This window comes from Arvicanthis niloticus, chromosome 14 (genome assembly GCF_011762505.2).
Source record: "Arvicanthis niloticus isolate mArvNil1 chromosome 14, mArvNil1.pat.X, whole genome shotgun sequence".
Lineage (NCBI taxonomy): Eukaryota > Metazoa > Chordata > Mammalia > Rodentia > Muridae > Arvicanthis > Arvicanthis niloticus.
Window position 1 is genome coordinate 6,886,710 of NC_047671.1, and position 144,179 is coordinate 7,030,888.

The window sequence follows — 144,179 nt, forward strand, 5'->3', positions numbered from 1 at the left end:
GAGAAAGAAGAACAGAGTCAGAATGGACAGTGTAGAAGGCCCCATGACTCAAAGCAGAGGAAGTAGAAGCGTCACAACATGTTCTTTCTGCAGTCTCTCAACGATTGCATTCTGAGAAAGGGAGCCAGTCCTGGCTCCATTCTCCTCCTAAACAAAAGAAAAAACTTAACCCCCCCCCCCAGTAGCTCAGCGCCTGGATGGCAGTGGAGAAGCTCAACGGCCATAGCTCATCATTAGCTAGAGGCAGAACACAGAATATGATGTCCATTGATTTCCCCTCCCACCAATTCATTTAAAAGAACAGAGCAGCTAAATCTGAAATGAGGCGAGCTTGTGTGGGTGGTAGTCATTCATTAGCCTGGCTGGACCCAATGCCACAATATATACTTAAAGCAAAAACAGGGGTGAGACAGGACCTGTAATTAGACTGTCTCTGGAGTGAGGCTGGGAAACAGAAACAGGCATTATTCATGGGGTGACACCAAGCAATGTCCCCAGCACTTAGGAACAGTGTCTCCTCCATGAGAGGGCCTGGATATGGGCGGCAGACAGATCCAGCCCAGTTCTCCACATAGCCCCCAAGTTCCAGTAGACCCTACCACTGGGGTTATCAGCACTCACACTTCGCCAATACAAGGACATTTGGGTGGTCCTTCTCTCCACGAGAGAGAGCTTCCTTCTTTAACCTCGTTTCTATAGGGACGCCAGACCCTATGGATGCAGGCTGAGTGTAATCACTGTCCATACCTCAGACTACTGGAAATGCTCACTCCCTCTAGTGCCATGTGCTTGGTTGAGTATTGCTGCCAGTCAAGCGTGGAAAGGAACCTGCTACAAAGAGGATGGGCTAGAATCAACCAACCCCTCTGCATTGGCTCTCCACAGGAGCCCTGAGCCTTCACAGCACAATATGGAACCTCGGAATACCATTTTCACACCTTACAACTCTAGTGGACATCAGCAGGAACCCCCACATCAACCTTGAAAAGTCGACTGCCTTTTCACTGAGACTAATACTGGGGAACATCCTATAATACATGTGGTTCTCAAGTCATTTTTTTTTTAAATCAAGCCATTTCCAACATGTAAGGGAGAAAGTAGAACAAGCCACAATGACTGCTGCCATGTCAGACATATTCATGTGTGGCTCACAAACCATAGAAGTCCCAGAATATCTATGAATGTGGCCCAGATCAAAATGATGAAATTCCTTAAAATATCATGGTTTTGCAACATTTTGTAACCTGATTGCCCACAGCTCTCATGCATGGACTCTGGTATATGGCAACATCCTACCACAATGTTGGAAGGTTGAATATGCCTGGGACTTTTGGTTGTTATAGATTGTATGTTGGTTAGTGTAACTATCAACCTAGAATCACCCAAGAAGAGAATCTTAATGAGGAATTATCTAGATCAGCTTGGATTGTGGGTTTGTCTGTAGGGGATTGTACTGACTATTAATTGACTTAGAAAGACTCAGTCCACTGTGGGCAGTATCATTCCCTAAGCAGAGGCTACTGCCAATATTGAATCAAGGGAGCATTTTCCTCTGCCCTTCACTGTGGGTGTGTGACCAGCTACCTCAGGCTCCTGCTGCTGCAGTTTCCCCAGAGTAACAGACTATAACCTGGAATTATGAACTAAAATGGATACTTTCTCCCTTAAATAGTGTTTTGTTGAGGTTATTTGTCACAGCAATAGAAATGAAACTGGGACAGGTCACATGTAGGCATCTGCTTCACAAAGTGTCTCCAGATAAATGATATACACCACCCACAGCTTTAGTGGTCCTTGCTGCACACAGTTCTTTACAGAAATCCCCTTTCATATGGGAGCGGTGGGCAGAAACTAATGTTAAGTGATGCGTGTAAATATTAGCCTACATGATTCCGTGCACAGCATGGAGATAGTGTCATCCCCTTCACTTGTGTGATGTTGGGCTTATCAGACCCTAGGATACCAGGAGTGTTCTGAGTTCATCTGGTAACGCTAGTGGCACAGCATGCTTAGGTTAAAGCAGACTCCAGAGGAAGAATGTAAGGGAAGTTAGCTGGGTGAGGACCAGGGCCTCTCACCCCAGTGCATGTCACACCAACCATGCTGCAAGCCCCATTCCTTCCATGCCTTCAACTCCCAGACCAAGAGAGCAAGGAACACCACCTATGCACCACTGTGGTCTGTCCCAAGTGTGGTCAGTGAAACAAAGTCTCCATGACATCAAGAGATGGAAATCTTTGGACATCTCTGTTGAAGAACAGTTGCCTCGGCTCCTCTGCTTTTGCTGAAGGCATCCTCCCTGGACTCTGTTAAGAAGGTGTGACAGATCCTCAGATCAGAAGCCAACACAGTGGTTCCAATCTACTCATGGGAGGAAGTGCTGATGGGAAGAATCAGATCAAAGCTTTGCCTTTCACTAGGTCTCTCTCCTCCTGTACTTCAGGGCCTTGGAGTGGTGACATCTATGAAATCGAAGAGGGACAGAGAAGATTCTATCATCCAGTAAAGGGCCAAGAGCAAGGGCAGAAACTCAATCCCTTTATGACAAGGTTTAGATTTGCAGATCATAGACTTGGGACAGAAAAAGGCGGACACAGGCCAGACAGTCTATAGCAGTGACTCTCAACCTGTGGGTCTCAACCACAACAAGGATCACATATCAGATATCTCGAATCTCAGATATTTATATTACAATTCATAACACTAGCAAAATCACAGTTATGAAGTAGCAATGAAAATAATTTTGTGGTTGGGGCTCACCACAACCGGAGGAACTGTATTAAAGGGTGAACGAGTGTGAATGTTTACAGGGACTGCAGAAGCAATCAACCACGGTTTTCCCCTCTGAGATGAATGCAGCCTGAGATAGAGACCTCCTATCGGGATTACCGAAGCCTGCCATCTTCTTCAGCTGTACAATAACCCTGCATCCCCAGTTCAGAGATGTAAATAAACACGCCAAGATTCTCGGTTGTTGTTATTGATGCATCTCCATTAGATAGCAAACAATCCAGCCAATCCTGGCTTATCTAGATGAGCTTACACAGGTGTCTGTGTGTCTGTCCATCAGGTTTAGGACACAGCAATGGCATTCTCATGAAAGGAGTTCAACAATGGCAACATTCTGCCGTGTGGTAAGTTCTGCCTCTTTCTTCACTTCACCACTTGGTCTGGAGTACTTCAGATTATTCCCAGACATAATACTTCAACTATTAATGAGCTCTTTTCTGAGACAGACTATCCTGGAACCCAGCTTAGATTCAAACTTGCTGTGTAGCCAAAGGTGACCTTAAACTTCTTAAGATTTAGAAGCTCTTAAACTTAATCTTAGCCTTAACCCCTCCTGGCTCCACCTCCCAGGTGTTGGGATTACAGACATGGGCCACCAGGACTGTTTTATGTGATGCTGTGGGTTGAACTCAGGGCTTCATGCTTGCTAGAGAAGCACTTACCAACCGAGCTACATCTACAACCCTAGAACACTTTTATTAGGTAAAGGACCCACAGGTCACATGCATATGGTATTTCACAGCCTGAGTAAGAACCAAGATTCAATATATCCAGAAAATTAGTGAGAAAAAAAAGGGTTTATAGCGGGGGGGGGGGGGGAGTTTACCAGTATGGCCACAGCCTTCATTCCATCATGTTAGAACAATAGCCAAATTAATTTATCCAGTGAGCACATCCAACTCACACTTAACTGTGCCTGCACCACACAGGTCTCCAGGGCCTTCCAAGCAACAGAGTCTGTCTGTCTATTCTTGTCTTACTTTGGCATCTTGAGCACCCAGAAGTCGTTAAAAGGGTGCTCCTTGCTCCTTTAGCATACCTTCATCGAGTGCTTCCTCGAGACCAGGCACTAAGATGGCTGTTCTCTCCAAGGACTAGAAGCACTGAGGTTTGACAAAAATGACTACAGAATGATCACATGATCACATGACAGGAAGAGCAGCGGGGTCAGGAGAAATCAAAACTGTCTAGGTATTTCTGGCTTTATGCCGGACATCATTAGCGGCTTCCACGGAGGGTGAAAGCCAAGATCCAACAGCGCAAACTAAGACCCAGATGCTGAAGGAGGAATGTCCTGCATCCCCTCAAACCTGCAGGAGGACAAACCTATCAGTAGGGAGCCTCTTCCCCAGCCAGATGCAGACAGCCTGACAAGGCGCTCTTCTGGGTCATCAGAGCAGCTTTTTCCATAGCTTTGCAGAGAGTAACTGTCCTCCTGCCTTTTGCTTACAGACTGGACCTCCCAGAGTGCCTCTTCCTGCTATACTTAACCTAAAGTTATCCAAGGAGGAAGAGAGGTGTTGGCTCAGGCAGCTGGAAGCTGCTCTTCCGCAGGGCACAAGAAGTCTAGAAGAGATAGTACAGATGTGACAACAGATACCGCAGCAACCCGGCCCATGCCAACCCAAGCAGTGTGTGTGTGTATGTGTGAGCATGTGTGAGTATGTCTGTCTGTGTGTGAGTATCTGTACGTATGTCTATGTGTGCATGTGTGTGTGTTTATAGTTTATGTGTGTGAGTGTGTGTGCATATGTACACATGCATTCATGTATGTGAGTTTGTGTGTAAGTCTGTGTATGTGTGTATGTATATGTGTGTGCATGTGTGTGTTTATAGTGTGCATGAGTGTGTGCACACGTGTATATGCATACATGTGTGAGAGTGTGTGTGCGCATGAGTGTGTATATGCATGTGTGTATGTGTGCAAGTCTATATGTGTTTGTAGTGTGTGTATTAGTGTGTGTTTGTAGTGTATGTGTGTATGCATGTGAGTGTGTGTGTATTAGTGTATATTTGTAGTGTATGTGTGTATGAGTGTGTGTATCATTGTGTGTGTTTTTAGTGTATGTGCATGAGTATATGTGTGTATGTGTCTGTGTATCAGTGTGTGTGTTTGTAGTATATATGTGTGAGTGTATGTGTGTGAGTGTATGTGTATGTGAGTGTATATGTGTGTGTATGTGTGCGAGTGTATTAGTGTGTATTTGTAGTGTATGTGTGTGTGCATGTGAGTGTACATGTGTATGAGTGTATGTATAAGTGAGTGTATGTGTGTGTGAGTGTGTGTGTGTGTGTGTGTGAATATGTGTGTGTGTTGACTAGTGAGTGCAGTGGTGGTGAGACAGACAGGCATAGGGAATAACTTTAGCCACTCTTGTCTCTATGTATGGACCATGCGCACACTTCTCTTCTAAGAATGCACTTGGCAGCCTGAGACCCTTATTGTGTGCACTCTGTGTGCACACCATTCTCTAAAGAATGCATCTAGCAATCTAGAGCACACACCTACACAAATCTGCACACACCCCTCTTTAGCAGTGGAGTAAGTTTCTCTTCCTCTTAATAACCATCAAACTTGGTTTGGAAAGTAGGAGGTAATCTAGCCTAAATTGGTTTTTGGTGCATGTACAATGAGGAGAAACCATATCCCCAAGTAAACTTTTATAGAGATTCCCCTATTTACCATTTTATGCCTATGCATTATTGGGTTTGAATAAAATTAAATTCAGATGCATTATGGGAAAGGACATGCATAGCAGAAAATGGCATATAACCTAATTTATCAGTCAAAACAGAGAAACACCCAAATTATGATCCTAGTGACTAAATATTTGCTTCTTTTGTGCCCCTTAAAGCAACATGTGGGGCCTTTTGGTATCCACGCACATGGCTGGCCGCTCTCTTGCAGTATGCTCTGATCTGCTCTGTGGCTTTAATTTGAATAAAGTTTTCTTGCTAATTTCCTTCTCGAATAAGAAGCCAAGACCCTGGAAACACCTGGCCTAGACCCAACCAGTAGCAGCAGTCCTGGACATCCTGTGGAAAGATGTTCGTTTACTTTGTGGTAGACATACAGAGGTGTAGGAAGACAACCACAAGAAAAGCACCTATGTGTATTTTAGTTTCTGAGGGCACAGTGAGGCAGGATAGTGGACAATACCGTGGTGGTGGGCTTCTCAGAGAGCTGTTTTAAAAGAAGAAGCAACACAGTTGATGGCAAGTTGGTGTGGCGAGAGATCAGAGTGGCCCCTGAGTCTACGGTGGCCATGTGCAGCTGGTGCCTCCGCTCCAAGTTCCCACTCCCAGGCTCTTTGGTGTCTCAATCACTTGTGTGTCTTTTGCATCTTCATCACCACTGAGAAACTCGGGGCCTGTGACGGCCTCATCCAGGGTACCCCGTCACTTTTGTGGCATTCCTCCTCAAGCCTGACACTTCCCTGAACTCCCTGCCATGGTCATTCCTTGCAGAAACATGGCTGCCAGCCTTAGGCCTCTTTGAGACAATTCCTGGCCTGCCCAACTTATTCCAGTCTCTCCACTTGCTTCTTATACAACTGAATACTGGCCCCCCGGCTCGTTCCACTACCCTGAAGGCCAAACCCTCATCTTCCTCCTCCCCCCCCCCACCCTTGTACAGTCTTCCCCTCTACTTTTCACCAAACAGTCATGATAAGCTTTGTGAACTAAAGCCCAGGATCAGAACTTGCCTTGAGTAAGAACTTGCCTCGTCTGTCTTAGCTTTCTGCCATGAAGACGAAATCCTCTACATAAACCTCTCAAGGGAAGAAGGGAGTAACTTGGGCTCATGGTCTCAAGAGATTTCCCTCCAGTGATCAGCTGGTCCATCTCTCTGTGGCCTGAGGCAAGGCAGGGGCATCATAGCAGCGGGGTACACTGAAGCAAAGATTACCTTATAGGAACCAAGAAACAAGAGGTAGGAGCCTAAGAAAACTGAGGAAAGGGAGAGGGAGAGAGAATACAGACCCTTTAAAGGGCCTGCTCTCAGTGATCCACTTCTTCCAACTCAGCCTCCCTTTCCACAACTCCTTCAGTTGTGAGGTCATCGATGGTTCATTAGATTCATATTCACGCCATAGTGATGCCGGCATTTTCACTCAGTGTCAGGACCAGGAGCCCAGAGTCCAGGCCTAGCCTAGCCTTTGCTCTGATGTCCGCCTACTGCATCCACAGTTCCTGTCTGACACTGACTTGTCTTGACCTGTCTCCTCTCTGTTCTCTCTCTCTCTCTCTCTCTCTCTCTCTCTCTCTCTCTCTCTCTCTCTCTCGCTCTCTCTTTCTCTCTCTTTCTCTCTCTCTCTTTCTCTCTCTCTCTTTCTCTCTCTGCACTGCACACTCCCATTTCCTTTCACAAGGTAACATTCTGTAGTCATTTCCTCCTCAATTGAAATCTTCCATCTTGGAAGGAAGTTTCCTGAAACATACGGTGTTGAAGGGGAGCGAGTCAATACGATGCTGTGAGAGGAGGGAAACACTCCATGATGAGGTTAAAACTTAGGAAGTAAACAACCCAAAGGAGCCTCCTGAAAATGACCAGACTCCCTAAGCTCCTCCCTCCGCATGTGCACATAAGCTGTAAGGACAAACTGAGAAGAAGTAGACACCAGCCAAGGTGCCTGGCAGAGGCTCAGACCAGCGGACACTCTCCAGCCTGGTTAGCTGTGGGCACCTTGTGCAGTGTGGCCGTGATTTCCAACTTTAGTGAGTTCTCACCTGTGCTGGGATGGGTTTCTCATGATGCAGAGCATCTGTTTCTCAGTCACATCCGCTTTTGTCATTCACCTAAATAGAACTCACTGTCAGGCCCCCTATCTTGTGTGAGTATCTTCGCATTTCCCCATGAATAGTGTCACCCAACAGATAAGTTTCTGCCACCCCAAGCCAAATGCCATTCCCCTGCCTCAGGCTTCAGCTTCAGCACCATACAGGTGAGAGCACTTTGCCACTGTAACTAAATCAGGACTCTTATTTTTAATTCTTAGCATGAAAGTAGCAGGTTCCCCTGTGGAATTTTCATACCTGTTTGGTTTTAACTGACCTTCCCATGCCCCTCCCCCCATCCCATGCCCCATCTTAGTTGTTACACATTGGTTAATACTTGCCAAACATCTTCTGTACAAACACGGAGGTGGGCAGAGAACTGGTAGCATGGATGTGCTCCTGCTAGCATCCAGCTCCCGGCCCTTGTGTCCCCCATGCACAGATCGTACACTTGCTCCCACTCAGACACATCTGTCTTCTATTGGTCTTGCTAATTTACTAATTTTTCAAGACTTTCAAAGGAGAAAATGCACTTAGACTCGCACTACTTTTTTATTTATTCAATGGCCATCTCCAGAACAATGATGTATGAGCCTTAGGCTGGAGACAAAAAGTCGGGGGTCACTGGCCTCATTCTCGGGGATCTTCTATCTCTCCTGAGAGCTCCAATTGCCTCTGCAGTGATGTCTCTCAGCAAGCAACATGTGACTCCACCAACGTGCAGTCTTTTAAAACTATAGCTATGTTTGTCTGTGGCTTGTACTTCCTCAGTTTCTCCCAGGCCTCTGGGGATACCACTCTTACCTACGGGTTCAGACAGAGGTGACAGGCCATGGACACCTGCGCCAACACTGCACATCTTGAACATGTGTCCCCTGTTTCTTCTCTCCCCACCCTTCCATCTCCACCCCTTTACTGCTCCCAACCCCACCTGAGCACCCATCTTGGACTCAGGCATGGGGATTACAGTGGTCTTCCAACTCAAGAAGTGTCTTCCAACAAACCAACTGAAAGTGACACAGTCTAGTATACAGCTAAAACAATAAGCAGTCTTACTGATTCCAGATACCGAATTAGAGCATTTATTTGCCTGGCAATTATAAGAAAATACTTCAGTGACTCGGTCGGCTTATCACAGTTCCCGAAAGGAAGGCACTCATTCTTCTCCTCCACAATCTTACAGTATAACAGAAGCCTCCTCATTTTCCAAAGCGGTGATATTATGAGAGAAACAGACTGGAAATCCCCAATGACAACTTTCTTCCAAGAAACCATTTAAAATTATGTAACTAATTTACAGTGGCTGCTACATCCTGTCTATTAATAGTGCAAATTTGAATTCTAATTCTCCAAGCGAACATCCCAGAAACGAACTCCTTATTTTGGTTAATTGCAAACTCAGCTGGTATCTGGTGGTAACTTTGGGCTCCCCTGAGGTGCCAGGGCGGCAAACTGGTAACACTTGGTGATGCCTAGTTCCACAAGGTGCAGCATGAATTCCATCCACTGCTCAGAGCAATTCTACCTTCCCACATCAATCCAGCCTAACCTCTGTGAAAGCATTTGGTCTTGGCTAGCCATGCACGTACATGGCCCTCATGTAGCTAGCACCAGCTGGTCCCCAGAAGCACCATGTTCTTTCTGCCTCTAGCCACACTTCTCCTTCCCACATGACCACCATTACCACTCATTGGCATTTAAACTTTTTTAATATTATTTTTCTTTAGAAGGCTCACAGGTTTTCCTGGATTTAGCTATAAGATTGATTACACAGGAATCTTTAGTATCAATCATTAAAATTCTCTGGTCTGTGCTTCTACCTAGGGCTATGTTATTTACAGATAGTGATAACCGGTAAAGATGGATTTGACGGCAAAGGTTGTGCGGATAATAGTAGCAGTGATGGTGACAGTGTTGCTGGGGTGGTGAGTGCTAGTGACAGCGTTGCTATGGTAATGAGTGATGGTGACAGTGTTGTTGTGGTGATGAGTGATAGTGACAGTGTTGCTATGGTAATAAATATGATGGTGACAATGTTGCTATGATACTGAATGATTGTGACAGTGTTGCTATGGTAATGAGTGATGGTGACAGAGTTGCTGTGTAATAATTGATGGTAACAGTGTTGCTATGGTAATGAGTATGATGGTGCCAGTGTTGCTATGGTAATGAGTGATGCTGACAGTGTTGCTATGTCAATGGATATGATGGTGATAACTATGGTTGTCTAGTTAGGGCTGGCTACTAGTCCTGTGGTAAAACACCTCAGCCAAAACCAACCTTAGGAGGAAAGGGCCTATTTGGCTTACACACCCTGAATCACAATCTATTAAGGGAAACTAAGGGAGAAACTCAAGATAGGAACTTAGAGGCAGAAACTGGACCAGAAACCATGGAGAAGTGTTGCTTACTGGCTTGCTCCTCATAGCTTGCTCAGTCTGCTTTCTTATAGCACACAAGACACCAGCCCAGGGATGACAGCACCCACAACAGACTGAGTCCTCCTACATTAACCACTAATTAAGAAAATGCCCTACAGTGTTGCCTACAGCCCAGCCTTGCACAGGCATTTTCTCAATCGAGGCTCTTTCCCACAAATAACGATAGCTTATGTCAAGTTGGCTTGAGAACTAGCCAGTACAATGGTGATGGTGGTAGTGACTATAGTATCCTACCATAGTCAGGATGATGGTGGCATTGATAATGGTGAGAGTAGAGGATAGTGGTGGCAATGATGGGAGAGCTGGTGATGACACTGACTGTCTGATAATGATGATGGTGGTGATGGTGATGATGAGGAGGAGGATGGTGATGATGGTGATGGTGGTGATGAGGATGAGGATGACTACTGTGAGAGTACAAGATCAAGCTCATCCTTGTTCACTCACAGAAAGGGTTGCTGTGGGCACAGACGGGCTGATGAGTCTCTGCGTTCTTGCCAGTGACCTCTCTCATTCCAATCCTCCTTCCCCTCTGTCATTTCCATCATGTCTACTCTTCACCTGCAGAAAGGGCCAGGTTCCAGGTCAGAGAAGCATCTTGTGTGCCCATCATTCGGCTACTGTCTCCAGTCTCTACCCACCATCACTGGGTGTGGACACAAATGTGGGGTGGACACTTACTTATCCTGGCTCCAGGGCTGGTGGACAAGACCTTTCATTTCCCAAACAAGAGTCCATCCGACCAATGGCACACAAGTGGAGTTTGTTTGTTTGTCGTTTGTTGTTTGTTTTGTGCCCCTAAAGCGTCACACAAATTCCCTATGGTCCCACTGCTTCTTCCCCTTTGGGATGTGTTTATCTGCTGCCCTCTGGTGTGCTAAAAATGAAAGGTCCCCTTCAACCCACTGTCCTCCCTTTGCCTGGGTGTCTCTGTGGCTGGTCCTCCAGAGTGAGTGAGCATGTTGACACACAGGCCTGTGGTCATTTAACACCCTCCTTTTCTTGGAGCCTTCAGGCTTTCTGCTTCCTGCTCCAGTCTTTTCCTGAGATTGCAGGTGTTGGTTTTTGATGTGTAGACTCCTCCAGAAGCAGGACCACCTGACCCCAGTCTGCTCTCTCTCTGTCTTTCTGTCTCTCTATCTCTCTCCCTCTTTCTCACACACACATATACACACACATGTATACACATATACACATGTATACACATACACACAGACACACATACATACACACACAAACACACATATATACACAGATTCACACACACACACACACACACACACACACACACACACACACACACACACACACCGTCTTCCTGTACCTAGCTCTGATCAGATCACAAAGGACCTCTGAGGAGATCAGAAGAAAGCCACACCGGCCTCCATCGCAGGCTTCAGTGTCACCATCTATCTGACACGGCACAGCCCTACTGTGTGAGCTTCATGCAGGCAGCCCCTCAGCATGGGCTTGCTGTGCTGCTCAGTGTGTTTGGCAAACAGCCAAGTGGATAAATCCAATTCATGTTAATGTGTGACCGCCATCTGCCATCTAGTGGTGGAAGAAGGCAACTTCAGGACAATGTGCTTTCTCCAGGAAGCAGCAAAGGAGCTGGCATCCAGGTCTGGAGGGGCAACCCCTGTTGTCCTATAGATGCCAAGCTTTGTTTCCTAGAACAAGTGTTCCACTGTGTGAGCAAATTATGAGTGTTGGGAAGATAAACATCAACAACAAGAAGAAAAACCTATCGGAAATGAGAGCCATGTGTCTATCCAGTAGGATGAGAGATAACACCCACATGGTCAGACAGGGGTACCCAGGCAGATCTTCTGTGATAACACCCACATGGTCAGACAGGGGTACCCAGGCAGATCTTCTGTGATAACACCCACATGGTTAGACAGGGGTACCCAGGCAGATCTTCTGTGATAACACCCACATGGTCAGACAGGGATACCCAGGCAGATCTTCTGTGGGGTCAGGGTTCAGATTTGTGTCACTGAGGGACATAGAAATTTCATATTTCATAAGTCCTGAGCCAACTTGGGAGAGAATTAGAGACAAGCTAAGAGAAACTGAAAGGAGTGCAGAATGTAAAATCGAGGAGCAATGATAAAGTGTAATAGAAATGAAAAAAATGCCCAACACATGAAACCCCAAAGGGGAATATTCCCTGTAAGGAAATAAAACAGAGCCAACACCCGAGTATGTCCTGAAGACAACCTGGAGACAGTGTTTCTCAAAGGTTCACTTACTGCCTAGGCTTGGGCACCGATTTTAACTTTAAGCAGCACTCCTGCCCCCACCCCCATTCCCAGCACAAAGCTGTGCTAATAACAAGCCCATGGCCTTGGGGATTCTCCTTGAGCTGTCACTCTGATGAGGACCACCTTACACTGAAAGGTGGAGCCCCTATGTCTGTGACTACCTCAGTTCTCCTTGGCAACCACACTCTTAGGAAGCTAAGAGGATGTGAGAGTCCCAGAGAAACAGACGCTGAAAGCTTAGTCTACGGAGGTGTTTGAGGCCCAAGGTCTTCCTCACACAAGGCAACCCAGATGCACAGGTATGACCAAACCATGAAACCACCCAGGGCTTCGGGAACAGCAGTCCTGGATAAATGTGTACTTCCATAAACCTCAAGAACCTGCTTGACTTCTGACCACAGAGACAATAGGAGAAACCAGCTGTCCTATCTGGAAAACCAGCAGAAAGCAGAGACCATCCATCTTCACTCTTCATCTTGGAATGCCCACACCCCTAATTGCTACCCCTACACCTCCACCCCATATTCCATGTACATACAAGCAGCCCATTAATGGCCTTGTGAGTCTGACTGTCAAGCCCATTCTTGAGAGAACCTGTGTCCCTAGCACTCTGGAGATGGGGACAGAAGGATCATTTCAAAGCTGGCCTAGCCTGGACAGCCAGAAAATAACCATTATCACCACCACCGAAAAGAAAAACAACAACAAAAACAGAAACCTTCTTTCTGCCCCCCAACTACCTACAAAAGACTAGCCACCAGAAACCGGGGCTGAACATCCCAGGTTGTTCAGACAGCTTTTATAGATGGCTCTGCCATAGACACCCCAACAGTCCTTCGTTAAAAGGTGTTAAATAGACAAACAATTCTGTTTCAACCAGAGTCAGCTTGATCAGAGTCTAACTGATGCCTACCCCTCTGTGAATGGGAAATAAATTCTAGTTATTTTTGGCCAAATGCAAACAGTTGGTAGAGCACATGCTTAGCACAAAGCCCTGGGTTTGATCCCCAGAACCACAGGACATAAAACAGGCATGGCAACACAAGCCTGTCATCCCAGCACTTGAGCCGTGGAGGCAGAAGTGCAAAGTTGTCCTGTAGGGAACCTGAGGTCATCTTCCTGGACTTTCTTGAATGTCCATATGAATAAAACACATAATTCCTGGTACATATGTGCGTGTTTATAAAAGGTGGGGAAGGAGCAGTCTACAGATCTTGATGACAGCTGAATGAGACTTGAAAAGCCCCATCAACTCGGCTAAAGGTCTCACGTTTTGTGGGTATTGGGGTTCTTAAAATGCCCCTCATAACATTCACCACAGTATCGAGACCTGAGTAAGTGGAAACTGGGTCACGTATGATTTGTCCTTTTATGTTGGTCTAAGAAACATGACTTGAGGCCTCATCAGGGGATCTGCCTGGAAGGCAATGTGTCTGCCCTGGTTGAGGCAGAGTTCAGCCTGCAGCAGTAGCAGGGAAGGCTTGTGGGCTTGGGCTTCAGGAGAAATGTGGCCCTCCGAGGTGGGGGAAGGACACTGTATGCCCACTGTGGAAAGGAATGACAAACAGGAAGTGGGTGGCATTAGCACTGGCTTCCAGGCTGTCCCATGGGTCAGAGTTTTGTATAAAAAGAGGCAAAGATGGCAAACAATAGGAGGTGCCTAAGGGAAGCCACGTGGCGTGTGAATTAGGCATATGGGCTGGGTGGTTTGTGAGCCGTGTGATGTGGTGTGTCAGGTCACACAACAGTCTCAGCATCCCTAAAGAGAGAAGAACTGAGCGACTGCAATCAAGGCTGGCGAGTCATCTCAATGAACTCTAGAAAACCTCTCTGGTGGCAACACAGGTCAGGTAGCTCAGGGGCCACTGAAGGCGGGAAACAGGGAAGCTGGAGCATCAAAGGAGGAGGGACAGCACCACGTTCTTAGGACCATTTGTCAATTGCTGAAAGGCACACACGGAAGTGTTCACAGCTGAAGGCTGGGAATGAGACTCAGTTAAAGAAGTGCTTGCTGGCATGCATAAAGGCTTAGGTCATCCCAAACCAGGCATGGTGGCAAATGGCTGTAACTTCAGCACTTCGGACATGTAGGCAGAAATAAATAGAGTTCAGGGTTATCTTTGATAGGGAGTTTGATGCCAGCCTGGGCTACATAAAACACTGTTTCTCCAAAAGAAACAAGGAATAGTTGAAAGGCTATAACACCTAGGGTCATTGGGAATATTCAGGCCAAGCAGTAGTGAAGGGGAGAGGCCGTTCTCCAAAATGTAACTGTTGAGCCTGAGTGGTTGGGAACATTTGAGAGAGAGGAGAGAGAGAGAGAGAGAGAGAGAGAGAGAGAGAGAGAGAGAGAGAGAGAGAATTGATTTCCATGGAAAGTACAGGATTATTGGGAGAAGTCATTACATCTACTAACTAGACATAGATGGTCCCTGGCAACCTCAACAGGACACGGTTGGCAAAATGGGGGTGGAAAAGATCCCATCTCGGGGAAGCTGTTTGAAGTGTGGAGAACTGGAGATTGTGTGGTAAAAGAGGCACCATCACCACCAAGTCTGTGGCAAGGGGATGACTTTAAGGCACCAACAAGTGAGAGAAGAGAGAAGATCCAACCAGTGGAAGAAAGATGTTAATGGATGATGAGCTCTGAGGGCAGCAAGGCGGCTATAAAAGTCACCGTATATTCAGAATCCGAGTTCACCACGGTTTTTCTTGTCCCTGAGAGATAGAAAGCCAGCCTTGAAGGGACTGGCTGAGAGAGCCAAAGAAGCAGGTCTTCTCCATGGACTGGCAACATGCTCACCCTTCCCACCTCACTGGGTGATTTCCAGAACCATAAGAGGCATTCCTGTGACCGTGCTGTCATTCTCCATCGTGAGTGTGGCATCCCACGGCACACAGAGCTGAGCCTACTACATCAGAACCTGAATTCTAACACCACTAGCTGGCTTTCGTGGGCCTCTGCTTCAGCTTCCTACCGTGAGGTGGAGTAAGCTGTGCTAACTGTGTAGAATACTGAGACAACAAGCAAGAGAGAAGCCTTGAAATCCCAGCACGTCAGACTCCATTTGTGTCATTCCTCTTTCAGGAGAAGTCATAGGATCCAGGTGAAGACACCCACTGCCCATTCCTATGCCTCAGACCTGGAATCTTCCTTCCAGGGGTTTCCCCTCAGCCTCATCCTCTTTGACCCTCCTACCTAGCCGGACAGCCTCAGAGTCAGGCTTCTCAAATTGACGTCTAAATCCTCAACTTTGACCAGCAGACTCGGAAACACTTTTCACTGAGCCAACCCTGTTCTCTCCTTAGGATCATGGCAGGTGGTGGACACCTTTTCTTCCTGAAGCTTCACTTTGACATCTAACAGTAACCAACAAGGAGTCTTGGGACCTTTCCTGCCAAATCTGACAAAATAGGCTCTTGATGCACTCCGTTTCCTCACATCAATGTCCCTGCATCACTCAGAGGCACAAGTGTTTCGTTCTGCTCTAGTCTTCCAAGAGCTTTCTGAGTTTCAGGACTGCCCCAGGGATTTGAGACTACCCCTGGCATCCAGGTGCCCTCCACCCCTCCCATAAGAACAGCCTCTCAGCCCCTGGACTGGCCCTTATCCACCGCTAGGTGTTTTCTTTCTTGCTCCACTGTGAACCCAGAATACAACGCTCCCTTTTCTTTTCTCCTGTCAGCATCTAGCACAGTTGTTGGCTCATGACAGCCAGTGTGCTCAGGTTCTAACTTACCTATTTCTGTACACGTCCCACAATTTTAGTGGCGCCAGGACTCTCCCTAGCTCCCTGAGCAAGACTATACAGCATTTCTCAATAATGAACTGGAAGCAGCTCAGGGAACCGGCCAACTCCACTGGCAAGCCATCCCCCTATCTCCTGGATGACTTCTTGGTGATTCATGATCCTGGGCCTAGGCTGCACTAAGCCAAGATCATCCCAACCTCAAAGCTGAGCTCCAAGCACCCCAAGCCTTTCATGGCTGCTACCAAGTTGTGTGAGCTTTGTAAACAGCCCTCTCATTTTGCTCCCCAAGTCCCTCCCTTTTCCTGTGACTCTGGAAGAGTTCAGAAAAGGCTGGGGACGAGGGCTGGTAAGAGGCTTAAGTGGAGGGGACCAGATGTTGCCCAGGTCTTTCTGCCCTTTAGAAGTTGAGTCAGCAGCTCACTCTGATGCTCTACTCTTGCCAAACCAAGGACTTAAAGTGGGGTCCTACTTATCTTCCTTGGCAGGAAAGAGCCATTGCTATTATCTGAGCATCTGCACACACCCAGGATATACACACTGAAACTCACCCCCACTGGATTACCTAACCTGGGCAGAGCCTTTGGGAGACCTGGTGTTCAGAGCAGAACCTTCTAGGTGGGATCAGTGCCCGTGGGAAAGAGGCAGCAGGAGCTTCTCTCTCAACCTGGGGAAGATGCAGCAAAGCCCGCCACTGGGGTAGAGCTGGCTCCAGCTAAATGCCAAGTCTCTGGTGCCTTGCCCCTGGATTTCCCACACTACCCAGACTGAGAGCAGCGAATGTGCCACTTTAAAATGACCCAAATTAAGGTATTTTCTGATAAGGTCCAGACAAACCTCTCAGCAGACTTTTCCTCTTCCAACGTGGGAAATCTAATAAGCTGTGTGACTGTGTGCGCCACACTCTGAACTGACACAGGCCTAGGAGGACTTCCAGAGACTCCTACAGGGATCTTGGGAGCATGCAGTCACACAGGAGCTCAGTGACCATCAGCTGGTCTCCTCCCCTAACTCTCAACAGCCAAGGAAGGGCTGGAGCTTCAGGCCGACTATGGCCACACATGTCCTCACTGTTGCAGAGGGACAAATGCAGGGACTCCTGTATTTCTAAGCAGAATAAGGGAAAATGTGTATCTGAGATGTGAACACGGGAGCATCAAGTCTGTGAGCCACCAGCTGTTAGTGGCACGTGGGGATCCAGGCCAAGCTTGCCTCTGCTACATCTCAGGTTATGTTGCAGCTCAGCTCAGCTCAGCCTCAGCCACCCTTTAAGTATTCCGTTCTTCTGAGCATGCCATCCTTGTGTGAACCAGTCACCGAAGGATAAAAAAGCCCAGAACAGTCACACGCCTCACCTCAGAGAGGGCTGCATTTCCTCTGCCCAATCATGAGGCCTTTTAGGAAAACCCTCAAAAATGACAATTCACCTTGAAGCACAGCAGGAGAGGGTGCAAGCCACATTACCCACGGCTCTGTGGTTAGGTGAGCTGCATACAGTGGAGGCCAGACCTCACTTCCATGCCCTCAAAAGCCATTTGCAGTAGTTGTCCATCCCTTTTAAGGGCAGGCCATAGACAATACAGGTACATCTTTTACCTTTAAAACATACTTTTAAGTTAGGCATCTGTTGGCCAGACTTCGTATTTTTAATCACCTAATCAGAAGGGTGGAGGCCCTAGGCCACCATATGCCCAAAGTCTATAACACAGAGACTTCAGCCAGGGCTGGCTGCACCCTGACCCCCTCCCCACACGTAGCTGTAAGTCCCACTGCTTGTCTAATCCTGCCTCAAGTATTAAAGCAGTGTTTGTGCTCAGAAGAGAAGTGCAGTGAACACCAAGAATTTTCCATTAAAAACAAAACAGAAAAGGGCTATCTGGAATCCACAAAAAGCTGGGGCTGGGGTGGGGGGGCATCCATTATGGCCTCTTTTTTGGTGAATCACCCCGTGGCTTTATTGTAAACCTGTACAAATTAAAAAAAAAAAAAAAAAAAAAAAAAAAAAAAAACCACTGGCTTATGTTTAGCCAATAAAAAGAAATAACCACAGGTCAAAACAGGCTGTCCAATGATGTGAACCACCTTCTACAGGAGGGCAGATGTCTTACAACTTCAAGATGTTTTTATTTATTTCAAATTCCAATAGAGTGAATATGTTTTATCTAAATACCTTTTAATCACACAGCTGTAACATTGAATTATTTTTCTCAGAAATAGTTAAATACATCAATCTAGTTACAAATTCTAATATAAAGAGTACAAAATATAGCATTATAAATTGTGTTTTTTTTTTTTTAAAGAAATACAAACTCTATGGGCTTCTGCATCTTCCCACCTTAACAAATGATTAGCAGAGTTGGTGAAGAAGGAACACGTTGCTTGGCGGTCACTTCACGCGGGCATGTCCCAGGGCTCTGCAGTGTGTATCAATCATTAGTGTCAAAAACATGTTACCCGAAGGCCTTGTCTGTGGGGCGTGGTTGTTTTTTCTCAGTGAATAAAAGTTGCAATTAGAAGTTGCCTGACTTATAAGCATTAAGACAACAAAACATGTTCTTCAGGTGCTGGCAGGGAGGGGTCTGGTCGTACAGGTTCAGAGAGTTTCCTTCCTGAAGAACTGCAGCCACTGTTTGACCTGGAAGACACCCTCATCCACTCAGGTGTCAACTCTCCCGGCTCCCAAGAGGTACAAAGATCACCGCTGCCAGCCAGTGATGCCCTGATGCCCGAGGTGGAACTGGTCACCTGCGGAGCGTAAAAGCAGTGTGACCCCAGTCCCGGCTGCAGTGCGGTGTGCACACAGCAGCCCAGGGGAAGTGGCATAACCTACCGCCCGCTGGGACAGCAGAGCTCTTTTTGTTTCATGGAGTAGCCTTGTGCTGCCTGAACACCTTATTTCCAGAAACCAGTGTCTTCCTGGGCTTAAAAAAATAAATAAGCAAATATTGGGGAAACTTCTTAAAATATCTAATACTTTTCAGAACCCAAAAGGCTTCACTTGACTTGGAAATTGTACTACGCAGGAGAGGCTAAGCTGTCTGCACCTAAGACTGAAGAGACTTCCAAGAACCAGGAGAAGTGTGGAAAAGTGCAGTGGGCAACTCCCCAGAGGAGACAGAGTCCACAGTGTGTTTATTGTTTGTGAACTTAAGCCTTCGTTCTAATATTAATGAGTAAATCACCTGAAATATCTTGAGAAAATCTGTTATTCGTAATGTGTACTTGAAATGAGGAAAAGTGTAAGAGGAGACACGTCACACAGTAAAGCAGGGAATGCTGGGGGCTGAGCTGGTGGGAGTAAACGAGGCAGGAGTCAGAAGAGCGCAGGTGGAGAGGGCAGGGGACACACAGAGCGGCTGCAGTGTAGACAACCAAACCCTTTATTGTCTAAGTTACATTAGACGCAACACTGTAAAAACCCCGTCAGGAAACAAGGAGACAGAAGATTCATAGAGGTAGTAGGAGGTCTGTAACAGTCAGAAATGTGGAAATTACACGGGAGGAGGGGGCAAATCAAAACAGATTGGCTAAATAAATAAGGAAACACAAATCATATTAAATACTACTGTTGAGCTGACATAAACAAATTAACAAACCAGTCCAATACTGACGGCCAGTGGGATAAAGAGGCCATGTACCAGGCCAGCACATAGCTGGTCCCAGGAGTGAGCTCTGGTGGACCTCATGGCCTTGTGGCTACAGGAAAACTGTATCTCTGTGCTTCGAGGGGCAGGTCACCCTGAGATTGGCCGCTCTCCAGGCAGACACTCTGCTGCAGGGATCTCAGGCACCCTCTTTCCCCGCCAGACCCTGGGAAGGAGACTTGCCGGAAGACAGACCTTCCAGTTCTCAATGCCAAGTGCAGCTTCAGACACAGGAAAAATGCAGTCAACACCTTCGTGTCCCTTTGTGTACAGAAATGTTTAATAACTAAAACACAGAAATAGATGGGCCAAATCACAGGCCCTGACATTCCTAACTCTCACCTTCACTTTCAGCCAAGGAAACAAACAAACAAAAAAAAAAAAAAACAGAGACTGCAGAAATGATGGGGAACCTATCAAAATGAGCCAACGTCATCAGCAGACAGGTACTCCACTGCCTCAGGCAGAGAGAGGAATGTGTCTCTGCAATCTATTCCAAGTAACGTCTCAGAATGATTGATATTCCCAAGCACTCCGACATGGCAAGCCATTCTCATATATACCTGGTGTAGGAGTATCAGGAAAAAATAAGTAAAAAAAATAATTATATATATATATACACACACACACACATATATATGTGTGTGTATACATGTATCTGCTAGCCAGTTAACATTGCATTGCTTGCAAGTGCAGCAGTCACCTGAACGGTCAAGTAATTAAAACAGTAACAAATAGAATCTGTAATCAAACATTAGCTAACAATAACAATAACAATAATAATAATAATAATATAATAATAATAATCCAACAGATCATTAGAACAGAGAAACCACACGCCAGGGTTCATGTATACATGTGTGTTTAAACAAGTCTTTGTATCAGAAGCCCATTTCCTACAAAAACCGCACTGATCCATTACTGGGTTAGGTAAACTGTTGCTCTCACCAGTATTAAAGGTTAAGATAATTTCTGTACATGTAAAATTATTGCTTTTTTTTTTGAAAAATATATTTAGCATGCTCGTCTTAATCCATTTCCTGCCTTTACAAAATTTCACAATAAAAAAAAAACTAGTAAAGCTTTTGCAAAAAATTTCACAGAACATTTTCATTCAAGGCAGCAGTAATTTTTGATAATGCATAAAATCATATGTGCAAACATCTGGAACTTGCAGAAGTATCGCCATCACACACAGTGTCACAGCAACAGGAAAAGGAATCGCTGCTACCTGCGGACTACAGTTCCGACTGCGCACGTTGCGTGGGTTCAGAGCCTCTGCTAGGGCCTTCACCCCACCGCAGAAACGTGAACTTGCGAGACTAAGGAAGAGGTATATAAAGCCGTCCTCACCCTCAGGCCTGGTGCCCCATTAACCTGTGAACAAAGTCACTCATCCAATGGTGCTCACCAGGCCCAATGGGGAAAGACATCTATTTGCTGGGGTGGTGCAGGGGAAAGATTGGGTTGGGGAGGGGAGAGAGAAGGTTCCAGAGCACTAGCTAGCACCCTAATGATCTAGGGCCCCCAATCTGCTCAAGGATTCTTCTGCCATCACCAAAACAGGCCCAAACTGGGAGAATTCAGTGGCTTAATCTGTTAAGACATGGAGTCTTCTTCTGTGAGCAGTTTGTAGAATGTAGCCCTGTTACAAAAAAAGGTCCTGAGAATAAAAAAGACACCTGCTCCTCTTAGTGTTCAACTACTGTTTCTTTTCCAAAGCAGACTTCTATGTGTTCCACCTCTGCAGTGTTTCCTGAGCCAGACGCAGCCCGAACGGTGAGAACGCAGCATGGCGGGGCATGAGCAGCTCAGAGAGGGTCGTGGCCAGACTCCTAAACTAACCGTGAGGATCTCCTCGCCCTGCCTCACCAAGCTCATCTACACAGCACTCAAACACCACCTGAACACCCCTCTATCTCACCTGCTATTGTAAGTACCCACTGAGGCAGGGAGAGGCAGTAGTGCAGACCCCTCCACTCCCACATCCTGACAGCATCGTCTGTGCTAAGCACTGGCCCTCCCCACAGCGCTCAGCCCTTCACTCCATCCAAACACACCAGTATCTTTTTTCCAGTGTCTCATGCCTGTCTTGAGTAATACAGACTCCTTGAGCTCCTACTGTGCCTGCCAACGCCACTGCTTATCACGAGGAAACACAGGCCATGGTTGATGAGCACAGACATGTGTGTGAAAGAGCTACACGGAATTCTAGGCATCGCATCTTTACTGTCCCTAAACATTACCAAGGGAGGCGTCTCCCTGGGTCTGCTCTAGTGCAACAGTTCCCGGGTCTAAGGTAACTGGTCAGGAGACCCTGGATCTTCTTCCCCAAAGTGGCCATGGTCACTGCTGGGAGCCTTCCAGTCACCCGTGAGGCCACAGTCAACACTATCACGGGGCTGGGCACTGGAGGTGTGTCTCTAGGTCCCCTTTCGGAGGGGCCCCGCTGGCACAGTCCCTGGGGTAGTGTGGTCTCTCCCCTGCAAAAGAAAGAAAACAACAGGCAGGTTCAGTCGGCTTCCAGCCTCAAGCGCACTTACCCTATTAATGTCCTTAGCAAGTGCAGAAACACGAGGTGCAGTGAAGCCCTCCGGTTTCAGGGCAGCCCGTTTTACACCAGCATAGAGCACTTTGCTTTCGCCTTACTGCCTTCCACAGGGCAGCTCTAGAAAACCATCCTGGGGCTCAGAAAGCACCCCAGGCTTCAGATAGCAAACAGCAATGGTAGGCTTGGCTCTGATCAGAGGCTAAAAAATCAGCCAAATGGGAAGAGTGGGTTTGAAAAGCGCATGTCTAGGGTGCAGAGCGGACCCCAGGTGAACACATTCCTAAGGGCAAAGCTGGATTTGCATAAACAGAAGAACAGCCCGTGGCGCCCGCCCACATCGATCTGAGGGAATCTGAGAGTGCTTCCTTCCATTGTCCCAAACAGGTCCCACCATGGAGAAGCAGAAGAGCTGTGCTATATGTCACGAGATGACATGGGGAGCACTGCTGAGCGATGGGGTGAGGTAGGGAGCACTGCTGAGTGATGGGGTGAGTTGGGGAGCACTACTGAGTGATGGGATGAGCTGGGGAGCACTTCTGAGCGATGAGGTGAGCTGGGGAGCACTGCTGAGTGATGGGGTGAGCTGGAGAGCACTGCTGAGCGATGGGGTGAGCTGGGGAGCACTGCTGAGCAATGGGGTGAGCTAGGGAGCACTGCTGAGTGATGGGGTGAGCTAGGGAGCACTGCTGAGTAATGGGGTGAGCTGGGGAGGACTGCTAAGAGGTGAGCTATGGAGCACTGCTGAGTGATGGGTGCATTAGTGTTTGAACAAGGTCATATCCCAGCTGAGGACAAAAAAAGTGTCAGGATGAATCTCTCCTAACACCAGCAACCTAGCTAAAATTCTGCAGAACTGAAAACAACATGCATCACCAACCACACAGCCCATAGGAAACTCTAATCTCCAGCTAGGTCTATGGGAACCCTAGACGCACACAGGTTGGCATGGTGAATGGAATGTTTCTCTTTCGCCAACATTTTCAGAAAAGTATTAAAAGCTGGTCTCACACACAGTGCCTACTGGTTAACACACAGTATCAATCAGAAGTATTCTCAGAAAGTATCTGGGAGGTAATGCAGCCAAACATTCTCAGAGAGTGTATCTGAGAGGCAACGCAGCCAGTAGCTGATCTGAAGAACAGAAAGCAGCTCTTAAAGAAGTAACAATCTCAGACAGATGGTGAGCCTCCTGCTGTAGACCAGGAGAGATGTCTGACACCGGTGCATACCAATATTGAATGGCAGAGATCTCAGTGGAGAGCCGGAAGCAACACACCTCTGGGATACTAGTTCTAGGTGTGTTCACAAATGAACATGGGCTCTGAGCTCCCACAAAACAAACTGAGCTGCAGTTCGGGTTGTTGTCTTAATCACTCATCAACACCTCCCAGCAGCAAACACACACCACCAGAGGTTCCAGGACAGAGGCATCTATGCAAGGCTGAGGTGTCATGCACATCTGGAGTCTGCACAGACTGCTGCACTACAGAGCCCGGGACACCTGTGGCTTCCACCTGTGGACAGAACATATGAACTAGTCCTATGACATGACAGAGACGACAGGATGGCCCCCATCAACAAAGGGCTGAAAACTGCATGGCTCACAAAGTTTCCAAAGTATTTATCCCAGGTCGACAAAGCCTGAAAATCTACAAGGTACACGCTACAATATAGCCATAGTGCATCACAGAAATTGGCACCTTCCCCTCACACTGGAAGAGATGGGTTTACATTACTCAATTCTGAAGAGTCATCTAAGACCACTGATTCATCAGGACCATCAATGATAGGACCATGAACACAGTTTCCCTTGCAGGGACTCAAAGAAAGGAGTTAACAGCCCAAAGGGCTGCGAGGTGTGCACGAGGTGTGCACGAGGTGTACACGAGGTGTGCACGAGGTGTACACGAGGTGTACACGCGGTGTGCACGAGGTGTGCACGAGCCACAGAGCAAGGCCCGTGAGGGCTAACTCACAACTGCACACCACACTTGGAGACCTCGGCCTTGCCGGGCTGGCCGTTGGCAGCGGCAGTTCGGTGAACTCAGGAACTCACTCACATCGGTAGAGTGTTATACTTGGCAAAACAAATGATGTCTCAAGGACACTTGTTCAGGTTTATGGTTTTATGATTAAGAGCTTCAACTTGCATTAGCTAAGAGATTTTTATAAAAACAATCTTTTTAAATTTTAAAAAATATTCCTTTTAAAAATTTTTAAACGAGACTTATCTATTTTTATTTTACATGCCTTGGTGTTTTGCCTGCATGTATGTCTGCATACGGGTATCAGATCTCTTGGAATTGGTATTACAGACAGCTGTGAGGTGCCATGGGGGTGCTAGGAATTGAACCTGGGTCCTCTGAAAGAACAGCCAGAGCTCTTGACTGCTCAGTCATTTTTTTCAGTCCTAGCTATCAGAACCTGATGCAAAAAACCCACAAACACTGGTGAACATGGGCCAAAGATGCAGATTCACGAACTGGCTTGACTGAGCATTCCGACTACTCTGTGTAAGTGTGTGAGTGTGTGAGTGCGTGTGTGTGTGAGAGAGAGTGTGTGTGTATGTGTGAGAAAGAGAGAGGGAGTGTGTGCTTGTGTGTGTGTGTGTGTGTGTGTGTGAAAGAGAGAGTGTGTGTGTGAGAGAGAGAGAGTGTGTGTGTGTATGTGTGAGAAAGAGAGTGTGTGTGTGAGAGAGAGAGAAAGAGAGAGAGTGTGTGTATGTGTGAAAGAGAGAGGGAGAGAGAGAGTGTGTGTGTGTGTGTGTGTGTGTGTGTGTGTGTGTGTGTGTGTGAAAGAGAGAGAGTGTGTGTGTGTGTGTGTGTGAGAGAGAGAAATACAGAGTGGCTGCCATTTATTTTTACATTTTTGTTAATTTGATTAATGGAATTATTTCTCCAGCTTAACTATTTTAAGCTAACACTTAGAATTATGAGGAATAAATGGTTAATCATAGTCTTTAAATTCTGACAATAAATCCAAACAAGTAAAAAAAAAAACCTGTATTTCACATTATACCAAAATTCTAAACTGGGGGTAGGATTAGAAGGTTGTTTTCAAAAGTATTTAGGTCTTCTCTTGAAACGGTTTAGTGCTTGTATGTATTTGCAGTGTGCGCACATGTGGACGTGCACACTATGATGCCTGTGTGGAGGTCAGAGGGCAGTGTACAGGAGACCGTTCGCTGCTTCCAGGCTTCAAGACTTGGGAGGGTCCTCAGGCTCGCCAGCAAACACCTCACCCACCGAGCCACCTGAGCAGCTGCTATCTTATCACTGTTGAACAATAATGATTAAAAACTGCTTCTCTGAAATATCAGATAGGTTTTACCATGGGCCAATAATCATACCCACACTTTTAACATTTAATTTTTCAAAAAGTTATTTTTTTCTAATGGCAAATGCTGAGAATTACAGGAACCTAAACGTGGACAAGATGCAGCCAGCATCGTTAAACAAACGAAGGCCAACTCTCCCTGGAAATATAGTTTAGAATACTCTTCATCCCTGTGAAGGCTCATCTTCAACAAAGATGAGACAGTGTCCTGTGAAGGCCTGCCTCCCTCCGGTGCCCTCCCATGGAGGTAGCTCCTCAACCCAGGGGCTGAGTCCCAGCATGACCTCCCAAGTGTGTGTTGTTATCTTGTTTGTTACAACTCTTGAGAAATAATAGCAGTTAAGATAACAGGTCACGTGGTCACAGCTGCTATCTGCAAACTCACACCATAAACTAAGTTCCAAGGCTCAGCTACAGGCCTCTTACCTATTAGAGGTTATGGGCATCACAAAGGAGAGGTTGGTGACCTGGAACAGGCTTACACAGAGCATGTTCAGGGAGAGACTACCCTCGGACACACCAGGAAACTGGGTCCCTCACTCCTCAAGTCTTGTAGGAGAGGGCCTGAGAGGTGAGAGTGGGCAACCAATCACTTCAGAGCCCCCCAGAGCCCAGGCTGGCTTAGTCTAGTCACCAGAGACTGCAGCACAATGTGATATGGGAAACTGAAATGCTGATATTCAAAATCAGTGTGCACTAGTCACTTTTACAGTTGCTATGCCAACATTCCAGACTAGGCAACCTAGGGGAACAAGGGAATTTTGGCTCACAGTTCAAGTGTACAGTCTATAGTCACAGGGAAGTCTTGGTTTCAGAAGCTTCAGAGGCAGCTTCACACCACATGCTCTTCCTTCGCAAGGCGAAGGGAGGAGCGGCTGGAGGAGAGAGCAAGCAGCTTGATTCACTTTGTCTATGCAGGCCAGGATCCCAGCACTTGGCCTGGTGCCACCCAGAGTTAGTGCTGCCATCCCACTACACCTAGCTTGCTCTGGAAACGCCATCACAGACATACCAAAAGCTGGTCTCCCAGATGACTCTAGATCCTGTAAGTTGGCAATATTAGCCGTGACAGTTGTGCTGGGGTCTCTGTATCAAACCTCAATGCACCACCAGGCAGGATGAGCTACTGGGAGCTCCATGTTTGCAAGACTGCTCAAGCCAATGATTCTCCTGGATTACAAATAAGTAGCAACTGGTCTCTCAAACAAAGCAAAATCAGCACACACAAACCCATCAGTACATCCTGAAAAGGCTGGAGGAAGTGAAGACAGAGCCCCCCGGCTGTTCCTTAGCACATGCTAGTACTGACAGTCCCCAGTGGGAACGGGCCTGTCCACACAGAGAGGCAAGCAGCACGCTGTGGTCTCTGTGTGCACTCGCCCTGCTGGAGAGTTTTCTCCCCATTATTGAGACAACTGTCCATTGCTAGAGTATCTGGCAACAAAGACTCCCTTACAATGTGTGTCTCCCACGTCACGGGTGGTGCTTTCCAACAGTCAACACCACATAGGAGATAAGATGCACCCCAACCACAGTGAGACTCTTCTCCTCCAAATTCTACATCCAATAACTTGTATTATTCACGCCTCCGCGCACACTCAGCTAGCCTCAAATAAGTTAAAGCTGACAGCAATTAAACATAGAGGCTACTGCCAATCTCTTCCTCCGGTTACCTGCTTACTAGGTATTCCTGCTGGTGTTGCTAAGAGGCTTCTTATACATGAATTTAATCTAGAAATGGGTTCACTCTGCTCCCCTACCCAGGCCTAGGATGAGGACCTCAGGTCTCAGACCCCTCTCTTTGCTTGTCCACTATCCCATGTGAATACTGACTAGTTGACCTTAGGCTGGTTACATTCCTGGCATTAATAATGGCATAAGTGAGTCTAGACTAACATGTCTTAATATTTCACAACTACACTTGTGAATGAACCACAAGAACCAGGAGGAAGAACATAGCTAATGTCCCAAGCTATTAAAGACATGTTCTTCTGACAACAAAACTCCTTAAGACTCCTACAGTTCCAAAATATGTTAACAAAAAATGAGATTTCCATAAAGACCCAGAACATTCTATGATAAACAAACAAAAACTAGTTTTCAAGGTAAGGGAGAAGAGAATACAGGGGCACCGGAGCACATGACCTTAAAAATGAAATTAAACCAACAAGAGACTGTAAGAGAAGGATGAGTCAAGCTGGGTTAAATCTTAAGGCCTGGATCCACTGTAGCAGGATGTCAGCACCGTTTGATCCTGAGCCTGACAGTGAAGGAGGAGAGCCGGTGTAACAAGACAGCAGCCAGTGTAGAGACCGAGGTCACAACAGAAGCTTTCTCTGTCAGAACCAGGAAGTAGTAACAATTCAGATAAAAACTCAGGATAAACTAAAGTAAGAAGTAGCTCTAGGATAGGGCAGCCCACAGTCCTGGTAGACAGACGGTAGGAAGAATCTATCTCAGGTTCCCCATGGGCACAGGCTGGGGAAGAATTAGTCACATCAAGAGGGGTCACCAGTTCTAGGACACTGGCTGGTTTCTGTCAGATCTGCCTGGTGCATCAGACACACTTAGCAGAGGAGCCTGGGAGTCACTCTAGCTGTGACACCCAAAAGCGGTCCTCTAGTCACATGGCCTCCTGTCACTGTGTCCGCATCCCTCAGGGGATGCTTCTGTAGCACGTGGCCATTGGGTCTGTTGGGACATCACTAAGCAGATGCAGGAGAGGCCCTGTGCTGGGCAACCTTTTTCTTCAGTATTAGGAGAGATTAGTCACTCTAATCCTGTCACCACCACAAAGGAGCTGCTTCAGATATTTAAACCACACCACTTCACTGAAATCAGCTAAAATAATCCTCCAGAGTTCCTTGGTGGTCACTACAGGACAAGGCACGCTTTGGGGCCAGGCACACAGACTGAATCCCTAGTGGTGTGAAGGACGAAGGCAGTGGGAGGGGCTGGCAGGAGGTCACAGACAGCACAGACTGTCAGCCTAGGATAACAGAAAAGAAGCCTTGAACTGTTGTGCTGTCCCCAGCGCCACACTCTACCCAGCACAGCACAGGGCTTTGTACTTCCTGTGCACAGCAAATGGAGGTCTCCACAGTCACGCTCTGGCAGGAGAGGTGTTGGGGCGGCACGCAGGCCGATGCTCAAGGGCCTTGTTTTACCAGGCCACACAGCTGTGAAACATCAGATCAACATCTTTGAGAGGCATCTCTTACAAAAGAATCCAAAAGTAGTGCTCTTGGGAGGCAGGACAGGATTTATTCACAGGCCAACGTACACCCAAGGACAGTAACTAGGACTTGTAATGTATTCGCCACTTTTAGTCACCGCCAACTCCCCCTCCATCAGCCATCATGGGCATGTCTGAAGCAGCTGATAGCTAAGTGGCCTCCTACTTTCTGGTCACCCACAGACAGCCCTGAGGGACATGGAATTAGTCCACTGCCCCCATCATACACAGGTGCTTGGAGAACCCTGTGCCCCAACTATTGGCAGACACCAAATTGATAACCAGACATGCAGCATAGGACGTACTTGTTTAGGGGCATCCGTGGAGGCTGTGTGAACTTCCGAATCTCGTGGACCGTCACACTCGAACACCACTGTGGGAAGAAAGGGTCTGTTAGCAGAGGTCTGATGAGATCCCTGGGTAACAACCAAGGAGGCCTTTCAGGGGAAAGGACTTTCGTAGAGGCACCCAGCACCTAGCCTGCGCCTGGAAAACCTGAGTTCCTCATTATCCTTACAGTGAGAACCCTCACCAATGAATGCCTGGGGTCACTCACACTCCTGATACACACACCACACTGTGGAAAGACATCACTGGCAACATCGACTGTCAGTGTGTGGGTAAGGGACCGTCCTCCGCTCTGCTGACACTTGGCCTGTGTCACTGGGCATCATGCTGACTTCTGTGGACGTGTGTCACACTGCTAGACAGTGTACCCATCTCACTAAGACTCCTGGCTCTGTGCAGGTCTCCGGGCCAAATTTATACAGAGGTCTGCAGGTGTTTCAGGACACCACTGACCAAACAAGGAGTCTCCATACACATATCCATAGACTAGCTCTACCCATGAGGATGGGAGTCACGGGCGGTGAGTTAGAAGAAGGTCTGGCTGCCACTGGTGACAGTGGCAACTGTGGCTCATTAGCATTTCCATTCCTGAAGGTCAACTCTCATTACAAGGAACATACGCAAATGGGGTTTTCTCAAGCTAAACCAAAAAGCCATGTCAGGTACTGAATAGGAGACTGAGCGTCAACTGAGAGGCAGGCAGTTGACACAGTAAAGCTCTGGCAAAGCTGGAACCTAAGTATGCCTAGGGTGACAGGCAGTGACCAGCAGAAAAGCTCTGTGCTGGCAAGTCAGCCTCACACAGCCTAGAGTCACCTGGAAGAGAGACTCACTAACAAAATGCTTGTGTTAGACAGGCCATGGGCAGATCTGCCAGGCAATATCTTGATCTTTACTTAGTACAGGAGGATCCTGTAGTGGGCAGGATCCTCCCATAAGTGGGCAGACCCATCCATAGACAGTTGATCTTGGGCTATCTGAGAAAGCTAATCAAACGTAAGCCTGTGAGTCAGTGAGCCAGAAAGCAAGCCAGCAAGGGGCATGCCTGCATGGTTCTTGTTCTGACTACCCTCAGTGATGGATCATGACATGGAAGTATATGCCAAATACACCTTCTGCTCTCCGAGTTGTTTTGGTCATAGCATTTGTCATGACACCAAATTGATACTAGAAAATGCCCCAGACCCCTACACACACAGACACTTGTTACTGGCCAGTGACACCACACAGGGCTGTGATACCTGTGTGTGCCCGAAGGTGGGCCCTGAGTTGGCTGGGCTGCTGGAAACTCTTGCCGCACTCCACACAGACAAAGTCTCCCTGGCGAGCCTGTGTCCGTGGTGTCCCTGTCAGTGATGTGGTACAACATGGAAAAGAAGAAGGGAAGAGGAGGGAGAGAGGAGGACATCGTTATTCTGTCCAACACGTCAATGTAAGAAGCCACCACTGTCCCTATGACAACTGTCGGTCTCATCTTGGCTCAGCTGACAGGCTCAGTACACAAGACTGCAAGGATACATAAATTACAGTGAGTTAAACAAATGCCCCAGAGACAAGACAGGGCCAGGTGTCACTGCTGGACTGTGTGCACCACCCAGATGTCACCTGGCTCTGTCATGCAGTGTAGCAAACAAATGAGAGTGACATCAGTGTCACATAGATGGTCTTGAGATAGCAGGAAGTGACCAGGACCAGAGCCTACTGTGCCCACAACTGCATCCCAGTAGACAGATGAAGAGCAGCAGAGGGCAGTCACCCACCATGGCCTCCTGCATGTCTGCCTCTAGCACAGGAAAGATACAGAACCCTTGGATGACAGCAAGCAGCAGGTAGCCCCCACCGTAGGACAACGCAAGGCAGGACAGAGCAACCGGCACCTTTCTGCCCTAGCCTGGTCCTAGGCTTCCCTCAGAGGCAAGAGCATCATGTGACCTTGGCAGGAAAGGGCTATAGAGGACCTCAGCCACCCCGGGTCCCCCACCCCTTCCTCTAATTCCTGCTGCAAGGAACTCTGCTCCAGAGTGTGTGTCTCGTCTCAGTAACGCAATGGAGTGGAACGGGAAACTGGAATGAGAAAAGGTCTCTCTTTATGGCCACGGTTCTTTCCCATGTTTTCCTTTACCTGTCTGCTTACATCGCTACCATCTGACAGGTGACACTTCAAGGCAAACACAAGGACACCAGCACACCTTCAGGACTGTCCCCTGAATCCCTGAGCTCAGCAGACACCACATCCCATTCCTGACTGTGCAGGTGAGGGAAGTGAGTCTGCACAGAGCGACCGGCAGACTCAGGCGCTGTATCCCCTGTAGACTTACTCAGGAACACATGAAGAACACTATGAAGCCACTGACTGATCCTAACAGATCAGCGCTCATGGTAGAAGGGGAGGGTGACCCATGGGAAGGGCCCCAGGCCCTGAGTGAGCAGCACATGTCACCTGTCCTCTTTCTAACTCTTAATTGGAACAATAATTTTCTACATGTGACCCTACAAATACAGGAGAGAAAAGTAAAACTGTGTCAGACTGCGCCCGGCAAACCATGGGAAAGCCATCCACAAGGCAACAAGGCCAGCTGCAGAAGAGAGTGTGTGTGGGCCACAACCCCACAGATGAAGCCAGGCACTTCAGAGCACGGGGAATCCTGGGCAGTGCAGCTCAGCTGCCCAGTTAGCTCCCTGGAGTCTGCAGGTTAGTGTCTCACGTCCACCTAAGCCAAGTGACTGTCGTACAGGGAGCCTGTGGGTAACCATGCTTCTTTCTAGGACAACTCAGCCAGGAAAGTGATCTTGTCCCTTAGTGTTCTACCGAACTCACTACCCAAGAACCTTCTGCTTACATCCCTTCTAGAACATTCCTGGGTATAGTTCATGGCATCAAAACACTTCATTCACCACACACAGACACCAAGTGATGACCCAGACAGGGCCAACAGCTGCCCTGCCACAGCCTACTTCAGACACTGTCAATCTTCCCACTGCTGTGCACTTCCTATCTGAGCACTGGGATGCACTCACTGAACCAGCACACGCAGACACACACACACATACCTATGTAGCCCCACACTAACACACACAGTCCCACACACAATAACACACACATGCAGCCCAACATTACCATGGTCACACACACACACACACACACACACACGCAAACATGCACACACATGGGAGCAAACAGTTGCAACCTGCTTCCCTAGAACCGCAGGCTGTAGGAGACAGCAGTGTCCACCGTGAGAAAACAGCCCTGGCCCTGCGGAGAGACACATGCAGCCTGGCAGTGTTACTCATTCCCTTGTGATGTGTGCTAGGTAAGGAAGAACACAAGGCCAGAAGGTTATTCCAAACAATGAGACATTCGTGGCTGTCATATCCTTAGTATAGATGATTTTTTTAAGTTCCAATAAGGAAGTATTTTCATATTATTTTATCTAGAATTATCTCTTTTCCCTGTCTGAAGCCCATATTATCCTGTAATACAAACAGGTCAGACTGGAGACACAGTGACTTTTTATTACTACTGAATTAACAAAGCACTTCTGTCACAGCTGTGCTTCCAGACTCTGTGGTCACTCTGTAGTGAGACAGTGAATGCAGGGTGGGGGTTGTTCTGACAAGCCGGGTCCAGGCCCTTAGGGCAACAAGAGTTGCTCTTCTATGCTCTGCTGGAGAACTAGAGGCTCCATAGGCCACCTACGAAAGCATCATTCAGACCATCCAAAATCAGCAGCCCCTGCCCAGACACAGAGCAGCATGGGCCACAGGAGGTGGAGACCGGAGCGCTCAGAGCAAGCCGTTTTCTACTGTGGAGAGCCTGTTTTCACAACCTAAGGCTCTAGGAAAACAAGCTGAAGCCGTCTGCTCACAAGGTAGTCTCCCATTCAAATAGAAGGCATTTTTGAGTAACTCAGAATCTTACAGCAGCCTGTGTATGGTACCATTGGCTGCCTAGCTCACCAAGGTAGACAGTGGCAGGTCAAGAGCCATACATATTACAGAGGACACCAGCAGGTAACTAGTTCAAATAGTTACCGTCTGGGTCGGTCACTAAAACATGGTGTGAACATCCAAGTTAGCTGCCAGAGGCCGGGACAACACAGAAGAGCTGCCAAGGACTAGCCAGCCTAACAGGTGGTTTCCAAAAGGATCTTCTCCAGAAGAATGGAGAACGGCTTCGTACCCACAGCTAGCTATATTGCCACTTCACATGACAGAGGCAATCTGCAACAGCACAGGGCTGCGGGACCCAAGAACCATCCATACAGCCAAGACTGAGAAAGAAAAGGGGAACCTCGCCAGCCAAAGACACACACCCAAATCAAGTAAGAACCAGCAGGCTCACCAACACCCACAGAGCGAGCACTGACTAACTGGGGTCCCACGGCCCTGCAGTACATCTCTCTAACAGTCTTCCCAATGCCTACATCTGAGGCACTGGATTACAAAGACAGCTGCTTCAGAGTAATGAAGCCACTCCTGTGACCAACGCAGCTGCTCGGGAAGGGCTGGGACCACAGGAGAAGCAGAGAGTAGCGTGATTTGGTTTTTGGTTTTTGGTTTTTGGTTTTTGGTTTTTTGGTTTTTAGTTTTTGGGGGTTTTTTGATGTGAGTTCCTGCTTATATACTAAGGTTGTCCTTGAATTTACAATCTTCCTGTCTCTCGTTTGACTTTATCTTAACCGGCTGTCTGCATTTATCTTAACCGGCTGTCTGCATTTCCCCGTGTTATACGCATTAAGTGAAAACAGCCTTCCCTTACATTCAAGAACAGGTCTGTGGAACAGGATTACTGTGGCCAAGACATATCCAACTGGCAGGGGAAAATCTACTGGGATTTCTCATGAATGCTACCGTAGGCTGCTGAAACTCTGAACATTCGTGTAAAATGCTCCAAACCTTAAGACCCCATGCCTCTCATCAGCGCATGAGCAAACTTGATAGCCTCCCTGGCCCCCACCTCCTCCTCCAGACTGCGTGGGGAAGGCTCACGTGGGACACAAATCAATGTTGTCTTTAGATTTGGGCTAGACTCTTAAAAGACTATGTACAGGTAACTATTCCGAAATCTCAAAGGATCCAAAATCCAAAACACAACTGGGCCCAAGCACACGGGAGATTGGACCAGCACTACTGTTAGCCGTGAAGAATGACACAGGAGGAGGGACGGAAACACCATTAAGTGTTGCTCAACCTCAGTTCTTTATGCTTACACCCATTTCCTGCAAGACCCGGCCTGCAGGTGTCGCTTCTGCATCTCCTGTATTATCTACATACAAATCAAAGACTTACTAGTCCCTTCAATGGACAAGCACAGCGAGCGTGTGCACCAGCGATGTGTAAAGTGGCATGTTGTGTGCTCAGGTCTGTCTGCTTCTGTCAAGTTACACAACAGAGCAAACAAGTGAGTTTCTAATTTACCATCCACAGGAAGGGGACAGTCAAAGACTGCTGACTGCTGACCCCCACACACAGTATCTGGAGAAGGAGACTTGTTGAGATCTAGGGTCGTCAGGTCAAGAAGAGGCAGCAGGGCTGGAGAGATGGCTTAGCTGCTAAGAGCACCGACTGCTCTTCCAGAGGTCCTGAGTTCAATTCCCAGCAACCACATGGTGGCTCACAACCATCTGTAATGGGATCTGATGCCTTCTTCTGGTGTGTCTGAAGAAAGTGACAATGTACTCACATATATAAAATAAATAAGTCTTTAAAAAAAAAAAAAAAAAAAAAAAAAAAAAAAAAAAAGGCAGCAACTTGCTGGCGTCTGCCCTGAAGACTCAGGCAAGAAGGAAAACTTACCAGGGCCTTCAGAGCAGCCAGGGAGGAGGGAGCCCACCCTTCTTACCTCTGTGCTCAGGCCCGGGGTTGCTGACACCCCAGCCCTGGTAGAGTGTGGTGAAGTCCTTTGGAATGTACGTCTTAAAGACACTGAGGATGTCCAGGCGTTTCTCCTGCCCCTCAGCTGCCAGCTCCTGCTTGGTGGAGTGTAAGGTGGGAGGCGCACCAGGTGGGGCCTGCAAGGCCGCATCCCCTCTGGACCCCGCTGCACAGGTGGCTAGTGTTCTCAGCTCCTGGGCCACCTTCACAGGGGGTTCTCGGGGAGGTAGAGGAGAGCCTCCTTCGCCTTTTGAGGGAGGCTGACCCTGAGGCTGAGGACTGAATTTGGCTTTCAGAGAGTCTGGGGCACTGTGCTTATTCGGAGGGGGAAAGCCAGTCCCCACTGCTGGGACCCCGAGTTTCTCTACTGGTTTGCTATTGGCTGAGGGCTGGGCACCAACACGGGTTATAACTGAAGGTGTGGGGGTGGCACTTCTGCTGAGGCCCCCACTGCCTGGGGAAGGTGCCAATCTGGAGCTGGCCTCCGGTTTGGGTTTAGCCAGGGGTCCCTGCACTGCGGCACTGGGCGGGTCCTGGCCATGGCCAGCTCTGGTCTGTCGGTATCCCTCGGGGCCAGAGGCCCACAGAGCACAGGGGCTCCCAGAATGGCTCTCCTTATTCTTAGGCATGCTAGCGGCTTTTGTGGTCACCCCAAGGGGAGAGGAGCTGCCCTTTGATCCTGGTACCCCACCTGGAACTTGGGTGCGGGTGAAGCGAGAGACGAGCAGGGGCTGGCACTCCTTGCCCCCAAGCGCAGGCGGAGGGCCTGTGCGCCCACTGCGAGGGAGGAAAACCAGGTTACTGCGAATGCTCTTGTGGCCACTGGGCTGAGTCCAAGGAGGTGCCACAGAGCTGCAGCTGACCCTGTGCCAGATACGCTTGTGCATCCACAGGACCTCGGGGTAGTAGGTCTTGTGGTTACAGTAAGGACACGGGTGAATGACGAGGGCCTCCTGCAGGGAGCATGCTTCCTTACTGCTGGGCTCACGCCGGCTCGACTTCATGCTCAAGTCCAGTGGGACCAGGTCAGGGGCGGACGCCCGCTTTCCTACCCCACAGTACTCCTTGTGCAAATCGGACAGCTTGTCTTTAGAATGTCCAGCCTGGCTGTCCAAGGGGTGCTGCAGGCTAGTTATTTCCATGCTTGAAGGGAAGTCTACCCGGTCAGTAGTGCTGGGCACCTCCTGCTTGGAGTGAAATGCTGGCATCTTTAAGTCAAGAGAATATTTATGCTGCTCGGGACCCTTGGCGGTCTCTCTGCTGCTGTTTTCAAGTATGGACACAGATGGCGTGGCAATCCCCACCTTGGGCTCGCTGATGTCTCTCTCTGGCATGTCATTTCCAAGTTTGTGACTCTGGTCTCCGTTGGAGAGCACGGTGGGTGCCTCTTCTCCCGAAGAGCAGCAAAGGTGTGGCTGGCCCCCTGCAGGATGCAAAATGTAAAAGAGATGTTAACCACTCCTCAGGAGGTGGTGAGGCTGGGGGATGGGGGGCGGGATGGAGCGGCTAGAGGACACTCCAGGGCATGCATCTGCAGGAAGGATGTCCTGGGTTGGGTTTACTCTCAACAGATCTGTCAGGAATGAACCACACACAGAGTGGTAATACTCTACCAGACAGGCTGCCAGTTTTCAATCAACTAAAATGACTCAAAGACGGGCAAAGAAATCATACTATCTTGTTACATGTAGCTACACACCACTGTTGATTAAAGAGAAGGTGACCAGTTATAATTAGAAACTGAGGGCTAGTGAAAGGGCTCACTGGGTAGACACTTGCTACTTGCTGCCGAGCCTGAAGACACAGTAAGCACGGAGAAGCCCAGGTCCACACGGTTTAGAAGGAGGACACTGACTCCTACAAGTCACCCTCTGACCTCCATGTGCATCCTGCAGCATGTGTGCACTTCCATGCACATAGACAAGTAACAGTAATAACTTTAGAAGAAGTTAGGAAAAGAGTCTCACTGTAACCACGTGGTACTCTGCACACAGAGCAGGAGAGAAAGTTTCCAGAACCCCAGTACCAACTTCAGACACTGCAGCTACAGGGTAACCAGCTTAACCTCCTGATTCCTCATCGTGAAGGCCAATTTTCAACTCTAAAATCTTGATATTAAGTCCCCTTCAAAGGCCTGTGTGCATGCACACAGGCTCTGTTACTCTATCTCTACAGTGTCACCTATGGTCACCAGACAAGTGATCGAATCCTGGGTGTGGGCCTAAGCTTGGGCTCCCACTGCTCCTGGGGAGTTCAGTACACTGGCAGTAAGGGTAGCCTGAGGGCTCCACACCCAGCCCTGACTAGAAAGGGCCAAGTGCTGGCTTCTGACCACCCCACCATGGTAAGAACTAGACTCTGTTGTCAGTACTGCAGGTGAACAGGACATGGCCAGCAACGTTTCCTTTAAGTGTGTACTGGTATCCTAGGTTTATTCAAACCTGGGCCTGAACCTTCAGGAAGTGCCCTTCAAATATCAAAGTCCTCACTAGGGAACACAAGGCTCTTTACCCCCAAGGAGAGCAGAGTGGTCTTCAGCTCTCAGCCGGAACCCTTAGAGCACACCGACATCAGGTGGGTCAGCTGGGGTGCAGGTATGTATGTACTCAGTTCTTTTAAAACATTCTCTCTGGGTTTTCAGAGACACGACGTGGTAACTTTGTCATAAAAACTCTCAAAGGACTCTTTGTCAGGGCAAGAAAGCAGGTGTCACAGAAGGTAGTGGTCCCAACGAGAAGGAGCAGAGTACACACTCCTGTCCACAGAGATGGGGTGGGGCGGGTGAGCGGGCGGGCGCTCTCCTAACAACTGTACCAGAACATGGAGGTCAGCAGAGCTACGCGTTGGTAAGATGGGGGTGGGACAGCCACAATCTCACTCTGGTCAGCTCCAAAAAGCTGACTGAAGTCTTCTGAGAGACAGGGGTACTACCTGTTCTGAGCCCATGCTAGAGTGGCTCAGAACCCACACTGCAAACACCATGGCCATAACCCTGAATGCAGAGACCATTAGACTTTGAGCAAACAAGAAAAAAAGGAAAGGACCATGAAGGGGTTGAACCAGGCTTCTTAGAGGGGATGGTAAAGACACTGCACTGGGAGGAAGCTGACACTCGTGACAGAGAAGAAACCACAGCTCTCCATGAACCCCACAACCATGGCTCCTTAGTAGGGACTTTGGAACCAGGACCATGAAACGAGCCTTACATTGTGACAGGCTGAACTGAATACCAGCCTTCTGCATGCCACACAAAAGCTTTCCCCTCTAAGTTGGCTTCCATGGGACATTTTACCACAGCAGAAGTGGGAAACAGAATGGTCCAGTACTGATTTCAGTTCTCTCCTTCCAGGGAAAAACCAAGAACCTGACTATTTAGTATTTCCCCATCTGAGGCATCCACCATGAGTGACATTTTCTTTGTGTAACCAAACACTTCTGAATAGTTTATTGTTCAATTTCAGGAGTTTGGCTCCACACCCCAAGTCCTGAGTGACTAACCTCCTTCCACCCACAGGACGACAGAGGAGAAACCTCTCTCTCTCTCTCTCTCTCTCTCTCTCTCTCTCTCTCTCTCTCTCTCTCTCTGTGTGTGTGTGTGTGTGTGTGTGTGTGTGTGTGTGTGTGTGTGTGTGTGTGTGTCACACCCCAGATTCTCAGCTCAGACACAGGAGCAGAGAGCAGGGTCTACTCTAGAGCTCAGGATGCATGAGACACGCAGGGTCTGAAAACCATGGATTCTCAAGCGGGCAGAGCATGGCCACCCTACTCACCTCAGTGTCACCAGGTTGGGGTTACATCTGTGTCTCTTGAGTATTCTCCATGACAACAGAACACACAGAGGCCCCTAAGTGGATTACTCAGTACATTTGTGTACTGAGTCCTTGACGCATATGTGAACTTGTCTTGCCAAATTCTCTGAACAGCCAAGGGCTTGAATTGCTTGGGGCCAGGGGCTAGTGGCTAACAGACACATCAACATGGATAAAAACACAATCAGCAACTGATTTTGTTGAGAGAGCAAACCATGCCATGCACATTCCTGGTGTTCTTCCTGAGGTAGTTTTTAAGAACTATACCCTGGGTTTGGCAGTGAACTATAAAAGCCTATGTATGTTATGACTTCCCTCATGGGAGGCTTCTAAGCTGAACATTCAGGAGATAAGAAGAGGCCTGCTGGACAAGCAAGTGCTCCAGTCTTGGGGTCCAGGATAATATGGCTGACTCAATAAGGTCAGCTAAGATACACGTTTCTGAAACTACACAAAAGAGGAGAGAATGACAAAATGCCACACCATACATACAGGGCCCCACCTCCTCACCCACCCCTACAGCGCCTCACCCACCCCTACAGTGCCTCACCCACCCCTACAGCGCCTCACCCACCCCTACAGCGCCTCACCCACCCCTACAGCGCCTCACCCACCCCTACAGCGCCTCACCCACCCCTACAGCGCCTCACCCACCCCTACAGTGCCTCACCCACCCCTACAGCGCCTCACCCACCCCTACAGCGCCCATACACGCAGGGCCCCACCTCCTCACCCATCCATGACCACAGCAAGGAACAAAGGCCGAATCCTTCACTAGCAGCACACAGAGGACACAAGCCTGAAAACTGGCAGGGTATAACTACGGAAGGAACAAACAGCAATACCAAGAGGAGAGAGGGAAGGCTACAGTGTGTGCCATGTGAGTGACCCTAGACTCCGAGGACAGCACTGGACACCTGCCCTGAGGTTCAGATCAAACAGAAGGCATTTGAGCCACAGTCCTGGAGGACACAATCTAAAACATCATGACCTCAAATAGTGAAACCCACAAATCAGAATCTCTACCATATAAAACTCCATAGTTTAAAATTCTGAAACATCAGAATCTTAAAACTTCTCATTCTGGGTTAAAATTACAAACTTCTGAGGGCCAATGAGATGGCTCAGTGTTGGGCCAAGGGGCTCCAAGTAGAGCAGGGTGCTCTGAGTTCAATCCCCAGAAACGCTGGGAAGGGGAACCCCGACTCCACAAGGTTGTCCTCTGGCCTCCACATGTGAATTCCATAGCATGTGCAGAGGTTGTATGCAACATATAAAAACATGAGCGAACATGTCAAAGACCTCTTTTTACAACATCCAAGTCATAAAAATATATGTATATATGTATACTAATAAGCATCAAGGTACACTGAGGCATGTTATAAACATGTGACCATGTTCATTAAGAAATCCAGAAGTGCACTGTGTGACTCCCACGATGGTCACCACTGCATCAGAAACTATCTCTCCAGATACAACAGGCAGTCGTCTCTTCCTTCACCAAGGACCATGCAGGATCATTCATGCACCCCCTGTGTTGTTCAGAGTGAGTTCTGCATTAAAAAAAGCTTTGTCAACTTTGCAAAAATGCATAAAACCAACATGAACTCCATAAAGGTCTTCATAGGATGGATGTATCTAGTTCTGGGAACAATGTGAAGATGAAAACTGTATGGTAAATGACTAAAAATAATGTTGACAAAAACCACAAGGGGGAACTAAAAAACAAAAATCCAATCTGTCACTCAGTGTAGTGGACTGGGCGGCCCCGCCCACAGTCAGGATGGGGTCATTTTCACAATGTCTCCTGTCCTGAGTGTCTGCAGGGTTTTCTCACTTCAAGAACAAGGCTCAGCTTAGACACTCACAGATACACCACTCAGCCTTTTTCCTGAAATCACTGTGGTCTGATGAAGACCGACAGACACTTTGCCCTCCTGCCAGGCCTCCACACTGTCTGGGGCTAATGGATGCAGCCCCTGCCCTTGGTTCTGAAGGTCACTGAGGGCCAGGTCCTTTTATTCTCTGAAAATGTTTGTTAAAAGTTATCTATAACAGAGTAAAGAGGAAGGCGTGTAGAGAAGTAAGCTGTCCCCTGGCAGGTCAGTTCCTTTTACCTTCTCTGGGGGCTTGGGGGGTTTCTGTTTTTCAAAATTCGTTTTCTCTATGAGGCCCTGGATGTCCCAAAACTAGCTCTGTAGACCAGGCTAGCCTTTTGGTTTTCTGTTGTTGTTTTGGGTGGGACTTTTTTGATTTTGGATGGTTGGTGTTTTAGTTTGGTTTGGTCTGGTTTGTTCTTCTCTGTTTTAACTCTCCCAGCCCCTCCTGTGTTCCCACCTAGACACTTGGTGCAGCCACAGGTTTCAAGAGCAGATGCCGCCCATCTGCCCAGGGCTCTAGCCCTGCTTAACCACTACAATTACCTGAGTTTCTCCTTTAGAAATTCCGATAAGAATAGACCTTTAAACTTCCTTCTCCCATCAGGAAGTACTTGTCCGACCTCACATGAGAAGGCTGTCTCTCAAGCTACCAAAACAGCAGATCCCTCTCCAGAACTTGGTTCCTGTGCCCCAAAGAACTATGTCCCAAGATGGTGGTAGTTTCAGAATCCTAGCACTGAAGAGGTGACTGAGGATTCTGAGCTGGGGACTTTAGACAATGGAGGTTGTCATGGGAGCCCCTGAAAGAGGCACAGCTTTGAGACAGCATTAGAAAACCAGGTCTGTTAAACACATCGGCTTCTTTCTTCAGGGGGAGACAAGCGCTGGCGCCTGGTCACCTTGGTGGCTGGAGTGGATGTTTTCTGACAGCCTGGTGACCTTTTGCTGTTCTAGGGAGCCGCCTTCCTGAATCCCCCGGGATTCCTGAGCCTTAACCCAGGCTGTCTCTCAGTGACTAGAACCCATCCTTGCGAGAGAGCCCGTGTACTCCGCAGTGTCCACCAGGAGACTCTCTTTATGCTTATTACAAATCCTCCTTAGGCCTTCGCCCTGAGCACTGCAGTCAGCCAATAAAATTCATTCTTCTTATAAAGGTGGCAGGTGCTCTGCTCCTTTGCAAAGGAGTCCCTCTGTAACTCTCCCCACACGCTCTACTGTTGTCGGACACTCTGCCCAAAGTTTTACTGTACTTAACTAAATGTTGGAGACAAAGAAAAAAAAAAAAACCTTCAACATCAGTCTCTGGAAGTTCTGACCCAGCATCTGCTCAAACAGTGACCCAAGTTTCATCCTTCACCTCAAGGATCAGTTCCCCGACAGCCATGACACTTGCAAGGCCACCCCCAAGGTCCCATAGGCTCCTACGTCTGTGATTGGTCTCTAGCTAGTAGAACCATTTGGGGAGGATTAGGAGGTGTGGCCTTGGAAGAGATATGTCCATGTTGGAGGAGTGTCCCTAGGAGCAGGTTTTAAAATTTCAAAAGGTCTCACCACTTCCAATGTGTCCCTTGTCCCTGCTTGTGTCCCCTGTCCCTGCTTGTGTCCCCGTCCCTGCTTGTGCTGTGGCTCTCGGCTGTCCCTGCCGCCGTGCCTGGGCTCACTGCCACACTTCCTAATTGTGCTGGTGATGAAACTCTAAAAGTCCAAAATAAATGTTTCCTTCTCCATAGCTGCACTGGTCAGGGTGTTTTATGGCAGCAATAGAAAAGTAGCTGGTACATGGGTAACGGCATCCCAGAACGTGTCTTTAGGAGTAAGTTCAGCCATCAGCCAGGAAGGATGGACGGCACACTCCTCTGTGGAGGACACAGGAGGGTGTGGCCAAAAGGCCGCTCCACAGCAGGCACCCACTCTCCAACGAGATAGCACGTGAGCAGGAACACACAAACACACCCCCGGCAGGCCAGGAACACACAAACACACCCCCGGCAGCTGGGGCTCTGCAGGCTCTGTGGGGAGACCCTGTCAGAAGGCTCCTGCAGAAGGAACATGCTGCCGATGATCCCTGTCTGAAGGCCAGTCCTCCTGGACACACAACACACTAAGGTCATCTGCTAAGCACAGAGGCAGAGTGTAACCCACCCCGCAGACAGCCTTCTGGGCCAGTGACCTGGAGTTGGACTGTTTTGTCTTTAAAAACAAACAAACAAGCAAACAAGAAAACCCACAGGGTGTTGGGGAGACAGCCAGTCAGTAAAGTGCTTGCATATAAGAAAGCCAGACATTTGTGACACTTTTGTAATCCCAGGGTAGAACTGGAAAACAGGAGGATGCCTGGGCTTCACTGGCCAGCCAGCCTCACCTAAACTGTGAGCACAGGTATCAAATGAGAACCCTCAAAGCATCACATGATCATGCATGAAGATACAGGAACACACACATATATACATCCAAAATAATAATAATAAATCACAATGTTAAAGTTAACCCTCCTGGATAATTCTCATCTTCAGCCATGACTGGGGAGCTCTAAGCCAAGATGGGAAAACAAACGGAGCCAAGAAAGATCTGGTCAGAGGCGACAGGAAAGTGGCGTGGGGTGGGGGGATCCCTATTCATAAGATGCAGCAGGCACAGATGGGGCATTAGCCTGACAACTTCTGTGGAAAGACTCGGGTTTCTCTGACCCACAGACATCATGCTACCATTTACTGTGCTTGACTTTTTATTTGGGGGAGGGGCAAAAAGGCATATGCATGACTCTATGCATGTGTATGCATGTTTGGGGGTATGCATGTGCATGCTGAAGGAGATCGCAGGTGTTGCTCCTCAACTGTCCTCCTGCTCTGTCAAGGCCTCACTGACCTGGAACTCCCAGCCAGGCTAGAGGGGCTAGCCAGCAAGCCCCAGATGCCTGCCTCTCTCTACATCTCCAGAGCTGGGATGGCAGGTGCACACTACCACACCCAGATTTTCATGTAGGTTCTGGGGATCACACTCAAGCCCTCTGGCTTGTACCACAGGTACTGTACTGACTAAGCCATCCCCTCAAAAACAGACACAGAGGCTCCCACACCGAGTCTGAAGAATGACAGGTCACTCTGTTGGGGATGGTGCTATGCTGGGGCAGCAGCTGCAACACAGGAGCTGTCTGACAGTGATCCTCGCAGAACAGGCAGTCTCCATCCACACAGCGGGCTAGTGTCCCCTCTGCGTGCCCTGTGGCTCACTGAGACAACAAGGAACAAAAGCAGCCTGATTGGTCCCCTGCCATCCTGAGGAAAAGGGAAGCTGGGCTCATAGCATAGTTCTGACACTAGGTCCTCAAACAAGCAGCACCCAACCGGATGTTATGGCAAAAATGTGCCTTGGGCTGGCTTAGTGGCTACCAGGAACCCGCCAAGCACCTACATCCACGGCCAGATGCTCTCCACAGCACTAAGAAGCACATCTGAGACAACTGAGGCAGCAACGACTAAAACTCTAGTGCAAAGGCCCCATGAGAGCAGACCTAGGCCGCCAGCAACTCCACACACAGACACAGACTTGCAGCAGTAAGGGCAGGGTCTCGTCTTTGTCCCCTGAAGCTAAGAGTAGGAGTTTCTCAGAACATGAAGAACACAGATTGCCCCCAGAAGACCAGGGGACAAGGAAGGACAGGAAAGGAGAGCTGGTGTTGACAGCAACACACAACCACCAGGACACTACAGCTCAAGAGAACTACGTCCCACACCAGGGACAACTGTTCCTCCAGCACCAAGCCTTTCGGCCTAAACGCCAGCGAGTGTTTGCTTGCACGGGGCATGAGAGGAGGTCTGTCTATTGTGTACCGAAGCTAGAGAGACAGTGTGCACCGTAGTGGCTAATCTCTGCTGTCAACTTGACCACATCTGGACTAACTGAAGACTAAGCAGCTGTGTGCACCTGTGAAGGATATTTTAGGTTGGACTATTTGAGGTGGGAGACCCCCCTAAATCTGGATCATCTGTGGCCAGAAGATCTACCCACAACCTAGACCTCAGCTTGTGGTGGCTGCTTAGACATAAAGGATGTGGAAGAGAGAAGGCTGCAGTCTCCTCTGCCTGCCCTCGCTCTCATCCTCTTACCTGAGCCATTCCTGGTGCAAGAACCTGCTTCTTCAGGATTCCAACACAGACTGACAACCGGCCAGCCACTCTCGGGGCCTGTCTGGGACTCCAGCACCTCATTGGGATGGCTGGGTCTCAAAAGCTGAGCAACTCCCCAGTCCTTGGCCTTTTCGTCAGGAGACTATGGCTCTTGGACTATTTATAGCCTATGAGCTGCTCTAAGAAATCCATACATTGGGGGGAGAGGAGGCTGTAAATACACACACATACACACTCACACACACACACATACACTCATATGGAGGACTCCCGCAGCAGCCCTGAGAATGGAAGCCACAACCTCCCTGAACTCCCAAAGGCCAAGCCCAGCTCTCCTGTGCAGAACATCTTACTTAGGGCCACTATTGCTGTTATGAAACACCTTCACCAAAAGCAGCCTGGGAAGGAAAGGGCTTGGCTCCCACTTCCACTTAACAGTTCAGCATCATCGAACGCTGCTAGGAACTCACACAGGGCAGGAGCCTGGAGGCAGGAGCTGATGCAGAGGCCATGGAGGGTGCTGCTTACCGGCTTGCTCCCTCTGGCTTGCTCAGCCTGCTTTCTTGTAGAACCCAGGACACCAGTCCAGGGGCGACCCCACCCACAATAAGCTGGGTCCTCCCCCATCAAGCACTAGTTTAGAAAATGCCAAACAGGCTTCTATGGCCCAGACTTACAGAGGCATTTTCTCAACTGAGATTACCTCCTCTCAGACGACTCTAACTTTGGTCAACGTTAGGGGAGCGTGCCCCACTTTTCAGTTATGTCTGGACCTACTCTGCCCCAAATGATAACCCATTAATATGAATCACCTGTGAAAGTTGACAGGCAAGTACAGAAGTGTCTCAGCACCTTTGAGAGTCAGGTCTGAGGTGCAAAGAACGGAAACACGGGGTTTCTGAGCAGACACATTTACCAAGTCATACATGAAAAGTTTAAAGCTTAAATCATGAGAAAACGTTTTCAAAGAGCACCTTGTGAGCGACAACAGAATCGGAGACTCCGTGAAGGTTAGCAAAGGCTCCTCCCATCTTTCTGCTACTAAAAAGCCGTCTGTCCGTCACAGAATTCGGTCACACCCTACCAGCCTAGAACCCACTGAGTCCTCTTCATGGAAACCCCACGCAGCTGCTTTAAACTGGACCCACACCAAAGTGGCCAGAATTTGAGTCCTCTTCCTTTCTTACCCCATGTCTTCTATGCCTCCCTGGGTCTCCTAACCCCAATGGCCAGCTCCAACTGCATCTCAGGATGTGAGACAAAGAAGAAACTGGAGAACGGTTACAACCCATTTCCTGATTAAATAGCAGTGTCCCCATGTATAAATAAATGTTAAGTTGGTTCCAGGCACATATCAATCCTTAAGTGGAGGGAGCCTGGCAAGAGAACACTCCAGTATCTGCTGGAGGAGTGTCAATAAGGATGAGCAGAAAGCTCACCATGCAAGCCTGGCCCACCACACTGCACAGGAAGGAGTGAGCATGGGGGCCTCCTTTGGGCCAACTACAAAACACACTACAAATACAGGATCTGTGCACCTGCACACAATGTTTCTGGAGAAAGGGGAAGAGGAGATTAAGAACTCAAAGGATGGGTGCTCCTGTACCTTCTTCTCACCAACATGGGCAACATACCCACAGCCCAGCATGAATGCAGCTTACGAGCTTCCTGTAGCAATGTACACTTCTCCAACACAAAAAATTCAAGTCTCTATGCTGTATTTATTTTTAAAAAAAAATTCTAATGATCTTTCTTTTAAAAAAATCTAGATTATGTAGTAACAAAACCTTGAGGCTTAAAATACAGCACGTGTCTGACTGACAGACAAAGACCATTTCATAACACAAGCCTTCTGTGTTCTGGAAATAAAGGCAGACAGTGCCTCTCAACAGCTGTTCCTTGGGATCCTGGCCAGGGAAGTGCATCAGCATGGCCACTAGGTGGCGCCTGTGCCCAATTTATGATATGCTCCCTAGCCGTTGTGCCACGTGTGGCCTGCTATTTTAGAATACCGTGGGACAGACTACTTCTGAGCAGGTATTCATCCGCAGAAAACACAGCAAGTGCTTATGTTTTAAGGTCGCCAAACACTGATTTCTTTTGAAACAGTTTTGTAGCTCTTGCAGTGGACTGTGTGTACTCCTACCCAAACATTAAAACACAGGGGACTTTAGTAACATATTTGAAATATCTGAAAAAATTAATTTAAGAGAGATAATATATCCATATGTGTAAGACTTAGATTTCAGACTACACATTTAACTTCAAAAGTAATGTTTTTTTTAATGAAACTAGTTTGATGAGCAACTTGCTTTAACTTTCCTGATAATTCAGTATCTAACACAATCCCTTAGGAAGGTAGAGACTGTGCCAAAGCCAGCCAGAACTGGCCCCTTCAGCCTGGGACTCAGATTCCCTGGAGCCTCTTGATGCAGCTGTGAGGACCCAAATCCCAACACTGCACAACAGGGTTCGCCTCACCCTGCCAGGACACAATTTAACCCTAGGAAACCTGTATGTCCTGACAAACCAGGAGTGGCCACTGGGGACAGCATAAGGAAGTCCATGGGGGAATAAGAAACTCTGTGGGGAAGGGAAGAGGGGCTGCTGCTGCAGGAGTCTCCACAGATCGGGTTAACATCAGGGACAATCCAGCAGCAGTCCCACTCTGTAAGGGCATGCACTGGGAGAGGGCCACCCTCTCCTGGCAGATGATTATTTTAGCAAACTCAGGCAAGACAAACAAGCTTCTGGGAGAGGGTGAAGGGACCCAAAGACCCAGCAATGCTGCTTTAGGGGCACAGGAGAGAGGAGGGAAGGGTCACAGTATTCAGGATGTGCCCAGAGTTTGTCTGCTCCATTCACCAAGTTCTGGTCCACAGAACTTGCTCAGTGTTGGGTGGACTTATTCTTTGGTACTGTCTGTGTACTCTCACTAGCTATAGCGGCCCTGAGTTGTTCTGGGAGCCATGCAGAATTCTGAGCACTTGCTACCTAAGCCTGCCCCCACCCTAGGTTAAAACACCTTTACAAACAAAATAAATCAGTACTCCACCCTACCCATGCTTCTTTGGTTCTCCTCAGATCTGGTGAGTTCCTGAGACATGAACTAGCCCTTGTCTAACATTGCTTACAGGGCTGTAAGCAGAAGGACCAGGCCTCAGAAGCCAGACAGGCTGAGCAGCTTTCCTGGTTAGGAAGCTTCTGTACAGAGAAGCAGGACACTGTATACATACAGGAGCAACTGTTCTCAGAGGTGCCGGCCTGCCCTGTGTCTCCCAAATGTAGATTCTGTTCTCATCAAATACTAATCTCTGATCTCTGGAGCTCCATGTCACTGCTTAGAGAAACTGTCATATGCCATGCTTTTAACTTAGTCAGGTTTTCCCAAGTCACCTGGCTTCTGGGTTGCAGCACAGGAGCCCAGCACCACACACAGGTAGTGATTGCAGGGTTCTTCGTTCAGGTGTAGTTTCCTTCCTTCCTGTCTTCTGTTTTAATAAAGACAGCTGGTTCTTCCCTTACAGATCTTTATTCAAATTGGAAGCCCACTTTTGACTGTCTAAATTTCACAAGTCAAAAACATTGAAGTTTGGTTCCTAGAATGCCTCACAACAGCTCAGGAAAGCGGTGAGCACTGGAGACATCCCAGTCTTTAACTCTGCTTTGTGTGCACACTGATCTCAGTGATGGTTTCCCAAAGATCAATGACCAATTAGAAGTCCCAGCCTATACTGTAAGTTTCCAGGGAACAGTCTGTTTTACTCATTCTACTCGATCCCAGCCCACCCATCGTGACCCTCCCAAGAAGGTAAAGAACGGCCTGCTCCAGAGATCACCCTAACCACTGATCACGGCTGCCCTGGAGCTGAAGAAATGATTACTGCAGAATGCTGGGCTCACACAGTGCTGATCCAGCAGCCAGTGTCAGGAGACCCCAGAGGCCACAGAGGCTGGGAATCAACACACTGACCAGCAGGCTGAGTACCTACCCTATCTATGAACCCAACACTGACACTAAAAGGTTAAGCAATCCAGATCTATAAGGCATCCAGGAAGACAAAAGAAGCATGAAGACCCTATCCCAATTTAAAATTAGAGGATCACACCACAAATGACTCGGGGGAAGTCATTGTGGGGGAAGGGGACTCCAGTCCCCACCCCACAGATGCACAAGTCCACAGATGCCCAAGACCCTTTTGTCAAAAAGCTAAGTATTTGCATGGAAGCTGCACAATCACTCAGTGTGTTATAGATTCTCTAGAAGGCTGGTCACTGTTGATGGGCCAGAAAGGCTCTGAGACAGGAGCCATGTGTCACTGCTCAGGGAAGGACGACTCCATACAAATGAGTATCACTTTCCCAAATGCTTTCAACCAACAGTCGGTTTGAATCCACGGGAGAGATCAGAAACTGAGTGTGCGTGTGTGTGTGTGTGTGTGTGTGTGTGTGTGTGTGTGTGCCCATGCACGTGCATGCACATGTGTGATACACTTACATTACATACATAGATACATACATAGTCAAATATCCATCTGTCCATCCATCCATCCATCCATCCATCCATCCATCCATCCTTCACACATCCATATGTTCTTACATCTGAATAGAACACCACCAACAGAAAACGGCCTCGGGACACCAAGGTCAGAATGACCATCCGTGTGGCTCTCCACGCCACTTCTCCTTCTCAGATATGCTTTGGTCATAGAAACTAGTTTTTTTTAAATAGATCAGAAATACTAGACTAGATGTCTGATGATCAATTTTCACTATCAAATACAATTACATAGAATTTCATTATCAAAATTAAATGTATTTTCAAAGCTAATAAAATTCCACATTTTAACCTTACCATCAAAAGCAATGTCTAGGTTAATTAAATGCCTGAGTGAGAACCTGAGTTTAGGTCTCTGGCACCCATGTAAGTTAGTGCTGTGAGGGAAAGAAGGCAGAAGACAAGAGACAGGTCATCCAGCCCGGCTGAATCAAACGAGCTTCAGGTCCACTGAGACCATTTCAAACCGAGGGGCTGGAGCATGAGCAAGGAAGGACTCCTGATATCAACCTCTGGTCTTCATGAGTAAGCACAGACACACAAACACACATACACACACAGGCACACACAGACACACACACACACAGACACACACAGGCACACACAGACACACACACACAGAGACACACGTAGACACGGACACACACACAGACACACATACACACATGCATGTACAACATACATGTACACAACTACACAGACAAGTATACACACCATGCACACCCACAAAAGAAATCCAAGAAATGCCACCACTGGTACTTTTAATTTGCCAATTGAAATTTCAATAACCTAAGAAGCTAAATTTGAAGTGACAGTAAAACTTCAAATCTGGTCCCACTTCCAAATAGCTCACCTACCAACCAGCCAATAGGCTCCTGTGACCATTTCTCAGCTGGAGAGTCTGTGCCGACAGTGAGTTCTTCCTAACGCCAGCCCCTACACCGACTGTGTACTACTCTGAATGGAAGCTGGGGCTGTTCCCCAGGGAAGTGAGTCCTGAACCTTATGAAAGGGAAGGAAGGCTCCTGGAGAGTGAAACCACACCTCAACAACAGCCCCTGGACAGCAGGCATTTAAGTCAGTAACTGAAGCTTTATCACTGAAAACCAAACTTGAGTCCTCACTAGATGGAGGCCACCTCCCAGTTTCAAAGCACCCATGCTGTGTCATGCCGGCCTCTGCACCTCCACAACTCCACATGAGCCTCCAGGACCGATCTGAGCAGACTGCTGCCACTGACCACAGGGTCAGATGCACCTACTACTGTATGGGGATGTGTGATGGGTAGGCTTATAATCAAAGGGTTAATCCTGGTTCAGTTATTTCAACTTCCCTTCCACTGAAGGTGTGGTTCTTGACTAGGTTGGTAGCTGAGCTAACTGCCATGGGACCAGAGCACCCAAGGCCCAGTGTTGGTCAGGAAATCACAACTGTGATTTTCCTGTGGGTCTCAAGAGAGAAAAGAAAGTTCCAGAAGACAACATCTCACCTCATCTGAATGTCTAAGTGAGGATGCCCAGGCACCTGGACTTCACGGTACCCAAGCCAAGGCTTAAGCAGGACTCAGGGAAGGCTCAAGGATTGATAGAACACTACATAACCAACCAATCGATCAATCATCAATAGGAACGATTTACCCTTCTCTTACTGTCTTCTTCAGGGTGAATTCCAGGTAAGTCTCGGCCACTGCTTCCCCATGGCTCCCTCTCCCGTCAACTGGACAGCGCGGCTTTGATCTCCATTATAACTATGGCTGTTGCTAATAACCAGACTAAAGAGGGAAAATGGATGCAGAAAGACTTAGCCCATCTCAGGCGTGGCAGACACAACCTGCAAGCCTTCCATAAACAGAATATGAGACCAGGAGGCCTGGGACACTGAGAAACACACAGCGTCCCACAGAGCACACAAGTCCCAGCACTGAAATGAGCCGTGGCAGGTGGCGACAAGGCACTGCTTTGAACTGGGAAGGCCTGGCTGCAGTAACCACCAAGGGTTCCAGTCCCTCGGCTCCACTTCAACAAACAGGCTCTCCCTGTCCTGGAGAGGGAAGGGCAGGAGAGCACAGTTGTGGTCTGAAATGGCAGGCTCTGTGCTCCGCCCAACCCTGTCAACAGTGTATGAACCCAAGAAAGTGTGGAGGATGGAGCCTCAGAGACACAGGAATGTTCAGCTGTGGAAGACAGCCCGTCTGACTTACCCCAGTCTAAGAGCCCAGCTTGTCTTTACCAAGGAAGGTAAAGAAGACACGGGTTCAGCTTCCTCATGTGCCTCGTGAACAGGTAAGTGGGACAAGCCAAGATTATTTTCTTTTCCTTTAACATAACATATGAAGAACTCTTCCACAAAGACCTGTCCACACGCACAGCTGACCAGTCTTGGCCACTTAGAGCTGAGAAGAAATAAAGCTTAAAGGACTTTTTCTCCTTCCCCTTTGTGACCTCAAGCTTAGGGTGCCGGCAAACAGTGTGCTAGAGTCCCACTATCCAGGACCCCTGGCACGCCTGTGCCAGCCACTGCCTCTGGGGCCCTGCGGCTCTTGCTCCACTGACACCCAGCCTAAACTAAGGAGCATGTGTATCACCTCAACCCCGATAGGAAACAATGTTTAAATATCCAAACAACAAGACCACCCGCCTACAAAACTAAAAATTCATACTTACACATCTGGCAAGTTTTCTCAGTCCACAAGTCAGAGTCAACTGGAAACTTTTACAGCTTTTGGACATTAAAAATGTCATCCAAATGGTGCTTTTAGTTTTCTCTTTCTTCTTGATCCCCTAACCCCACCCTTCACTGGCTTTCATTCCCAGGAACATAACATACTGCCCCCCCCCCACCTCGTGCACCTGACAACACACTCAAACAGGCTGGCCTGAGACTTGAAGTAAGAAGAAAAAGGGCACTTGCTAGACCAGCCACAAATTCAAAAAATAATTAAAGTAAAAACAAAAGTCCTTTAGCAATAATTTCAATTCAGGTGTAATCATGATGTTTCCCCTTTTAACATATGTAACCCAGAGATCGGGAACACCAACTTCAAAATACAAAGATGTTAGTCCTCCCAACACTGGACAGAGCAAGGAGGGCCTGCAGTGCAGGCGACAGGGTTCCACCCCTCCAGCTCCACCCTTCATCTCCCAGACAAGGGTGTACTTTCATGCCATGTCTCACTGTAAGTCACAGCCAGTGTCACCCTGAAAATGCACATTTCCAGTGCCTGAATGAGCTACAGCTGCACTTCCTGTGTCCCAGGAGATCCTGTCTGGTAGGTGAGCTGTGTACCCACGACACACAGAGTTGAGGATGCTATTTGCTGGCTTGTTCTTCATTGCATGCTCAGCCTGCTTTCTTATGTCATCAAAACCACTGATTCAGGGGTGGCACTGCCCCAGTGGTCCCAATCATTAATCAAGAAAACGCCCCACAGACTTCCCTATAGGTAATCTTACTGAGGCGTTTTCTCAGTTAAGAATTGTTCCCAAGTGACTCTGGCTTGTGTCAAGTTGATATAAAACTCACCAACATAATTGTCCCCTTGTCAACTCAACACCCAAACACACACTATTAAACCATAAACTTTTCTTTCTTGTTTGTCCCCAAGATCTCATATTAATAACACTATCGCAGTATAGAACATAATTAACTTTAAAAATCAGTTTTTAAAAATTCACTTTAAAAGCTCATACTCTTTAAAATACACCCAAAAGTTGAAAGTTCAAAACCTCTCTAAATTATCCAAAGTCTCTCTAAAATAGCCAAAGTTTCTCAACTATGGATTCCTGTAAAATCAATTAAAGAGGGCATTAGTGAAAGAACATGGAGCCATAGCAGGAGCTGGAAGGAGAAAGGAAGGGAAAGGATATAAAAGTACTCATATATAAAACTCTCAAAAAAGAAAAAACAAACAAACAAACATGGAGAGCAAACAGGGGAATCCACCAAGCACTGAACTAAGAGCTCTACACCACCATGGTACACGGGCACAGGCACAGCCATGCGCACACATGTACACCACCATGTCACATGGGCACAAGCACAGCCAGGCACACACATGTGCACACCCACACACATGCACACACCACCGTACACTCACATATACAACACTATACATGCACATTGTTTAAAATGCACATATAAACAAGTTGTGAGACATGGAAATATAGAACAGGCCTAAACTGGTACAGCTGAGGAAACGTTTTCTCCAAATGTTAAATGGATCTGGTGTAACATGGAGGATAAAATGCAGATGTCTAAAATCTCCAGCAGCAAAACCACAATGGCATCATTTGGTTTGCTTTGCCTTGTTTCTGGTCCACCACCTTCACCAGTGCCTCTCACAGCTGTCTTGGTGTTCACCTACGTTTCAGAAAACTGACCTATCGGGTTGTAGTCAGTAGATCACCAAACACACGGAGAGACCCACCAGGGGGAACTCGTGAACAAATCACGCACTCAGACTACATGCACACACACTGCTGTGAGAGTTCTTTCAACATGGTAAGAGGGTGCTGGTACTACAAGCAAATGGGAGATACTCGTGAAAATCCTACATACACAAGATGATCAGACAGTTATGGGCAGAGGGAGCAGTTCCCACTCTGAAGACTGGCTAACTTCCACAGCACCAGACAGGGAAGGTGACGCCCCCTCAGGTCTTCCTGAGCAGGCCTTACTCCAGGCTTCATGTACTGAACATATACTGTTCAAAACCAAAAGTGTATTCTTAGCAGAAAAACCTACTGAGCAGCTGTGGTACCCAACGAGGCCTAAATGGAGACCGGACTCGTGTGACCAGTGTATGCATATTGCCACACAACGATGGCAGCCGAAAACCCTGTCACCACCAACACCTCAACACCTCCAGAGAGTCCCAGGAGAAGACAAATGGAGGACACACTTTCTGGGACATGTGACACTTGTGGGAGCATGTGGAAGGGGCCACTGCACTCACTGCCTGGAGAACCTGGCCCACTTCCTTCTAGGAGAGTGAGCCCCCTCAGGAGTACACCCAAATACACATGGGATACATGTCTGCTTTACCAAAGTAGTTACATTCATTCAAACTCCATATTTAATTACTCATGCTGTATTTTTATTTACTTAATCTGGCAACCTCAACTTTTGAAGGCAAACACGCTATCTGGACAAATGATTTCCAGCAAGGTTCTGCATGTATTCATCGCCCAGGCTGTACGCATGCAGACGCTGATGTGAGCTCACTAACACTGTACATAAGAGGAAATATGTCGCAGTGCAGCTGAGGGAAAGAGAAGTGCTGTCTAGGCTTCAGACAGGAGTACTTCTAGGCTAAAAAGTGACCAGCATCACTGAGGTGAAATATTCTGGGAAGTATTTTCTGAGAGCACAAAGAAGCTGTGTTTCAGCCTGGGGGCTGGGAGCAGGAAAGAGATGGGTGCAACTTTAGGAGCCCAGTTTCCTACCTTGGCTGCCCCACATTCTGTTCCTCCACCCCGTCTCCAACATGGAAAGACCTTAGTAAGCACTGCCCATAGCCACTGTTACGTCTCGGTTCCCACACTCATGACTGGCATAACCTTGAGAAAATCTGCCTAACCCTCTCAGCCCCAGACATGCTCATGGCTGGCAAGCACTACCTATAAAGCATCTACAACAGAAACATGATGCAGGGTGTGGCAACTGAAAAAAAGGGCGGGCAACAGCAGGAAAGGCCAAGCAGACAGGCAGAGCCACATGCCTTTAATCCCAGCACTTGGGAGGCAAAGGCAGGCGGATCACTATGAGTTTGAGGCCAGCCTGGTCTACAGTGCAAGTTCTAGGACAACCAGGGCTACACAGAGAAACTCTGTCTCTCTGTGAAACAAAACAAAACGAAGTTCAGTATACTAGATATCAATATGGCAAAATTTAAGAAATTCTCACAGAAAGCATGCAAGATTCCATGTGGGTTACCACTGTGTGGAATGGAGACAATGTAATAAAAATGGGAGTGACCCAGTGAAAATATGTTCACAGCTGGACAAAGATGACTCTCTGAGTCACAAGCAAAAATTCAAGGATGGTAAGAGGAAACTGTATAACTCTGACTATAGAACTCCCACATAAAAGACTGCATGAATAACATTTTAAACAAACAAAAAGAAACTAGAAGGTAGTCTCTTAAACACACAAAATAAAATATCCAAATCTCCAAAACAGTAAGTTAAAAAGCAGAAGGTCAGGGTGAGCTCACTGGTAGAGCCCCTTCCCTACCATTAGAGTGAGAAACCCTAAGTTCAATCCCTAGTACAGTACACACTAGGAATGCACCAACGTTCACAAAAATCAGAAAAATGAAAATTAAAAGCAACACAATAGTCCACATTTCTCTTTCCAGAGAAGTAAAGTACCAAACAAATTCCGATACCTAGGAGGATGAGAAAACACACACATCCATGATGGTGTATGGTAGGTGCGATGGGTAGTGTTGGCTGTCATCCTGAGAGTTTCCACAGTCACCTAACAAACAAGTTTCCATGCACACCTGGATAAAGTCTGGCCATCTGTGTCTGCTGTGTGTATGTCTGTGTGTGTGTGTGTGTGTGTGTGTGTGTGTGTGTCTATGTGTGCATCTGTTTGTGTGTGTTGCATGTGCACACACACACATTATGGTAGTAGATATGTGTGCATCTGCATGTTGGCATGGTACGGAAGCCCTGAGCTGACGGCTGACATCTCTCTCCACTTTATTTTCTGAGGCAGTCTCTCTTGTTGAGCCCAGAGCTCAGTGATCACCACCTTGACCCAGAGAGAGTTCTGTCCTTTTTTATTGTTTTTTATTTGAAACAGACTCACTTACATAGTCCTGGCCTCAAACTCAACCAGATCTGCCAGCCCCTACATCCCCAGTGCTGGGATAAAGTATCACAGAGATACTGCCAAGTTCAGCGCACCTCTGCCTCTTAAAGGCTGGCTGACAGGGGTCACGAAGCCCACCTGGCCATTCCTGGAACTCTGTCCTCATGCCAGTACAATAGGCTCTTACTCTCTGAGTTATCGTCTCCAGCACTCCTGTTACACCTTCAAGCAGTTCAGAAGTGAGGCAGAGGTCGTGCTACCCACACAGAAGCTTTTCTAAGACACACTGAGATATTAAATACAGGTTCAGGAGCAAGGCAGACAAACTGGCCTCCCAAAGGACCCAAACCTACACACAGAGTGCACATGAACACATCCTTACACAGATGCACTCTAAAGACCTGAGGAGGCTACAGATAAAACCCTTTGCAGTCTCCCGTCTTGACAACACGAATGTAATCTGGACTGCTCAGAGACGGCACACTGGTGAACAACTCATAAAACTAAGCAACGGCTGAACAGAATCCTAAAAGGCTGTGGTACTAAAGATGCATCCAGCCTTGAGTGGCATCCCATCACTCCCTACACACACAAAGCCACCTGGGTAAAGAGATGGCCTCAGCAGGTGAGCAAGAACTCTTCCTTGTCCTCTCTCTTCACTTCTAGGTCGTCAGAGGCAGGTATGCCTGGTGAGGAATGCAGAGCCCTGTCAGGAAGATGCACTTGAAGACCCTAATCTTGTCAGGAGACCTTCCCCGGCACAGAGCATCAAGACGTAAAGCTGAGAAGTCAGTCAGGACAGAACCCAGGTAGAAGGCCTCAAAGACGGTAGCAGGCATGGACGAGTGCACAGGGCCAGCAGAAGCATGGGGATAGCAGAAACCCATACAGGATGAAGATGCTGCTGCTGAACCATGACTGTCACCACTGTGCGGGCGAAGGCCGTGGTGGGCAACAGAACCAGCCTCTGACTTCTCTAGGCCCACCTGCTGAGCTCCTGGCTCAGAGCTTCCCAAACACCAGCAGTAGCATCCAACATTTGACCTTCACATTCAAATGAAACAATTTCCACCTCACCCAGGACAACGGAGTACAAGAGGAAGGCACCCGAGTGTCTGAGGTCAGCTGGAGCTGCTCAGACTGAGGCACCATCCTATCTACTCCTGAAGCACAGAACTTACTTCACACCAGCAGAGAGAGCCTCTATCAGTGGCTACTGACTGTCGCCATAGAAACCACTGGTCTTAGCCAGTACCTCCAGACTACTTCACTCATGCCTGGAATGTCAAATGTCCTACTCTGCTCATTGGTCAACTTTCTGATTCTTCTCACCAGTACAGGCCCATGATCCCAGTGTTCAGTTTGATTAGGAGCCTCGCCTGCAATTCTACACCATTGCGGAGACGGTAATGCCCACTGACATTTCTTAACAAGAGGAAACTCCCACCGTGCCCTTAGCATTTCCCAGTTCAGTGTCAAGATGATCTGTAAAATATTCTTGGGCTGGAGAGACGGCTCAGCTGTTGAGAGCATTCAGTATCTGCTCTTCTAGAGAACCTGGGTTCAATTCCCAGCAACCACATGGTCACTCACAACCATCCATACTGGGATCCCTCTTCTGGCTTGCAGGTGTACATGCAGATGGACCATTCATATACACAAAATAAGTAAATAAATCTAAAAAATAAAGATGTCCACTAAAATCCTTTCTTCATAAACCCTGTGGCTATCAGTTCTCAGACACTAATAGGCTCTAATCCCACTCTTTCTAAGCCGTGCAGATTCAGTATTTGTGCACATACATGTTGCTGCAGCACATGTGTAAGTCAGAGGACAGCTCACAGGACTCACTTCTTGCTTTCCCTCATGTGGGTTACAGGGACCCAACTCAGGTTCCCAGGCTTGGTGACAAGGGCCTTTACCCACTGGGGCGTCTCACGGTCCCTAGACTCCTTTGTAGGCCAGAGTAAACACTGAGTGGAAGTAGGACTGGAAACCAGGGCATCGCTTCACTATCAAAGGTCGTCTCCAACTTTCCAGTCCTTTCATCAACCGTTCCAATGGCATTTACACTGCACTCAAGCACTGGGCAAGTCGGTCCTGTGTACAGAAAACTAGGTTTCATTGTGACGGAGGGTACCTGCCCTTCTCATCTGGTGTCTGGTGTCAGAGGCCTGCATGTACACAGTTTCCTATAGGAGGCAGGCTGGCAGACGACAGCCCTGAGTTACCATTCATGCACTGCATTTCAATAACCAATTAGGTTATTAAGTGAAACCAGTAATCACATTAAATTTGGAATACAGCTTATTCATAACTGCTCAAAGTAATTATTCTAGAGTTAAAGCAAGCACATGAGTAACACCCAGACTTGGCACGTCTTTATATGAACATATTTGGCAGCTAACAGCCAGCCCAAATGTCTTACTAATCTGTGAAAATACTTCTTTCAGATCGATGGCTTCCCTCTGTAGATAATGCAGGACCCTGGGCCTCCTCTAACAGTGTATATAAACCACATATAGGGTTGAGTAGAGTCCAGGAAAAAAAGTATTACTTTCTAGTCTTAAAATTAGTTCTATTGCACAGATCTCTAAACATTTTGTTGTTGTTGTTGTTGTTGTTGTTGTTGTTGTTGTTGTTGTTGTAAACAGGGTTTTACTGTGGAGCTTTCACTGATCTGGAACTCACTCTGTACACCCGGGTAGCCTCAAACTCACAGAGCTCCACCCTGTCTGCCTCCCAAATCCTGGGTCTCAAAGGCGTGTGCCACTACTAGCCTGTCAGTCCTTTCAATAGGCAGAGACATATGCAAGTTGTATAAGCAAAGGGTGCATCTACAAACTCTCATGCAAAACTAGCCTCAAATTAGATCCAGCACGTAAGAAATTATTTTAGAAATGCTCCCACCCCAAAACTAAGCCTACAATTAAAAGCTTACGAACTTGGAGCAAAGACAAACACATAACAAAACATTCACCAAGTAAGATTTAATGTTCCACATTCAAAATCCAAATCTAATATATAACTCAGAATTCTAATGTGTGCACACATGACCAATTCCTGCAAAAGCTGAGGAGCATGGCCTGAGCCACGCCCAGGAAGATAGGCACTCTCTGGAGGAGGAACAGAGGCAAGTCAGGGAAAGCCTTGCCCTGTGCCCTAAGCTGCGTTCAGGAAGGCTAGTCCAGGGTTCTGATGGAGACATAGAGGCTTCCCTAAACACATGACACCAAGGGATAAAGTGCACACTCAAGCCTTACAAATGTTCCTGAAGCACAGGGCCTCAGCCAAGAGATAAATCTATGTGACGTCTGAACCAATCACTCTGAGTTCCCACCATTAGGCATTCTCAGGATACCACCCATAACAGCATCAGGTTTTCCTTAAAGAACAGGGCTTCAGAATGGAAGATAGTTCAGTGGGTGACAGTCACAAGCCTGGGGGCCTCAGTTCAGGTCCTCGGATCCTACAAAAGGAGCTGGGTGTGGTGGCTTAAGCTTCCGTAGTCTGAATTTGTGCCTAAATTGGCAGAAGAAGACAGTACATAGGAGCTGGGGAGAAGATGGCTGCATTTTAATTTCAAATAAGAATGTAATAGGAGAGTTTTCCTGTCTATTTCTACCTAAGGTCCACACTCAGCACACAGCCAAACCCGTAACAATCCGATAAATATACGGAGATGGGTGCTGCAGGCAGGGCCACTGTAACAGGAGTAACCAAATCAGTTCTTTAATGCAGCCATACATAAATAGCAGAACAGCTCCCAGCCACTTCACAGGACAAGCATGCTGAGACCTGTGAGACCTGCACTGGTCCACCCAGGCCTAGCTTCTCAGCTCAGGGACTGCAGGTCAGGGTGGTCAAACTCAAAATACACCCAAGGAGATGACCCTGTAAACTCTCTTGCCACTCATTCAAGTACTGCTAGTCAGTCACTAAACGCAGTCTGAACAGAATACATCCAAGGTGATGGTTTTCTGAGCCCCCACCTGTGCTTGTTGGAGTTGTATACACTTATATATACCCTGAACCTCTCTTAATTAAAAATATAAACTTTTGTAATCTTCAGTTTCTACCTTTGCCAAGTCACTTTTGAAGAACCACAGTTCAGTAGTTGTCTGCCACCTTATTCACAATGTCATGCAGATACATGTGTCAGGAATAAAGGCTTCCTGGTCCAGCTCATGTTCAGAAGAAACCACTATGACCAAGACAGCCCCCTACAGGCAGATCCAGAAAACAGCATCCACATCAACTCCTGGATGTCCTAAGTTCTATTCAGGTAAGATTACAGTGAAATGGTATTTAATGGAATTAACACAGACATCTGAATGCCGATTTCAACTGCAGCTATGTCAGGCTGGCTCTCCTTAAAAGTCCAATTCTCTGCATGATTGATTTCTGCAAACATGACCCAACAGTTGTACCCAGGCGTTCCATCAATGTCTTATGGGAGTATAAAATGCCTTGTTTAAAAACTAGTAATCTTGATAGCAAGAGAGGTGGGCATTTTCTAAATCTCTGCATATTTTAAGCAAAGAGCAGATCCTAGCACACTAAGGTTTCTTTTCAAAAACAGCTGGTCCCAAAGCCTCAGCAGACCCTTCCAGACAGAGAGAGTGGCCATATGATACAGCCACGTAACATGCCTGTCTCCTCAGGGACAGCTAAGATCCCACTGCTAACTGTTAATATTCCACTGCAGGGGCTGTCTTGGTCATAGTGGTTTCTTCTGAACATGAGCTGGACCAGGAAGCCTTTATTCCTGACACATGTATCTGCATGACACTGTAAATAAGGTGGCAGACAGCTCCTAATCAGAAAGCCTGAGCATCCTCCTGGAAAGACACCAACCACTCGTGGGATCACAGAAAGGGACTTCAGCAGATCCATGAGACTCCTCAACACAGGGATGTTCCCACAGTGACACCAACCTCTCCTCTCTTATTAAGTTGCAACTTCCTCTTTTTCCTATAGTTAAATACAAAGATGACTCAGTATTATTATAGGATATTGGAGAGAGAGAGAGAGAGAGAGAGAGAGAGAGAGAGAGAGAGAGAAAGAGAGAGAGAGAGAGAGAGAGAGAGAGAGAGTGTGTGTGTGTGTGTGTGTGTGTGTGTGTGTAAGAAATTTGGCTCGTTGGTACTGTGTTTGTCTGACTGCACAAACCCTCAGGGTTTGATATTCAGTAATGCATAAGCCTGCTGTGCTAGCAGCGCTGCCGTAATCCCAGCACTGAGGGATAAAGGCAGGAGAGCCAGAAGCTTGGGTTCATCCTCACTTACATGATAAGTTAGGGTCAGCAGGAGATACTGTCTCAGGAAAAGGAAAAAAGGAACACTTTCATAGAGAAAATTCTCACACTCTTGTATAAAGGAAATAATAGTATCTGATACTTAATAAATAAAAAAACTCAAGAAAAATGTTTTTGAGTAGAGCTGCAGTGATGACTCAGCATTAAGAACACACGCTGATCTTACAAAGGACGTGAGCTTGGTCCCCAGCATCCTAAGAGCTCACAACCACTCATAACTGCAGTTTCAGGAGTCCTGACAGCGTCTGGACTCCATGGGCATGGTGTATGAACAGAAAGCAGGAACACAGATGTAATTCTTTTAAAGTATTTCTTTAAAACTTTTTAAAGCAAAGCTTATCTTGACTCAGTAGCTTTGAAGGGGCCACTGGATTAGTTTATTAGAATCACCTGACTTTCTCACAATGGATGGGGGCAACATTCAGAAGTTCCCCTCCTGCTGGACCTGGTTGTGAAGGCCTGTAATCTCAGCTACTTGGGGAACTGAGGCAAGAGGATTAAAAATTTAAGGCCAGCCTGTGCTCCAGAGTGAGTCCAGGACACTGCAGTGCTGCTCATGAAAAAGTGCTTACCTCCCACTATGCAAGGACATAGGTTCAATCTTTAATACTACAAAAGCAAAAAAAAAAAAAAAAAAAAAATCCTCAGAATGAACGAACATAGCAAAATAATTGGTCGTGGTTCTGGTTCACTGGTCCCTGAGGATGCTAAGATTCCATACAGAATTCCCAAAGGGCTGGGGGGATGCCTTGTGTGCCCAGTTTTGATGCCTCTGTGCACCTAAGTGCAGCAGAGACCAGGTAGCCAGCGCACTATGCAAATCTAATGTCAGACTCACTTGGGCTCCTAGCAAGAAAAAGCAACATCTGTGTGCTTGTCCTCCTCCTCACTGCAGACACAACAGCTCATCTGTGTCTGCTCGTCCTCCTCCTCACTGCAGACAACAGCTCATCTGTGTGCTTGTCCTTCTCCTCACTGCAGACACAACAGCTCATCTGTGTGCTTGTCCTCCTCCTCACTGCAGAGCTCTGCAGTGCGCTCCTCTGCCTATAAGCACCCACCTCAAGTAAGAGCAACAGTCCTCAGAGCTGCAAGACAAGACAGCATGCTGGCCACGTGCAGCCGCAGGTTCACACTGTAAGCAACGCCCTTCCTCACGGCAACTGCCTGATAATGGCAATGTAACAAAGGCAACAGCAAATACTTGGAGTTTATTTTAAAAATGGGAAAATTGTAAAACATCAAGCCAAGGGCCTGGAAACATTTTCATGGCTGCTGTTTGAAAAGAAATCTGTTCCAATTAACTGTCTCTCAGCCCAAAGGGTTATCTGAATCTGAAGAGATTAATTATAACTACAGAGAGATTCTAAGTTAGCCTTTACCCAGATGTCTGGAAGTGAGAGTGGAGAAGAAAAGTGTGTGTACATGAGCGTGTGTGTGTGTGTGTGTGTGTGTGTGTGTGTGTGTGCGCGCGCGCACCTGTGCATGTGCGTGCAAAACAAGCACATGACAATATGACATGTATTTAGTACATGAAAAATATGTAGGTATGTATGATTATGTATCAATAAGTGTTATGTGTTTATAATCTCTACATGTGTGTATTTATGCATATGTTGCAGTATGTACATGTTTATGTGTTCATATGCATGTGTGCTTATCTGTGTGTGAGCAAGTATACATATATATTTTTGGTGTTTATTTGAGCTTCCTTGCATGTGTGTTCACATTCATGTTTGTGTATATGCATGTTTTTATATAGCATGTGTCTGGGGTGTCTATGTATAGTGTTTCTATGCCTGTGTGATGTATGTATGTTCATGTTTGTGTGTACACATATGTGCTTGTGCAGAGTAAGTGTGTATTTTGGGGTATATGGTATGTCTGAATATGTGATATGTACATATGTGCATGTATCCACTGCATGTGTGTTTGCAGTATCTGTCTTAGTCACTGCTCTGCCGCTGTGGAGGGACCCCCATGACCACAGCAACTCCTATAGAAGAAAGCATTTAACTGGAGCTTGCTTACAGCTTCAGAGATTTAATCCATTATCATAGTGGGGAGCATGGTGACATCAGATGGGCACTGGAGCTGAGAGCTCCACATCCTGATCCGCAGGCAGGAGAGCCGGACAGGGACCCCAGTGACACACTTCCTCCAACAAGGCCACACCTACTCCAACAAGGCCACACCTTTTAATCCTTCTAATACTTTCAAACACTGCCACGGCTCATAACTAAGCTTTCAAATACATGAGTCTATGGGGGCCATTCTTTCAAACCACCATACTCTATTTATGGCCTGTCTCCATGAATGTGTGTATCATATATGTATGTGTTGTGTACATGTGTGCATGTGTGTGTGCATGTGTGTGTGCATGTCTGTGTATCTGAATGTGTGATTGTTTGTACATGCACAAGTATGTGTATGGTTTGCGTGTATTCTAAGCATGCACAAGTGTGTGAATATCTGTGTGATACATAGGGAACAAAAGGACATTTCAGAAGACTTACTCCTTACTTACAGATCACAGACACCCAGACGAGACCCTAGACTTAAGAAACCAAAAGTGTTCATTAATTAATTAATAATTCAGCATTTATAGGTGAGTAGCAAAAAGGAGAGAGACAGGAGGAACCAAGAACATCAGTTACCAGTACAGCCTCCAGGACCCAGTAGTTGTAGGATGCCCGGTGCACAGCCTCTGAGCCAGAACCAGAAATAGGGCAGTAGGTCACCAAAACATAGGAGCACCTGAGGACATAGTTCCTCCACCAAGACTGTCTGGGTACAGGGCAAAGGGCAAAAAGCTACACGGGCCACTTGACCTCACCCACCCAGGTCGGCCCGCTCACCTGATGCGGCTTCAGGCACAGCCTCTTCCCCACTATCATCCACCCCTTCCTCGGCCAGGCCAGGGGAGTCAGCAGTGGCGCAGGCTGAGCCAGGGCTGCTTGGCTGGGAAGCTGAATCACCCTCGCTGAGTGAGCTGCAGCGGGCACGGACTGCCCTGTCCCCTTCAGGATCCCTGTCACGGCGTGCACGACGGTGCACACGGGAGTGGAGCACCATCTGGTGGTAGGTGCGGAAGATCTTGCCGCACTCGAAGCACTCAGAGGACTTGCCCTGGCCAGTGGTGGCCGCGGCCCTGCGGTTGGGGCGTGAGGCTGGCCGGGGTTCAATGGGGCCAGAAAGCATGGGGTCCCCAGGTACACTGGCCCTCTTCCTTGGGGGAGCTTGGGTAGAAGGAGCATCCTGTTCTCGCTTGCGTTTTTCCTGGCTCACCAGTATATACTCTCGCTTGTCTTTGTCAAAGGCTACATCCCCTGCCAGTGCCTCATCCCAGGTCCCATACTTGAGGTACTCAGCCGGCTCGGCCACCTTACCCCTGGTGGCTAGCTGCCAGGCCTGATAGCTGTTGACAGGGTCCAACTCGGCCACCCGCTGTCCAGCCTGCCCACTGGGGGACACATCACCAGCCACATATGGTGTCAGGTTCAGGCACTGTAAGAAGAACTGCTTAGTGTTTAGGGGGTCCTCTGTGTCCCCCTCCTCAGCCGGGGCTCGTATCCGGCTGGCTTCCACTTTACGGTGTATGGCGTTATGGGCGTTCAAGCTGTCCAGGTTTGTAAACAGGTTCCCGCACTTTGTGCAGACCTCATAGAGGGACAGGCCAGCGACAATGACTTCCTCCTGCACCACATTGTTGATGGTGGCAATGGGGTCCAGCTCACTCTTGGGTCTGTTCTTACTTCCTGCCTTGGGTCCATGTGCCTTCATATGGTTCTTGAGGAACCAAGGCTCTTTGAATCTCCGGCCGCAGATGTGGCAGCCATGGTCAAAAGAGCCCCGGTGTTTCTTCATGTGTGCCTTCAGGAACCAGGTCTGGCTGAAGGCCTGGCCACACACCTCACAGGGAAACTCCCCAGGGCTCAGCTCAGGTTTGCCGTTCTCCACACAGGCCTCGCTGCCATTGGGCACCTGTGCAGTGATATGGTCCCTCTCAATGTGGCTAAGCAGAGACTCCTCCCGCAGGGTGACATAGCTGCACAGCCTGCACTTAAATGGCTTGTGGGCCTGGTGCACGTGCAGCTCCAGGTCCTTCTTCCGCTCAAACCGGCTCTTACAAAAGGAGCATGGCACCGTGGCCTCAGTGTCTTCCTGAGCGCTGGCCGCACCCTCTACCTCCTTGCGGCTGCTCCTGAGCAGAATCTTGCTGCCATCCATCGGCACAGCCCCGTTCAGCACGCGGTTGCAGGCAGAGGTGCTCTTAGTGGGGCTGGCACAGCCATCCAGGCCCTCAGAGACACGCATCTCACCCAGCTGAGCCTCTCCCGCCTCTGGCTCGTGCCCCTGAATCAACGTCCCTGTCCGGTGACTGCGGATATGAATCTTGAGGTTGCCCTTCTGGGAAGCCCTGTGGTCACAGTAGGGACACTTGTAGGGCTTCTCTCCGGTGTGCTTGCGCATATGCTGTGACAGAGAGCTCTGGAAAGGAAAGCTCTTGCCACAGATACAACAGCTGTGGCAGGCGGCCTTGTCCCCATCCACTTCATGGCTCCTGCTAGCCCTAGGTGGGCTGGGTCCTCTCCTCAGCTCCATCTCAGTCTCTCTGCTGCGATCCATTAAGATGGGAGGACTGTCCCAGCACAGCCTTGTGTTGTAGGGGCCTGAAGTGTTTTATCTCTCCATTTTTAGAGGGGTTCTTGCTGCCCAAAGGGGAAAGAGGTACTTGTGGTGAGTAGGTGCATATTCTGTGATGTGGCAGATGCAGCGAGCACCTGTAACAGAGAGAGACAGACACCGTAAGTACAGCATCCATGCAACTGAGTGCAGCATCACTATGGATAATCTCCATTCTCCACCATCAATCTGAACTAAAGGAAAGGACGCTCACGAAGACGCAAACAGAGCCCTTTGCCCCTTTAAAGGTCAGTAACTAAAATTAATAGTTCTTGCTAAAATAAGTAACTTCTACCTCATCTTCACCAAAAGAGTAAATCTTTAAGAAACCCTACAGAAGAGTGTTTACTGACAGGAGTGTGGAGAAAAGGAGGCTTCCACACAAGAGGATGTAAGGCAACACGTACACCAGAGAGATGGTAAATAGGAGGCAGAGTCTGACTTGATCTGGAGTCCACTGTCCCTGAGTTTCAGAGGTTAACAACTGACAGGAGCTAAAAAGTTTTCATCTGGTTTCAACACTGAGCAGGCAGGCCCTCTTAGGAACATACAGGGACATGATGCAGAAATACCCAAGCAGCTGGGGCCATGGAACTAGATCCTCTGCGGCAGCTACCCTGTCCAGGCTACGTGTACAAGTGCTGTCAACAGAGAAGCCACAAACCATGCTATCACACTTATCTGGCCTGGTCTACACTTTCTCTCCCACGTGGACTCCTTGCTCATATGTATTCAAAGGGCCCCAAGCACCAGCCACAGGACTGAGTCCTGACTCCAGGAAGGATGCCTTTGACCACAAGGTCCTGTGGTTTCCCTTCCTGGGTGTGACTAGTCCATCACCACGCCTATCCCACCAGAGAATAACAGGCACGTTCTCCCAGGGTCCTACCCGCTACATGACAGCCACCCAACCCTGACCCCTGACAGCCTAAATGCTTATGTCCAGTGCAGAGCAGGATATGATGCTGAGAGAGAGAGAGAGAGAGAGAGAGAGAGAGAGAGAGAGAGAGAGAGAGAGAATTCACATGTGGAGAATTTTACAAAACACAAAGAAGCTACATGCCTAGGTTTTTGGTTTGTCTAGCAGGGTGCTCACACCTGCCTTAATCAAACACACAAGGGTCTCTTCCTAAAGAGCCATAGGTACCAGCTCCTCATGTGCTCTGAGTATCCTGATCCTATTCACTGCATTGAGCCAGGAAAGAAACGAGCAGCCAACAGGGGGAGCACGCGCCGCCTCCGCAAACCACTGGGTATGGGAACTGCGGATTCTGAGTGCTGCATGACCACAAACACTCCATCCACAAGGTAGAAATCTGAAAGTGACCTTGAAACACACATGGAGCTGAGGAGAGAACCCAGACCACCCAGGGCTGGCAAGGGCCATGAGATGGACTGGGACGAACGAAGCTGCCTGCCACAGAACAGTTGCTGCTTCTGTTGGAAGGGCTTTTCCCTCCAGAGCCTGCTGTCATGGCACAAGCTTAAGCATGCAGGGGAGAAGCCCCCTACTGGTCTCTAGGAACCTAAATGAAGAGAGGCAGGCCAGGCTGCACAGCGCCCCCTACAGGTCTCTAGGAACCTAAGCGAACACAGGCAGGCCATGCTGAGCAGTGCCCTCTACAGGTCTCCAAGAAACCTAAAAGGACACAGGCAGGTCAGGCTAGACAGTGCCCCCTACAGGTCTCTAGGACAACTAAACAAGCATATGGAGGCTAAGCTAGGCAGCCTCTGCAAGGCATGCCTTCCTGGCTCCTCCACAGACTGCCCAGCATAGCCAAACAGCAGATGCAGAGCACAAAGCTCACTGTAGCAAAATTAGAAGCTTCCTGACCATGCCTCAAGGACAAGCCAACTAAAATAATTTTATCAAGACATTTTATGTGACTGTATAGTTATTTACAGTGGTGGAATATAAAAGGCAAATGACTCCTAGGAAGCACCACCTTCTCCCAGACATTACTTTATACTTGAAAATGCTAAATGAGAAACATATAAAAATATGAATAAAAAATTATGTACATGTAACTTAAAAACAAAATAGGGTATAAAAACCCTTGTATATTTAAAGAATTAGCAATGAATTATATAGTGATAAATTATGGAGAAGAAAAGCACAATCTTGGATGTGAATGGACCCGAAGTAACTTCAGTGCCAGTCTAGGAACATATGTCCATCAATGGTGTCGCATTCCATTCAGCTAGCCAAGCGAATTAGAAGTCACACCAAAGCCTTAGACAAGACCTGGAAAAAATAGCCAGAGGCAAGCAGGGAGCACAGAGGCAGCCCACAGAGCACCCAAGAGTAAAGGGGAACGTTTGTAACATGAAGACCTGCAGGTGCAGGTGCAGGTGCAGGTGCAGGTGCAGGTGCAGGTGCAGGTGCAGGTGCAGGTGCAGGTGCAGGTGTCACCACCAACATGTGCTCCAAAGACACCTGTTCAGCCTCAGTTAGGAGTGAGGTGTGAAACCCTACTTCTGCGGCTACAGTACATAGCTAGTTTTGTCCTCTGTCTCTCCCGTATTCTGTACATCTCCTACCTATTGAGGATATAAGAAAATATCAGAGCCATGAGTACCCAGAGGCCCTACGAAAAGCTCTGTGTGGCTCTGCTCACCCACTGACACATGGCCATCCCTCTCCTCCCTACCGCCTAAATGCTCAGTCTGACTCCAAAACCTTCCCAACCCATCACAGTTGAACACCTACCTGCCTTCACCAGCCCAGAGACAGGGTGGGGCAGAGAGAAGCTTCCGTTTTCTACCTAGCCATCCCCCAAACTACCTTACAGCTCTACCCAGGACTATCGGGTCCCATAAGGAAGAGGAAGGCACTCACTCAGGGTAGGGCCTCTGTGCCACAGGTAGCATAGCCTTCCTCCTCAGTAAGAAGCCCTGAAATCAAGCCTAGGAGACCCGGCAGGCAGGGCTTCAGAGAACTTCTACTGAAGAGAAGAGAAGAGCCGTGCAGATGTGAAGCGTGGCCACAGGCAAGCCCAGTCACCATCAGCCAAGGAACGCTGCATGGGGAGCTGGCCACTCTGACCAGAGGCTGGGCAATGCTCCTTCTAATGCAGGCTGGAGACCGAGGCCTTGTTCCACCACAGATCTTCGTGGGGTCACTAAGGGGCCAAACCAATGTATCTCTGAACTCGTTTCTGGCTACAGGTACAAACTGCTATTAATCAGAGGTGTCGATTGCAAAAACAACTATAGATGCTGATTGCGGATACTGATGGCTTAACTGAAGCAATCACAGTGGTGTATGCCACACAACCTAATGTCCTTAAAGCCCAAGGTCACAGTGGCGAGGATAGTCTCCAACGATTCACCCATCACATTCTTACCCAATGAGCAATGGCCCACGTGCATGTTGTACCCCGTGACTAAGTAGGGTCTAACAAACAGTCAAGACCATCTAGTTAGTCAGAGCTTCCATAAAGCACCTCAACCAGCCTTGTAAAACCAACAGATGCTACCTGGCTACCTAAGCCAGGGCGACTTAGCCGTCCAGAGCTGCACAAGCATGAGGGGGAACCAAAGTGGTGTGTTCTGCTGGTGTGAGGACAGCAGGCTCATGTGACACACTTTATGGGTTTTATATAATACATACCTATTTTTCCCAAAGCTGAAGCTCAGAATTAGACAAGCAAGGCTCTGATGATTTGTTTTGGCTGTTTGGAATTTTAGAACAGATTTCCAGTGGGCCTCTGCCCTGTGCTTAAGTTTCTCTGGAGGTGCAGAGATACTTCTTAGGAAGTGCTATGTGTAATTTCTAAATAGTGTATTTCATTTTATAAAAGCTGGATAACTAGTCTTAAAATAAGGCAAAGTAAAATATTTATGCATCTGAGGTAAAAGCACATGATAGGAATGAAGAGAATACAAAGAGAAATACAGAAAGGAACACATACAGCTGCACTGTGAGATAATTCCTAGACAGAGCACAAGCCCAGCCCAGGCCGGACAGCACCAAGGCGTCACACACAAACAGCTTCCTCTGAGCCTTTACCACCTGAATGATGGCTTTCCCTGGACCTAGGACCATTTGAATGCCACACCCCAGACAGAGGGCTTTTCCTGTTCCTCTGTCACCCAGTGGACTCAGCCAGGTGGAGTGACTGGCCAGGCACCACACTCAATAGACTGGGAACAAAGGTAACTTCTGGGCCCCATACCAAACACACATCATTTCGATGAGGAGTCTACACCTCACAGCATAGACGCGTCACTCCCCACTCACCCTCGCTCGCACTGGGCATCAGCCACAGGTGGACCTGGGGTCACTCTGAGGCTGGGAGGAATAAGCACCCCAAAATGAAACCCCAGCCGCTCGTGGGAAAGGCAATGCATTGCAACTGAGCTACAGGCCAGTTACAGAACAATGTGAGAGACTGAGTCACTCTCAGCACCCCAAGACTGATCACGTCCTCCCCTAGTGTCCACCTAGAGTAACCATAAGCACAGCACTCGGCTCCTAGGTGAGCACAAAATGCTTGGAAAAGCAGAAATTGAGCAAGGGAAGATGAACAGAGGATGCTCCACGGTAAAAGGTGAGGCAAACCCCAAGCTCCAGTTACAAAAGGCACGCTAATCATGTGCCAGCTGGGCAAGAGATGCTTCCAGAAGACCCAGACGGAGTGCTGCTCCACCTGTAAGAACTGCCAAGCTCTCATGAGGGAACTACATCTGGGATTACAACCAGTGTGACTGGGCTCCGAACATCTGGGCAATCCCATGACCCTTTTTTCAATCACAAGTATAGTCTCCCATGATAGCATGCATCTCCTCAGCTAACCCTGAAGCCCACCACCAACCAAAAGCTGTCCCAGAGTATAGTGCAGAGTTATCTAGGAAACTACCTCCAGGCAAGGCACAGTACACAGTCACCCCCACCCCAGGGTACAGTGCCACCAACCTCATGGAGACTTCCAGTCTTCATAGGCCTCTCCAGCTCTTACCACGAGCCCAGAACACCTTAACTCGGTCAATAAGGAAGAATCTGATTCCTGATCTGCCTGTGCCCTGCAATTCTGTGCCCTGTACCTAGTCCCTGAATACCTCCAGGACTCAAGCTCCCAGGAGTGAAACTATCCTACCTGCTGCCCCTGGTACAGCCTTCCTGACAGCTCAGCCACTGACATAGACCACCTGAACCAACACCCAGTTCTGCCATTCACCTCATCAACGTGTGACCCTAGAAGCACAACTCTGCCCCTCCCTCTCCCCGTTCCTCCTCTGCCATTCACCTCATCAATGTGTGACCCTAGAAACACAACTCTGGCCCTCCCTCTCCCCGTTCCTCCTCTGCCATTCACTTCATCAATGTGTGACCCTAGAAACGTAACCCCGCCCCCCTCCCCATTCCTCCATCTTCAGGCTGTTGTCGTGGCCATGCTATGAGCCCTGCATGGCTTCTGTGAGTTCAATTTAAATGCACACCAGCTACACTGTTCAGCACGCAGGACAGATGTTCAACATCTCAGAGGTGTTCAGTGTCTGACTTTTATGAATGAAGAGGATGTGAACAAAGTGGCCAGAGACACCCACTCACTGACACTAGCAGAATCTGGCTCCATCAACTCAAAGGGACAAAGAAGCAGCTTGGGACAGTCCTGAGATGCAGCTATGACTGCTGCATTTCCAGGGCCTTTTAGCTTGCCCTTGACCAGGTTACTCAGCACAGTTAAAAAGCCCTCACCCAGAGCCATGAACACTCACAATACACAGCTAACACGTTCAACATCAGGACACTGTAAAACCCAACTTTACTATGGACTCCGTACCAAGTGGCACTTGCAGAGTGCTGCTGAGTCATTCATACTTCTAGGTCAAATGTGTGATGAACTAGTTCAAGTTACTCTACAGACTCACCCCATGCTCAGGACGCTGGACCTGGTAGGAGGTATGCGCCCTGTTATGCCTCCGTTTCTATGGAACTGGGAATTTGTTGCAAAGACACTATGCAAGTTTCAAATGCCACTCCAGTAAGAAGCACACAGGAAAACAGAAACACTCGTGGAACCTGCACCACGCCCAGCCCTACAGTGGCCCCTGACTCACCACCATCCTCCTCCACAGATGTTCAGGGAAACTGAGACTCAGCAACACAGGTTGGAAGTTACCTTTCCCTAACTCTGATCTGAAAACTTCTTAACATTTAGGATCTACTCAAATGAACAGTGGTTTCTCGGTATTGAGGACGGGTGCTCTAAGACCAAGAAGACCCCATTCTTCACCCCCAGGCACAAAGCCTTCCCCACACAGAGGTGCAGAACAAGGAAGTGGGGTTCACCAGGAGCCCCTGAAGTTTTCTCTGACATGTGAAACAATAGTTTTCTGGCTCGCTGACTGCAGCCTTGTGCTGGTTTGTGCGTGCATTTTGATGTGAACTTCATGACAGACAGTCCAGCTGAGCTCTCTGCTTGCCAGCGGAACCAATACAGAACAAAGGCTGCATGGTTTCCCTGTTTTCCCCAAAACTAGCAAAGTTGACACTATTTATCAGAATGTCACCCTGGGAAAGGAATGAGAGGGCAAGTTTTCAAATGTGTTCTGATATTCACTCATTTCCCCAGCAACCCTGCTCCCAGTGCTTGTCTGAACCCAAGCTGTAGGAGGAAAAACAAAGGCCTGGAGGGAGAAGACCAAAAGCCAAGGAACCCCAACATATCTGCTCAACTCCATCTCAGCTGCTGGGGGAGGGGGAACTAGAACTCCCTCTAACCTGTTGGGGGACTGAGAACAGGACACCCGTTTTTGACCTGCTTGAGTGATAGGACTCCCTCTGACTTGCTGGGAGGTGGGGGTAGGGAACCAGAACTCCATCTGACCTGCTGGGGGAAAGACAGAGCCACCACTGCATCTGCTGGCTTGGAAGTAAAGCCTGGGACTGCTGCCTTCAAACTCCAGGAGTTGCTCAGTTCTGACTCACTCATTAACTCTGTTGGGTTTTACACTGCTTGCTCCAGCTTCCCCAAGACCAGGAAACGTGTCTGTGTCTTTGCCATTGTGAAGCCTCTTAAAGAGAAAAACTGGGTTTTTACAGGAGCCGCCTGGTGCCTGCCAGCTGTGGGAAAGGACCAGGAACATTGCCTATGGAGGGTCAGCAGGCCCAGAGGGCCAGGGCAATGTCCCCACCAGTGCATCAGTTTTTAACACAGCTCAAGCTAGAAAGCAGGCTGGAGAGCACCAAGATTGTCTACAGAGGCAGAAACACAGAGGCCCTGGGACACAAATCATCCAGAAGCAGTGAGCTCTGCTCAGCATATCGTTGGGCAGTTCTGGGAACTCCAGGAGCTGGAGTGGGTGCAGGGCCCAGCACAGCCCACAGGCCATGTGGGAGCTGCCAGTCTGTACTGCAGGACACTGTGAGCTTGTTCTCTGGGAGACAATGAAAGGGCCTCGCAAGTCACACTGCAGAATTATGAGCCATGAATTAAAATACATCATTAACATCTTGGGCAAGCTTATCTGACTTCTTTAGACAAAACACATATTATCTGAACAAATGGGGGATGCCCTGACAACAATGAAGAGGCCCTCTCCTCACAAGCCATTCTGCACAGGATGAACAATTGTGGTTCAGTATCCCCAGACTAGGGTCCCTTGGAGGTCCATGAAGGGATGTATTCACTGCTGTGGAGTGTGCAGGCCACAGGGCTGGGCCTGCAGGCTTCTGTATCCTCAGACCATCAAGAATCCATTATGAACAGGAATCCTTTCCGCTCCAATAGCAAGACCTGAATGCAGGCAGTGCTTCCTGAGAGCCCTCCTCTACTCAGGACCAGGACACAGACACAGCCAAATGCAGAAAGGGCAGCAGGGCTCTGGGCAACCCTGGCTTGGAGGCATCAGAGGAAAGGAGCCAGGGTGTTTCTGAAAATGGGCTCAGCCATGCTTTCCTTGGAAAGAGGCAGAGTGATAAAGAAGGCAGACTTCAGTTGTCTTAAACAAGATCTCCCTTTAAATTCTAGCAAGCCCCTCATAAACTAAAGCGAGTACCATCACACCAGCCCCCAGACAGAGAGAAGCTTCCACACAACTTTCTAGGAAACTGGTCTTTCCAGCAAGACCTTTGTTTCTGCACTTCAGACCTGGCAGTGGACACTCCATGCAATCACAGGAAAGCACTCGAGGTCTAAATGGGACTCTATCTTCCAAAGTAAACAAAGTCTGAACAAGAGGGTGTGTGGGGTAAGACACCTCTGTGCCTTTTTCCTTAATATGAAAACATGGTCACAGCCTAGGAACCAAGGGTTACACTCAGAGGAGCTCAGGAGTGAACAAAGACAGGTGCTTTCTCCCCTGCTACCTACTGGGACAGTAAGCAGACTTCGATCCAACACAGGGTTGGAGTTTGGAATCAAAGTACAAGAGCATCCATTATGTATACCTACCTGTCTGTCCCTGCTCTGAAATTAAAGTCTTCCTGTGAGTTGCTGTTCATGATTTACTATTTTCTAAGTCTTCTATCAGTGACTTGTCACCAGGAAAGTAAACATCACACGGCTAACACACAGTTAGGACAGCAGGCGCCAGGCTGCTCCGTGAGGCTCTCCAGATAAGTGCATGTGTATCTATCCCTCCCAGGCCATACAGAGCAGTGCTGGGGTTTGACAGTAGCCCCAAATTTCTGACGCAGCTCCCAGGCTCAGAAAAACCACCCCCAAATCCGGGCAGCCTAGATGAAGTCTGCTGTTGCAAAGGACTGTTTAACAGTGTCCCGAAGATTGCTGGGCTCCCCTGCTATTGTGACACTAGCCAGTAGCTCAAACACTGGCATCCTCCCCCTCATCATGAAAACCAAGATTGCAAATAACTCAGGAATGCGGAAAACCGGAGGGGGCATGACACCAGAAAAAAAAAATTCATAAATCTTTTCAAAATCTATTTCGAAAATCAGGAAGTCTTCGCTGAAGTTCAGCAACAGTCCAGGTTAGAGTGGCCAGAGCTCCTTTCACAGAGCCTGACGCACAACAGAACCTCACCTCCCCGTGTGGAACAACCTCAGAGAACACCACCTTTGCTATCAGTTCTGATTCTCCAAAGAACTGCGTCACTTACCCAAGCAACAGAAACCTGCCTGACTCCAGGCACTGCCCTACTTGCAGCCTCTCACCTAACATCCGCTCCTCCCTCTCTCCCCATGGAGAACACAAGCTGCTGCGGCTGACACAATCGCTCCTCTGCATCCAAGTTGCCAGCACATTACTGAGAGAACCGCTGGAGCACAAAACTGACAACTGTCCAACTGTCCACAGAAAGCTACTGGGCTCCTGCTAACGATCACCTATGAGGCAGGCCAGTGAATACGAGACACCCTCAAATCCCTTCATTACCCATTTCTCATGAGAGAAATAAACCCCCCAGTAATCAGTTCACTGAAATCTCAGTAAGAACTTACACATCTGATGCAAACAATGCTCTGAATTGAGGACATTTGTAGAAGAGTTGAAAGGCATGTTTTACCAGGCCTTAAGATTTTGTTTGCTGCTATGCAAACACCAACCAATATACCCTGAAGTCACAAAAGGACCAATCTCCCAAAACACTTAACTATACACATATTGCAAATACTACAGCCATTTAAATTTTCCAGATTGGTAGCTGCCAAGAGTGGTGATAACGTGACCTGGTTTATCACTAAAATGCACAGCCCTTCTGCAAAGCAGCCGGAGCCATGAAAGAGGGAGATCCATCAGGAAATGTTTACAAAGACTGATGCCTGAAGAGAACATGATGTCACATTTTGTGGGATTTACCGTTTTCCCTGTCTAAAAATACACCTTCAGACGTGTTTACTGGCACACTGCGGCAAGTTCTAGCTCTGAGGATGAAAGCCCACCTAGACTTTCCTTGTTACGAACCAAAAAGGTCCACACACCAAACGTACCTCTCTGTACGGACGGCTCTGCTGTGTTCTCCCACCACGAAACTGAATGTGAGTTTGTGCACAGAAGAGCTATAACTGTCTCACAAAAATAAGAGTGTGCACACAGAAGGCATCTACCCAGCTACAGCTTCATGGTAAAGGAAATGCTAAAAAATAAGGTTTTTACTTTCCAGGTGCTGAGCTCGGCCCCGCAAGCCATTAAATGACATACTTTCATATGACTCAGCAGGACCTGACATATGGAAGGTTAGACATTGTGTCTTAACACTGGTCATGCCAATCACACCAGTTGCTTGTGAACATTTCCCAAGAATCCAAAAACCATGTCACCCTAGCCATGTGACTATATAAGGGCAGTTCCTTCACCATGACAAGGTCAGGACTGTTGTGAGTATATGTCATTTAATGGTGCCCACATCTACTGCATGATGTCATTTAATGGTGCACACATCTACAGACACCGCCATTCCCCTTGCTCTTTTCCTTCACCTGCCCCACCCCCAACCCCTGAACACAGGAACCTATGCAGTCCTGGATTCCTCTTCTCTAGCCTGTTCAATGCAAATGTTGTGAGCAGATGTGCAAGGTGCTGCTGGGATACAGGCAGAGATTAAACACATGCATCCTGCATCCAGCAAGGTGGGGCCGGGAAGGTGGGGCTTCCCAGCCTCTGCCACACTCAACAAGCAGCTGACAGGACAGGACACGGGAGCTGAGGGCCTGGGAGGCCATGCCTGTTTGCTTGGCAGTGTGCATCTATAGTCCCAGCGGGCAAATAGAGACAGGAAGATGACTGGATCTTGCTGAACACAGAGCCTGGCCAGACTGGTGAGCTCCAGTGCTGCAGCAGGCCTGTTTCCAAAAAACAAGATAAAGAACATTTGAGGAAGACACCAAAATTAGCCTTCACACATACACACACACACACACACACACACACACACAGGGTGGGGGGGCGGCTCATGGAATCAGTTTCATTGAAACCTGCCCCTTATTGGGTCTTGTGCATGAAAAAGTGCTGGTCAACTTCAACCTAAGGATGTCCTTTCCCAAGACACAATCCAGAGTTGGAATCTAGAAAGGTTGTCTCCATACTTCAAACTGGCTTCCCAGGGACACACTGGGAAGCTACCTGTCCCCTTGCCTTGCTGGTCCTCACTGCATCCTTGCCACAAACATTCTCAAGTTTAACATAGGCTAAATGTGTAAAGGTCACCCCCCTTACAATGTAAGTACCAGTAGCAGCTGCTCTTGCTGAAGTATCAAGTCCTTAGAGAAAAGCCACCCTGAAAAGAGGCTTTTCACACAGCAAGCATGATGAACCAGAGACACCCACGCTGTCTTTCTCTGGTGCTGCTAAGGGGCAAGCTGCTTCTTGTGTGGGGTCCTTACCAAGGAGGTTCAAGGGGAACTGTATCCCCCAGAATAACCCAGAAGGGAAGCAGGGCCTAGCACCACAGAGTACAGAGACTGGAGACCCATCAACAGCCCGTCAAAGCAGCATTAGTGAAGAAGGCACAGCCGTGAACATGTAACTGCATACACATGATCCTGCCAGTGGACAGGTATGTGAAGCCAAGGAACGTGTTTGCAGGTACCTATAGCATGTGCCTGAATTTTAAGTGTGCACACATCACATGCTGGTGTAAGTGTGAGCACAACCTAAGCATGTCACACAGAGGTAAAAAGACTTTCATTCCCTTGAGTGAATCTGCTCAGCAGCTACTGTGGGCTCTGGGATGATGCTGGTGCATCCTAACACCCCACCCCCAGCTGCTACCTCTGGTCCTCCTGTTTCTGAGATGGTCAGTTCTATCCCTAACAGATAGCTCAGAAAGTGCTCTGGCCTCACCTCTGTGACAGTAGATACACTGGGCATCGCTATGCTTCTCCCCAGAGTTCAAATTTCCCAGAAAGAGACTCCGGCCACCAGGAGGAAGTAGGAGGTCTCCACTGTAGCCAGGGCAGTCTGCTGTTGTTCAACCCGATGTGCGGATTCCTAGCAAGCATGGTCAGTGTGCACACACTTGAAACTCTGATGGATAAAACTTTCTCACAATCCAGCAAAAACATGTTCAGAACAGACTACCTTCTCCTGTACTGAAGCACCCTCTGTTGAATGAGCCAGCAGCCGTGCCTTCTTAGGGACCCGCTGCAAAGAGCTGCAGTCTTCCTTCTAAAGGGCCTCCACAGCACTTGCACACGAGAGAGCATGGGAATCAGAATGGCATGCCGGGACTGTTCTTAGATAGCCACGGTTCCTATTACTAGTTTAAATGGTGCAGGGGCCAGCTGCAGTCCTGAGACAGCCATGATAGTGGTCAGCCTCACAATAACACACACCAGCAACAGTATCAAGATCAGCCACTGGAAGGAATGAGCTGTTAGCATCCACTGGGTGGGGTCTATTCTACAGAGGACCTTACTGAAACCCTGCAGGAGGTCCTCACTGCCCACACACCATCCCCATGTCCGAATCTCTGCAACCTCATCAGTCTGCCACTATTGATGTAACGGTGTAAGCCAAGAACACACTCGCTCACAAATGAACACTGTGTCTACAACACCCTGTACTGAGCTTTCAGCTTGAGTTGATCCAACCATTCATGTGCTTAGAGAACCCAGCAAGAGGCTAAACTCGCCATATCGCCGGAAGTGAAACTCCACCTTACTGCTGCCAGCAAACTGTGTCCAGCAAAAGACACAACACAAGGATCATGCCTGCTGGGGTTTGAGCCTAGTTTAGACGACAACACTCAGAGTGGACAGTCTGGAAGTGTCCTTGGGGTGGTGTCCCCTCCATCTCAACACTCCACCTCTCCCAGAATCTCCAAGTACCATTCTCCACACAGAGCGTGCTCAGGTGTCCTGAGAGAGAGCCTGGGCCCCTCGAATGGATGTGATCTGAAGACTATACATCACCAGCACTCAATTACCACTCTGGTCATCAACCAAGCAAACCACAGCTGCACAGCCTGCTGACCCCAGACTCACACAGTAGACGCAGGAGACCATGTGTCAGCCAGCTCACAAGCTCAACTGTAAATGAAGACAGAGCCACAGGCATCTGATGGGCTGCCTTCTCCCTCTCTTCTCCTCATCTGGGTGAGCCCTATGGCTTGTGAAAGGAAAGTAGGCAGCTTACCTAATATTACTAAGAGCTGAGGGTTTGGGTTGGATGTGGCTGAGAACCACTGACAAGAGCCCATCCCTAAGAGGGGTTCCTGTCGCACACAGCAGAACCCATGCTGTATCACTTTCAAATCCTTCCTGAGGGACAGGGAGATGCCGCTCCTTTAAAGGAAGTAATGGGCTGATCCAAGGCACACTAAACAACGCTCTTCAACCTTCACTGGCCAGTGTTCCTGGGACTGTATGACCACGGCAGCCAGCAGTGTGTCTGTAGCAACACAATCATTAACGAGCGGCGCCATCTTTTCATGTAACCAGGGACCGTGACAGTTTCCCTACTCACACAGTACCAAAGAGACTACAGAGGTCGGAATCTAGCGTGTGAAGGGCCAGGTGGGCTGTGCAGACCATTCAGACGCCCAGCTTAGCGAGGCCTGTGACGGGAAGGAGAGTGTGGCGGGGGTCACGGTCACCCACAATGTCTTCACTTGTCATGAACTTATTTGTAGGACAATGAACATTTGCATCAGCAAAACTCAAAAGCAACATGAGAAAACAGAGCCCAAAGCTTACAGCCCTGTTCCATGTGGGCTCCCAGCCGATGCCAGCACTCTCTTGCAGCTCAAGACTTAGCAAAGTCCACTGCAGTGCACAGATGTATCCATCACGGCAGGTGACAATGAGATTCAACAGGCACTTCCCCAGAGGCCAACGGTGGCTGCGGAGCTCCACTCCCTGACAGGGCCACTGCTGTCACCCCAGCTCTGCCTCAACATGCTCACTTACTCCTCCTCTGGTGACGTCAGGCTCCTTTACCCAAATCCAGAGGGGACACATGCAAGCTAGCACTTCTGTCTTAACATCACTCGGGTTTAAATTAATTCAACATCTCCCTTACTGCATCTATTTTCTCAGTGATTCTGTCACCAAAGTATCTTGGCTGGTGCACCTCTGGGGTCACACCTACAGAGCTGGGACAAAGCGCTGAACCCCCTATGTGACTGGTCTAGAGCACACCAGAGCCAAGGGCAGTAACACTATGTCACCTGTTGTAGCCTTTCAAAACTCAGGCTTCCTCCATTCCAACCCAGCCACTTGTGACCTTAATGGAGACAGCATCCAGGCCCTCTGAGAGTACAGTAGTCACCCTCCTCCATCATGGCAGAAGGACCAAACAAACCCTACACACCTGTCCTAAAATGTCCCTGAATGGCACACTTGGACCCCAAGATAAGAAGACCCACCAGGCAGATACAGTCCACACCCCAAAGGCTGGAGGTGAAAGAAGGACAGACATCAACCCTCAAACGACCTCTACCTCTCTCTGCTCCACAGACACCATCCCCTGGAGGAAGCTCACTCAGTCTGCACCCCAAAACACTTTGTACCTAAGACTCTGAACCTGACCAGACAGAGTCATATGCAGAGCAAACGTGGGGAAGAGCAGCTAATCTGTGCCAGGCCAGGCCCGAGGGCGAGCTACTGATCAGAGGCGGGAACTGAAGAAAGCACGTCTCTAAGAAAACAGTTGTTGTGGACTTTACAACACTGACACAGCTTCCTATCCACTATACACATTTTCAAGACTCACCCAGCACCTGCATATAGCTGCTGGCTAACCACACAGTGAGGCTGCTGGCTCTCATGTCTGTACAGGCAGCAAGCACAGGAGACATGCCGGACAGGCTCGTGGCCATGGACAGCCATGGGAGCACCTAACATCTCACCTTGATCAGACACTGCCAATGTGGCTGTGTCTGTGTCACCAAGAACATCTATTAAACAGGCTGCTGTGGGCTCCTTGGCTGGGCTTCCTGCACACACCTCACGTCCTGGGCAGACAGACCCTCTTCTTCCTGGGAGCGGGCCGTGAAGCAGCATACTCATTTTCAAGGCCAACTGGACAAGGCTCTATAATCTGGATGCTTCTCTCTTTATCGGTCCAGGTGTGTCACTGCTCACACCCAACATGGAGTCACTACAGACACACGCCCCCAGTGGTGAGCTTAGAAAATGACAGGAACATAATCTTCTCCAGGTAGATAATAAAATATGTCTAACTTCTTGGTGATAAACTTATATACTGTTTATTTGTGTATGTGCTTGTTGACTAAAAAGACAGGAACCATCAAGACATCCCTTCCTCTGTGGAGCCATGAAATGTTTCTTTGCCTGTGGGCGCAAGAGTGGAAACCCCCAAACTGAATAGAATGACATACTCTGCAGAATCTCAGGATGGCCAGGAATCTAGGTGGTACTGCTAAGAGATCCCGGAATCTCATGGAAGGAAGACACACCCACCCACTCCCCTATACCTGCTTGTCTCACGCATATGCTTAAAAAGACTTTTTCTTATTTTGTGGTCTATGTATTTTTATAAGATTGGTCAATATTGGGAAACCAGGGAGGGTCAAGTGGAACAAGGTAAGCTACACTGAGCATGACCAAGAGCGACAGAGAACCTGTGCTACAGGCAACACGCAATTACAGTGTGTGTCATGTCACAGAGGACAGCCACGGCCTCCTCACCTCTGACCACCTTCATGGAGACACCAGAACCACACATGAGGCCAGAGCCATGTCTCCTCATCTTCAGTGCTGGGTCTTTGAACAACTCTGTCTCCTGCTCACTAACAGGCTGACTTCCGATCCAGGACACCCAGCCCAGGTTTTACAGTTGCAGACGGAAGAACAAACACATATGGTTTTATTCTTTGGCAGCAGAGCAGGGAGCCTTCACTCTAGGGACCTCAAGGAACGGCCTTTCTGAAACACTTCCTGGGGCCATAGACCTGACCTCCATCTGAAATGCTGCAGTCCCCGGAGCCTCCAGATCAGCAGCCTGGCAGAGGGAGGGACTGGCACCTCTGCCGGGGCACCCCAGACTTCCCTCCTAACCCACTCCATGATGGAAGGAAGGCCTAGATGGGATTGAACTCAAGTAAAAGCACCCTAGGGTGGGTGGAGCAAGTCCCCATCCATCTCCTCCACCCACCAAGAAGTGGACCTGAGAAGCCCAGACTAGAGCGGGTTCTCATGCCTGGGCCAGTTCTCCTTGTAATGAGGACAGAGTGAAGAATGATCACAAGCCAGAGAAAACAAGAGAGAAGTGAGAGGCCCCGTGGGAACAAGGGATGGGTACCATCAGACAGAGAAGGTGAGGCCCGAGGACCAGCCAAGTTCTACAGCCACAGTGCTGGATGGACCTCTCTGTCACACTCCATGCAAGGTCAGAGGTCGTCATGTGGAGGCCAAATGAGTGGGGAGGAAAAGTACAGACTTGGCAGGGATCTCTAACTTTACAAATACAGTAAAACAAAACGTCAGTGTGTTCTATCAGGTATGCGATACCACAAAAGCAGCGTCAGTCAGAAAAGATTTTGGGGAAATGTGGTCTTTACGACAGTTGTCCCCTTACTTACATTACATGTTGGCCGGGAGGTTAATCAAATAAAAACACAAAGATGGGTAAGAGATGAAGCTAGATTATGAGTGTTTCCAAGGAGACAAGGCCAGAGCTAGATGAAGAGTCTACACCAGGCCTCAGCCCCCACCCTCCCTCTGCACACCACCTGGACCTCCACCCGACCCCCAGAAGCAGCATCTAAAATACACAAGAGCCAGTAGCCAGTACCATGTGTCACACGCTGTTTTAAACACACGGCTGGGATGGGCTTCAGTCACAGAACGCTTGGCGACACGCTGCATCCCAACTCAGACCTGTCCAAATAAACAAGTACGTCTGCACCCCTGTGATCCCAAGCATCACCCTTAAAATAATCACTACCATTCTGCCAGTGTGTGAACAGAAGAACTGGGGCCAGAGAGGGTCCACACACTGCTCTGTGTGACCAGCTCAAAGTGGCTGAGAGACGATCTCTGACCGAATCTGGGGAGCTGAGAGTGGAGCACACCTCCTAAGAATGAGGCTGAGAAGTGAGGGGTGAGGTGGAAGGGAGCCTTGTGGGCAGAGGTGAGACTTCAGGATCTGGGGATGACAAGGACACACATCCAAACCCTTCTCTGTATGACACACCCTCCCAGCTCAAACACAGGAAGCACAGAGGCACGTGACCCATGCGCCTTTGAAGGCTTTGAGTCAACAACTCCTCTCCTGCTTCTAACACACTCATCCAAGCCTTGATGGAAACTGCCAGGCTCTCCTAGAATTATTAGTCTGAGCTCCGTGAGACACTTTACTCACACCACTAATGACATATATCCTCTGGGGAACCCGCTCACAGGGGTCTCTCCACTGCAGCCTTCCAGATGCTCCCGGCTAACATGGGGGAGATTGAGACAGGGAGAAAACGTATCAGTGTGAGTAGCCAAAGACGACATATTCCCTCTGGAGTTCCACGATTGCTGCTCCTTCACAACTGTCCCCCCCTCCCCCCATCGACACCACAGCACAGGATGCACACATGCCCAGCTAGCTACTGGTGGTCAGGAACGAGGCAGGCCCAGCTTCTAACAAATTCAGTTGGCAAGCACCGTGGTGTGCCCAAAATAATCAACCTGGAAAGTTGGCAGGACACAAGAGAGAGACAGCTAACCTGACTGGACCATAACTGCGTGGAGAGAGGGATGATGTAATCCAGGAGACCCAAAGGAAGGGGGAGGGGCCCGGCAGAACCAGGACTCCACACATGGAGTCGCAGCATGAGGGAAGTCATGCCTGCATGGGGCAGCTGAGTACTAACATGAGAACCAGAGCGGCCGGGGGGGGGGGGTGGCTGAGGGACAAGCAGAGCAAAGGTCACTCATGCTAGAGGCTGTACCCTTAACCAGAAAGCAAACAGAAAGACAGAAAAGCACCTAGACAGGCAAGCATGACAAACTAGGCTGTGAACAAACACAGAACAGGAGGTAACAGGGAGATGGTCATCTCAAAGCTCTGATCTTTGGGATATAAAAACAAGGCAGCAGTCTCGAGGAGCATCCGTGCAGGGCAGCCTAGCAGGACTGTCTCCACATAGGCTCAACAAGGAGACAAAAGCCAACGGCCTTGTCTAACTAGATCCCAAGCACCTCTGGGGAAGGAAAAGCATCTCCATTTCTCATGGGGTTACCCTGGTCATCACTAAAAGCTACATGCAGTTGCTTAGCAGCAAAGGAAGCTGGGATCATGGAGATGCCCTACCCAAGGCCCTGAGTGAGGGCTCCTGAACACCCTGCACCCAGCATAAATGGAGCCGGGAGAGGGAAACCTCTGCATGGCCTTGTCATCTCAGCAGCGGTGTGGCCTTTCTTATAGACGTAAACATGCAAGTTAAGCACACTGCTTTCCTGTTTTCTTTTAAATCCATTTTTAGGTGCAAAAACAACTGCATGTACCTTACATTCTCTTTAAGCAGCCAGTCCAATCCATGAAGAGATGAGGAACACAGAGCAGCACCTCTAATCTCTACCCACGGGTTTGCAAGCTTGGTCACATGGGCAGCCTCACAAACTGGTACAGTCCACCCAAGCACAGAGATTCCTTGTGAGACTGCATCAGATCTCCATGCCAGTCAGAGCTGCCTGGCTACAGACCCCAGTTCCCTACAGAGATACCTTAGGATACCCAAGGTACCCTAGACACCCTAGTATCCAATGGACCATGAAAGTCAAGAAACTGGCAATGTCTACTTTTTATGCAACAAAATATGTGTACTGTATTTGTCCTTTATCATTTGTGGCCTGTGCAGGCTTATAATCTCAAAGATAAACCATTCAACGCAAGTGGAGAAGAGAATTCAGTCTATGAAGTGCCTACTCCACAAGCACAGAGATGCCAATCTGATACACACACACACACACACACACACACACACACACACACGCACCACCCAACTGCAGGGGCACAGATAAAGATGTCCATCCATGTAACCGCTCACTCCACTGCTTGTCCTCAAGGAGCCTCTCTGAGGGCTGAACCCACCACCCTCACTCGCACGTGTCTGTACCTAGTGTGGAAAGATGCTGAACCTCCCAAAGACATTAAGAAGGGCTGAGGGCCAGCACTGAAGAAGAGGCCCACTCCTCATCAATGTCAAGCTCACTCCGGAATATTTTGTTTGTTCTCATGAAGTCATACGCCCCCTCCCATTCAGCTCTGAATGCCTGTACACAACCAGGGGAGTGGAACCCGGCGTGCTAACCTCTGCTGCCTGGCAAAAACGTTCTGCCTTCTCCCAGCAAAATGTAAAATTAGCAAAGTGACAGCAGGGTGAGGTCACCAGGCCAAAATTACACCCAAACCACTGCTTCTTAAGAATGTGCTGCCCGGCTCCTCATGCACGGGGCTGGACAAAGCATGGGCTGCCCGGCTCCTCATGCACGGGGCTGGACAAAGCATGGCTCCATCTTTATTCTTATATGGCTTTTTACAACAGGCCTCAGTGGAACCTTGTGAGTGTACAGGCTGCTAGAAAGACCCTATCTTAAAAGCACACTCAGAATTCTCAGCCACACTCTTGCTCTTCTCCTCTGGAGTAACTAAAAAGCTGGTAATAGTTCCCACTACTGACCAGAGGATGAGGGGTGCGTTCTCAATGAAAAAAAAAAAAAATGGGAAACTCCTGGGCTTGTTCAAGGAAGGGCTCACTTTAGAGGAGCCATGGTAACGTTGGCCTTCGTTCTAGAATCTTCTACATTTCGGAAAATATAATGCAGTATCGGCATTAAACAGAAACTTCATTTTCAAACTTTGTCTTCTTCCATTAGAAAGCTCACAACCTTAAAAGTTAAGCCACTGTCCTGGAAATCAGGCACAGCTACCTCACTTAGGTGCTGTCACTGAATATTCACAACTGTTTTAAAGGCAGGCACTAAGTTGCACAATTATCGCAATAAAAATTCAAAATAAAGATTTTAAATACTTGAGCTCATGTAAAATTCTATTGTATGTACTTCCCCCAGGAAACTACAACATAAAACATGGGATTTGTAAGGTATCACCAAGTAAACAGTGTGTTTTTAAATTTGGATGCAGCTTATTAATCACTACTTTTTAAGATTTGTTTCTTTTTAATTATGGGGGGGTGCGCTTGAGTACAGGCACATGTGACACTTCAGGGCAGCTGCGGTGTACACAGCCCAGACACTGCAGGGCAGCTGCAGTGTACACAGCCCAGACACTGCAGGGCAGCTGCAGTGTACACAGCCCAGACACTGCAGGGCAGCTGCAGTGGGGTACACAGCCCAGACACTGCAGGGCAGCTGCAGTGGGGTACACAGCCCAGACACTGCAGGGCAGCTGCAGTGTACACAGCCCAGACACTGCAGGGCAGCTGCAGTGGGGTACACAGCCCAGACACTGCAGGGCAGCTGCAGTGTACACAGCCCAGACACTGCAGGGCAGCTGCAGTGTACACAGCCCAGACACTGCAGGGCAGCTGCAGTGGGGTACACAGCCCAGACACTGCAGGGCAGCTGCAGTGGGGTACACAGCCCAGACACTGCAGGGCAGCTGCAGTGTACACAGCCCAGACACTGCAGGGCAGCTGCAGTGGGGTACACAGCCCAGACACTGCAGGGCAGCTGCAGTGGGGTACACAGCCCAGACACTGCAGGGCAGCTGCAGTGGGGTACACAGCCCAGACACTGCAGGGCAGCTGCAGTGTACACAGCCCAGACACTGCAGGGCAGCTGCAGTGTACACAGCCCAGACACTGCAGGGCAGCTGCAGTGTACACAGCCCAGACACTGCAGGGCAGCTGCGGTGTACACAGCCCAGACACTGCAGGGCAGCTGCAGTGGGGTACACAGCCCAGACACTGCAGGGCAGCTGCAGTGGGGTACACAGCCCAGACACTGCAGGGCAGCTGCAGTGTACACAGCCCAGACACTGCAGGGCAGCTGCAGTGGGGTACACAGCCCAGACACTGCAGGGCAGCTGCAGTGGGGTACACAGCCCAGACACTGCAGGGCAGCTGCGGTGTACACAGCCCAGACACTGCAGGGCAGCTGCAGTGTACACAGCCCAGACACTGCAGGGCAGCTGCAGTGTACACAGCCCAGACACTGCAGGGCAGCTGCGGTGTACACAGCCCAGACACTGCAGGGCAGCTGCAGTGTACACAGCCCAGACACTGCAGGGCAGCTGCGGTGTACACAGCCCAGACACTGCAGGGCAGCTGCGGTGTACACAGCCCAGACACTGCAGGGCAGCTGCAGTGTACACAGCCCAGACACTGCAGGGCAGCTGCAGTGTACACAGCCCAGACACTGCAGGGCAGCTGCAGTGTACACAGGCCAGCACAGTACAGGCTATTTCTACATTCATCAACAAGGAAGCTCAGACACCCAAGTGAGGCGATCTCCACAGACCCTTCTAAGAGATGAGAGCTCAGCTGTCAGGGAGGACTCCCAGGCCTGCCCTGTCTCCCTAACCAGATGTGCACTTTCATCTGTTACTGGATTTAGCTGGCCCTTAACTCTCCCCATTTGTAGTACAAGAGATTTATAATGGAAAAAAACGATTTTTCAATTCAATTCTGTGGAGTCTGCACAGTGGGGCAGGTGTAAAGTTAGTGTCTCTGTTTCAGCACTGTCCACAGGCTGGTCCTGGCTGGGTTTGTGTTAGTTTACTTTGTTTTCGACAATCTGAGACAAGCTAGAGTTATCTGAGAAGAGGGTTTTTACCACAAGACGCCTTCATCATATTATCTGCATGCAGGCAAGACTGTAGTGAATTTTCTTGATTAATGATTGGTGTGGGTAGGCCCAGCGCATTGCAGGGAAGGCAGGGGGATGCCATCCCGGGCAGGTGAACTTGAGTTGTAAAAAACACAGGCTGAGTGTTCCAGTTCCTGCTTCCAGGTTCCTGTCTCAGGTTTCTGCCTTGGCTTCCTTCAAAGGATTGTGATACCGGATATGGAAGCCAAATAAGTCCTGATCTCTCCAACTTGCTTTTGGTCATGTCGTCTCATGGAAGCAATAGAAATCCCAACTAAGACAAGGCCACAGAGGGTTGAAATGCTCTGAACTGAATTAAGCCATCCCCACAAGATGAGATTCTGCAATACAAGTTGATGAGAGAGTCCAGGCGTTTATCCGAAAGCCCTGGGTTCCTAGTCAAGTCCTAGGGATCAGACACCAAGTCCCCGCCTTAGAACACACTTCCCTGACCAAAGCTGGGGTGAGTCTTACTAGGAGTCTTCCAGCCTCCTCCAGTCACATGCCCTCACTGCCTCACTCCCCTCCAGCACTTAGTGACCTGCTATTAGGTCAATAATATGACCTGGGGAAGCACCCTGGGGGGCACACCTGCAATTCACACACACATAAAAGTAATTACAAAAATTAAAATTATAATCATGTACATTTAAATTTTTAGAACATACACTAGCTCTGAACCACTGGCCCAGCATTTAGCAGTCCTTAGCACTCATGAACAATTACATATACATACATGTATACATATGCACCATGGCAGGTATGTGTTTCAAGGCAAGACTCTGTGCACACATGCATGTGTGCATGCTTACACTGATGTAAATATGCCAACATGTGTGAGTGAAGATACATGGCACTCTTGCATATTGTGGTATACATGGTATGTATGCATACTGTGTACTTATGTGGAAAGTACATGCCTGCATACTTACACACACTGTTCACTGCTACATAACTGTGTACTTGTGTGCATGTGTGCCTGTATACACTCATATACATACAACAGGGCAAACACTCATGTGCACACCCATGGCCATGTGCATCTGCGTGCACATGCTAACGTGCACAGGCGTTCACACACTTCCGAGCTCTAGCAGACTCCACTTCCTTTCCTCTCCGGGGCTCTGGCCAATTTTCTGTCACTTGGAGGCCTCCTGAACCATCACCTACTCTTCCACAGAAGCTCCAAGTCTACTTGCAAGGGTAATCTAGCCAAACGAAGGGATGACTCAAAAAGTTCAAGTTCAAAAAGAAAACAGAACAGAACAAAACAAACAAGCAAACCTAGCCCTGCAGTGACCATTTACTCCTGTAAACAAAGGAGACAGAACCCAGTCTAAACATCTGCAATCCATTCAGAAAATACAAGTTCAGTCACAACCAGCCTCAAAGGAAACCTATACCATGCACAAAAACACATCTACAAGACTACACGAAACTACCACCAAGAGGTGAACATGGCGTGGTGTGGGTTAGGACCGAGTGTCATCAGAGGACACTCAACTGCAGGAGTCCTCTGCCTGGGCACCCCTGCGAGCCGAGGGCTGAGCAGGCACCGGCTAAGGTTCAAGATACAAGCGTAAGCCAGCTGGGGAGCTAACGCGGCGTTTCTAATGACTCTGACCAAGAATTCAATGGAGTTCATTGATGTACACTGATAGAAATAAAGGGAACTCAAAAAAGCATGGCCAACCGGCCTCTTAGGTGACGAGGACCACAGCCTGGACTACAGAGTGAAACCTGACCAAAGGGGAAGATCAGCAGACGAGACAGCTAATAGGTCCATCTGTTTCAGAAATAAATGAAAGAAACCCAAAAGAAACAATCCACACTAGGATTAAAAGCTAAATCCAAGTATTTGCTCCCTACAAGGCAATCCTAAAATTAAAGTGATTTGAACAGCTGAACAAAAATAGTAGATAAAATATACCCAACAATGAGGGACAAAACCAACAGAGAAATCAAAATGTCACTGGAAGTCTCATTCACGGTGGAGAGCAGCCCAAGGCAGAGAGAGCACTTACCCAGCACATACAGGGCCCTGGTCTCATCCCCAGCACTGAAGAAAGGGGGGAGGTAAGAAGGGGGGCTAATACCTAGTTTCCAAAAGAACCCACTAAAATGAAATTATACAAGTATAAAGTGTGAAGATATCACTGTCCTGAACTGTTGAGACAAACAACGGAATAAAACAGAAAGCACAAGTTCCTGAACACCCAGAGGCATCCACAGAGAGAAAAGGAGACCTCAGAATTGTAACGAACCTCTCATAGGCCTGGATGGTTATGAAACCAAAAATAGAAACAGAAGATCTGGAAGGACATTTAAGTTTTCTACAACTAATATGTAACAATGAAACTCAACTGTTTGTACAAGGTGTCCCACACAACTCAGAAGCCAGTGGAGCCTCCCCCCCCCCCCCCAACAAGGCTACACATACACCGGGAAGAAAGTTAACAAGGACTCCCAAAACAGTATCACCTAAAGATCAGCCATGTGAGAGGCTCGGCTCTCCACAGTAACATAGAGGAGGCCAAAACTAAGCTGTCCACAGATTCAAAGGTCAAATAGACAGACAGAAACAAAATAAATACCCAAGGCTAACCCACAAAGAAACAGGACCAAAGCAGCATTTGGAATATGGACAGATAAAATCAACTAGTGACCCCTGAATTACCACAGTGAAGCACACAGGCAGAAGGAGGGAGTAGTCTGATGGCCGCCCAGCAGTAAAACTCAAAGAACAAAACGGTACATGGTTACACATGCATGTGAATATGGGAGGCCAAGGTAGGAGAACAGTGATCTGGAAAGCTCAAAAGATCAAACAAAGGCTGGAGAGATGGCTCATCACTTAAGAACACCGAGAACTCCTGGAGGGAATCCACGTTCAGTTCCCAGCATCCATGATGGTCCATTCACAACCACCTTTAACTCCAGCTGGAGAGCTCTGGCCCCTGCAGGCAGGCATGTGTACACACACACACATACACACACACATAAACACACAAACACACACATCAATACACACATATACTCACACGCATACACACATACAAAAATAAATTTAAATATATTCCATAAGATTTTAAGAACACATATGAAAATAGCTATTATTCAAAGTGTTCTTGTAAAGCAAAAATTCCAAACTATTGGTAGAAAAACTGACTGAATGAACAGGAGATTTGCAAAAGAAACAAAATGATCTGCAAACATTTAGAAATACTTATCAGGCTGGAGTTAAGAGCACTGACTGCTCTTCCAGAGATCCTGAATTCAATTCCTAGCAACATAGTGGCTCACAACCATTGGTATTTGTATCCACTGCCCTCTTCTGCTGTGTCTGAAGACAGCAACAGTGTCTCACACACCTTAAACTGCAATGGTATTTCAGGCTGACCAAGATTTAAAAGACAGATAACATCAGACACAGACAGAGAAACTCATCAGTACACAGACTGCTCACAGGGAGTGGACCATGCCATAGGGTACCTTTGTTGTGAAGTCTGATGATATTAACCCATTAAAATGACCCTTTGTTCCAAACATCACACTTTGAGAAACTTATCCTAAAGAATTATTCCCACAAGTATATCCAGAAAGACCCCTGCATGCTAGAAACCCTGGAGGCAACCTCAATGTCCACCTCCCAGACACAACAAATTCGGGGCACAGAGCTGGTGGGCACGGCTCTCCCCATATGATGTCTGTGGTCAAGGCCACCCAAATAGTCTGCTCTTCATATACTGGACACTAAGCATGTGTGTGGTGTGTGTGCAAACAAGTGCATGTATAAACAAGGACTATGGCCCATACATGCCTTTAATATTTATATGTAAAAAAAAAAAATAGAAAGATAGAATGAGGAGATCTAAGCAGTAACAGTGTTTGCTATGCAATCAAGAGGACCTGACTTCAAATCCCCAGCATCCACATGCAAGCTATGGATGACTGATGAGTAACTGTACCCTTAGTGTGGGGAGGGCAGAGACAGGCAGAGTCCCCAAAGCTCACTGGCCAGACAGCCTGGCTGATCACCAGTGAGCCTTTGTCTCAAGAAATAACATGGAAAGCTGTATAGAAGAAGAGGCACCTCATGTACTCTTCTGGCCGTGTATGCACATGCATCTGCGTGCACATGTGTGCACACACTCACACATACCACACATGTATGCATGTATATAATAGGTACATAGAGAACTTTTTAATTTTAAAATTTTAGTTGTAAAAAACTCGTATAACATGATACCATTTTAATTTGTGATATTGTGTAACAGGATACCATTTTAATTTGTGATATTAAACCATTTACATGGAAAAACCTTCACATATAACTCAGCTAATATAGTTAAATGGCCGCCAGAATACTAGAGAGAAGCTAATAGTGGCTCACATAAAACCACAGCCATGTTGTGCAATGTCACTGTTCCTCTGAATGTCATTTCCCTTTTACTTTATAAAAATCCAACATCAAAGACGATTATATTTTTTTCATTATCAATAACGTATTTTTGTAAGCCTTTAAAAATATAGTTTAATTTGGGCATGGAGCATACTACCCCATGCATTCGACTATAATTAAATTACTAAAATAGATGCTGGGGAGGTGGCTTAGCAGTTAAGACGACTTGAGGACCTGAGTTCAATTCCCAGCACCCAAATGGTGGCTCGCAACTTCCAATTCTAGGGGACCCAATGCCCTCCTCTGGTCTTCATGGGTACTGCACACAAATACAGGTGGTCAAAGTACCCATACATACACATCAAATGATAACAATTTTAAATTTAAAAATAATAAAATAGGAGCTGGCGTCTCACCTGTTGAAAACATTAGCTGTTCTTGCAGAATTCAGGTTCGGTTCCCTGCACCCACATGGTGGCTCACAGCCATCTGTAACTCCAGGTCCAAGGAATCCAATGACCTCTGAAGGCAGCAGTCATGTACAGTACACATACATACATGCAGTTCAACACGCATACACATAAAGTAACTTTTAATTACTAAACTAAATCTGTGGCTGGCAACCAAGCCACAGATCTCCAGGAGATGCTGCAGGATTCATGGACCTTAACTTTTGAAATTCTCTGTGTATGTCTTCAAAGCAAAGTCTATGTTTACCCCCAAGCAATAAGACCCCAGTACAGCTGTCAATCAGTTACTCTGGTTCAATAATTAAAACACATATACAGCTTCAATTACTTTCCCTGGACTGTAGCACTGAATCAGCTCACTAACAGGCAAGGACAGTCTATGGAAGAAACAAACCACAGCCTTGTGAGGACATGGTCCAGCTCCCTCTCCGCTACCACAATTCCTTTCACTCAAAAATAGAACATGGGCCATTCTCTAAGCAGCAGTGCAGACATCTCAAAGTGCAGTAAACAAAGTACCTTTCAAATGCATACGAAAGATGTCTGCCCCAGTGATTAACTGAAAGCCTATAGTCCTGCTGCCACTAACCCTCCAAAAGCAGTCAGGGTTTGTCTAAGAAAGGGATGTTATCATCAGAACACTTTAATTTATTATGGTGTTGATGTCCCATCTGACCAGCAGATCCTAAGGCAATTGAATAACCATAAATTTCACATGACTGGTTAGAAACAGCCTGAGCCCTTGAGCCCCCAGATGTGCAGCCAACAGGGGTGGCTAGCTCTGGAGACTTAAATCATTTTCAAGACCAGAACCCAGTGATGAAGCCTAAAGTCCCAGAGACTTGGGGATTTCTGAACCCAGGGAGCAATCAAGCAAGGTCTGTCCATTCTCCAGCGAGGACACTCAGGAAACAGTTTCCTTTTAAACTGAAAAGTCCATTGACTACATTAGCATATGTGCTGACTGGCACCTTCTGTCCTCTGTGAGCAATGTACACTTGGCCTTGGTGACCCCACCTGAACACAAGTCAGTCTCACGTTTAAAAGCCTAGCAAGTTTTCTCAACACTGATTCTGTGCTTCCAGGAGATAATAAACAGAGTTCCAGGCCATTTCAACAGCATTTCACTTAACAAAACAAGCAGTATAGTGATTGAAACATCCAGGAATGGAACTTGACCCTCAGTCAAAACAATAAACCTGAGGATCAGAACATCTGCATTTACAGCGTGAAGAACTGGGAACTAAAAGAGTCCCATCCAAGAACAGGGCACAGCCCTACAACCAGGAAGTCATTTGCATTTTACCTTGGAAACAGGATAAAATTGTACCAGCCAAACTGGAGAGTCTGAAAAGTACCCAAGGTGTCTCTCTGTGCCCCAAAGAGTGTGCACCCACACTGCAGTACTCACTAAATGAGTCTCTGACTCTTTTCTTCTTAAACGCCTTCCCTCCCACCTGCTGTCTGTCTTTACAATATGGCCTGTTTTGAAGTATTCTTCCCCACCCCCCATTTCCTTCTCATTCCCAGCAGCTCAGGAGGAATGACACAAACTCTCCAAAACCACATCAGAAGGATGAGGGCTCTGTGACGTTCCCAGGCATCCAGACAACTTCAGTCAGCTGCACTTCCCTCACCCTCCCCAGTGTAACTCCTCTAACACTGTTACCTGGACATTCATGTCGCTGGCCAGGTGATGAAGCTGGTACCCTGTTAAAGATTAACGACAAACTCTATTCCCTCATTCCTCTGAGAAAGCAAGGTGCTCTGGCTGCCTCCTGCAGTCCTAAGCTAACCCCCAAACCATTCTCACAGACTCTAATACAGAGCTGACAGACTCTAATACAGAGCTAATACCGCCCTGCAATTCCACAGCTGTGCTTCAGGTGGGCAGGACTGGCATGGGAAAATTCCGGTGAGCTCTTCTGACCCTGGCTGGAGAGTCTGCTCACCATCTACCAGGACAATGTCTCATAGAGAGATGGATTGCCTCTCCCTGGGGTTTCCACCTGTTCTACCTCCAGCCCAGACAATGCTTATCAATCAGTCTTTTGATTAACACAATGCTCAAGTTGTGAGAGTCACAAAAACATGCCAAACTATAAACATACAAATAACAACTACTTTAATAAGGGCAGTCACGTTTCTCTACTTTTTTAACGAGTGCCATTGTTCTCAGTACCACGCTCTAATGAACTGAGCTACCCAGCCAGCTAAGTACCATTTTTAAACCTATGAAAATAATAAGTGATGACATTACAGCTTATAGTAAACTGGGCACTAAATGATCATTAGGCGGTGAGAACACACTACCATCTCTGACCCATGCCTTCTTCCGGCAAAATAAGAGATAAAAAACGAATTCATCTCAAACTGCAAACTCACCCTTAGGATTCCTCAATCTAGCACTAAGTGTACGTCGGGCATTTGAGAATCCAGGACGCTTGTGGGTCTCTGAATACAGGAGATAACACTCGGATCATGGGAGATCGATGCTCCAGGACAACACAGAGGCACCTGTTGCACACACAACAGCTCTCTGCAAACAGAGCACCCTGATGTACACACACCATCCCTTATGGTGACGAGAGCAACCACTGAAAACTGATTCTCCCTTTCCACCAAATGGCTTTCGAGACTCCAACCCAGGCTTTTACCCACTGAGCCGGCGAGCAGAACCTTTCTTAGATGATTAAGAAACATTCTGAATGTATTAAAACTTAAAACATCGTTAATTTTTGCCCGATTCTCTTTCAATGTGATTATTAGCATTCTGTCTTAACGAGCTGTAAGCAGTCCACAGACAGCAACCAAGCAGACCAAACTCTATCTGAGGCCTATCTCTAAACAGCCTCTGGGCTAAGAACAGCTTTGACACCTGTGATGGCTGAGAAAAATTAGCAAAGCTCTACTGTGAGACAGCCACTTATATGAAATCCAAAGTCCAAGTGTCCATAGCAAAAGGCTTCTCGGCGGTGATACAAGCCCTCTACGGCTTTGGTGCCTCGAGGCCAAGGTATCTTCACCCGCTCAAAAGGCTTATCTGTAGAAAAAGATGTGCTGGGCCTCAGTGGGTAAGTGTGCTTGCTATGCAAGCATGAGGACCCAAGTTCAAATTCCTAACATTAATGAGAAGGAGGGAGGGAGGGAGGGAGGGAGGGAGGGAGGGAGGGAGGGAGGGAGGGAGGGAGGGAGGGAGGGAGGGAGGGACAAGAAGGAAGGAGGGAAGGAAAGAAGGAAGGAGGGAAGGAAAGAAGGAGAGAAGGAGGGAGGAAGGAGAGAAGGAGGAGGGAGGAAGGGAAGGAGAGGAGGGAAGGAGGGAAGAAAAAAAGAAAAGAAAAAAATCAAGGCACGCTACACATGCCTGTAACCTAATACACACACACACACACACACACACACACACACACACACTGAAAAGGAGGGAAGAGAATGGGCATTCCTTCCCCTAAATATGGCCTCTAAGGACTTGGGGGTGGGGGGCTCTAGGGAGGATGAGTTTCAGAGCTCCCTATCAGCCCCCTGGGGCATGAAGCCAGTAGGACAAAAGGACACAGACATGACCAACAGCCCCAGATGGTGGAGCCCCAAGGTCCTCCTGCACTGGTACCTACTGGTAAGCATCCTGGTAACTACTCAAGACTCATGCTTATTTGCAGACTTAAATAGAGGACATAACAGTGACCCGAACTCAGATGAGCTGCTCTAAGCATCCTCCAGACTCTCCAGAAGAATCCCTGTAGGAATGGGGAGGGGGCCATGACTCCCACAGTGCTCCTATTTCAAATGGCTCAGACCAAGATGGGAATCAATTATATGATCATTTCAACAGGCATAGAGTTGGGAAGGGGTCACAAACCAAAGGCAGCTGCCGCGGAGGTCGCCTGCCCAGAGAAGCCAGCTACGAACTTCATTAAGGGTTCTAGTTTCCATGCCCCATGTAAAAAGAAGCAGAAAGTACCGCCAACTTCCTAAGGCGTTTCGAAATATTAAATAATACATGTGGCTCTCACAACAGGGCCATGTTCACAGCAGGCACCTGATGAACGGTCCATCAAAGGACACAGACTCATCTGGGGACAAGTTATCCAGGTTTTCACCAATTTAAGTCTATTATAAATAATTAGAGGGCCAGCAGAGTAACTCAGCCAAAGAATGCTTGCCACCAAGCTTGACAACCTGAGTTCAACCCACAAGACCCATGTGCTGGAAGAAGAGAACCAACTGCCACAATCTGGGACACATGTGCTGTGGTACCCTCTGGCCTCTGCACATGCACAGTAAGTAATCAGTAGCTGCTGAGGCACTGTATTTTGTTCTTATGACCTTTTGGTATCTATGTAGCCAGAAGTAATCACCTATGAAAACCTCTATAGCATCTACCCTGACAGGCACCGAGCAGCAAAGTCTGCAAAAACTTAACAGCATTGGAGCCAATGGGAGAGCGCCTTGCACCACCAATAGGAGAGCGTCCTGTGTCACCAATAGGAGACCACCTGTGCCACCAATGGGAGAGTGCTGTGTCACACACTGTAAAAGGATGATCTCTCCAGGAAAAACCTTAGTGGTTTTTCAGAATAATTAATGCAACGTATAAATCATCATGTCGTGCTTTTTATTTTGGTTGCCAGAAAGCTCTAATCCTAAATTCTGCCCTATGTGTCCCCCTAGGGGAAGTCTTGAGGTCTGCATGTTTATCTCAGATCCCCACCATCATGAACAATTAATTATTCCATGTCCTGCCTCTTATTTGTACTTTGTGACAGATTGGATGTGTGACCTTAAGTGCTCTCAGCCTTTAGTGGCAACAGAAATAAACACAAACTGCTAACACCAATGTGAAAGTCACATAATGTCAATCACCTCATACTCAGAGGGGCGGCAGCCACATCAGCCCCTATAGGGAGAAGTCCCCTGTGGTGACATGAACACTGTAAACGTGTGCAGCGCTCAGTTTACACTGGCCATGGCGTATTCTGAGAAGTTTTTAGGAAGTTATCAAAATCATCCAGTATAACTACCCAGTATAAGGCCAGCAAAATGACTCAGAAGGTAAAGACATTTGCCAAAGTTAATACCCAGGACCCATGTACGAATTCCTGCATGTTGTCCTCTGACCCCCACATACGCGTCGCCATAAGTATATGCCCTTACACACAAAAATTAAACAAACAAACAAACAAAAACAATTGAGACTGGAGAAATGGCTCAGCAAATAAGAGTACTTGCTGCTCTTTCAGAGGCTCTGAATTCAACTCCCACTTTTTGCCAAGCTGTTCACAGCTGCCTGTCACTACAGCTTAAGGGTTTCAACACTATCTTCTGGCTTCCACGGAAACTGTCAACCACACGCACACACCCACACAAACACATACACGTGATTAAATAAATAGATAAAGTCACTGAACACACAATTTCAAGTAAACAATGACAACTTAATCCTCTTCGGAAAATGAACATCATTCTAAGTCTGGAAGTCCGTCTGGACATCTTCTCCTCTCAGAGAACACCTAGACCGACTGACAATGTCTGCTAAAGTGATTCCACAGAAAAGGTTAGGTTGCTGTGCTTCTGTCCCAATAAAGCAGAACTAAGCAGCACTGGCTATGGAGGACCCAGGAATCAAAAGTCAAGCAGTTATTAATGATCACAATGAACCAGATATCAACTGGGGCACACAAGACAAAAAAAAAGGCGCTTCAGCCCAGTGGGCTACCAACACCAGTCTCTCGGCTGAATTACCAAAGAGAAAAGGCACCTGCTCTGCCTCTAGGTTCTTCTCCTTGTCACTGCACCTCTCCTTTCTTGCTATCTTCTCTGTGTATGCCCCAGCTGAGCTCGGAAGCCAGTGCCTGCAGGTACTGGTCAGCTCCCCATCCCTGACACCTCTGGTACACTCCTTGCCAGCTTACCCTCACCCAGACTTCACCACCAATGCCTTCAGGACCTCCTCACCTGTTCTCACCTGACGACACCAGCTTTGGACACAGGGCACTGAATGTACATCAGAATGGCTGCTGGCTGTTCTGACGCCTTTCCTAATCTTCTGGTAATTGGTTTCTTCTAGGGTTTCTCTATGCTACGCCAATAACTTGCTTACAAGATGTGATGTTTCTAGGTACTATTAGTACCAAACTTTGTGAATGAAAGGGGCCCTGGGTTTTATCTCAATACTGGGGAAAAGGAGGTCTGGAGAAGGCTCAGCCAATAGAGCACTGGTCACACACACCTAAGGACCTGAGCTCAGATCCCCAGTGCCCACAGAAAAACTGAGCCCGATAGTTTGTGTTAATAATCCTGGTACTGGAGAGAGGGGCTCAAGTAGATTCTTGGAGCTTAGAGAACAGCCAGCCTAACCTCAATGTTCACAAATACCCACACGCACATGTGCCCTCACTCACATGAACACACACGGTGCTATTGGTATTGGTAGCTACCACTGGATTTCCTTGAAAAATCTACACCTTTGCCCACAGGGCAGCCTGGAAACTATGCTGACAGCTGGCTGGCTGGGAGACCAGCCTCTCTGCTTCCTCCTGGACAGCACTCTGCAGTGGCCTCAAATGGTGACAACTGGCCCAGTTCTTACACAAACACTTCACTGTGGAGATGCAAATACTGAATCAACACTTTTTCCACTGGTTTGGAGCTAGCTCTGAGCACCACAGGTGAGCTAAGAGGCGTTCTATCAGCCCTGCTTAGTAACTGATCACTTGCCAGTCTAGTGCTGAGTCAGCAGACTCCTTAGCGGCCTTGTCCTCTAGGCGGACTTTGAGCACACCTAGCTGAGTGTATTCAGTGCCAATATCCTGGAAAGAAAACCAACCTGGTGCTAAGAACCCAGGCCAAGCCCCACCCCATCTGTGGCCTTGGCCGACTGACCAGATTTTCCTGCATTTCAGCACCTACAGAACTCCAGGTTCATACAAAAAAAAAAAAAAAAAAATCACCTCTAAGTCACCTAGATACAGTAAAGTCCAAACGGAAATATACAAAGAAACACAAATGAGCATGAAAGCACTGTCCTGGTCTACTCTACAGTGAGGCCAGCCTCAAAAGAAAGGAAGGAGGGTGGGTAGGAGGAAGGGATGTGGGAGGGAGGGAATAAGAAGGGAAGGAATAGAAAGAAAAAAAGAAAAGAAAAGCCACACTAGAGTCATCTTAACCTGCTCAGATCGAGGCTACAGTTGATAACTTCTCCCCTAGGACTGGAGCACAACCCAGTGTCAGGACACTTATCTTCCCTTCCTCAGAGCTGCAGAAGGACTAATTACAACCCACCCCCATGTAAGCACCTAAGGAAGCCTGTCTGAGCCAAAAGATGTAATGCACTTTCTAAAATGGGTGAGCATCCTCACAGACAGCAGGACTGAATGCCCACACCACATGTTCCAGCTGCCCCTGCACTTGTGCACCACAACAGAAACACAGTACACAATTACATCCTGAGTTCCAACTGAGACAGACACTTTAAAACATGCAGGACTGGAACAGGAGCCACTTCCTAAAGTTAACATTCAGGACAACCTATAATCTTCCACCAACCTAGAAAACAAGTGATAAGCCTGTCTACCAGTAAAACCATTAACATGCTCTGCTTTTCTGTCACCAGGGTAATTTACAGAGGCTAATTTTAATCCTACCACTAATCCCGTGATTCTACTGAACGGTCCCCAGGTTTTGTGTTGCTATGGAGAGTGCTCATACCCCAGAAACTACTTACTGTCAGTTTTAGGACCAAGACCATCCTCCTCACCCCTCAACCTTTTGTTAAGTGAAAAGTCATTTCTGAGGAAAAAAGGACATCCTGGTGCCTGGGTCATACATATGCTGTTCTCATCACAATGACCATTATGGCTTCATGCCAGGTACTTCTCCAGGAAAGAATACCGTCATCATGTTACTGGGTCATGCTAAGGACTGGAAGATCCATCTGGATCTTGGGGATATAATTATCAAATGGGTGACAGTATTTTCTGATACTGGTACAGAAATACTGAGTCACTGATCATCTCAGTGTGACCCGTGTGCAAGGCAAGGCACAGTTCCACTGTTCAAATTCTGGACAATGCACAGCCTACAGAGTGCACAGAACATGGCTTGGGGACACACAGATGACCAAGCTTATTTGTTTACTTCTTTCCTTCAAACGAGAAAACCAGGAAACGAAGGATAATGACGCCATCTGAGAAGACAACAGTGTCCAGAGGCTCTGGGGCCCTGGGATAGCAGAGTTCCACATTTGTCAGGAATGGAGGTCAACGGTGACAAGGCAGGTGGATGCCGTCCTGGATCACAGAACGCAAGTCTTCCCTTGTGAATTAAATACAGCCTAACCAAAACCCCCTAGCTAAGGTGTGCAGACAAAACTATCAGAAGCCAAAGATCAACTACACATGGATATAATTCCACGACAGCTCAGAACTTCAGCAAAACTAGGAAACTCTCAATCTGTAAAACCATCAGTAAACCCAGGAAGCTGTGAATATAGCAGGCTACTGATTCACCCTGGGGCGGCAGGGTTGGGGGTGTCGGGGTAGGGGTCTCAAGTGGGGAAAGCTAAGCCCTTAAGATCATTGGAGGAGGGTAGCACACATTTTGAGTTCTAGGTTAAAAATCACAGGAAAAGTAAGGAGCTACAGTTCTCTTTCTGGCCAGTGATCTTCAGGCTTAGCCCCAAGGACGAGTCTTAACAACTCCTACCTAACTCTGGGGTTTTCTAAATCTGTATAATCGCTCAACACTTAATGACAAACCGTTTCCAATAAGCCCAAGTCTTGCTCACCACTCATCAATACCAACTGAAGAAGCCGCGAAAGCCACAGCCACCTCTGGGCAAAACTTCCAACGCACCACTGCATGTACTCAATCTAAAAGAACATTCTCGAATGCCAAAATAAATCAACGTCCAGCATAGCTCTGGTCAGCTCATGCAATACAGGTTAAAGAGAACCATATGGTAAAGACAGACACATGTTGCCCTTCGCTGAAACAAAGGACAAAAGTTCCTAGACAAATTGTCCCTTACTCTTTCACATGGGAGGAGGCAGAGATGATTAGAGGGACTTCTGAAGTACTAAGAATTCGGGGTGGAGGGGGGGGTCGACTTACTCTGTCCATTAACAAAAAATTAGGTTCCCCAGAGCACCTCTATGTTTGAGTCTCCCTCTAGGTCTCGAAAGCTAACACCATATTGTAATCTCTAAGCATCATCTCCTAAGCGAGCAGGAGGAGGGCAGGCCAGCTGTGTGCAGGAGGCAGTGGCATCATCTGGTCCCCAGGGAATGAGAGGCAGCGAGAGACAAGCCTACCTGTTCCAAAGGAATAAAACACCTGCTCAACTAAGCTTGGAAATAAAACAGTAAGACATGGGCCTACCTCCTCCCACTACCACGGAGACAGCAGAACTCCACCACTGCAGACTGTAGAGAGAGGAGAGTTCCCGCTGTAGCAACTTCATTAAGTTCCTGACTCAAAACACCCAGGGAAAAACAGTCTCCCAAGAAGAGCACATCCTGGAACCGAGACATGTCTGATGAAACTGCTTTTCAGATTATTTTTTCCCTCTGTTCTCCAATTTTGTGTCTTACTCATTACTTAAACATATATTTACATGCTTGCTTTCTAAAAATAACTTCAGTTCTAATTACTCTGCTTAGTAATTTCCAGGACCATTTGGGCTGAAGATTAAATGCCAGATCTTTCTTGAAAAACTACTTTTAAGGCATGTAGAGAGGCACAAAATGATACTTCCTGACAGTCCCAATGTGTGCATGGGAAAGCGGCTCCTTCCACACAAACACCACCGCTCGGTCTGGCAGGGAAGGCCACAGCTGCCGGCTGGCGTCACGTGTAGGCAGATGCAGGGGATAAAGAAGGCAAAGAGGACAGTTGCAACTGCCAATTTCCCCCAATCCTTCAGAAATATACCTCATTTACCTCGAGAGACAGGCCAGGACATTTACAGTCCCAGAAATGTACTCATATGCCCGAACTACGTCTTCTTGGATCTCCTTGGAATAAAATTGCTTTAAAGTAGAGGGTTTTTTGTTTGGTTGGGTTTTTTTGTTTTTTTTTTTTTTTTTGGTTTTGGTTTTGTTTTTTGTAAGATTGGAATAAACATTCCAAATTCACAATGTCTCTCTTCATGTGTCCTTTCATAAGGTTAATGTTATTAATAATATATTCGCCAAAAATAGAAACACTGGATAGGATTCCTTTCTTAAACTGGGTTTCTGGTAATTTTCAAAAATTCTTAAAAATTCTGCAATAATCATAGCTGGCTTCCAGGACAGGACGGGAGAGGAACGGTGCTCTCTCAGAACAAATCAGAAAACGGTCTTGCCTCCCCTCCAGCAGCAAAGCTCCCTGCTAGTGAGAGAAGGGAGGATGAGGGCCAGGCCCTGAGCGGAAAGCGCTGCCCCTCCGACGCCCCCTGATACTCTACACCCTGAACAGGTGGCTGCTTCAACACTCAGACACTCCATGCAGTGTGGTGCAGAGAGGCTGGGATCGGCCCCACAGGACCAGTGACAGCAAAGGCGGACAAGAGTAAAACCCTACCCACAGCCCCTGAGCATCTCCAGGGTCCACATTCACATCTGCCTCTCGGCCTCTCCAAGTTCCTCTCAGTCAGGGATGCAAACAGCTTCGGATTCCAGAAGCCCCTTCTTCCTTCCTCGGGCTTCAGAACAGCCTTACATCCTGAAGCTGGGCTTGCTGGGAAAACGCAGCTCCTGAGGAGACGCAGTTCGCAGCAGCACCAGAGGGGTCGCTCGCCTGCCCTGCCAGCTACGGAGTAATGAAATTAGTCCCTCATGCTTCCACGTGAATAAATCTGGAAGCTAAGGTCAAAGGTGCCGAATTGTAAGCAGCCTGGAGAAGCCTAGTGAGGCACCAAGCAAAACTCCGGTGGACTCCCAACACAGCTGGGGGGTCGGGTGAGGGGGTCGGCATGCTCAGGAAGATGGGAGGTAGGGGATTTCCCCGAAGTTTCCAGAACTGGGGGGGCGGGAGGGAGGGGGCCTAACAAAGAGATCCATTTTAAAAAGAACTGCGTCAGAATAGCTTTTTTCAAGCACTGAAACATAATAAACACGAATTTGGTAAGCTGTGCTTTTGAGGAAGAAATGATAGTCCCGGGATCAAAAGTTTATATAGGAAATACCTAACTGTGTTTCTCCTTTCTTCCATGAGTTCTAGTAATTAGGATCAAGTCCACGTGCACCGCTAAGAGAAATTTGGGCGATTCAGGATAAATATGGCCAGTAAAAAAAAAAAAAAAAAAAAAAAAAAAAAAAAAAAAAAAAAAAAAAAAAAAAAAAAAAAAACTCTAAGTGAAAACTGATCCGTCCCCAGCACAGTAACAGCCATGTTTGCTTTGGTTGTGGACCTAGTGATAGGATAAGCAAACGATTTCTTATAGTGTGCCACAATTAACACCTGTCCTTTTCTCCTAAACTGAAAGTCGAGTAAGAAACAGAGCAGAGAGGTGGTGACCAGAAGACCCTCTAAAGGAGCAACACTGTAAAAGGAAAGCGCGGAGGCTAGGGCGTGCTCCCTCCTCTACAGGCCAACAGAATCAGCTTACATTTCGGCTCCTATTTCCACGGCCTTAAGGTATAATGCAGCTGAAATTCTACACACAACCTCCAGTCGCACTCAACGCCACTCCCACAAAATTCTTTTTCAAAGATTCCTTATGGTAAATTGTGAATAAGGCCAAAACATATCCTTAAGTATGAATATACAAAAATCTACAACCCCTTAAACTCAGGACTGGTTTTTCGAGAAGGAGCCATGACTAAACACTTAAGTTGCCAGGGTACATTACCATCTTCCCCCAGTGGAAGACTGGGAGCCATCTGTTTGAGTATTCCCTACTTCAAAGTATTCTTAAAGAATCTCTTTCTCTTCCACATAATTGTTGCTAAACTTAATCACATTTCAAATGCTCCACTTATAAAACTCAGCTATCTCCTGGTAGGAACCAGAACTAAAAGTTTCATTTATGAAAGTGGAGAAACACAGAGTGACCCGTTGGGGCGGGGGCAGGGAAGGGCATCCTCTCAATCCACTTCAGTGGTGTCTCTGGGACTCCGTGGGAAGTGAAGAAATAGATAAGATTTCAACATCCCCGGAAATCTTTTAAAGGTACTTTAGTTGCCACTACAAGGCGTTTACAAGTAAGTGTTCAAGGTAAGTACGCTACCACGAGGACATATCAGCAATTAGTTATCAGACACACATACCAAAGTTAAAGTCTGAGGCCCTAGCATTCGAGTTTTTCAAAGTTCAGAACCACAAATAATCAAAATACCCTTCTTTCTGTCCACTTTTGGGAGCAGTGAGTGGCCAGAGAGCAAGCCACTGGGTTTTGTTTCTTTTTGGAAAGGCAAGCCTGCTCCTCTAGCGAGCCTTATTACAGAGCCACTGGGATGGCTTCTCCTTTTGAATGCTAATGTACTCTGAAGGCTTCGGTATTAACAAGTGTAAGAAAACAAAATTCTCCTAATGAACTAAGAAAATATTGGACATGTATTTATCTTAACACATCAGGATTTTAATTTGATTATCAAAACAGTTGTGAGTCTTTGCCTGAGCTCAGTTTATCCCAGAGCCCATTAGAGCCGGCTATGGGGTCACTCTCGTGGAACTAAAGCAGTCCCCATCCAGTGACCCAACTCACACCCCTGACACCAGGGCAGCTCAACTCCGTCTCTAATTTTGCTGGGGTCGGGGGGAGGGGACCCTTAGATGAATGCACAACAGTACTGTGGTATATTTAATCCTCGCCGGTCTGTGTAAATAAAAATACCCAACTATTTTGACTCAACAATTGAAGAATGCGAGGGAAAAAAAATAATGAGTGATAAAAATGGGCTCTCGCGTACAGGGCAGTAGCGAATATCATATCAAATAGCAAGCATGCCTAGTTCCTTAAAGTAACACATTCCAAACCGAAACACTCCAATCATATTAATAGGGAGGTTTAAAACGTAATCTGGAAAGATCCTGCTGGGGAGCTATCCTCTTTGCTTCTACGCCGGTCAACGCACATCAATTTTTAAATTACATTTAATCAACATTCAAGACTTAATGGTAGGTTCACCAGGACGTGACTTTCTGCTATACCTTTAATTAAGACGCCGTCTAAAGTTCCTTCCGAGAGTTGCTGGTTAAGTGGGCACCGAGAGTGGACCAGCGGTCCAAGCACTCGGTCCTTTGTTACTCAATGGACACCCTGGAAGGCCCGCCCCAGCCCAGGGGCACATCTGGGCTTCTAGAAATAACCCAACGTCCATTCGGGCCTCCTCTTCACCCAGGCATCGATTAGGTCTCTCGCGTAGACCACAGGGCACCCCCTCCCCCCGGAGCCGCCAGCACTCCGGACCCACCGGCCACTCCCGCCCCGGAGAAGCAGGGCCCAACTCAGGTGTGGAGACTTACATAACCGTCCCCCAGAGGGGGGCACGTCTCCCCTCCCAACCCACCCCCAACAGAACAAAGTGAAGTTTAAAATAGAAACCAATTACCTGGCCTGCCCGCGGTGCTGGGCCGCGAAGCCCCGCCGCGCCTCCGTAAAAACCCCCCGCCCGGGCGGGCCACCCCTCCCCGCCCACGCACACCCACGCCTCTGCCCCACGAGTTCGCCGCCCCTCCCCCACTTTCCCCGTGCCCACGCCCCTCCCCCCCATGGCCCGCGCCCCACAGCCCGCACGGACCCCCAAGCCTTTGTTACGGTGCGAAGTTGGGCTGCGGGTCCCCGTCTCTTTCACTTCTTGGGTTACAGTGAAGGCGTGTGACGTCCGTTCCACATGACGGGGGCGGGGGGCGGGCGCCCGAGAAGAGGGGGCGGCCGACCGGGGCCTCCCCTTCAGCGCCCCGCCTACGGCCCGCCCCCCGCAGCCCGAAGCCCGCAGCCCAGCAACAAGCGGCCGCCGCCCCCGCCCCGGGGACAGGCAGGTGGGTGTCCCGCCCCCAGCAGCACGCCACGCCTCTAGGGCGGGCAGGTGGTGCCCTGCCCCCGCGCAACCTCCCCCCCCCACCCCCTCCAACCCTCACCAGCCACCCAGACCCACGCCCCCCCCCCCCCCAGCGGCGCCGTGCGGCCGGGACACACAGAAATAGGAATGATTTAATGCAACGACATACCCATTCCTCAAGCCGCGGGCTTGCAGAGATTGGAGAGAGGGCCGAAAGGGGTGGCGATCCGGTTGGGTGGAAACGGCCCGCGGAGGAGGAGATACCCGGGCTGACAACACCTAGTCACCGAGTTGGAAATCTCGGGGCGGGGGCACCCTCGAGGTGACCTCGGTGCATGCAGATACTGCAGACCTGGTGTGGACACTGTGCCTTCCAAGGTCTGTGGCCCCCACATGGGTCTCTAGAAAGGGAGGTGCACGCGTGTATTTAACCCAACACTGCATCTTCACCACCAAGCCCAGCATTTAAACACAAACTAGGCAGTCCAGGCCCGGCTCGCCAGTTCAAGTCCCGAAATGAGTGCTGCTCTAGTCACCCATCACTACGGACGTTCCTAAGTGGAGCGGATTCAGACAGTAGGCAGCGTGGTGTGGCCCGTCTGCCCCTGAATGTACCCATTGTGCAGAGCAGTCGCGGCCAGAGCACAGCACTAGTAAGACCAGTGAACACCAGAACTTTCATTAACCGCGAACAGTTCGCGTTCTAGAATTTGCCACGGACTAAGTATCACTCCCCTTGAGAGAATCAAATTGGAAGTTGGAAGATGAACGGTGCCCTTCACTTTTATATGGAGTTAATATCCTTTTCAACAATCCCCGACCTCTGTATGTTTGCTATCTGCAAGTGGCTACACGACCCCACCGGAGCCTGGAACCAGGCGGATAAAACTGCTCCTGGGTCCCCCAATGGCTTTGAAGTGTTATCAATCGTTCCTCTTTTCTTTCCATGTGGCAGGTTTCGACTTGAATCCGAAAGTGTCTCTACTGCCCAGTCTTCGCAGGAAGACGTTGGGAGGGGGCAGGGTCTCCACTTGGACTGCTGCGTGCGCATCTAGCTGGACAGACTTGGATAAAAGCGTGTCCACGTCTACAGCACACATCTGTGCAAATGCGGGAGCCTGCGGATGCGCGCGTCTGGCCCGACTCTGGGCCGATACACGGGCGCGTGGTCGCGCGTGCGCGCGCTCTCACACACCCCAAATTACCTCCGGGATAGAGAGAGCTGCTCCGGATTGGCCGACAGAGCCGTCACTCAAACCCAGGGGCAGGGAGACTTTGCAAGGCAGTTTCTTTTCTCTCTTTCCCCTCCGTGTCGTTCCATTTAATGGTAAAACAACAGCAGAGCTTTGAAAAGTTAACCATCTATGCAGAGTCTGTCTCCCTATCGAGGCCGGAGTCAGAGAATACCATTTAAATATATCCCGTACCTCCACAATGGACGAAAAGGGAAATGGGCAGCCAGTACAGAGAGCCCGGAGTAAAAGAGGGGGGCAGTCAAGGGGCGGGTAAACTCCGAGTAGAGTTGTTCTCAACACCCCAAAAAGGACTTTGACCTTTGAGTGATTTAATAATTAAAAATTGTTTTTACGAGTCAGATTATAACAAATGTTCGACCCTAATTTTTAGAGTCGTTATTTTATTATTTAAGCTTGCTGAAGCAAGCATGTTTCCTTAAGAAAGAACTGACCTATTTTTGGCTGGAGATAAACGATCATGTTAACAGATGTTAATCTTGTAATCTGTTTTTCCTGCAAAGCACTTCACATACCCGGACTTCAAGACCTTAAAAATAACATTTTTTTCCAAAAAGACCTGACGTCACAATCCACTCTCTGGAGGGAATAATCATACTCCCTTCCAGTTCTTTTTCTCCTGCAATGATTTCAAAGACATTAAATCTTTTTCACTTTATAAGTGCCGATTTGTTCTGCCTCAACTCCCACTGGCTTTTATTTGCATTTCAAATTCCACAGGTTACACCAGTCGCCTTTTCAAAAAAAAAAAAAATGTAAACCAACAATGAAGCAGTAAATGGCTTTTTGTGCATCCGGATTAAATAAGACACCGAATGAATATATTTTAAAAAGAGGGGCCGAGCAAGTTGATCGGTGCTCACCCAGAGACCAAGCGACTCTTCATCAGCAAGCCAGGCAATGAGTTAGCTACACACAACCCCGGAGCTGGGGGTTGGGGGAATCGGGCTGGTCGGCTGTAGAGAGCTTGTTAACGCTGGTGATGGATGCGGCTGACTTACAGACCCACATTTTTCGGGTAAAAGGCTGGCTCTCTGGAGTCCTAATTGCAGGGATCCACTGGCTTCCCGACTCACAAAGCCTGATTCTCCTCTCACACCGACCTTCCTCCATGAACCGCTGGCTTAAAGACCCCACTGGCCTGGCTTTTGACAAACTTTATTCAGACAAAGTTTCTTTAAAACTTGACGAGGCGGTTTAATCTAAATACTGATCTTAACTATTCGGTATGTTCGCCCTGGAAATGGCAGAGGAGGCGCCTTTCCAACCCCTACCCCACCCCCGCAGCATATAGCCCACTGCATTCTTCTCTTTCACACACCCGGGTGTAATCCGTGTGTATGTGTGTGTGTACAAATATACACACATATAAGGTTATCAATAAGTTCCCCACCCCCACTCTGCCATAGCCCAGCAAAGCAAATCGCAATTCCGTGGAGTCCCCGCCGCGCTGATCTCCTTCTAGCCCACTCCGAGTCACTTCCAAAACCTCTCCCCCGCCCCCACCCCTACGCGAACTTCCCTTTCTAGAGATCCCACTTCTTTAATGCTGGGGGTCACTCAAATCTCTCCGCTGACGGGCAAGTGTCCGGGGAGGGGACAGTGAGAACACCCCCACACACACCAAACACAAATACGCGAACACGTCCCCTAGGCAGCGGCGCTCTGTGCCCACAGGCATCGATCCCCTCCGCCAAACCCTTAATAATTGAAACGGCTCCTTCGGCCCCGCCGCCCATCACCCACCTTCATTAGCCAGAGCGTTTTACTTTAAAGTAAGGCAATTTGCTCTTTGTCTCCTAATGGATGAGAGCGCATCCGAGCTCCCCTCCTCCCGCGTCGCCTTTGACGAAGTGTACAAAGCCAGAGCCTCTTCCGCGCTCCCACCCCGGCCCCCACCCCGCCCCTCCACTGCGGTAAAAGCCACCTCCCGGGCGCTCGCCCTGCCGCCCGAAGTTTCATCTTCTCCTCTCCTGGAATTGCAGAGCGGAGTAACTACCAACACAGAAAGCCAAGTCGCCCTCCTGGCGCCAGAGACCTTCTACAGGGCGCGCCCCCTGCCCAGCGCGCCCCCACTCCACGGGGCACAGCAGGGTCTTGCGCACGTAGTGGGTCCCGACCTTCCCCGCCTGGCCTGTCCGTCTTCCCCCCTCTGAGCCAGGAAGCACCCCCGCCCTTCGGCCCCTACCTTGGCGGGGAGGCGGCGGGCCCCAGGAGGAGGACGCGCACGCCCCGCGCATCTGAAGGTGAAGCAGAGCGCCCGCGGCGCGGAGCCGAGCGCTGCTCCAGACCGACCGCGCCAGCTGCGCCCTGGCGCGGGGGACGCGCGAGGACGCGCGGGACCCGCCACGCGCCCGGCCCCCCTCCGCGCGCCGCGCGCGCGCCCGGGACTTACCGGCCCCGCGGGGGCCCAGGCGCCAGCAGGGCTCGGAGGGACTGCACCGTGCAGAGAAGGGGACCCGGCGTCCACGGCCTGAGCAGGCCCGAGGCTTCCCCCAGCCCGGGAATGGTCCGCCCTGTAGGAAACGCACACGCTCCACTATTGTCTCATCAGCACAAAGTTCTGCCACACTGCGGAGAAAGTCTGGAGGCTCGCGATGACTCAGACCTAGATAATTCCTTCCCTAATAGCCCTGAATCACGACGTCGGCGGCTAGTGGTCGCCCCTCTGCTTAAGGTCTCAGGTTGCCACAGCTCCAGTTCCTGGAGGCTGTTTATGCGCGCACACCACACACACACCCATACGTGCAGACGTGCCTGGGATGCTTGTCCTGCTGCCTCAAGCACCTGGACGCTGAACCTCGAGCCCACACCAAGAGCCCACACCAAACGGTGTCCACCCTGCCCGCGGCCTCAGAAGCGCGCGTGTCCCCTGAACTTCACGGGAGCGAGTCTGGGAGTCCGCATGCTTCGGGAAGAACAGGACAGCTCGGGGGGCAGAGTGGAGCTTGGACTCGTTTATCACCGTGGCTGTTTACTTGTGTCTTCAAAGTTCGACTTATTTTGCTTTGGTTCTGAAAACTTCATTTGTGCCCCCACCCACCCCCATTCCACCCTATAACCACCCTCCGTGGGTCGTAGTTAGTGACAGTCTATGAATCAAAACCTTGATTTGACTCCCCAAAGCTTTCTTGGTACTTGGCAGGGAGGGGCTGGGGAGGGGGGAGGGGAGCTGGAGCAGTAGGAGGAGAGAGGAGGAGGGGCCGGGGAGCGCGCCCCGCGATCCGCGGTGACGTAGGCCAGGGGAGTTGTGGCCTGCGGAGGGGCACTATCTTCTCCCACCAGGCTCTTGGCCATATTGTTCGGCTGCTGAGCGTGATAACTCCGCAGTGGAGATGCATTCGGGCCAAGATGCCCGAGTTAGCTCTGCCGAACAATCAGCGCCAAGATCCGGGCGGTTACCTTTCGCGGTGGTGGCTTTTCCTTGTGCTTACCCTCGCTGCTCGTGCAGCTCGGGGGCCCTCCCTGGCCACTGGTTTTGCAATAGAAACTCCTGTGCGGACGAGCTGCAAAGGGCGGCGCTTTACCCTGGCAGAGCTGGCAATCGGGCGGGGGCCTGGCTGAGAGTGAGATGTTTCCGTGTGCATTCGTGTGTTTCCGCCGAGGAGGGGGCAAGCAGAGGGAGGAGGCCTGCGAGGAACGGCCCGGGAATCATAAAATGTAAGCTCTGTGTGATTAATGGTCGGCACTAATTTGGAAAGCAGGAGTGTTAAAGGTCACTGCCAATTGTTGCTGGTTTCAGCCTGAATGCTTAAGTGGGCTGTATTCCTGAACAATCACATTTAAGTCTGATTCACAGAAAACTATTGAAGTGCCCACAATTCATTACAATACCCAATGAAAATTCACGAGAAAAGCGTCACCCAATTCAGCTAATGACATTATAAATAGCATGTGTAGATATTGCATGTGTGTACACAATCTCCAACACAGATTCAAAAATTCGTAGCAGTTTTTAATTGAAGCTTTTTGGGGAGTTAGTATTTTCAAAACGATACACATCCATAGTAAAACCCATGCAGGTTTCTATCTGCCTAGTTTGTTCTAGTTTCCGACTACAGGTTGCATTAATAATTTCCATGTGTTGAAAAATTGACAAGTTGGAGCAATAAACAGAAAGAAAATTTAAAAAAAAAAAAAACTCCTCTACATAACTCCTCTATAGTTTTCATGGCTTGCCTCCTTCTCTCCAGTCAGCAAGAGAGCTTCCCCCCAGACACTCCCATGTGACTGCGCTTGGTGCTTCTCTGTCTACAATAATATTGTGCTTTCAGATGGTTTTCTTGCACATCCCTGGACAATACATTCGAAATCTGAGAGTGAAATCTGATAGACGGGCAAGCGTCAGATTCTGGTGCCCTTGTGACAAACCTAGAAAAGGCAGCCTGCAGGCCGACCAGTTTGTTACTAAGTTGAAATGCATTTTACCCTGGTAAAGCCTGTGTCATTGTTTATTGTCAGCATACCAGTGCTAGATTGCTCTGCACAGAGAACAATGGTATAAAAATGAATTTGAGAGGGTTCTCGTGCTGTTGGTACAACGGTACTGCAGCTGTTCTACATCTTCAAGTATCTTTTTTTTTTTAAAGGCCCTTCAAGATGTATACACAAGGTACAAACCCCTAGGAGTTCTTAGGGGTGTGGGGCCCCTCCTGTTCTAAAAGGTCTATTTAAATTAGAATATTCGAGCCAAGCAAAGCCACAAAGTTAATGGTTAGTATTTAGATATGTATACCATTAAACTGGCTGATCCTTCTGGCTGACAACACCAGAGCGAAAGAGCACTAACTCCCCTCCTGCTGCTGCCCAAAGAGTGATGGGCTCTGCGTTTAAATCTCTGCTCCTCCCAGTGATTTGATGGGGAAGCTGTGTTCCCTGATCTGGGGTGTTTAGATAAGAAACGTTCTTGAAGGGTTCCAGTAAAGAGACGCTAAGAGTGAAAGGCTAAAGGCCTTGCCTGTCTGAGAGCCTGAAGTGAAGCTCCCTGTTAAAACACGAAACCCACGGCAAACTACCAGGATGTGCTAGGTGTACAAGCTCAAAACATAAGCCCTGTGAGGGGAGGGGACCACACATGTAAATATTAATCCCATCTCTTCAAATTCATTAAGACTGTGAATTACAGCTTAGAAAGAAGCTGGTGTGTTTACCCAAGCCAAGGGGAGTCTCTTGCTCTGTGAACTAACTTAAGTATACAAAGGGAATGTCTAAAGGTAGGAATTCAAAGGGAACACACCCTAAATTTGATTTGTATCACCAACGGGTATTTCTAGGTATTTCCTGTGAGGGTTAATATTATTATTAGGAATAATAATAATATTTTCCTGTGAGGGTTAGGAATGAGAAACATTTTATGTAGAAATAGAAATTCTGTGTTTACTGCTATTTCAAAAATAGTGCCTCAATCTTAACTTAGTGTTCTTTTGAAAAATCTTCTCTTCCTGTGGAGTCTAAAGAACTCAGATTTCTCCCTATTGAGAAAACAGATGAGGGGAGAGATAGGGCCTCACCTTGGAGGTGTTAGTAGGAAGTTAACATTAGGTGACCCTTCGGAGGGCGGTGTTACTGTGCCTCTGTTCTGAAAGCCAGTCATCCGAAATGCTCAACCACGTAAACCTAGGGTCGATGGCATGAGATGTTTCTCATCTCGGTTTAGACTGTCTCAATTATTTTAAGTTTTCATTCTATTTCAGGATGACTGATAGAAAAGAAGCTTTGTGTTTCTTGTGGGCGCACGCACTCACACACGCGCACACCCACACACACCTCTGATGGATGGGAACCTGTACCCCGATAGTCCCGTGTTTACACTGAGAAGCTCCTTATTAAACACAATTTTCTGTGGTCATTTATATATCAGATACTTCAGGGTCAGTGATCCAATGGAAGTTGAGATCTTCATGTTCTTTCAAACACTTGTGAAAATTTGCTCATCCCTCTACTGAATCTAAGCCTGAGGATTCTGTACAGACTGTGCCCATGTGCTCCATGACAAGAATGCTTTACTCAGTTTTTCCCCCAGTGCAGAAATCTTAAGAATCTTCTCACAGAATCATCATTTTAATAATCTTTCCTTCCCCCACCCCCACAGTCCCCGCCACTGGAGTCAAAGTACAAACAAACAAACAAAAAGAATTTTAAAAATCTTCACACTGGCTCATATACTGTTCTTCCTGACACGACACTCGGGTTTTCTTTCACTGATTTTTGCTGTGCTTATCTTTGGGGATACAACAGGTAGCGTTAACAAATAACACTGTTGAATCCCAGAGCCACAAATGGTGTGGATTGCCCTGACTGGCTAAGCCAGGCTGCTACATTTTCTCCCTATTTGCAGTTTTTGGTGGCTTCACAGCAGGTAGACGACCCTCCAGTCTGTTCCTAATTTCATCCTAACTAAAAGGCCCAGCAACAGCTGGCTTCAGAATAGCGGATCCAGAGCTCCACAGATGTGGGCCATAATGGTTTGAAGAATAAAAGGAACGGGGCCACAGAGTAGAATTCATTTAAGGAGAGACAAATTCAATAAGCGTCCTCTTCTGAAAGGGTCCCCATGTTTGGGAACGAGGGGCTGTTCTCCTTACTAACTTCTCTCATAATCCCATAGCATGTTAGTTCCTCAGCGGGCAGGTTGTGGCCTATTAACACCACACATCCTAACAGCAGCAAAACCCTCCACTGTCTCAGCCCCCAAATCTCATTAGACGTCGCCATGCACAACTGATTGCCTGTGCACATCAACAGGAACTTTCTCAATAGAACTGGGAAGAAAATGAGGGAAGCAGCCATGTCCCCTTCCCCGTGGTAGCTGAGCACAGTCTTACTGAAGGGGAAGAGACTGAAAGGCCCTTCCCTGAGAAGTGATAGTTTAAAAAGAGCAGCAGGAGCTCCCAGAGCTCAGTAGGAGGAAAGCCAGTTATCATAGGATCTAGAAGACTTTGCCATTGTGTTAATAGACTAGGTACAGTGACTAGGAGGTCTCAGTAACAAAAGACAATGGACAGTTTAAACCAGTTTTAAACGTACAACCAGCACATTTTCAGAAAGTCGAGTGAGTATCTCTGCAATGCACGCCTGGATCTTTTTCATCATTTCTGCAAGCTATTAAACACTTCGGTCCTCCCTCCCCTCCCCCCAGCCCCTGGTTCACCACCCTACTTTCTGTCTCTGTGTTTGACTACTCTGGGAACCAGATCCTCCAGTACTTGTCTTTTTCAACAAATATAATTCCACCTCCCTCATGTCCTCCAGCCTCATCCATGTTAGAGACTGTAGCAGCGGGATGTAATTTTGCTTCCTTCCAGAAAGACAGAAATGGGCTAGAGATGAAGGTTCCTAGTAGATGCTTGGCCACATGGCTGGCTGGCGCACGCGTGCGAATGCACACACACACACACACACACACACACACACACACAGCCTTGATTCAATTATCAACACTGGGAGAAATAATTATAAATGGAAGCCAGTAATTTGAAAAGCAATACTAAACTTGTTAATGAAATGACTAGAACTTCACTAAAAACAAACCTCAGGAATTTTTCTGGGACCCACAGTGATTGATTCCCCTCTGGCTGTCTCAGTCTTTGCAGGCCTTGTAAGCATCAGCAGAAATCCAACAGGCCTGTGTCTACACAGAGCCAAGGAGAGGGCTGCTTTGAGTCAAATCCTCTCCGGTAGAATTGTTAAGAGTTTATCTAAGGCTTACGAACAACTTCTTTTAAAATAAAATCTCACTTGTATCCTGCCGAAGATAAGGTAGAAAATTTGAGGAAATATGTTAAACCGTATAAACATAAAGGAAATGAGAAATTAACAGACGGGACACTAGAGATGTATTGACAAATGCAGCTGAGGTCTAAGGGACTTCAAGCCTCCTGGCCCCAAGGAAGAACCTTTAGTAAGAGCTGAAGTCTCTGGAGCCTGAGTCCAGCACGGTCTCTGGTCAGTGGAGAAGTGCTCCACTTTCACATGGGCAATGGCACTCCAGGGGTACCCAAAAGGTGTGAGGTCAAATTTGGAGATCTACATGGAATCTTTCAGAGATACATGTTTTGATCTCTACTGTGTCAACATCGCACAAGCTCTCAGTTTTACTCTGTGGTCCTTGTGACAGCGCTATGGGATCAATGGGAAACCCGGAGGAAATGTATCAGGTTGTTAAAAGTCCGTCCAGTAAACACTTTCACAGAATTTCATACTGGCAGTAATCATTTAAACAAGATCATACGAGCAAACAAATAGCAGAGCTGAGGAGGCCAAAGCAGGAAAACCAGAGTTCAAAGCCATTCTGGGCTACCTAGAACAACCCTGTTTTTTTCTAAAAGAAATCATATAAAATTAATTAATTAGTAAATAATAATAAAAGGTGAGTGTCACACCAAAAGTGTAACTAAATGTGTTATTTTTCACAACTATACATTTGCTCATTGATCCCACATTTATTTCTTGAAGCCAGGCATTAAATCAAGTTCTAATTTAAAAACAGAATTGATTGCATGCTTATTATCCCATAACCTGCAGCCTGTGGGCCATATGTGCCAAGAACATCTGTGAGTCCAGCCCAACATATAATTGTAAATTTCAAACATTATGAGATTTGCGTGTGAGATTTTTTTTTTCTAGGTCAACTGTGCAGTTCTTAGCTGATGTCAAAAGGTTGGTTCCACGTGATGGGAGTCTCATAAGCAATTTTATTTTGTGCCATTTACTCTGGTACAGTAACCCAGGAGGAAGAGGGCACAATTAGCCCATTCGTCAGATGCCAACGGAGAGGCTCCGAGTTCACCCAGGAGACCAGTGGGGAGAGCTGGCAAGCAGCATGGCCAAGGTGGAATGCAGCAGCTTGGCCACAGTGGTAACCTGTCACCTGACAGAAACCGCAGCCTTGCTAGTGAAACAGCAATTTTAAAAAGAACAAAGTCAATAGGTGATTTTCTCACGATAGTCACAAACTTCATAGCTACGGTTATTCTATTTTCTTTTCTTTTTCTTCTTCTTTTGTTCCCCATCATCTTCACTTACCCAAATTCTGTGATGTCTCTTCTGAATCCCACCCATCCCCCCTACGTATATCACCCACGTGAGCAGCCATCTTTTCCATTGTATCATACCTCTGAACCCCTGTTGTACAGGGAGCCTACAAATGAAGGACTGTAATCCCAGCACTCGGAATGCTGAGGCAGGAGGATGGCAGCCTGGGCTACATAATGAGAACCCACCTCAAACTTTAAATGAACAACAACAACAACAACAAAAACATGGGTATTTAAAATTCAGGGAAAAAATCAGGCCAAGAAATAATTAGAGAAAGTGAATGAAACAGGGTAGGTACAGACGCAGCTGAGGTTAGCGCAAGTATCACGCTAGCAGGTTACAGATAATGGAAATTTCCTCTGCACTTCTAGGGAGTGTGCAAAGCCAAGATGGAAGCACATTTTTTTTTTTTTACAAGATGAGTGCTGCCTATGAACCAAGACTCTGTGGGCTGAGTGCCCAGAGCTCCTACCAAAGGGGAAGACTCCTACTTTTTCCCCTCATGACTGTGTGGAGGCAAAATAATCGACTTATAATTTAGCAAGAATTTATCCTGACTATGTGAAAAGTAGGACTCAATATGAACAAGAAATGTAACTGTCTAGCAGAACAAAGGGAACTGAGAGGAGGGGGAGGGAGGGGCAAGGGAGGGGGCGGAGCATGTGCTCCAAGTCCCTTATATGCTTGTATCGAAGTGTCCTTATGAAATCCAGGGCCCTGGACAATTAATATTTGCCAATTACAATTTTTATTGCACTTACATATTTGAGGAGGGAGTCTTGTGCATGCCAGGCGTGGCTCAAGTCTGGGGGGTCAGAAGACAACTGGGGGTTCTCTCAGACTCAGGTCTTCAGGCTTAGTGCAAGTACCTTTATTTGCTGAGTCATCCGCTGTCCTGAAACATATATTATTTGAAATTTAAAAAAAAAACAAATGTGAAAATCATTTATTTATGGTTGTTTTCAGGGTATGTCAGCATGGAGACAGGTCGGTTTTTAATAGCATAGATTCCTCCCCCAAGTAGTTGCTGATGCAGTCGGTATTATCAAAGTATATTATAATGTAAGATGTCTGAAAATACTTGGAAGCTGAAGAATACTCTCTTAGATTGCAATAATGTTCTGCAAACCTGAATCGCTTCTGAAATCATTCCGATTTTCCCTGGTGACTTTTTTTTTTTTTTTTTTTTTTTTGCCTATTTTTATAGAACACTGTTGGTACAGACCTAGGATTGTGTCCCGAAACACACACACACACACACACACACACACACACACACACACACATACACTGCATCCATGTTCCCTGTGTGAGGCCCTGCCCCTTCCTCTGAGGACCTGCCCAGGGAGAGCCTGCACGGGCTGAGCTTACGTCCCCCGGGCCGACTCCAGCAGGGAAGCTCCCTCCGGGTACGTCAGCACTTTTGACTTCATGCAGTTAATTCCAGGGCTGACCAGCTTGGCCTCTTGCCTCCCCAGCCGCTCCTGGGTGTGCAGAACAGGAGGCCTTCGAGTAACTGCTGTCCGGGCAGGCTCCAGAGGAACACTTTTCCTTCTTTATTTCCTGTGGCTTAAACCCTTCGGCTTCTAGAAAGCCTTTATTTAAAATAAATACAGAAGAGATGTGCTTCGCTGTGAGCTATAATACAAAACAATCCTCCACTGAGTGCCGAACTCTGTTCAAACAAAGTTCACGGATGGGCTGACAAATTTACAAAAGCCAGGGACCCCAGAGAGGAGGGGCTGCCCCTCAGCCGGGTCTCCCCGCAGTGCTGGGCCGGCCTGTCACCAGGCGCCAGGGGGAGGGGCTGCGCAGTTGTCTCTTGGGAAGGGAGGGGGTGCTTTGAGTTGCCATACGGGCCTAAAGTAGGGGAACTGGGAACGTGAAAAGAAGCCTCAAACCGAAGTGGTGGTCTCTGTGCCCCTTGTTCCCTGAGAGTAAATTACTAGCTCCAGCAGGGTGGAAATGAGACCCTTCTACTTCCCAACCCCTCCCCCGCAACCTTTTTTTAAAGCTGCAATTGAGCTGCTCCAGTTGTTAGCACGGGGAGGGGGCGGTGCGTTCTGAGTGGGGGCAGAGAAACTGTTAGGCAAACCGATGCGAAGCACCAATTCTATGTCTTGTATTCTTTAGGAAACCTTCGCATATGGGTTTTGCTGATTTTTTTTTCAATTGTAAGACACAGTCCTTTGAAACAACTAGAAAAGCACCTTAGTCTTTTCAAAGTCTTAGTTGTGAAATATCACATAGCTAAACTTCTTACCCTCCTCGGTGCCAGGAAATTTCACCATATCCTTAAATAAAAAGGCACACTCGCAAACACGGCGTATTAAAATTTTCTATCTGTCACAGGAAAACACAAGAAGAATTTTTTAAAACCTAAACCACAGAACTGTGGTCACACAAGAACTGTAAGATCCTACAACAGGAGGCAGCTTGTGGTGCTACAAGCCTATGTGTAACCCCAGCATCTTGGAGGTTGACAGAGGACAGTGACTTCATGTCTACCCCTGTCTCAAAAATGATTCAAACAGGGCTGGATGGCTCAGAAGTCAAGAGAGCCACAGCTCCTGCAGAGGACCAGGGTCCAGTCCCAGCACACAGGGCATCTCACAGCCATCTGTAACTTCATTTCCAAAAAATCTGACACACTCTCCCAGCCAGGCATGCACCTGTTGTACAAACATACAATGCAACAATGTTTTTTTTTTTAAGTGCACAGCAATACTGTCTCCATCATTAGTAATGTCATGTTCCCTTGCCATTCCTGACTCTGCAGCTTTAACTTCTCCCTTTCTTGTTGTCCAAAGCCACAGGAAAGTTAATGGTACAAAATTAACTGGGAATTTTGGGACCATGCAATACGTTACACTGCACATCTGTATGAAGAGACTGTGTCATGCTTTAGATCCTACCCTAATGCCCACGTGTTAAACATCTAGCCCCTTACTTGTTGCTATGGAGAACCACTACCAGGCCCCTTAAAAATTAGGTCATTGGTAGTACCATTGAAGGGGATTGTGGATCCCTTCTCTCTCTCTCTCTCTCTCTCTCTCTCTCTCTCTCTCTCTCTCTCTCTCTCTCTCTCTTTCTCTCCCTCTCCCATTCCTACTTTTAAGTTGCCACAAAATGAGTATTTCCTCCATCAAGAACATCAGCCATGGGAGGCAGAGGCAGGCGGATTTCTGAGTTCGAGGCCAGCCTGGTCTACAGAGTGAGTTCCAGGACAGACAGGGCTACACAGAGAAACCCTGTCTTGAAAAACAAACAAACAAACAAACAAACAAACAAACAAACAAAAAGAACCTCAGCCATAATGTGCCATCTATAGAGTCCTGCTGACCCCACACTGACACTCCTAAACTGTGCATTAAAATCAGCCTTTATTCCTTTTAATTTCGTTATTTCAAGTGTCTGCTACAGTAACAGAAAACTGACATACATGTAGATTCTAAAAACTTTTGTAATTGAATTCTGGGAGAAAAAAAATGACACTCAAATATTTGCTAGAAATGTTTAAATTGTTTCAGTAAAATATTACCTCAGGGACAATAGCTCCCTGTCAAATAACTCACCTACTATTTGTATTTAAGAACTATAAGTCAGAAGAAAAAATAGAAACCAAAAAAAAAGTTTTGATTGAAAAATGTTAGTCATTACAGCAAAAATTTACTTCGGAGAGTTTAATTCGATGGAAGAACATTTGCCTAGCATATTCGAGAGCCTGAGTATAATGCCCTGCACTTCCAAGGAAACATTTTTCCTTCAAAATGTGTTGGCTGTCCACACTGCAATAAAGTTTAAGAGCCAACATCTACTTCTTTTATGCCTAAAGATACTCATCTTCTACTCAAATGTACTATGTAGAGGACCCCACTGCTGTGAAAAGCAGGGAAATACACTATGGGTGGTAATTACAGGACACAAAGAGCAAGAAAATCAAGACCTCGAATGTGCAGATGTCTTCTAGTGGCAGAAATTGTTGCTTCCGTGTACAGCCACGAAACAGCATAGCCCATTCAAAAGTTAAAACTCAGGACCATGGTTTAGCTTCCCGGTGACATTATCCCTTAGAAGCAGAGCTGTTTTAAATTCATATGTCTCTCTAAGACTTAGGAGTCTCAGTGTAATTCTTTAAAATCCATGTGCTGGCCTGGGGCAGTGGTGGCGCACACCTTTGATCCCAGTGCTTTGGGAGGCAGAGGCAGGCTGATTTCTGAGCTCAAGGCCAGCCTGGTCTGCAGAGTGAGTTCCAGGACAGCCAGGGCTACACAGAAAAACACTGTCTCGGAAACCCCCCCAAAAAAAAACAAAAACAAAAAAAATCCATGTGTTCTATCCATACAATGGGGGGAGGAATCTTCCTTCTGGTTACTCCAATATGGCTGCCTTGTAAGAAGGCACACTATCTTAAACAACTGTTTTCTTTTACATCATTCTCTGTTGAAAGAGAAACTGAAAAGAATGTATCATAATGTTGAGTGTCAAACCAAGATTGTTTTTTTTTTCTTTCTACAAAATGTAGTTGTTACAAGCTGTAAATTTGTGACCATTTCTGGATAGACTAAGTTTATGAATTAACTTCAGATGCACGCATGAATATAACTCCAGCAGGCTTTCATGTAAGGAATGATTTTAAGAGATAATGCAAAGGATGAGAACCACAAGGAGCAGTGTGCAGACCGTCATGGGCGGTGCAGCGTACATCCCAAAATGTTCATTCATATTTACTCATGGCACTAGACCTTGTCACAAAGATAACATTAGACACGTATGACAAAGGGATGAAGCCGTTCATTCATTTTGCTAAGATAGGTTGCTCATACAGGAGTATATTTGCTCCATGCTGGTTTGAGTTTCCATGGGCAAGGTCTGTGCTTTAGTTAGATTCTAACATGGATACCATACCTTGCATAGAGGCTTTGCCAAGCTGTCTATCTTGAGTAGGTTCCCCAGCCCTTCCATCTTATTGGACGAAGAATTTTTGGGGGCCCACCCATCATCCGGCAGGCTCCCACCTCTGTCCCGTATGTTACGAACCTTGTACATGGCCAGTGACTACACAAAACCAGCTGGAAGTCTTAGGGAAGGGTAAAGAAAGATCTTAACATACTACGATGGTCCTACTCACCATGCTCAGATGTCTGCAGAGGTGTAAATCCGGCAAGAGGGCACAAAAAACATTTGCTTGGGGAATATGCAGGCTTCTGGGAAAAAGACTCCTTGTGGCTAAAGGAACGTGGACTCAAGTGTGTCCTGTGACTTCCTGGATGACTTCCTGGAATCCAGTCATCTGGGGTGGAAGTAGTTTGGGATCTCAAGGACAGGTTCCTTTGCCTTCTGCCACGTGACGACATAAAACCTCCCTCGCTGGAATGCGTGCTCCTTGACCTTGGAATTCCAGTTTCCAGAATCATGAAAAATAACCATGTGCTATTCAGAAATCCCCCCAGCTGGTAGGAATTTGTCTGAACAGCCCAGAGAGACTGAGGAAGCCCACACCCCAAAGCAGCTGCCACTGCAGAGAGTGTATTTTAACTCAGAACTATCAGCTGGTCCCAGAGAGGGAGCAACCAGTACTCAGTACTCATCTGGGCCCCGTCTAGGGGGAGTGCAGTGGTCTGTCGCTGGGACTGCTATCCTTCCAGGCCTAGGCCTACCATTAGTGACACCTGAATTTAAAAATATCCACGCAAAGCACAGTAGGAATACTGTGGTGAGGGTTACAATTGCTGTGGCAAAACATGGAGGGGCAGAAAGGGTTAACTTGGCTTCTCCTTCCATATCTGTTTATCATCAAAGGAAGCCGGAACAGGAACTCAAACAGGGCAGGAACCTGGAGGCAAGAGTTGATGCAAAGACCATGGAAGAATACTGCTCACTGGTGACTTGCTCAGCCTGATTTTTTTTTTTTTTATAGAACCCAGGTCTATCAGCCCATTGTAGTCCCACAATGGGCTGGGCCCTCCCCCATCAAACTAACTAAGGATATGCCTTACAGGCAGATCCTGTGGAGGTATTTTCTTAATTAAGGTTCCCAACTTGTATATCAAGTTGACATAGCACCAGCCAGCACAAATACCTAAGATGAGTAACCCAACTTAAAAAGGGCCCGGAGTTAAGGTATGCAGAGCTCTACATCCCTTTTGGATGCCTTAGCCACAGGGCAGGCAAACCTACCTAAGTGCAATGGCAGGTGGGCCTCTGGCAAATGGTGTTGAAGATGGTGTGAAGTCACTGTCTCTTACACAAGGTGTGGGATGCAGACGGTGCTGGGGGCTGGTCAGGCTGCTGTTGACAATGTGAGAGTTTCCAGATGACCTAGCAAGTCCACTCCTAGGTCTCCTCCCAGCAGAAATGAAAACATACAGTCATGAAAATTGTACACAAAGATTCACCCACCCTGTTCCAGTGAGCCACAAAGTGAAGACTGCCTTAACATCCACTCACTTGGAAGATAATTGAAGATGTGGCATATGTGTTTGCTGGTGCACCATCAGTTGGTAAAGATGGTGACGGTGAACCTCTGAGAATAGCATAGGAAGTGACTGAAGCCAGCATGGTGTGAGAAAATTCCACCAACACAGGGCGTACAGAGCAGGGCGGCTTGGAGAGACAGGAGTAGATTTGGAGCTGCCTGGGTGTCCTGGTTAGGTCTCTGTTGAGGAAACATCCTATTTGTCTTATACCTCTGTGTTACAGTCCATCATTGAGGACAGGACCTCAAAAGGAACCTGGAGCCAGCTGCTGCTGCAGAGACCACAAAGCTTACCAGCTTGCTTTTCCATAATCCAGACCACAGGGGTAGCACTGCCCACAGTGAACTGGGCCCTTCCACTTCAATTATTAAAGAAGAAAATGCCCCCACTCTCTGGCCAATATGATGGAGGGCCAGTTCCTCAGTTGAGGTCCCGCTCTTCCTGGGTGTCTGTCTCTCTCATTTGTGTCATTGACAAAAACTAATGAGTACATTGGGGTTACAGGACTTGGTGTCTGTCCATCGATATGGGATTCTTTGTCCTTTGTCGCAAGGATGGAAATGTTGGGGTACCAGATATGAGAGAGTTCGGCAGAAAGGTGTGCTTGCTGGAAGGCACTGAGCTGTGCATGTAAAATGGGTCAATGCTGCACGATTACGTCTTAAAGTTATTTGTTTTTTAACGTCAGCTCCATTAACACTGGTGTTAATTCAGTTTCACACAAAGAGGAGATTCAAACATCTAAAAGCCAGTGGCTCTTCCCAGGCCCCTCAGGAGGGGACACAGAAGAAGTGGCTCCCTACCTTACTCTGCCGTGTACTGACTAAGTTAACCTCCCGAGATCTTAGGCAGCTCATCTCAAAAGTGACCGGCCAGAACTAAACAATCACTTACATAATTTCCTCATCTGTATTTTAAATGGATTTCTCAACACTTGTGTCCAAATATGGGCCATGAAAACCAAACATAAATGCCTATTCATTTTTTTAAAAAATACACAGCCATGCATCAATTGTGGCTGTTTGTGTGACAGAGCCCATTAGCGGCCCCCATTTTGTCTTGCGTGCTTTTCAGTTTTTCCCAAACAGGCATATTTAATTTATACTTGGGCGAACCTTTTCATGGAGGGGGAAAAAGAAGATTGAACCACATTGGTTAAAATGTGATAACCCGACAGAAACAGCTGTGGGCACTAAGTGTGGGGGAAACACTGCTGTAACTCTCCAGCAATGGGAGGAGAGGTTAGAAACATTTCTAGAGTCAGGAGTCTTACAGACAGGATTACGCTGTGTATCTAAGTGTTCTCGGAATTCACGCCGAACATAGACTACTTCGCTTTGATGTGTATAATGTAAGAACAGATGCTGAGCTGATCTTCATAAGTACTGGGGTCGGGGTGGGGGAAACGAGACACTGACCCCAACAAAAAGAAAATGAGGAAATAAGGCTTTTTCTTTTTCTTTTTTTTTTTTCCCCGAGACAGGGTTTCTCTGTGTAGCCCTGGCTGTCCTGGAACTCACTCTGTAGACCAGGCTGGCCTCAAACTCAGAAATCCGCCTGCATCTGCCTCCCAAGTGCTGGGATTAAAGGCGTGCACCACCACCGCCCGGTGGAAATAAGGCTTTATACTCAAAAGGCAAAACCTAGGGTGTAGACTAGGCAGGCTGACCTCACCTGGGTGTGCTGTGTAGGAGCCACAGGGAAACAAAGTACCTCTTCTTGCATTAGATTTTCATGCCAAGAAACTAGAATTGTGAGGCAGGAACCACTTTGATTAAATGACAGTGTGATTTTTTTTTTAAACTAAAAACTGTCACGTGCATATAATCAACATGGCCTTTTATAGCAGTAAACTTAAAACACAAGTTGTATGCTTTAAGAAATGAATAAAGGCCAAGCGTTTGTCTTTGATCCCAGCACTTGGGAGCCAGAGGCAGGAGGATCTCTGTGAGTGAGTTTGACGCCAGCCTGGTCCACAAAGCCAGTCCAGGACTGTTACACAGGAAAAACCTGTTTTCTAAAAAGGAAGTGAATAAAGGGCCTGGAGAGATGTCTTGGTGTTAAAAGCACGTGTTGCTCCATGCAGAAGACCTGGGTTAAGTCCCCAGCATCCATGTAGTGGCTCGTAATCATTCATAACTCCAGTTCCAGAGGACCTGATGACTTCTGATAGTCATGGGTACCAGGTACACGCCTGATACACATACAGGCATGCAGACAGAACATTCACACACATCAAAGAAAATAAATATGTACAAAATATTTTAAAAGAAGTGAATAAAAGGGGCTGGAGAGATGGCTCAGCAGTTAAGAGCACTGACTGCTCTCCAGAGGTCCTGAGTTCAGATCCCAGCAAACACATGGTGGCTCACAACCATCTGTAATGGGGTCTGGTGCTCTCTTCTGGTGTGTCTGAAGAGAGTAATGGTGGTGTACTCATATGCATAAAATAAATCTTTAAAATAAATAAGTGAATAAAGCTGGTGACCGGCACGCGCCTATGATTCCAGCCCTCAGGAGGCTAGGGCAGAAGGATCGGTCAACACATGAGTCAGAGGTATGGACTTCAAAGTGAGACCCAACCTCAAAATCAAAATAGGTAGATAAATAGGTAGGTAGATAGATGGAAGGATAGATGGATGGATGGATGGATAGATAGATAGATAGATAGATAGATAGATAATGGATCTAAGACCAATTGTGTCTTGATGAAGCACATCAGATATCCACACACATGCCACACACCTGGTCTTTGTTGCTATGACTGGTGTCTAAAGCTGAGGTCCTCACAGACCACCAAAAGATAGGCTGACACACTGAGAGACAGGTCTTTCATCCGGGGAAACTGCCTCTGCAAGGGGAACGGACCAAGTCCTGGGTGCTGCACTCAGGGAAAGGTATCAGGCAGGACTAGGGCATCTTTTCACTTGCTAGTTATTTTTTCTGGGATTCAGACCACATGGGATGGGACTCAGGAAGGAAGAAACAGTATGTCAGATGTTGGTCAGGAGCACCTCTTTGTGTATGGTTTCTTCATTGTCTTTGCTATTTAAATATACTGTTGTGTAAGTCTGCAGACAGGAAGCCAGTTACACAAAAGCTTGCCCAACAGCAGATTGGGTTTCACATATTCAGATGGGCTCCTGTTGGGGATTGCTATATATTTCAGTTTTGGAGACTACTGCTCAGCATTGTGTTCTCCAGGAAGAACACTGCGAGGCTTCAAAAGAAGCTGGGGGGTTAGGGAGGTGGCTTAATGGATAAGCATGCTTTCTGTGCCAATAAGAGAATTGGGGTTCAAATCCTCAGGGCCCAAGTCAAAAGCCAGGTACTCCCATAACTCCAGCGTAGGGAGGTAGAGAGAGGTGGGTCCTGGGAGCTCTCTGGCCAGCTGTCCTAGCCAAGATGTCTTCCTCTGGTCTCTGCATGTGTGCATGAGCATTTACGCCTGTACACACATCTGCGTACACATCGTCTACCCCTCCATCCACACACAGACACACTAAAGGAGAAATAGGACCGTTCTGTATAAAGTGTCTTGGGTTTATAATTGCTGTTTGGGCCTGTGACAGAAGAGTTAGAAAATTCCTCATGCTCGTTGTATCTTTCAAAAACACAACACTCTTGTGATCAGCAGAAGGAGTAGGAGTGACTGAGCAAGCAGGAAGTACGTGTTGCAAGGTTCCTGCCAAGGAAAGAAGGCTTTACCTGTTGCAAGGCTTTAAGTGAATAAGAATCTCTGTGCACATAGAAATCTCATCCCACCTGCCCTGCCTGTCCCAGAGAGGTATGGGAGGTCATCCTCCATGGCTGGACCAGAGAACACATTGAGAAAAGCATCTTCCTCCCAGGGCCAGGGCAGGATGACTCTCCTCTGAATCCTTTTTTGGCATGTTTGTTTGTTTGAAGATTATACATACTATACATACATGCATGCATGTATACATACATATATACATACATACACACAGACACATATACACTCAAATACACACACATTCACACACTTAATTGCACACATGCACACAAACACACACACATCCTTATACACACTCACATGTACACACATACACATTCACACACACACATATACATATTCACACATACACATACTCCTAAACTGACAGTCTGAAAAGATGCTGATTTAATTTACAGTAGTGACTGGGTGTGTGGCTCATGCCTTGTAAGCCCAGGCCTTGGGAGGCTGAGGCAGAAGGATCACTGAGAGTCAGAGGCTATTCTGGGCTGCAATATAACTCTGCCTCAAACAAACCAATGAAAACGGCCCAGAGACAAAACACATTAGTTGCTCCCAACTTCAGCCTCTCAACCCTGTGTAGCTGAGACTAAGAGACAGAGGTGTAGAGAAGCAGTCTTTGGGAGGATGTTATGAATATGTTCCATTTCACCCACATGATGAACTGTATGTGATGCTCTGGACCTCTCATACAGAATCCAGTAGCTGCTTTGCTCATCTCAGAGAAAACAGGGCCTTCTGGGTAGAAAGAGCTATAAGAGAGGTCTTCAGAGTCACCACTTCCCAAGCTCACTGCTCCGAGGCTGACCTCTGCAGCCAACTCCAAACAGTAGTGGCGTGTTCTCCATTTTAACACAACTATATATCAGACACTTAAGCAAGTAACTAATATCTTCTTTTTAAAAATTACTGTAAATTGGAAGGATCTGACTTCTGACAAAATTTTAAAGGATGTAAAATCTAATATCTGGGAGGAACTGGCTACATTTTTCATGTTACCTTCAAATAGGCAGTTTGCATATAGCACACAAATTAACATGTTAGAAAACTTTATTATGGCTTACTACCATTTAAAAGACACATGAAGACCAAGGGAAATACAACACATTATTTCAAAACAAAATCCATTGTTACCTAATTCCCTGTGACTGGCTTCGATTTGCTTTTACGCTTTGAGACGGTTCATGAAGAGTATGATTTTGGTAGCAATATGTGCACCTTTGCATAAATCATTTTAAGAGGTTATTTGTATAAATAAAACTTGGCCGTAATTGATTTTTGGGTAGTGTGGTCTCTCACTTGGGTTACCGTTGTTTATTGTTATTATTGTTGGGTTACCTTTTGCAGTGGCATCCTGAACTTTGCTTTGAAAGCCATGAATTTGACACCTCAAATTCAAGGGGCACTCCAGTTAGACATTACAACTTGGCTAAAGTCAGCTTCTTCATTTGTATAATTTGTTGATTTCTCAGAGTCTGGTAAAGGCTCACCTGTTCTCACTGACTGGGGAGATGTTCTCACTGACTTGAAATCCTGGCTAGGCCTGTATGGTGTAGGTGTCTTGGCTTGAGTTTTGTTTCTGCACTTTCTCAGAAACTGAGAAAAAAGTAGTGGTTCTTTGGACACCTAAATCTGTTTTTCCCTCATTTCATTCAAGTAACAGAACACTACAGGCACATGGCAGCCTTGCAACACATGTGACATAAGAACGAATTCCAGGCCTGGCGGTGGTGGCACACGCCTTTAATCCCAGCACTTGGGAGGCAGAGGTAGGCGGATCTCTGAGTTCGAGGCCATCCTGGTCTACAGAGTGAGTTCCAGGACAGCCAGGGCTACAGAGAGAAACCCTGTCTCGAGAAACAAACAAACAAACAAACAAAAACAACAACAACAACAACAAAAAAGAACAAATTCCAGGATTTATAATTGAACGCTGAGAACTATGAGCGTGCACACGTATGGGTATGCTCATGAATGTGTGTATGTGTACGTACCTTCCAGTGACTCCAGAAATGGGCGTTGGATACCCTGGAACTCCAGTTACACATACGTGTGAACGGCTGGATGTGAGCCCTGGGATCAAACTCAGGCCCTCTGTAAAAACAAAAAGTGCTCGCTTGCTAGTAACCACTGAGCATTTCTCTGCCCTCTAAACTGGGCTTTTAATGTGCAGATTAACATCCTAAGTAAATGCTTTCACGTTTACTTTTCTTATTCAGCCCAAATGATCTGCTGAAGTAAGCGCAGACTGGGTTTGGGCTCCAGCCAACAGCTCACAGGTCATCCCTCAGCTTTTAGCAGAGAACAGAGAACACGGTAAAGAACGCAACACATCTGTATTTCCACCGAACCGCCATCACCCCGCGTAAGTTAACTTGATGCTGCAAGGCCTGAATCTCAGACTAGAAGAAAAAGCGAGGTGAGCCAAGAAACTGGAACAGCACCCACCGCACCCCACCACACCCCACCGCACCCCCGACCCTTCCTCATGCTTTTCTGTGTGCTCCACTGAAAATGGCAACAAGGACAGCGGCTTAGGTGCTAAACAATATGGCGGAGGCTTTAGGTGCTCAGAAAAAACAGTCCGGTGGAGGGCTTAGGTGCTCAGAAGAAACAGTCCGGTGGAGGGCTTAGGTGCTCAGAAGAAACAGTCCGGTGGAGGGCTTAGGTGCTCAGAAGAAACAGTCCAGTGGAGGGCTTAGGTGCTCAGAAAAAACAGTCTGTGAAGTCCACACTGTTGCTGCTCTTACAGCCAGGGTCCTCTCAGATCTTAAAGATCACATACCAGTTTTCCCCAAGGCTGCCTATCTAAAAGTTTCTTAACAACTTTACTTTTCATAGCTAAGTGTCCATGTAGTTTATAACAGCACTTAAGTTGTAATAGAGCAAGTTTTGGTGTTCCTCTTGTCTCTGCTCCACAAGGGGCATTTCTTTTGCACAAGGTGCCTATGTTATCATGACAAACTTCTCTGCTAATATTTCCTAGAAGAAAGTCTCTTCCCCCACCCCCCCTTTTTTTTTTTTTTTTTTTTTTTTTTTTTTTTTTTTTTTGCGGCTGAGGTAGGCAAGATGGTTCAGCAGGTATAGGCTATGCAAGCCTGGTAATCTGAGTTCAATCCCGGAGCAAGCACGAGTAAAAACATGGCCACACCATCCATAACCCAGTATTCCTATTGGAAGCCAGGAGAGTCATTCCAGGAGTCTACGGTCCAACCAGAACGGCAGAAATAAAAGTCAGTGTTTCATAAACAAGGTGAAAAGAGGGAATCTACTTCTGAAAGTTGTCTTCTGACCTCCACACACACGTCACATGCTCTCAAATTCATCATACAATGGCAATAATAACAAGTAAAAATGAAACTTTGCCGTTTTAAAGTGACTTCCTGCCTGCCATCTTGGTGTATCCGTCTGTTCCTTTGGTCAGTTTATTTATTGTAGTATACAAGACTGATTTTCAAGGCTTTATTTTTTAATATTGATACAGTTTGAAATTATTCTTTGGTTTGAGTCACATGGATTGCTAGAACCTGGGTGAGTTCATCCCATGGTGTGAGTACCCCTTCTCTTCATACAAGAGAGATGAGATGACTTTCTGGCTCCACATACAGTGTGGGGCAACACTCTTCACACCTGTCGTTCTCTACGTCAGAGCACACCAGCCACAGGACAAGCACAATCTACCAGGGAGCTCTGCTTATAAGGAATGAGATTCCCCAGGATTTCCCTTCATTATTTCAACCACAACGACTATATTAAAAGACACCATTGATTTCCAACCATCCCAAGCAATACATTGGGGGAAAAAGCCTTTGAAACTTAAACTACATGTATATCAACAACGTGTATCTTCTTTTTAGGGCATGTCCATAGCTAACAATGGAGGCTGGGCTTTTATGGAAGGGGTTTTAACTGAAGATGGTGTTTAGGAAGAGTGAGGGAGAACTGTCCACACCAAGGAACTCACTCCATAGCTTTCAAATGGCATCCCTGGTTTTAACCAGCTTAGGGAACTGGTGAAGCAAGACTAAATTCTTCTTGATGGCCATCTGGCCAAGGTTCTATGTGACTGTTAACAGGCCATAGAAGTGCAGAGGTGAGCAAAGGAGGGTCAATAGCATCCCAGGGTTTAGAAGCAAAGTGAGTTAGTTCTTCCTGGAGCCTGAGGCTTAGGAGGTTCTGGAAGATGAGAAGCCAACTACAAGAGGCCCAGTGATAGACAGACACCTCACCAGACGTCCTTGTCAGCACAGCAGAGAACGAAATCACACAACCACTCGTAACACACCAACAATCACTCCACATCAGCCACAGTGACAGACGCTCAGAGTTAGGAGACTGACTGCATTTCCTCAGTTGACGTGTTTGTCTTCTGTAATGCATACAGAAGAAATCCCAGATAAGAAAACTAACGCAAGGGCAGGCTTTTCCCCGTCTCCCAGGTTGCTAGGAAACAGGTGTTTCAGTTGAGTAATATTATATAGACGAGATGAATATCTGTCAACAGCCCCTTTCGCATCCATCCTGGGTCTTCCCACCAGGCACTGACCTGTCAGTGCCTTACAGGGAGGTCTGCCTCAGGCAGTCCTTTGTTTGGTGCAGGACCCCCACCTCCAGATGCACCGATTCAGCACCATCTGCCCACTCCTCCCAGATTTTATGTGTGTGTGTGCACTCACGTGCATGCATACAATATCTCTGATATATATATATATATATATATATATATATATATATATATATATATATCATATACATACTTGTTTCCATGTGAGTTGCTATGGGGGTATGTAGAAGATCAAAGACAATCTTGGGTGTGGTCTTCACCTTACACCCTGCTCTAGGAGGACAGAGTCTCTTTGTTGTTTGTTGCTGCATTTGTGCATGTCTCAGGCTAGCTGGTCCCTGAGCATCTGTATATTCTCCTTTCTCTGCCTCCCATTATCTTGCCGTAGGAGAGCTTTGCCCACCGAGACATCTCTCCGGTCCATGGGAGCCTCATATTTTTAAAAGGCCATTTTTCTAAGACAATAACCAACACTGATCATAGTTAGGACAGTTACCTAGCTGAAGATCTGTCCAGACAGCCCTGCAAAATCCTCTACCACAAAGAGAAAGTGGGTTAAGTGTATCCAACTTAGAGGAATGAAGTGAGTGTTGGGACTGCCTTCGCTGTGATCTCTCTCTCTCTCTCTCTCTCTTTCTCTTTTTCTCTCTCTCTCTCTTTTCTTGAGGCAGGGTTTCTTGTGTCCTAGGCTGGCCTTAAACTCTTGTGTAGCAAAGGATGATGATATTGGACTTCTGATCCTCCTGCCTCCTCTGGCTCCGGAGTGCTAGAATTACAGGCATGGATTAACACACCCAGTGTATACGGTGCTGGGACTGAACCCAGGGCTTTCTGCAGGCCAGGCGAGCACTTCACTGACTGAGCAGCCATTTCCCTGTGCTTTTTGTTGCCAGGAAACAACTTCTAAGGAAACTTAAGCTGCTTCATTGTTTCAAACTCCCATGGACTATGGAGGTAGAGAAGGATCTTCCATGGTGAGAGACAGCTGCCTGCTGCAGTCATGGCTAGTTGTAGTTCTGCATAAATATATAAAAAAAAATAGCAACTGTGGAAACCAACACTGATATCTTTCAGAGTCACAGAAAGTCTGGTGTGAAGCACCCAGGCTTGCTTTGTCTGTGTTCCGCTCCAGACAGCCTTTAAACCCACTGAAAAAGTTGATATGAACACAGGAACCCACTCACGTGACAGGATCACGTCATGTGACATTTTGTAAGAAAACTTTGATTTGTCACAAGCACTGGGCTTGAGAAGGATAAACACAGTTTTCTAATTGAGGCCGTGGTTCAAACATCTGTCTGTGAGCCTTTCCTTTACCACAATGAAATCATTAATACTCCGCTGCCACACAATTTTTGGACTTAGAAAATCTTTTTTAGATTCCCTATTAAAAACCTCACTGTCATAGTTAAACGAAACCATTTATTTCTTTATCAAATATTTTTGCTAATCTCCCTTGGAGACTGGTCAAGCCTCTTTAACCAAAACCAAGCACACCATTAGGAACAGAAAACAGAAAGGAGGTCCCAGCAAAGCACAGCTCAGCCTGAGGGACTTGGATGCATGGACAGGCAGCTGTCTTAGTTAGGACACCATAACCAAGTCCTGTGTGTTATTGACCGATTTACTGGCTCTCAGAGAACTGAGCAGGCCAGTGCCTCTGACACCTTTAGCAAACAGGCTGATGTTACTCGGCCCACACCTGGGGGCAGCTCCAGCTTTCCACAGAGTGTCTTGGCTAGTTGGCCTCTGGTTTGGTTCCAGTGCTTCCTTTTATAACAATAAAGCTACTCGGTAGGCTTCAGGACAGGGATGTTTTCATAGAAGGGCCCCTGAACATTTCCACTAAGGATAGCTTACATGCCAGTTTGGTCTGCACTACGAGCTATATTCCTGGGTGTCAAATATGTGCAGTATCTTTAAAAGAACCGCCACGCTGGCCTTCTGTCTTGCTGTCTGCACTTTTTACCTGTAATCTGATTGTGGGGGGGAAGAGGGGGTGTCTTGGAATCCCTCCCTCCTGAGCACCCTGTTACCAACAGCATTTGTTTGGTTAGTAATTCTATCTCGGTCTGGACTTTTCCCATTCCAGGCGTCTGTTGCCTTGTGTGCATAGCTGCATCCCCATGGCAATGGGAAAACAGGATGCTGGAGACTCAAGAGGGGCCAGGGAGGATGAAACCCTACCCTCTTCTGGCCTCTCGGGAGGGGCTGGCTAATTTATATGTCAAGTGAAGAGATGTGGGGGGACTTCAGATCAAAGGGGGTCATAGGGTGCTCTTGCAATGGGAGATATTTATTGTGTTTAATATAAATACGCATGTGCCCAAGGAAAGAGGCGGTAACCTTAAAAGGCATGTGGACTGTGGTTAGTAAACAGAAATAACACAACTGAAACTCGGCACACGGCTAAAATTAACAAGCATTTTTAAAAAGCTGACTTAAACGGAGCAAACGAAGCCAGTGTCGACCTCGGCCTGCAACGAAAACACAGATCACTGGGAAGCACTGCTGCGACTTCCGACTACATTTCTGAGTCATTCTGTAATGCCTCCTGGCTGTGGATGTGAAGATTACCAAATGCATACTGGAAATTTCTAGTTTCGATTCTTGGCTATACATGTTTTATTATTAAGAACATTTGTTTCAGCCGGGCATGGTGGTGGTGGTGGTGGCGGTGGTGGTGGCGGTGGTGGCTGCAGACTTCGCCTTTAATCCCAGCACTTGGGAGGTAGAGGCAGGGGAATCTCTGTGAGTTGGAGGCCAGCTTGGTTTACAGAGAGAATTCCAGGACAGCCAAGGCTACACAGAGAAACCCTGTCTTGAAAACAGGGCGGGGGGGGGGGGGCGGAAGAAAAGAAAAAGAAAAAAGATTTGTTTCTTGCTAAGAGCTACCCACTTATCCTGAGCTCTCCTTACACAGCACTGGTCCGACCAATTAAAATGGAGGGTTGGGAGGAAGGGAGGAAGGAAGGGGCTTCCTGCTTGGGGACTCTATTAGTGAAACAATTGATAAGCCTGTCATTAAAAAAATATAATGGGAAACAAATTTTACTCAGTTACCTGTTATTAGTACTAATTGAGGCCAGGTGAAACATAGATAATTGAACTTCACAGGGAATCCAGAAATCTCTGTTCAGCCAATAACTTCAAACTTCTTCCTCACCTAACCAATCACGACAATAGTTAATAAACAGGACAAATGGGTTCCATTGAATCCCGCTTCCCTAAAGAGTACCGCTGTGATGCTTTTCACCGATTCATGCAGAGTGAGAGCCAAAGATCCACCATATCCCAGAGACTAAGTTACAGGGATCCCCCCAACAATTAAAAACGGAAAAGATGAAATTCCAGAGGGTAGCTTACGAGCAGGCCATTTGTGGCACAGAGCGGCTTTTCTTCACAAATCTAAGTTGTTGCTGCTGTTTGGGGCCCAAGGCCTCCTACAGAAGGGCGCTGTGCTTGGGGGTCCTCAGGTCTTAACCAGTCGCTTTGAACCTCTTATCCTTCACACTAAGTCTTTCTCATCCATAAGTCTGAGTTTTTGTTTGTTTTTTTTTTTAATTGAAGTAAAATTAACATAGCTTCAAATTAACTTTTTCCCCCCTTGTGGATGATGGAGCAGGTTACACGAGTGCTGTGCTTCAGGGCTACACCTTCGGCTTTAAATGAACCCATTATGTATAAGAGAGAGAGTGTGTGTGTGTGTGTGTGTATGCGTGTGTATGTGAGTGTGTGTGTATGCATGTGTATGTGAGTGTGTGTGTTTGTGTGTGTATGTGAGTATGTGTGTTTGTGTGTGTATGTGTGTTTGTGTGTATGTGTGTGAATGTGTGTGTACATGTATGTGTATGTGTGTATATGTGAGTGTGTGTGTGAGTGTATGTGTGTGTATGTGAGTGTGTGTGTTTGTGTGTGTATTTGTGTTTGTGTGTGAGTATATGTGTGTGTGTGCATGTATGTGTGTGTATGTGAGTGTGTTTGTGTGTGTGTGCAAGCACACAGAAAGACTAGAAGTTGAAAGCCAGATGTTTTTCCTCAGTTGCTTTCCACCTGATTGGTTTTTTTTTTTTTTTTTTTTTTTTTTTTTTTTTTTTTTTTTTTTTTTTTTTTTTTTGGTTTTTCGAGACAGGGTTTCTAGCTCTGGCTGTCCTGGAACTCACTCTGTAGACCAGGCTGGCCTCGAACTCAGAAATCTGCCTGCCTCTGCGTGCGCCACCACTGCCCGGCTTCCACCTGATTCTTTGAGGCAGAATCTTTTACGAAACCATTCCCTTCTAGCTATATTGGCCAGCATGGGGTGTGGGACCCATTTGTTTCTGTCCCACACAACTGGGGTTACAGGCTTACGTGACCACTTCTGGCTTTTAGGTAGATTCTGGAGAAGTGATCTCAAGTCCGCATGTCCCCAAATGAACCTTTTAAAAGTGTACAGCTCAGGGATAAACAGAAGACTTAGTGGCTGTGTTTGCTGCTCTTGCAGAGAGCCCAGGTTCGATTCCCAGCATCTACATGAGGTTTACAACCATCCATAGGTAACTCAAGCTTCAGGGATTCTGCACCCTTGTCTGACTTCCACAGTTAGAGGTGCCAGGCACCCACACAATGCACTTTCATACAGAAAAATACTCATACACATAAAATAATCATAAATATCTTTTTTGGTTTGGTTTTGGTTTTCCGACCAGGGTTTCTCCACATAGCCTTGGCTGTCTTGGAACTCTGTAGACCAGGCTGGCCTTGAACTCAGAGACCTGCCTGCTTCTGCTTTCTTCCTAAGTGCTGGGATTAAAGGCGTCTGCCACCAGCACCTGGCCATAAATATACTTTTTAACTGTGAAATGTAGTGCAGTCACAGGACTATACAATCGTAACTTCCACTTAATTTCAAAATGTTTTCATAGTTTGTGAAGGAGACCTCCTTTTGGTCTCATTAATGGCCATTTCCTTCTCCCACCTATAGTCCCTGGTAACCACCTACCTGCTTCCTATCTTACCTGGATGTATCACACACATGAGCTGGTGTCCTAGGCAGCGCTCTGTGCCTGGCTTCTCCTGCTTAGCAGACATGCTCAAGGCCCTTCTCTGTGTTAATGCATCATTCATTCATCTTCATGGCTGAGTGATATTCCACTGTGAGGACAAATGCTTCATTCATCTTCATGGCTGAGTGATATTCCACTGTGAGGATGACTACTGTTATTTACTAATCACTAGTTGGTGGGCACTCAAAGGGTGCCTACCTGTGGCTGTGAGCTCTGTTGCTAATTAAAGTAAGTTTTTTTCACTCAGATTTTTTCAGCTATCTGTGCAAAGTGGGAATGGCATGGAATGTGGACACAGATTTGGGGAGCAGGTTTCCTCTGTGGGCAAGAGAGGCTCTGTTACACCCCAGGGCTGGGGCATCACTGGAGATTACTTCAGGTCTGAGCAATGGAGATAATCCCAGTCCCCCAAAAAACAAGAGACAGGCCAGTGAGAACAAGGCCTACTTCCCAGTGGGAAGTGATGAATCCAGAGATGAGCTCATGGCAAATCAATATTAGAGCCAAGTTACATGGGGAACTCTGTCACCCTGACATGGATGTCCCCCATAATAGGACCCCCATACCTCACTGTACTGGCTAGTTCTATGTCAACTTGACATAAGCAAAAGTTGTTGGAGAGGAGGGAACCTCAACTGAGAAAGTAAGACTGGGCTGTAAGCAAGCCTATAGGGCATTTTCTTAATTAGCAATTAATGCAGAAAGGTTCAGTCCATTGTGGGTGGTGCCATCCCTGGGCTGGAGGTCCTGGGTTCTATAAGGAAGCAGACTGAGCAAGCCATGGGGAGCAAGCCAGTAAGCAGCCCCCTCCAAGGCCTCTGCATCAGCTTCCTGCCCTGTGTGAGTCCTGACTTTCTCTGGTGATGAACAGTGATGTGGAAGTGTATGCTTTGGTCATGCTGTTTCACTGCAGGAATAGCAGTGAATAGAAATCTAAGACACTCACCAAGACCCCCTCCTGTCTTTTTTGTTGTTGTTGTTTTTCGAGACAGGGTTTCTCTGTGTAGCCCTGGCTGTCCTGGAACTCACTCTGTAGACCAGGATGGCCTCGAACTCAGAAATCCTCCTGCCTCTGCCTCCCAAGTGCTGGGATTAAAGGTGTGTGCCACCACCGCCCGGCGACCCCCTCCTGTCTTAGTGCTGGATGTACCCTCCCCTTCCCTACCTTCCAGGACCTTCAACCCTCACTCCCACCCTCCACCTTTGAACCCCCCAGACCTCCTATCGATTCCGATTCACCCCCCCATATAATGCAAACCTCTCATATCCTGTACCCCACAATCCCCACACCATTTCAGGCTTTGTATTCTGCCCCCAACCGATTGCACATTCATACCTCCATGCCCTTCGTCCTCTTACCTTCCCACATCCCTATGTCTCCAACTCTGCACACCACACCATAGCATGTACCTCCATACACCCTACCCTGTGTACACCCTGTATCCCCATACCCTCTCACCACACCATACCATGTACTTCCATACACCCTACCCTGTGTACACCCTGTATCCCCATACCCTCTACGCGATCGATGCATGCCCCATTCATTGTCCTCCAGCTGAGGCCCATCCCACATGCTCACTTCATACAGTTGTGTTCTGTTCCCTGCACCTGCTCTGAGGTTCACACAGCTTCCATACCCTGATCCCTCCCTCACCAGGACCTCGGATATTCATGTTCCAACAACAAGATCTCCTCTTGCAGGAATCAGCCAGACCAGCGTCTTCAGTTCAGTTCTTCAGTGGGCCAGTGCACCTCGCCTGAAATAAGTATAAACTCTAAAAATTCCCGTCTTTTTTTCAACTCGACACATACACATACATGAGATATCTTGTGTATTCATTTGTGTGCATGATGATTGAAAATACATAGACATAAGCATATGAGATAATACATACTCATCAGATAGCTTAGTAGGTCTACAAATGCCATTGTAAACAAAAAGAAAAATGGCTAACAGATCAGTTTTCCAGGTCCATTCATCCTGGACACCAACACTTCCTTTCAATTTTATAATCATAGATTATAAAATTTTGTTTAATTTTCCTTTGATTTGCCGCATTCCCTGCACTTTCACAGGGAAGTTTTAAAGGGTGTGGCAATTTCTAGTCTTCTGGCCTTCAGGCATGGGGCTGTCCCTGTGAGGATGCTCTTAGGGTTGTTGCTGCTCAGAAACGCCTAGTGACAGAGTCAGGAAAGCAGGAGATGAAACCCGGTCCATTTCGCTCAATGTCTCCAGCAAACAAAAGTGGTTGCAGGTTTGAGTGGTTTTATTCTCCAGGAAGTAGGTAGGACTTTCGCCGTGCAATGGTGGCACACGCCTTTAATCCCAGCACTTGGGAGACAGAGGCAGGCAGATTTCTGAGTTCGAGGCCAGCCTGGTCTACAGAGTGAGTTCCAGCACAGCCAGGACTACACAGAAGAAACCCTGTCTCTAAAAACAAACAAAACAACAACCCCCCCCCCCCCAAAAAAAAAACAAAACAAAAAAGGAGAAAGAGAAGAAGTAGGACTTTCTGGAAGTTTCCAGGTGTGTAGAAGAGCCTGGGAGCTGGGAGAGCTAGCTATCCTGTCGTGCGGAGAAACTGCTCCTGCTCACGCTGGCTGTCCAGTCACAGGCCCCAGGGTAAAGTGCTACAGGACTTTCCCCCAAGGCTGCCAACCTATCCTGGAGTCAGACAACCCTGTTGCGCATGTGCAGCAGCCACGGGGCACAGCCAGACTACAGCTTCTGCTCCTGATGCTGGAACTAGAGGGAAGCTCCTGTGGTGAGATGGGAGGGGGACAGGAAGTGGTATGTAGCTGCAACTGTTCAAAAACTAGGATCCACAAATGACAGAAAACACAAGGTAACATTTTTAAAGCCTTTGAGACAGATTTTGACACAAAATAAATGCTCAGCAGAATAAATTAGGGTTAAAGGTGTGTAGGAAAGACGTCAGCTTGAAGAGATGCAGGAGAACATCCAGCAGTCATTGAGTCCTACCAAAAGCCGTCAGCATCCTCTCAGCTCTACCCATGGGCCATGCCTTGCAATAATGCCAGGGCTGAGAGCAAGCTTGTGGAGTCATTCGTAGACCATTGGCTTGTGGAGTCCTGGAAGCATGTCTTACTGCTGTACAGGATAATGGGTTGTCAGGATGACCGGAAGCTATCTACTCTTCAGAAAGTCGGAAAGGAAATGGAAAGGTCCCAGTGAGGTGTTAGGCGTGTAGCACAGACTCTGTGGGGTAAGGGCACAGAGTACTGTCATTTCGAGTCTCCTTGGAGCAGGTGGTCTCTTTTCCGTGTACAGCCGGGTGGCAATTTCCTAAAGTCCATATCTAGCCTGCCAGCTTCAGCTTGCTGGTTCAAGCAGGATAGCTGATTTGTGAAACACACTCAATTGAGCTCGCTTATCGTATTAAAGATTCATAATACCTTCCAGGAGAACACGAATGTCTAAGTGAACATTTTTTGATCTCTGTAAACTCAGAAAGAAAAAAAAAAAAAGGCAACATTAAAATTTCATGTCAGCCCTGACTTCGTGACGGTTTCTGGATCATCTCATTGGCTGTGGATTGTTGGCTTTGATGACAGGGTCATCTGTTTGGGTACTTTCTGTGGTGTGATCCATGGGACATTCCACTTGACATTTGCTTATTTAGTTTCTGGTGTTAGGGACAGAAGACTTGGGGGACTGTGTGTGCGGGTCTCTCATTTCAGGGTTCCTCCAGTGTGTTAGGTGTGTGTAGCTGAGTTCTTGTGTGTGTGCAGTATGGATTGTAGGTGTATGTAGTGTCCACACCTGAATACACCTGTCACCCAAGATCACTGGGCCCTGGGGTTTCTGACCTTGAAGCTCTGAGGGGACCAGCATTTGCTCTCCTGGTATGTTACCAAGGCATATGGCACTCCTGGCCTCTGGGTCTCAAGACCACATGGCTGGATCTACTGCTTGGAGGAAAGACTTTGGCATGCCCTGGGGAACATCAGTACAGTGGGGACTGTGCTTGGAACTGGAGGGGACACATCTTAGGACTTCAAACCTGTACTCCAATGCTTTTCCAGACCCAATAGGCTTAAGACTCAGTGAACTCTGTTTGAGTTTTAACAATCGGAACTACTATTCATAAGAAGTAGTGTTTTAAAAAGTCAGGTGTAGTGGGGCAGGAGGGGCATCCTAATGGTTTAGAACGCTTGCTGCTTTTCTAGAGTCTAGCTCCCAGCACCCACACCAGGCACCTCACAACTACCTTTAACTCCAGCTTAAGGGCATGCCACCTTAAGCTGATGCAAGGTACCTCACACATGTGGCGGGTGCTCTCTGTGTGTCTCTCTCTCATACACATACTTGCATAAGTAAATAAATCCATATGTCTTTAAAAAGCAAACAAAACCCCACTTATGGTAACATACACCTATGATCTCAACATCCAGAGGCTAAAGCAGGAGGGTTGTAGAGAGTTTGAAACCAGCTTGGAGTATAATAGAACCTGACTAAACAAACAGCAACAATGAAACCCAATAGGGCTAGAGAGATGGCTCGGTAGTTAAGAACACCAGCTGCTCTTTCAAAGGACCTGGGTTCAATTCCCAGCACCCACATGGCAGTTCACAACTGTACTGTCTATAGCTTCAGTTCCAGAGGATCTGACACCCTCACACAGACGTCCGTGCAGGCAAATTGTCCTAGGTTTGCCTTCTATTGCTGTGCCTAATCCAAATTGGGAAGGACAGGCTTTATTTGTCTTGCACAGATCACATCCATTGCTGAGGAAAATCAGGGCGGGAACCCAAGCAAGGCCTTGGAGGCGGGAACTAAAGCAGGGCCCACGGAGGAGCTTTGCTCACTGGATTGCTTTTCATACACCCTAAGACCATCTGCCCAGGGGCAGCACCGCCCTCCACGGGCTGAAGCCTTCTGCATCAGTCATTAATCAAGAAAATGTCCCCGGGAGTCTGTTTACAGGGCGGATGGAAACATTTTCTCAGCTGAGCTTCTCTCTTCCCAGATGACTTTGTCTTGTGTCAAGTTGACAAGGAACTAACCAGCATATCATGGGAGATGACCTGGCTGCATATTTAGGGAATCCCTAAAACAGGATCAGACATAAACTAGGATTGGCCTTCAGGAATCAAACAAGGCACAGCAGGCTGACGGGGCTTGTCTGCACTGCATTGTTCTGGTCAGTGGGCTGTTTTCAGAACCAGCAAATATGGCAGGCAAGCTAAGAGGCACCGCCCTTTCGTGCAGTCCAAACTGCTTTTCCAGGTGTCCTTCCTTTCTGTACCTCTAGTTCTTGAGTGCTCAGTAGAGGCACCACCCACGTAAGCAGTGTAGCCCCTAATCCTCAGCCTTCATGGATCCCAACAAATTCACCCATATACCAGCACTCCTTATTGAAGACTGAGGCACCTCCCAAGAAGAGGATGAAGACAGAGTGCAGAACTGGTCCCCTTTCCAGGACCAGGCCCTGCCCTGGGGCTCTGGGGACAGACTGTCCAATCTTCCCAATAACCAAATGTAAATAATGCCATTACTCTCAGTTTGTCGAGGAAGAAATCACCACTCCAATAATGGCCAAGTCGGGGAAGACAATGGGTGACACAGGTACTAAATGGAAGGAGCTGGCCACATCTGGACTGGCTGGCTTTTCTGCCTCATCCCTCAGGGTCCAGGCACATACTATATACTTCCTGTCCAGAGAAAAGCTGACCCTTACCACATGTGCAATCACATTGAGAGTGCCAAACTCAGTATTGGAACTCCAGTGATGTTAAATGTTCACTAAACAGATCCCACAGAGCACACCTGTGAATGCATGCTTGCAGTCCCACTTAGCGAGGATGCCCAGGCCTACACGTTGACGCCTCACATCCTGGAGTCCACAGGCAGTTCTCCTTTCTTTCACTGTTTAGATTTTGCTGTTCTGGGGGTGGACCTCAGGGGTTCATGCATGCTCAGGAAAGACAATGCAAGGGTCAACCTTCCTTCCCCAAGTAATGTTCAGGGTGTGTCCTGTGCACTGCTCCTGAGACACTGAATATGTATTGAGATGGCTTTCAGCCTTGCATCAGCTACACTGTCTTTCCCCATGAAGTTTTTAAAGTCAGGGATCCATGAACAATCCACCTTGTCCTTTCTTGAGAAGCAGGGTGAATAAGATTGAATTTAGTGTCACTACTCCACAATCCAACAAAACCTCCAAACCTTCAGCTTCAACACAACAAAAGCCAAGCTTTTGCACAGGGAGAGGGTTGGGGCAGGGTGGGGTGGGGGTGGGGAAAGCACTAAAGCTGAGCCACATGGGGGCATGGTTGCCATGGGCCTACCTGTAACACCCCCCCCCCCATGGGCTGGGTTCCTTCCTGTCTCTGCCTACCCATCAGCCCCTCAGTTTCTCTCCTGCTCATCAGGAATTCCCTTCCCTTCTTCCCTTCTCCTCTTCCAAGCTGGCTCAGATGTTTCCTGGGCCTGAAGGTTCCACAGTAGTCCCACACCCAGGGCATTTTCAGCCCCCTCCTCCACAGCACTTGACCCTGGATATTAAGAGAGAGATGGTTTTGTTTTCTTCTCCTAGTTGTTTTTTCACATTCCACTTTGAGCTTAGGCAGACAGGGTTGTCGTTCTCCTCTTTGTGATTCAGGTGGGGACTAAGATCTTCAGGACAGACTCCACATTTCCTCCCTCCCGGTCTCTAACCCTTGCCTGTCCTGCTTCTACCCAAGCCTGGCTGCTGGCTGGCACGTCTTCCCCTTTGCTTTCAGTTTTTCCTGGTTGAGATGCTGTTTATTCCGCCTCTCACACATGATCACAGACTCTTAGAGGCAAGCAAGATCCCCTTCCTCTTCTGAGTCAACATCAGGAGCGAGCTCTTTTCGAGAGTCATTGGGAGGACAGGGCTTCTTTACAGTGAAGTTTTAAACTTGGCTCATTTCATTGTAAAGTAATCACCACCTGACATTACTATAATTCCAATGGAATTTCTATCATGGAATTCTTGCTTTTAATTATAAGGTGGGGAGGGACTTTCTGGAAGGTTCTCTCTGTGTGTTCTGTGGAATTTATCTGCACTCTTGTTGAGATAAAATGTCCTGTGTTCAGGGACAGGATGATGTCAGCTCTGACCTACAGAATCAGCACACTGGATCCCTGTGCACCAGGTGTATGTGGTTAGATGGCTGAGGGATGTCACTTTGGTTGTGACCATATCTTATGGTCAGATGGTCACATAGCCCCCAAGCATCCGATTGTGCCGGCACATGTCTCTATTCTCAGCAATAGCTTCCCCTTCCTTCGGGAATATT

General features: G+C 47.7%; 1 protein-coding gene across 8 annotated transcripts; it reads right to left on the minus strand.

Moving 5' to 3' along the window:
• Window positions 1-19,388: 19,388 nt before the first annotated feature.
• Znf516 (zinc finger protein 516) lies at window positions 19,389-110,894 on the minus strand. 8 transcript variants are annotated; one of them, XM_034517853.2, is made up of 6 exons: window positions 110,404-110,894; window positions 64,383-66,308; window positions 34,983-36,437; window positions 30,382-30,486; window positions 29,098-29,165; window positions 19,389-22,153 (listed from the first exon to the last, which is right to left on the minus strand). In XM_034517853.2, exons 2-6 carry the CDS (start codon window positions 66,151-66,153, stop codon window positions 22,094-22,096), a joined length of 3,459 nt encoding a protein of 1,152 aa, XP_034373744.1. In that variant the 5' UTR covers window positions 66,154-66,308; window positions 110,404-110,894; the 3' UTR covers window positions 19,389-22,093. The 8 variants fall into 8 exon arrangements, with proteins under 8 accessions (XP_034373744.1, XP_034373745.1, XP_076768468.1 ...); XM_034517854.2 differs by lacking the exon at window positions 110,404-110,894 and adding an exon at window positions 110,197-110,325; XM_076912353.1 differs by lacking the exon at window positions 110,404-110,894 and adding an exon at window positions 109,755-109,854.
• Window positions 110,895-144,179: the final 33,285 nt, after the last annotated feature.

Excerpts from the sequence above, each read along its gene's own strand:
- Znf516 (XM_034517853.2), bottom strand. The coding sequence starts at position 66,153 with ATGGATCGCAGCAGAGAGACTGAGATGGAGCTGAGGAGAGGACCCAGC. Across the intron at positions 36,438-64,382 it reads TGTGCCTGAAGCCGCATCAG|GGGGCCAGCCACACCTTTGC; the intron begins GTGAGCGGGCCG and ends TGCATCCTGCAG. Across the intron at positions 29,166-30,381 it reads CCACCTTCGGGCACACACAG|TGGTGTTCGAGTGTGACGGT; the intron begins GTATCACAGCCC and ends TTCTTCCCACAG.